The 144,179-nt window shown below is 37.1% G+C and overlaps 2 protein-coding genes and 1 long non-coding RNA gene across 5 annotated transcripts; 2 read left to right on the top strand and 1 right to left on the bottom strand.

The window, feature by feature from the left end:
* The first annotated feature begins 9,572 nt into the window (after positions 1 to 9,572).
* LOC116719389 (uncharacterized) lies at positions 9,573 to 19,064 on the top strand. Its single transcript, XR_004339174.1, has 3 exons — positions 9,573 to 9,584; positions 11,783 to 11,787; positions 18,826 to 19,064. It is a non-coding gene; the product is annotated as an uncharacterized LOC116719389 (long non-coding RNA).
* A 54,143-nt stretch (positions 19,065 to 73,207) lies between these two features.
* vegfc (vascular endothelial growth factor c) lies at positions 73,208 to 117,731 on the bottom strand. The gene is made up of 7 exons (XM_032561796.1): positions 117,356 to 117,731; positions 99,687 to 99,927; positions 96,662 to 96,852; positions 89,151 to 89,290; positions 79,894 to 80,030; positions 77,163 to 77,487; positions 73,208 to 73,810 (listed from the first exon to the last, which is right to left on the bottom strand). The coding sequence occupies exons 1-7, from the start codon at positions 117,473 to 117,475 to the stop codon at positions 73,702 to 73,704; spliced, it is 1,263 nt and encodes a 420-aa protein (XP_032417687.1). The 5' UTR covers positions 117,476 to 117,731; the 3' UTR covers positions 73,208 to 73,701.
* Positions 117,732 to 134,501: 16,770 nt separating this feature from the next.
* naf1 (nuclear assembly factor 1 homolog (S. cerevisiae)) lies at positions 134,502 to 140,963 on the top strand. Of its 3 annotated transcripts, none has more exons than XM_032563996.1 (9): positions 134,502 to 134,590; positions 135,129 to 135,631; positions 136,090 to 136,228; positions 136,738 to 136,831; positions 136,905 to 136,987; positions 137,064 to 137,224; positions 137,312 to 137,363; positions 137,574 to 137,658; positions 138,523 to 140,963. In XM_032563996.1, the coding sequence occupies exons 2-9, from the start codon at positions 135,171 to 135,173 to the stop codon at positions 138,882 to 138,884; spliced, it is 1,437 nt and encodes a 478-aa protein (XP_032419887.1). In that variant the 5' UTR covers positions 134,502 to 134,590; positions 135,129 to 135,170; the 3' UTR covers positions 138,885 to 140,963. The 3 variants fall into 3 exon arrangements, with proteins under 3 accessions (XP_032419887.1, XP_032419888.1, XP_032419889.1); XM_032563997.1 differs by having other exon boundaries at positions 134,521 to 134,574; XM_032563998.1 differs by having other exon boundaries at positions 134,527 to 134,590; positions 135,171 to 135,631.
* Positions 140,964 to 144,179: the final 3,216 nt, after the last annotated feature.

Genomic DNA, 144,179 nt, shown 5'->3' with positions numbered 1-144,179 from the left:
AACTGGCTCGTCATTCACCAGAAAAGTGCTTTTACTCAGCTGAAATAGTAAATTTATTTATTAGGCATTTTCAGTCACTGTTTCATCGTCTGGTTAGTGTATGAAAACTTTTAACTTTGAACAAAGCTATCAAAAATGTGAAATTCTCATAGAAATAATATTGCTCAGTTTGTTCTCTAGTGTTTGTTAGATTCACTACATAAAGTTCACAAATAATGAGAACATATATATATAAAGGATCGTGGGAAATTATTGGTCGTTGAATATTTTTCCCTATACAACATTATAGCCGTGACACTGGAGATAAGATAGTCAAAGGTTATTGCCCTTCTGACACTTCCATTATGACTTTGATACCAATAAATTTCCTCCTGCTGTAGCTGAAAAGAAATGATAACCATTTAATTGGAGATGCTATAATGGTTTGTTTCAGGCTGCTGAATGGGAGCATCAGTATTATTATTATTATTGGGTCAATATATCGAAAATGGAGATCTCTAGAAAATCTATTAGAATTAAGTCTTCTTTTTACTCACATTCATAAAGTCTTATTATTATAGTTATGTAAGGCCAACTAATGCACTGTTTTGACAACTTGTTGACAACATTCAGCTGGTTTCAGAAGCAGCACATATTAAAAAAGCTAAACTCACATATTCATCGGTTTGACAAGTTAAAAAAATATGGCTTTAGTCTGGATTTTACTAAATGTGTCATTTTTTAATGTTCATTTTATTAACTGTATCTGCTCATAAAATTTTTTGTACGTTTAGCTATGTTTTAATTTGATTTTAATTCATTGCATTTTTTTGTTCATCAGGACAGATGAGCCCCAACAGATTTACTTTCACAAGTGGAGCATTACTGCTTTACCTATGATGCTTCACTTGGTAGATGTGTGTAAAACTTTACTAGAAATTGCTCCTTACGTTTTATTTAAAATATAATGGATACGGAGATGGAAACAAAAAGACGAAAGATGGAAAATGTTTCAAAGGGAGAAAAGGAGAAACAGAAGCATTGAGAGAACTTTCATTTACACCTGAAGAAAGAGAAAAATGAAATTGTAAATATTGTTTTACCTTATTAAAACAGATTTTAGACTCCATCATGCATTAGTTGAAAATTATTTATATCTCGTCTTATTGTCTTTTGGTTAAAAATATTTTTGTCACTTTTTTACAAATCTAGAAAGCTACTGAGGTTTTTCCATGGGATGGCTCCAATTTTTGGCTCCATTTGTCTCTACCGTATTTAGGTTAAAATCTGGTTGTTTTCTGGGGTGTTTTAGAAATTTTTGCTCACTGTTATTTCATTTGTTTTGATGTTATTCATAATTCTTCTTTTGTGCATTCATTTTTATGTCTGTAAAGCATTTTGTCCAACAATAATTGTTTTTAAACAGTATTAATAACATAAATTAATTTGATTGATCAATGTTGTTCTGTTTCTGGATTTTAATTCAAGACAATTTCAGTTGTGTCTCCTTAGTTTTACATTTTATAAAAATTTATTCTCAAGATCCTGTTTTAGAGTAATACAGAAAATATGTTTTATATATATATATTTTTTCTCATTGTGTAAGGAAGAACAATTGTTTTTTTCCATCGTATTCTTCTGACTGTTTCTGTTAAAGCTGTAAAAGCAATAAAGTAGGAACTTTCCAAAAAGAAGAGAAACAATTAAAAATAAAATGCTAAATTGCATTTAATAGTTAAATAGACCAAGTAAAAGTAAATATTTCAAGCCGGAACAATAAAGTTAATTTGTGCAAATAATTTGAAAAAACTTATGAAAGTCATCATTTTGTGTTGATTGTTGGACTTTAATTAAAATTGTACAACGTTTATTATAAAATCATAAAAATCAGATAGTTCATTTGGGAAATGAAACCCAAGAAAATAATAAAAACCCTACATGGAGTCGTTGTATTTTATTGCACCGTCCAAGAAAAATCCAACAAATGAAATTGCTTAAATATAACAAATGTAATATATGCTTTTATCATTTTGAACCAATCAATTCTATAACATTTATTTAAAGTACATTAAATATCATGCATCATTTTTGAACACATGGTCGTGTAGAAAACATTTTCACATTATTAATTCCAATTTTGACAGAATTAAAGCTCAACACAGCTTCAGCAATTTGATCAAATTACAGACAGGGAATAATTTATTTTGCTAAAACTGATGAGAAAAGAGTGTAGAAAAGCATAACAAATAATTGGCAGACAAAAGACAGAGAGGCAACTCTGAGATGCAAGAGGTGATTAGAAACTGAAACAAAGAGGAAGAGTGAGTGAGTGAAGTGCGTGGTAGCAGATAAGGTTGATGGCCTCTCCCTGGTTGTAAATGTGGTTTGATTTGGTGATTTATTCATAGTGTTGATTTATTCAGCTGCAGTGCAAAACATTGCCCTCTGACTGCTTCTCTATCAATAATACAACACAAAAAAAACAGTGCTTCTGGAGACAGCCAAGTGTATGAGTGTGAAAGTGTGTATTGTATTTCAGTGAAAATGAGTCCCATCATGCATGCACCAGTAAGACCAAACTTTACTGAAACCTCCCAGACAGCAGAAGGTATTCTTTGACAACAAACAACACAAACTTTTCTGCAGCCTCCTCTGTGTTTCAATTATAACTTCTAATAAAGTTTTCTAGGGAATGGCTAGGAGACAAAGAAGGAATTATTGTGGCCAATTCGTGTGGGGTGATATTTAGTGATTTAAAGAGAATATTTAATCATACTCTGTAGTAATAATAATATGAATTATATTAAGTAAAACACTTTGAAATGCCTTATTGCTGAAATGTGCAACGCAAATAAAATTTTATTGAATTATTGATTGGTTGATAATATAAAGCATTAACTAAACAGCAACCTTTAGTCTACAAAGAAAAGTCTCAATATTTAGTATAACTTTCAGAGACTATTTCAAATGCTTATATATTCTAAAACCATAAACAAAGCATTAAACACATTTTATTCATTTATTCTTTACTAATTTTTTTTTCAACAGGAAAATCCTTTTAGGATTAAAAATCTGATTAGGATTAAAATCAAATTTGAACAGACAGCTCTGTTCAAAATTGGTAGCATTTTGTAATAGAAAAAAAAATGCTTTATTCAGGACAATATTAAATAGGAAGCATACAAAACCTGTGGAACTGCTGGAACTTTCCAAAAATAAGATATGTTTTTATGTGCTTCTTGTGTTTTTATTGAGTTTTTATTGGGTACTTTCTTTAGTAGTTGTCTGAACCTTTGAGTGAAGTTGTCTACAGTCTCAACATCCCAAGATATTTTTAACCTCGGCCGGCCTGCAGAAGTCAGAGCGATGCAACTGCGCCTGCAGGATCTATAGGTGTGTTCAGTGCTGCGCTCTGGCCACCTACCCTCCAGGTAGGCAGGTGCATGTCAGTCAGTAGAAGAATGCATCAAAAGTTCATTTATATTTTAAAACAAAATCTAACTTCATTCCATTCTTTACTACAGTTCAGTGGCTGCTAACTTATCTTTTCTGTGAACTACCTTTTTGCCTTGTATGTAAATATGTGGTTAATATATCAAACAGCATTGTCATATTTGGACCATTTTGTTCATTAAAAAAAGTTTATTTGAAATGCAGTTCTACTTCAAGGTTTAGAAATGAAATCACAGTTTATAATTTACTGTTTAAAATAATTTACTTAGAGGGTCAATATTAGCTTTACATCACATTTTAATTTTATTCCCTCATCAAAAACATACCTGGAGTGTTGCCTTGATTCTTTCATGCAGGTTTGAGAAATCCTTTAATCTTCATGGCAACCATTCAGCTGCACAAGACATCTGGGTGAACCAAGCCCCGCCTCTTAGCTGCAGTTTCCAAACTTCAGCCTCACTGAGCAGCCCTCAATCATTCAGCTCCTTCAGACTAGCCAGCAGCAATTAGCAACCACCTGGTGGAGCTGCTGAGCTCGTTATACCAACTACTTCTCAGTGCAACGCTGGAAGAAACTTTGTTAAAGGGTTAAAAAAAAGGAGCCATGTCTTCCTGAAGATGGAGTTTCAGAAAGAGCAGGAGTTTTTAAAGAGACAGAGGCCCAGTTTTAAGGCGTTAAATTAGGAATTAATATTTCTCTTGAGTTAGATTTGATATATGCAGGATCTTTATAACAACTGAACATAAGATAGTTACTTGACTATGCTACAAAATGGCACTATAGGTTTGGAAAACACATGATATTTCCCTTTTAAGACTGAATGAATGGCTCATATATAGAAAAGACTTAATTACAGGTAAGCAGAAACAATTAGGACTGTCTTTCGCATTAAATGAAATAAATCTCACCTGAGGGAAACGCTAGTACATTTTACACACTTTTGGAAGAAACAAGCACAGTGAGACGTTTCTTGTTGTCCCTGAAATCCTTCAGCTATCAGATGTTAGCGGAGTTTCGTTCATGTGTCCTTCTTCAGTTCAGCCCTCAGCATCTAAAATGATAAATATCTTGAAGTAGAGTGCATTCACACCTGTGTGTGTTTTCAGCCAATTATGTAGGAGAAAAATGCAGGTTTGTCCTTATTTAATTCTCCCAAGAACTTTTTACACAACAAAATATTTTATGTACACTTTGCTAAAAATATTACTGAATCCTTTGGTGTTCTTAAAACTGAATAATAATATCCATATGTCAAAACATTAGTAGAAAAACACACAGCTTTTGATAACTGTATGAAAGCAGTATGTTAAATAGTTAGGCATAAAGCATTGGTGAAAGAAACACTACAAATACAGTAAATTGGGTGTATTTTTCCTAACCTGTGTGTAGTAAAAATTGAGCTCAATCACTTTGATTTCTGGTACCACTTTTTTTTTTAACTTCCATCCATCCATTTTCTAACACGCTTGTCGCTAGCGGGGCTGGGAGGGGTGCTGGTGCCTATCTGGACACACCCTGGACAGGGCAACACAGAGACAGACAGGACAAACAACCCTGCACACACACACTCACACCTAGGGAGAATTTAGAGAGACCAATTAACCTGATAATCATGTTTTTGGACTGTGAGAGGAAGCCGGAGAACCCAAAGAGAACCCACGCATACACAGGGAGAACATGCAAAAACTGAAAAAAGGGCCAAAAAGCATCTTCTGGTGCAGATTATAAACAAACTTCCTGTCGGTGTGTAAACCGTGTTTCCACTTTTTATGTAAAAAAAATAAAATAAAAAGAGAGAGAGAAATCTCTGATACATAAAAAAAACTTCTGTTATGTTCACCTTCCAAGACCTTCGCAGAGTCAAAAACCACTTCTAGCAAATCCCAGTCATGCTTCTGTGTGTATTTTCATGTGTCTTGTCTCAAAAGAAAAAAAGTGTGATGGGATTACTCTTGTTATACGGAATCAGATGTGCTCTGTTTGTCTGTTTTGTGTCAGATAGAGAGGATGGTTCCAGGCAAAATTTGGGATCAACGTCAGGATCAGTTAGACTCTTAGGAGGAAGTGACACTCAAAGAATTTGCGTACTGTACATGGCCAGTTCCGCATTTAATCATTCAGATGTGTGGTTTGTGTGTGTTTTGTTTTTACTAGTAGGATCAAGGCTTTCGTCTGGTACTTCGATGAAAGCCTTGATCCTTTGAAGGCTTTAGGTGAAGCATTTAGGTGAACGCTTCTCTTCACCTTTAGTTTTTTGCTGGATATCCTCTCTTCAAACATCAGCGATGAGCAAAACCTGTTAGTAGAAACACTAGAACTGCATTTCGATTCTTTGGCATTTGATAATTTTTTTCATGTTCCGATGATAATGTGAAGAAAACTGAGGAAGAATTGAAATAGTCCTTGCATTAAAAGGCTTTTATAAGGTCAAGTTTGCAGTGGGAAGATTTTGGGAGTTTTCTGGCTAAAGATTTATTATCTTTGCCTCACCAGCGCTTCGCTGATAAAAAGTCTACCATGAATTTATAAACTAAAGTTGTCATTTACCACGACTTGGTGTAGATATTGGCGTAAAAATGACCCTTTTTGTTTAAATGAAACAACAGGATACACACAATTTTGTTTCACAACATCTTTAATTGTGACAAAGTGGCAAAGAAAACAATGCATGCAAACTTGTTGTGAGCTATGCACCATGGGAACTTTCTACTAAACAGCTCAGCAGGTAAAAGTGATGACCTCTCCAATTTAATATGTTTTTCAAATATTCCCAAGTTATAGCAGAAGCTAAAACACCCAGAGGCTGTGTAGCCCAGTCTCCTGCTAAATCTAGCTAAATAATTAATTTCACTGGAGGGTGTCTTTGGTTCTGTGATGAACAGGTGACCTCAAGGTGCCCCTAACTACCCACTCCCCATATAAACTTTCCCCTGACCTGTCCCCCTAAGGGACAAACATGAATACATGGCTCTGTCATCTTCCATTATAAGTGATATTTACAGAAATAATTCTCAGTGGATTTCCATTTTTAGCATTTGTTTTCTCCTAAAGAAAAACAAATCAAAACAAAAAACTACTACTAACACTGCGCTGAGCCCCATTGAAAACCTCATGGTTATTCCACCAAGTATTGATTTCTGAACTCTTGCTGTTGTTTCTACATGAATATAAACTTGTTTTATTATTATTTGAGGTCTGAAAGCTCTAATTTATTTTCCATTATTTTGACCATTTCTCATTTTCTGCAAATAAATACAAAATTTGTGTTTGGAATTTCAGTGACATGTTGTCAGTAGTTCATAGAATTACAAAAAAAAAAAAAAAAAACAATGTCTATTTTACTCAAACATATACCTTTAAAAAGTAAAATAAGAGAAACTGATATTTTTTTAATTACATTTTTTTCCAGAGCTCTATATATAGATTAGAGATTAGATTAGAGATTTTAGCCTAATTTCTTAGGTTGAGAATTAAAGATGTCATTTTCTGTGAGCTGGGGTGTATAAAAAATTCGATTAATGTAACCTTTAAAATCTTATTTTCTTCTAATATGGGGATCTTTAACTTATTAAATAATGATTCCTCTTTTGCTCATCCGAACTTATGTAAATACCTTCAGTATGTTCAGTTTTTCTTTTCACCGGTTGCCCGTCCCTCTCTTTGTCTCTAAATAACTTCCTCAGACTTCCTTGCTCGTTCTCCGGTGCTTCCTGCTACCAGTAATTGCCTCTCTTTTTAAATTCTTGCTGAGCACCAGAGAAGAGCTTCTCAGAGCACAAATGACAAGTACACAGAAGGAGGCTCATTCCATTTGCAAACAATGATCTGTAAAAGCACGGTGGATGACATGTAAAATGAGCACATAGCGGAGACCACCTGGGCTGACTCAGAATAAACAATTCAACGCACCACTTCCTGACACATTCAACCAATTTGTAGTTGAAGTAAATATGCAGAGGGTGAAGAGCATTCTTGAGAAAAAAAAAAAATCATGCATACTTTAGGTTAAGGCCAGTAACACTGATGTTTGAGCTGCAAAGAAAATACCAGGTTTGTTTCTGAAGTTCAGATGTCAGCGCTGAAAAAAAGCAAACTGACTGATAAGAAGCCAATTTTTTCTCTCTCTCTCTTTTAGCTTATTGCTCACAGCATTATTCTAGGATTAGCTGTGTCTAATACTTCCAATAAGATAATGAGGAAAAAATTAGTTTCGGTGCATAATCTTACATGCTTGCAGCGACGCAAACGAAGAATCTGCTCACAGGGACAGTTGTGCTTTTGTTCCCCACTTATTTGGACTCCAAAAAAAATCTTATTGCTAAGTTTATAAAGTCCCGGTAAATTCTTATTAAAACTGTTTTTAAATCTTGCAAAATACATAAATATATATATCCTGCCTTTCTTTACCTGTGAGGTGATTTCATTTTGAGTTTCGATTTAATTTCTTGTGGAAGTAAAAGTTGTTTCATCTCAATATGAACTATCCAGCCATTTATGGAAAAATATTAAACTAATCGGAATCTGTTTTAAGTGTAACAAAGCTGCTTCTTTCTCACCATTAATCATGTAAAATTTAGCAGAGAACTTTGCATGGTGGAGTGTAGGCTGCTTAGACTTAATGTGACTCATCAATATGTGAAAACACATACAATCATTTATCTTTGAAAAGCAAAAGTGGAGCCTCCTGCATAACCAACAAGAATGCAGCAAGTGGTTTCAACAAAACCCTTGTCTTTTCCAGTAGCCATTGTACAGCGCGTACAGCAGTAAAACCAGCTGACCAAATGTGCTGGAGCTCTGCTTGGTTTGCTATGTGAGGGTCGGTTCCTGCTAATTTATGACTGTAAATGCTGGAATTTTTTTTGTCTCATTTTCCAGACACCAAAAATGTTAACTTGTTGTCAAAAACTGCATTTGGACTGTTTCTAGAAGCAGTAGTGACCCAAAGTATGGAAGTATAAAATGTACAAAAATGTGAATCTGGCATAGTACATACCCTTCAAGAAAGAGGGGTATTGTAGTTATGTTATATAATTTGCATAAATGTATCAGTGTATGACATCCTAATATTTCCATTCCTTACTGCATTGGCAAAAAAATGGCACTTATGCATAGACAAGAACATAATTAATGAGTCGGCATAAAGGCCAGGCCAGTCTCAAATTAAGTTAGATTTGTACCTCTGTTGTTTGTCCAAAGGAGCTGAGCCAGCATTTGTACTGAAGAAAAACAATTTCTTCCCATTATCTTTAATCTTTATTATCAAATATATGTCTCCTCTTAATTACAACATTTTTGTCATTGTTAAGCTGAGGACTGAGCGCCCTGCGATCTACTCTGAGTCTACTTCTCAATGCCTTGATCCACTTTTATCACTTCCTCTGAAATATTCTGATTAGTTTGCGTTTAAGACAGTGTTTCTGTTATGAAATGTATTGCATTTTTTACAATCCATTAATTTAAATTTAAAACACAACAAGATCAAGATCATTATTATTTATCTTCCGATCTTAAAGAAAATCCAGTGTTTTTATATTATTTCCCCAGCTGTAGCTTTTAAAATAATGTCTTCCCTCCACATTTTGTTTCTGTTTTCTTACTAAACTAACTGATATACTGAGTCAGCAGATTTTTACTGAACTTTTTGACAACAGTTTACTTTAGTAGCATCAGCAATGATGTTACATCAACTAGCAGAGTTAGCCACTGCAGCAGCCTGCCACCTACCTGTATCCTTTCACTGGCGTTGTGACCAAAGAGGAAAAGTTTGAGCAACAGAACAACATCAACTCAAAATAAGACGCCGTGAATCCGAATAAAGTGATATTAACATCTAGAAATGGAGACTTTGGTTTTGGGGGTCCAGGACACCCCAAAATCTTCTGGAAAATCCTCCTTTTCACCATTATTATGGATTGTGAAAAACTATTTGCTCTATTCCAGATAATCTTTTCCACTTTAAAATGTTTCAGACAAAGACAACTGTATATGAGAAAGAGATAACCTGAGTAAATACAAAAAAAATCTGTTTTTGATGGTGTTTGAATATATTAAAAGAAAAAAGGCTTTCCAAGCCAGACTGAACTTGTGTGAAAAAATATTTATCCGTTTTGCAATTTTGACATTTCAGGTATAGACAAGTTGATCAGATGTATGAAAGGATATCTCAAAACTGTCTTTCTTCCATAATTTACTTTATTAAATCGAGACGGCATTTAGCATCAAGATAAAATTTTGTGACAAAGACTCCTTGTTGCTGTGATTAACCTTTACTGGTTCTCCAGTATAAATATTTTTCCATAGGGACAAGTGGGCTTGGATATTTTTTTCTTCTTTGAAAATTGATTTCTACATTTATCACATTATTTCTGATTTTAAAATGTGTTCAATTATCTGAAACATTAGATTGTGACAAAAATTGAGAAACACAATCTGTGTAAAAATTTCACTTCTGAAAATAAAACCATACAGCTCCTCACTGCTTCTTGTTTTGATCAATAGAAATGTGCAATATGTATTTTCTGGTATCAATCTGATATCAAGTAAACAAAAGGTTGATACATTGATACAGATACTTTTTCTAAGTTTGATGTTTTGTCAAATTTCTGACTCTCATGAGTTTATGTAGTTTTTTCTATTAATTATTTTGTGAAATCTAAGACAGAATTTGGAGAGAATTAATAGATATCTACAAAAACACTTTAATACCATATCAACATGATTTTAATGCATTACACTTAACATTAAAACACTGAAATAAAACCATAAAGCTCCTCACCACCTCTTGTTTAGATCAATAGAAAGGAAATGTGCAATACTGTATTTTTTGGGACTAAAACTTTATTTTTAAGCGCACACACACACACCTACACACACGCACACACACGCACCCCCCCCCCCCCCCCCCCCCCCCACACACACACACACCCACACACACACACATCTATATTTATGATGACTTTTCATTGAAATCCATTTACTTAGCCTGACCTTTAACCTTTAACAGCTCTTTTGAGAACCAGGTTTTGGGCCTCATAAGGAGTAGTGGAAAGTCATAGTGGAGTATTTGCAAAAGTGCTTTTTGCTTGGATGTCAGCTGTTAGCATGGCCTCTTCTTTTAGATTGTGGACTTTTCAACGGTAAAATAAATCATAGAATTATAGAAAGTTTATGACTTTCTGTCAGATTGTTCTGCTCTCTCTGCCTCTCACATTTTTCTCTTACATGTTCCTTTTGCCATTCTGTCATTTGCTTCATCTCTTTTCCTGTAATGCTCTTTTTATTTCATTAAATGTTTTCTACAGAGCCTGTCGGTTAAAAGAAATGTGCTGACTCGCTCCCCTTGTGCAACCTTTCTGGCATTTAACTCTGAAACTTTTGACAAACTGAAAAACTTTTGCTTGTAGATTTTCTTTGCCATGGTATATGGGGCTGAAGACAACCCACAGTTAATGTGCATGAGTTTAGTTTGTGTATTTTCTTTTATTTTCTGACATGGAAGTCAGAAAATAACTTAAGGACATTGTATCATCGTAGAAAATATATCAACCCAAATTTAAAACTGTAGGGGAAAAAAATGAAGAAAACAAAACTAAAGCTCCAAACTTATACAAGGTTCACATCAAAGTACTGTATATATATGTAAAATGTTATTATTCCATGCAATTTATTCATTACAAACATATACTGTGAAGTGTATGGCCCTTCAACCTCAACCTTTTTCTCTTATTATTGAGAAGAGTGTAAATAATTCTTGCCTTTTTTATAAAAAATGGCTTTGTTTTGTGATTGTTTTTATTATTAAACCCACAATCCTCTAGTACGGCTCTGTGCAGTGATACGACCACAGCCACCAAAATCACTGCCATGCTCCTTTAAAAGATAATTTTCTACATCTTGATGAAAAGCTTCAGATTATTTTATTGGCAGTTACAAAAACGAAGTATTTCATTTTACTCTGCTTTATCTAGAATCAATCTACAGCATACATCTACGTTGACTTAATGGACGGTTTTGTGGCAGGAAATTTTCTTATTTATATTATAATTCTTCTCGTTAAGCAGGTTGGAAAAAAAATGGCCTCTTGCTATACGTCATTTCAGGCCTAACAGTTCTTGGAATAGTGAGATGCTGTCATTATGCGGTGTTATGGCCAAGGGTAATGATGCACAATAACTGCTTTGGCTCTGCTGGAGAATAATGGCATATTTCACACAAAAGCCCCTTCTCCACATGAACAAATAGTGTTTAGAGAATCTAATATTTCTGATAATCAGTTTTATGATGGCATGTTTGCTGAAGGACTTTCCTTTTTACTTTTTAATATTATTTAATATCATTATGTAAAAGTGGAGGTATTGAATCCATTATTAGTTAAATGCAACATGCAGAGAAATATATTTTAGCATTTTTTTTCAGAATAATACTGAAATATAACACATTCTACAATGAAAAGCATAAAGACAATGAAATTGTATTTGAGTAAATCTATAATTTTTAAGGATACATTAAGTAATCTGTCTTCTGTAAAGACCAGCATCTGAAAGACGAGCATAAACCTTTTCTTAATCAATAGATGTGGGCAGATTGATCCAAAAATATTGATAATATTGTCTATCAAGTAAGCATTTCTATTGATCAAAACAAGAGGCAGGGAGGAGCTTTATACTTTAGTTCAGTGTTATGAAAAGTGAAATTTAAAACATTAAAACAACAAAAATGCTAAACTAATAAAATATCAGATTAGTTTTAGAATAACACAAGTAGACAGTTTTTTTTCTTTCCACATTTTATTTTGAAATCATCCATCAGAAAGTTGAAGTGGGTCAATTTGCTGCTCACAGTTGAACTCCCAGCTTTTCTATCAAACTCCAGACTTAATTCTTTAACACTGTCAGTGTCAAAGATGACAGTGTGAGGAAATAAAACCTCACACTGTGAGGAGGTGTTACTAAATCTTTATCATAACGCGGTTTGACCTTTTTTTCCAGCTGCTCGTTAAGCAGGCTGGGAAAAAAAGGCCTCTTGCTTGCAGATGAGAGATTCTCTGATTAGAACTGTGAAGTGTTCACAAGCACCACTTGTTTAAACAGCGTTACCAAATTAAGAAGTTGATATCTGTTGATATCTGTTTGTAGTAATACTGGGGTAAAAATATTTTTTGTGTGGTTAAAGAACTCTAGAAATAAAGACTCCAGCAGCTACCAATAAAAAAAGCAGCAATAGTAAGTGTTAGGTGAAATGTATATATTATCATATATTTGTTGTTTCCTTTATAACAATAGTGTTTCATATTTGATGTTCCATGATTGTTTTCTTTTCTCTAAACATAAAGACTGTTTCTGTATGTTTTGATCTACTTTATCTCCGTCTTCACAAGAGGGCCTCTCTGAAGAGAAGCAGTGATAACCGTGCTCACGGGGTTCATTGCTCACCAGGACTTCTTCTTCCTTTGAACGGTTAGATAGCTGACGAATCGTCGCCTTGAAGATATACGACCTGTTCTGTTTTTACTCTGTGTTCTAATGCAAGATAACATGTGTTTAGTTAGTGATTGTCATTTAGCACTGCAACTAAAATGCTTTGACCCCACCCTTTAGAGTTGCAGTGCTCTCTGTGATAGGGACTCTGAAAGTAATAAAAAGAGAGGAGCGGACAAATGTGTTTCAGAGCGGTTGGAGATTTGTAACTGTAAACACATCTCTGTCCGTTCTCCTCGCGAGTACAAAAGAATCTAACTCTCTTGTCTTTTCTGTGTTGTTCAACTTGTCTTTAATAGGTGTCAAACCTGACATTTACTTGGTCCTTCGATTGCCGGTCGCCAATACACCAGAAGGATTCCGGCAGGTCTGGTCGACCCCAGTACAGACCGTGCGCACGGCAAGTTTCCTAGTGGAAACTTATCAGATCCTGTTCAAGGGCTGGAGCTCGACCTGCCTGCTGGGATCTCACGGTTGACGGTGCTCCAGGGAAAGACAACGGGGGTGAGTGATTCTTGTTTAAAAGTGGCGAGTGACTGAGGGTCATTGCGCGCACAGAAAACCCTGTCAATTCTAGACTCTAACAGGTAACAAATAGAGCACGAAAATCCGTGGAGGACGGCGGAGTCCTCGCGCAAAATTCCGTGATTAGGTGGACGGAGCCTGGTGCCTTCCTGTTCAGGGAGACGGGGCCCGACGAATACCCGTTGCAAAAAAGGACGGCGGAGTCCTGCGAGAACAGGCGCTTAAATTCCGCGACAAAATAAAAAATAGGAAAAAGAGTGTGTGTGTCTGTGCGAGTGATTGGAGGTAGAAATACCACTTGGTATTTTACCTCATATAAAACAGTAGGACTGTAACCAGCAAACCTCTTGAGGATGCAGAGGTAAGAACCCCCACTCGAAAGAGTTGAAGCGTGGGTTACCTCAACAGGTTATTTCAATTGCTGGCCTACTGAACAGAACCCCAGTTTTTAGGACTCCCTAGGCGTCGACAAACTGGGCCAAATTTTCATAAAAATGGGGAAAGGGATGAGTAAAAATAAGCCGACAGACAGTTTAACATCAAATGACTGGAAATATGTCGAAACCCAGGATCCTGGTAAAATAAAACATTTGGATAATTGGATAACAAACTATAACTTTGACGGCCGTCTTAACTCACAAAAACTAACTTTACTGCAGGATAACATCAAACGAAACACAAAGTCAAATCCAAAGAAAATGCGCAAACAGGGGTATGACGACGTGGATTTTTGGTTAGAATTAGCGCTAAAAAGAGAAAAAGGACAGAATAAATCTAAAAAAAAGGAAGTGCAGAACAGAATAAAGAAAGGAATGTGATGTACTACTGCAACAAAGATAATGAAACCGGGTCAAGGAGGCAGATAACGCAGCAACAAGCAGCGGGTGGGGGTGGAGAACTAGATGGTGCTTCTACAAAAAACGCTGAGGGGGTAAAACAGGGAGGGCAGAGTAGAAGGTTATACCCAGCTTTGCCATCGCCCCCTGAATATGAGGAGAGCGATAGTGACAGACCTATCACTAGATCAAAAGGGGAAAAGTTTGAATGGTCTAAAACATTAGGGGAGAGCTTGGTGCAGGGGGCCACTGCTTCCATCGCGCCTTCTCTCCCTCCCCCATTTTGTCCTTCAGTAGGGAAAGATAGTCCGCCAAATACATCTGAACTGTATCCAATGATACAAGTGGCCAATCCTAATGCAGGAGCAGAGGGGGCAGCGGACACGATTCTGGTCTACAGAACGTGGACCCTGGAGGACATAAAAAAAGCACTAGCAGGGATTACATCTTATAAGGAGGATGTAAACCGTTTTGTTGAAGAGATGGATAGCCTGCGCCAGTCCTACCATCTGAACGGACACGAAGTCCAGCAAGCATGGATGACTGCCCTAGGTAGTGACTGGCACCATGTTCGAGGAGGGTGGAACCCGTTAAGTGGGTCTCCTCCTGCAGTTCTTGCACATAACGATAGGGAACTATCAACCAGAGTTGATGCTTTAGCAGCAAGAACAATTCAAAAATATAAACGCAGAGCAAACTACACTGAGATAAGCAGAATTACACAGAGGGAGGAAGAAACTTTTGATGATTATAGAGCAAGAATGATAACCGCATTTAAGATGCACAGTGGACTGGTGGAAAATGATGATGAAAATGGTCCATATAAGCAACAGTTAAAAAATGCATTACATGCAGGGTCAAAAGACGCAATAAGATCATGGGTGACTAAACATTACATAGGATTGGGGACTGGAACCTTAGATGAATACATTAATCATGCTATTCATGCCGAGATGGTAGTAAAAGAGAAAAAAAAGGTTCCAGGAGTTTTCCTCCAGAATGAGGAACAAGTTTTTTATCAATGGGGAGCCATATTATCACTATTCATTGGATGTGCCTAACAGGCCTCCACATAACATTGCACAGACTCTTCTGGCTGAGGGGCGTAAAGCCATCTCTGCCCCGCAGGATCAAAGATCTCCTGAGAGTCTTCACATCAGTCTTTGGGTTAAAACAACTCCGGGGCCTGATAAGAACTATGAAGCCAGGCTCAACAAGGTCACCCCGGCCAAGATAACAGTGACCTATCTGTACACTGACACAAAACACACCTCGGTGGCAGCAGTGAGCCTCCCAGAGGATCTAAAATTTATGAACAGAACATGGACACCTCCACATGTGTCCCTGTTTAAACATAAAAGTGAGCAGTGGGATAAATTGGGCAGGGTCGTTGAGGAAGGAGAAGCTGCTACTGATTGGGTGGCAACCTCCGCTAATGTGGCAACTAGTGCGTCTACTGGGTTAACTAGAAAAGCACTTTTTTGGACAGCATGGGTTCAAAAGGGGCAGCGTTTGCACTCTAGACAACACTGACATCTGTTGCTTACAGAAGAAGAGGAAGTTCTCTTAAAGGACATTCCTGATAAATTATGGTCCAAGGGACCCACGGATGTTGGCCTCGTGAAGGGAGCCTTGCCAGTGCAAGTCCGACCTAAAACTGAATATAGGCCAAAGGTGAAACAGTACCCTTTAAAAAAAAAGATGCACAGGAGGGTATAGAACCAGTAATTAAAGACCTTATTGAGGCAGGAGTCGTAGTACGGTGTGACAATTCTCCGTGCAACACTCCTATTTTTCCTGTCAAAAAACAGCCCCCTTCTGTCGGATGGCGGATGGTTCAGGATTTACAAGCAGTAAACAATGCTGTAATCCAGAGGGCACCGTGTGTACCTGACCCACACACATTGTTGAATTCCCTTAGATCAGATGCAAAGGTATTCACTGTTGTAGACATCAGTAATGCCTTTTTCTCAGTACCTGTTGATAAGGAGAGTCAATTCTGGTTTGCCTTTACTTTCGAAGGGAACAGGTACACATATACCAGACTGCCCCAGGGCTACTGTGAGAGCCCTACAATCTACTCTCAAGTGATGAGTGCCAGCATGTCAACATTTCAACCCCCAGGAGGGAGCCAAATTTTGTTATATGTAGTTGATGTTTTATTAGCCTTTCCAAACATGGAAACCTGTAAGCAAGACACCTTAGCGCTTTTAAAACATTTAGCTGAAGAAGGTCATAAGGTCAATAAAAATAAACTCCAGCTATGTAAAGAAAAAGTAAAATATTTGGGTCATGATTTGAGTGCAGGGGGACGAACCATATTGGAGGATAGAAAAAAAGAAAAAAAAAAAGAAAAAAAAAAAAAAAAAAAAAAACAATTCTCCAAGCCCCCAAACCACAAACAAAAAACAGATGATGTCCTTTTTAGGACTAACTAACTATTGTCGAACCTGGGTGCCCAATTATGCAGAACTTGTGGCTCCTTTAAGCAAATTGAGGTATGAAAAAGATTTTAAAATGTCCTCTCTGCTGAGTTGGACAGATGAAGCAGAAGAGGCCCTTTGCAGAATAAAACAGGCCCTTGTGTCAAGCACAGCACTTTCTCTACCAAACTATAAAAAAACCTTTTGTTCAAATGGTAGATTGTCGAGGTCATTTTATGACCTCTGTACTGGTTCAACAACATGGTGATAAAATGAGACCAGTAGCGTATTTCTCTTCTAAACTAGATAGTGTGGCGTGTGTTTGTAGATCTTGAATAAGTCCTGTTTTCCACCCTCGGGCTTCAACTTGAAGTGTTTCTGTTATATAATTGTTTAGTTTTTGTTTTGTTTTGTTTTTTTTCCCCCATTCTGTCTCATCCTGATGTAATGATTATTGTTTAAGGTATTTTAGGCTGCACCTACCAGCTATCGCAGATGTTCCCACATATGTACATAAACACCTGGTTCAGCTCAGCTAAAGCTTTTTGTAGGATGGGAGAAGGAGTTTTTATGAATGTTTACAAATGACTACTAGAAGTGGCTTTTTTGAGGTTTTCTTTGTGTTTTTAGAAAGTTTCCTAACTTATCTCAGAAACAATCAAGTATACGAACAGTCAAAACTTTTGTATGCTCTTTTCTAAGCTGAAACTAAAGTTTAAAGTGCTTTCCTCTGCCTTTTGAGTTGTGATCATGTACTTAGTCCATCTGTGCATTTATCTGTAGCTTTGTTGCACATTGTTTTTGTTTTTCTCATTTCTTGATGTTTCGCAGATATGAAGGGCTACAAACTCATTACAAGAATTTTTAAGGGTTATTTATGAGGCATATGTAGTGATAAGTGAAGTACTGCCGTGGAATGAAGGCACACCTACCTCACAATATGTAACGTAGTGTGAGAAACACTGACCATCACTATTTACTTGATACATTTTATTGTATTGTAAAGGACCTAATAATGTGTGTATTCGTGAAATGGCCATATTCAGACTTGTTATGTTGTCAGAGGGGTTTGGGTTGTTTAACATTTAATCACAGAAATACTCGACGAGGGGTTTTTTTTGTTGATACTGATTTGTTTTCCTCCTTAAGTTCTGATCTTTTGGTCCAAGAAAACATGCTAAAGGTTAATTGACAGAATTAAGACCTTCCACTCACCTTTCTGTAATATGCTTGCATACAGCTCTCAATGAAGAGCCAGATTATTTTGCTGTGGTACATTTCTATTCAAAATCCTTTTTCTTTGGTCTTTAATGTTTTAATTTTCTGAGAAGCTAAAATTTGGGTCTTTAGTAGCTGTAAAGAATCATTAAAACTGCCAGAAATAAGCACTTTTACTGTTTTAAATCTTAGAAGTTTCACTTTTCCGTTAAATTTCTTAAATAACATTTTGATAGTTTAGGTTTGATGCACTTTTGAGGAAATTGCGAGTAAATATGTTGTTTTTGTTTTTATTTTTTTTTGTGTGCGTTTTCATCAGGGAACGACTGTTGTATTGTGTAGTATGTATGGAACCAAGGCCTCTACTTCGTGTGACTCCACCAACCATTACAAAACAATGTCTATTAGAAGTAATGACTAAGACTAATCCTAATAGCACCTGTGTGATTTATGATTCAATATTTCCCCTTACAGCCGCAGATGAAAAGAAACCTTTTCTTCTAAAGATAGCTCCGAGTAACTTCTCATGTGTAAATATAACAGGGTCTGGGAAAAGATTGGGAGATCTTTCAGACACCATGTGTACTGCTGTAATCAATGTAAACAATGACTTTAACCCTGTTTCTCGTGCAGATGTTGGTGGTGGTGCGGTGACGACAGACTTTTTGATAGATCACCTCGAAAGGTGACAGGGTTTTGTGCATTAGTTTCCATATTGTTACCTGTGTCTGTCTATCCTATGTCCGCAAATGATCTAATTCACACCTTATCTAGCATTTTGCCACAGCAGTGGCATCATTTAGAGAAACGCGAACTAACATGGAAAAATTATGATGATCCCACGTACATCGCCGCCATCGGCGTCCCTCGCGGTGTACCTGATGAATATAAATTAGTCGACCAAATTTCAGCTGGTTTTGAATCTTCAATTTGTTGGTGGTGTACGATAAACAAAAACGTAGACAGAATCAATTACATCCATTACAAACGTGCAAAAACTGGGCAACTGGACACAGGCTGGTTTCAAGGCGGTGCACGAGCAGCTGGCCGCTACCTCACTGATGGCTTTCCAAAGCCGCATTGCTCTTGACATGCTGCTAGCTGAAAAAGGGGGGGTGTGTGCTATTTTTGGAGAAAGGTGCTGCACATTTCTGCCAACCACAGCAGCTAACGGGAGCCTGACGAAGGCCATTTCGGGTCTCCGCACCCTTAATGGCAAGATGAAAGAACTCTCTGGTGTGAATACTTCCATGTGGGATGCATGGATGGATGTTTTTGGGAAGTACCGAAACCTTGTGTCCTCTGTCTTAGTATCAATTGCAGTCTTTGCTGCAATTTTAACCTTGTGTGGATGTTGTTGTATTCCTTGCCTGCGTTCCTTGTTTAACCGTCTCATTACCACAGCAATCTCTCCCATGGAAGACCAGAAGGCACAGATGTATCCTTTGTTAGCAAAACATCCTGAGCCTGACGAGGAATACTCTGATGACGACTCCCTTAACCTGTATCCAGACCCTAACTTGTGGGCTGAATGCGATCCCTGAGTGTAAGCATGTTTGCGTTCCTAAAAATGAACTCCCGGCTGAAAATCGTTTGAAGTGGCTGCCTTTGGAGGGATATGAGAATTGGAACAAATATCTGATAAATAGGGGGGAAATGTTAGGTGAAATGTATATATTATCATATATTTGTTGTTTCCTTTATAACAATAGTGTTTCATATTTGATGTTCCATGATTGTTTTCTTTTCTCTAAACATAAAGACTGTTTCTGTATGTTTTGATCTACTTTATCTCCGTCTTCACAAGAGGGCCTCTCTGAAGAGAAGCAGTGATAACCGTGCTCACGGGGTTCATTGCTCACCAGGACTTCTTCTTCCTTTGAACGGTTAGATAGCTGACGAATCGTCGCCTTGAAGATATACGACCTGTTCTGTTTTTACTCTGTGTTCTAATGCAAGATAACATGTGTTTAGTTAGTGATTGTCATTTAGCACTGCAACTAAAATGCTTTGACCCCACCCTTTAGAGTTGCAGTGCTCTCTGTGATAGGGACTCTGAAAGTAATAAAAAGAGAGGAGCGGACAAATGTGTTTCAGAGCGGTTGGAGATTTGTAACTGTAAACACATCTCTGTCCGTTCTCCTCGCGAGTACAAAAGAATCTAACTCTCTTGTCTTTTCTGTGTTGTTCAACTTGTCTTTAATAGGTGTCAAACCTGACAGTAAGTCAACAACAAAACACTTGTCATTTCCAGCAGCCATTGTACAACGCATACAGCGGTAAGACCAGCTGACCAATGATGGAGCTTCGCCTGGTTTGGGGTTGCTAGGTAACGGCACAGTCTCCGTCAATTGTGACTTAACAACTGGGAGGTTTTTGAAACAACTAATTTTCCAGACACCCAAAAAAATACTCAATACTAAAAAATGGCTAGGAAGTTTTTTTATTATTATTTTTATTTTTTTTATGCTTAGGCCACTTTTAGAAGCAGTTGAAACCTAAACGTACAAAAGTACAAAAATATGCAAAAAGTGAATTTTGCATTACAGGTCATATGTGCAACATTTTAGTGTCTGTACAAAAGAGCTGCTACTTTATTTTCACTAAAACTTTTTTACAAATGACTTCACCGTGGCTCCCACATTAGAAATTGATACAGAAGAGAAAAAAAGGAGATTTTTCCAGGAAGACAACAGTCACTGCATTTTTAGTGTGCTTTTTACTTCAGCACAAACATTTTCCCACTTGTTTTGTGGTCCAAAACCTCCTGATTCTGAGCAAACTGACCTCTGTCCAAAAATGGTCCATAAACCACCTTGACAGCAGGCACCATCTCAGACGCACTCCAACATTTTTCTACACTTATTGTGTTAAAAGAACATTTTTCCTTTTTCTGCCAGAGCACAAACATGTGATGGAAGTTTATAGGCTGCCCTGGATAAACATTCAAAAACAAACCTCTTCCATCAACCACTGCCTGTAGTCTTATAGAATACCATCTCTTATGATTGAAATATTCTCTGTGACATGCCCTTAGAGCCACAGTCAGGATGTGTGAACCATTAATATCCCACACACGTTGTGGAAGCCCCATTGCTGAACAAATCAAAGAAATGTTCCTTTCACATTATCTGTGTTTGGCATATAAATGATTTTGGACATGAATAGTTCAATATAGGAGCAACACCCTCGTAGGCAGGCTGCTCCACAGAAATGTTCAACTCGACATTTGTTCTGAGCGCCGCACTGAAACTCTTCTCGCCAGTGGTAAACAAAAATAATAATTTGTCTTGTCTTTCTCAAGAAAACTCCAGACAATTGCAGATGTACTGAAATGTTTCTTCAGACATTTCAATATTTTGGTTTCTCTGAACATTGTTGGAATTAGATCAATGGTTTCCCACCTTGTAGTTGCTTTATGGTCTTATTGCTGCAGCCATGCTGTTAACACAAAAATTGCACAACTACAGCACCAGCGCCATATTGCCTGCAGATATTGATGAATGTCACAGGCTTAAATGACATCCTCACCACAGGTGTTGGCTTGCTTCAGTCGGTTACAATATTACTGTTGTCTGTGTGCAAATAAAAAAGATTAATGAATTTGTTTGCTGAAGTCTCGCCAACAGGAACACTGTATTAAATAACTATGTATTTTGAATAAACTAAATTCCAAACCCTTTTTACTAACTTGTTACTAGGCAAGAAAAAATATTTTTGTCTTAATTAAATGAAAGCATTCTTGTTCTGTTAGAAAACCCCCCAACAACTATACATTTTCATTCATTTACTACAATGTACCTCAGTAATGATGGTGTAGATTAGTATACCTTATGAATGCACTCAACAAGAATATATTATATATATATATATCTAGAACATAATTTCCTAATGATCTTTACAATCCTCTGTGTGGTAAATAGTGAAGGACTGGACAATATTTACACAGAGATTAACAGGTATAAAGAAAGTAATCTGAAACTAAATTTAAAACCCGGAAATTTATTTATTTTTCGATAAAAATAAAATTACCTCAATGGTTGTTAATAGTTTTGAATTATTTATTTCTTTAATCACAATGCATATTTATATTTCTAATGAGTTAAATTATAAAGATTTACTGTTTATTGAAATGAGTCGGGTTTGGACAATGCATTAGATATTCACCTAATCCGTTCCACAACTTTCAGACTTTGTGTCTTTTTTTTGAGCACTTTAAAATGTCATCAGCTAATTACAGTACATTAGCTGTTATTTGATACATAAATACTAAATCTGATCTTTGAAATTCAATATGGTTGACTTCAAGAAAGACTGAATTGATATAGTCAAAGAAACCAGCATTGCAAAATAATCTTTTTTGTTATACATTATTTTCATAGTCACTTGTGATCCCACATGTGTTTTATTCAGAAAAGAACAGAAATGTGTCTTGGGTTTTGTCATAATATACCTAAGTTTTTTTTATATTTTATTTCAAATATTAAGTTATGTTCATCATATTTACAAATAAAAATCTCTCTAAGGGTCGATGCCTGGTAGTGAATCGTTTTTCCTTTTGTAACGGCAGAATTTTGTTTTGATTGGCATCACAGCACCTTGTAGCCAATCACATGAGACTGTATGGGACGATCCCACTGGGATCACACCATTATGCAGAAACATAATGGAGGCCCCTAAGGGACACCACAAATAATATCCCAGCATGTGGAGGAATATTCAACTGACTTCATAATAAACTGTTTCTGATGTAAATTATTTCATTTCCACTCAGTTTCAGGTTGATATGCGGTGAACAGTGGCCTAAAATACTTCACAAAATCCAAGGATGTTAAAGTTAAAATCCAAGGTCACAAATAATCTTAATTTGTCTAAAGACTACAGGCACTGTCAACACGATATTAATATTAGTAAAATACTGTATCTCACATGATTAAACTGGGAGTTAATAACGGTTGCAGACAAATGTTGCCATCCTGACCAACAGCTGCATGAAGTCAGAGGTTTTATATTTAGAAAAATCTGTTGAACGTTGTGTTGAAAATGGGCCTCAGTGAAACACAGAAGCAGCTGATTAAATAACTATTTGGCATAGAACAGCCTTGGGATTTCCTCTAGAGTGAGCTGATGATTCTGTTTGACTTTCTGCATCCACAAACTGTAAGTATTTGAAAATGGATGCAACCTTTTTTTATTCGTTCCCCAAAACATCAGTGAACTCGGCAAAGGTTGCTCAAAAATAGATTCACACTAATATTTAGGAAAGGATTATGAAGAGGAGAAAATAACTATTATGTTCAGGTAAAGCTTTTTTTTTTTTTTAAACACAACAAAACTGGAGATTTTTTTTGGTTCTGCTGTATAATGAAATGCTAATTAAAGAGATCATTACTTATATCTGACTGGCCACGACAAGACCAGGAAGTGTCGCCGGAGGCGTTTTGAGTTATTTACAGATTCTGAACGTGTGAATTCAAAGCTTTTTAATGATGTCAAACACATAAAAATCAAAATGATAATAATAAAACAAACCTCAAATGCCTGCAGCTTGTTCACTGAGTAAACAAACTGCATTCAAAAAACAAATTTACCATTTTAAAAACCTCCAAAATGAATATTTAAAGCATGTGGTTGTTTCTACATAACATTACATTACTGATAACATTGTTGTTGTAAATCTGTAGTTTCAGAAAAAGTTTCTTCCAAGAAAACAAACCAATTTTAAATAACAAAAAGAAAGCATTTAAAAAATCCTGTTAACATGTTTCTGTTATAAATGTATCTCAGGTGTTGATTGGTGTTAGAAGAAAGCTTCAGTAGGTGAATGTGTGCTTTATTTATTAGCAATATCCACTGTCGAAATAATAAAATCTCAAAATGTTTCATGATTCAGACAGGAATTGATGACAGTCCCAGCTAACAGTCTCCGTCTGTAAACCCCAGGAGTCCTTGTCTGATATATGAAATTCACTAATTAGATCAATGTGTTCCTGATGCAGAAGGAACGACTATTGTTTCATTAGTTTAGCAGCTGCTAATTAAATGTGGCTTCATATGAAGCCTCATTTTTATGTAAATTTAAACCACTGAGATATTAATTTCCAAATTAATTTCCAGAATGCAGGTAGAAATAGAAGTAAAATATAAAAAAAAACATATTTAAGTAAGAGTACACACTTGAAAAATTTAACAACATAGAAATTACAGCTAGAATTGGTGATTTGTCATTTTTCCCCTCTGAATTTTTGTATCTAAAACGAACCCTAAGAACACACTACAGTTTTTTTTTTGTTGTTGTTTTTTTTGCAGGACACTGACAGTTACTGTTTTCCATCTTCACCTTTGAGTTTTTGTTGTTTCCTTTTGGGCAGCTGCCTACCTGATGGCAGAACAACAGATTGTTTGACTGAGCCGCAGTAACAGAGGTAGAGCACATTTAAGGGACTTGTTCCTACCCAACATATCACATCCCTCCATTACTTGACCTTTCTATCTCTCTATGTCTCACATTCTTTCCTTGAGCTATCTCTCTCTCCCACACACACCCACACACACACACACACCCACACACGCCCACGCGCCCACACACGCTTGCGCACACACTCTCCTGTCACTTTCTGGTTCCTACAGTTCATTGCCTGCCTGATGACAGGACTGACACCTTGCTCTATATCCTCTTCCCACTATTCCTGCATTAGCTGAGGCAGGTGTGTGTGAAGTGTGAGGATGTGTGAGAGTGGCTGAGAAAGCGATAGGAGGACATATAAAAGGGCGTGCTATTTACCAACCCAGCTGATTTGTGCGGTTGTGTGGAATTGTGTCTTCCTCGTTTTCTATTCTTCTCTTTTGCACACACACACACTTCCTCACACCCTGTAGGAAATGCTGTGCATTTGTTGTGTGTATTCAAATTGTGTGTCAACTTTGGTATGGGCCAACCCTGCTGCCATTCTGTCCCTCCTGCAGTTCCATTAGCCCTTTCCCCTCTTTTCCCACTAAGTCAAATTGTCACTATACCGACTCCCCACTGCTCACTATCACCCCCTTCCTCTTACTCCATGTGCTTCTATGCTAAATAGTTCTCACTTTGTGAAAAGTGGTTTCTCTCAGTTGCTCATCTCTGGAGTTCAGCCAGGGCACCAGTGTTCACGGTAAGTCTTTTACTTTCCTAGCAGGCACCATGGTCTGCCTCTTCTTGAGCAAAATTTGACAGAACATTAACCTTATTTGTTGCATAAATGACAAACGTTTTCCCACTAACTCAAAATGTTAGTCTCTAAAGTTTTAGATCAAACTCAAGTCACATAGTTTTCACTATGAAACTGAACATCAGTCTCTGTTTCATTTTAATTTACTATTTAAGATTTAACTGGATAATAATGTTGCTCTTAGAGCAAAAGTCAATGTGAGAATGCTTAGAAGAAATCAATGCTTTCCCCAACTAAACAGAAACAAAACTGAAGTTATTATATTTAGACCTAATGAGAAACGATCTAGAAACAGCTCGTAGATTTGGTTATTACAGATACAAATTAGTGATCAGGTCGGAAATCTGTGATTGACTCATGTCTGAACTTTCAAATACACACAGAGACAGTTATAAAGTTGGTCTTCTACCACCTGAAGAACATTTCCAGGATTAAAGGACTAGTTAGAGAAACTCATCCATGCATTTATCTTTAGTTGCACTGATTACTTTAGTAGTTTCTTCTCAGGTCTGCCTAAAAGTCAGTCAGATCCCTAACGCTGCCGCTTGTGTTCTGACTAAAACCAGGAAGAAAGAACACATCACCCTGGTTATAAAGTCCTTCACTGGCTTCCTGTAGCTCGGAGAGTAGACGCTAAAATACTGCTGTTAGTTTATAAATCACTGAACGGCTCAGCACCACAATACATTAAAGATCTGCTGCTGTTGTACCAACCTTTCAGAACCTCTCAGGTCTTCTGGTTCTGATTCTGCTCTGCATCCCCAGAACCAGAACCAAACATGGAGAAGGAGTATTCAGCTTCTATGCACCACAAATCTGGAACAAACCTCCAGGAAACTGCATGATACTGAAGTTTCTTGTTTAGAGTCGCCTTTAATTATTAGTAAATGGATCACTAATCAACATATCTGATGTGTATTGATGATTCTGATGACAAAATTTAATGTTTATTGCTTGTTTTACAATTGGTGACTTTATGATGTTTAGTAATGTAAAACTTTATTATGAAACTATTATGAAACCAACTTCCCAATTCAAAGCACATGACTTGGATCAGGTGTTAGACTACTGAACAGTTTATTACGTGGCTAATGCCATCAAAGTTTTTCTTCGTGTTTTAGGTTCAAATATGTTCTTCAGAACATATTTGTATTCTGTACATCAGCAAAAAACGAAAGAGAAAACTCTAAGCAATATGTTGGTAACACAAGGTTTCCAGATCATTTCAAATTTCTGGTTTTCCATTAGAGGCCTGGAGGCAATTTATAAAATGGACCGGAATGGGCAAATTTGATTTTAAAGAACCAGTCGTATTCTGCCAGGACTTGCAAAATAGTCACATCATTTTCTGAAAAAAAGAAAAATCTGTCTCTATCAACATTCACATTAGAATCAGAATAATGTTTACTAAGTCAACATTATTCTGTTTGTTTTTATAACCCAGTCTTTCACAAGTAACATGGATTGTTCACTATCCAGTTGTTTTGGAGACTTTTTAGCACACCTTATAAAAACTTTGAATTTTGCTAAAATCCTGATACGGGTTTTATTTTTTCCCTGTGTTTTCGATCCTGCTTGTTTTTGTAATCCTAGAGTTTATTTCGCTGGAAATGTGCCTATCTCCATATTTACTAAATAGTTTTTATTAACATTTGTTATTTCCTTGCTAAAAACTTACTAAAGCTGCACAAATATTTTCTTACAACTTTCAGTGCTGTCGAAAATGACCACATCTCTAATGGAAAATAAATAAATGCTGATTCAAGTTAGGATGAAGGACAGTAAAATATCAAAATTACAGAATTCATTTATTTATGGTCTCTTCCAAAACTCAGTCATGAGTGAAAGAAGTGAACGGGGGTCTCGTTCGATTCATTGTGTGACATTTTCCCGTCCCTGTTGGCATTTCCTTAAGTTTGACACTGTTGCCTATTCTTGTTGAAGAGGAGACATGAGCAGGAGGTTATTCTGCTGTCAGTGTAACACACCTGACTGCAGGAGGACTAGACTGAGGATAACCTCGCCAGGGATGAGGCAAGCGGAGGCCTGATTTTCCGCTCCCGCACAAGCATTTGGCGACTCAGAGTGGGGGGAGTCGGCTGTCTCACAGAATGTAAAACATGGCAGGCTTGCAGGAGGAAAGAACTGATTTGAGAACAGAAGTGTGACTATAAACTATGCAACAGTGTGATTCACTTAGGGCCACCCAAAAACTGTTTAAAAACAGTAAGCACCATCCATTACTACTACATGTATATTTTTTTCCTTTATTACAAAAGCGTAATTCACCTTGGACCTCATCAATCTGGTTAATGTGTTTTAGAAATGTACCTCATGCGCCCGGTAATACAGGATAAACAGAACAGAGGGTCTTCATTTAGTTTGTTCTGTTTTTGTTTGTATTTTTAGGCTGGCAAAAGTAATAAAAGCATGGATGTGTGTGTTTTACATCCATCCGGTGCTGAAATGAGCACAAGTAAAATGCTTTACAGGCAACAGCAAATAGTTTCTGCTAAATTTTTGTCCATTTTCTCCCAGCTAGAATATACAGTATATTTGTGCTGATATCTTTTGTTGAATAGGTAACAGTGTATACTTTTGTTGTATTTTTATTAGAAATAAATTTGTCCAGTAATCATCTGAACATGTATTTTAATACGAAACAGTACATGCATGTTAAAAGTTTTACCCATCTGCAGTTGCAATAAGACAGAACTAAAATCAATTAATTAGCTACTTGAAAGAACAGATGCATCTGTGTCCAGTGAAAATAAGGATTTATTGTTGTTGTATGGCCAGCAAAACAAAAGAAGGAAAATAATTTGTCAAATGTTATTTATCTCATACAAGAAAGATCATATTCAGTGATGTCAAGTTGTAAATTTGGAAGAAAAGTATTAAAAATTTCCTTGATTAAAGGCATAAGTTTGCAACATTAAAATGAAGATATTTTCTTACAATATAACTGAGAGAAAAAGAAGAAAAATATATGTGATGTCTGTGACCAAAAGTGGCAGAACAGCCTTTCAGTTTTAAGTGGTATTTCAGGAGCTGCACGTCTGGACATTTTCTAAAGTGTAAGTAGTAGATCTGACAAATTCCCAACCTTTCATTATTTTTCTTGTAAAGATAAGAAATTTATCAAAAAATTTCTAGGTTTTTTGGCAGAAATCTACTCCTCCTTGACCATTTTTTTTCTTTTATCTAAAATACTTCATTGTACAGTGGTACAAATATTAAATAGGCCAAAATATATTTCAGGTTTTGTTGCTCGTTTTTGCATTCGTGACTTGTTGAACAATTTGAACTCTTTTGGCAACGTTGAAAAGATAATCACATTGAACATCCTGAGCATTTGGTGGCGGCTGTTAATTAGCTCAGCCTGCTAAGGCACATAACCTGCTCTGCACAGTCCGTCTGATTTAAACCTACATGAGGAGGGAAAGATGAATCTATTATACAAGTTTTTGTTTTAAAAAAATCATCAAGACCTGGAGCAAGCACTGAACTTTTAGAATTATTCATAAAAATATTCTGATCAAAAATGATACCAGTAATTATACCAGTAAACTATACCATATTTCACATTTTAAACTTATTCTTCCTAATGAAAAGAAGTAAGATTGACCTCTTTTCACCTTTTTTCTTGCAAAACTGAAACAAGATGTAAAATCTGAGGAAGGAAAAGATGAGAAATGAATACAGATAATTATTTGAAAAACACAATTACTCCAGTTATTATAAAAAAATTTTATTATCTCGCTCACCTGTATCAAATGTGATCCTGAACTCTGTAAGTAAGCAGACCTGTGCACCCCAGCACACACACACACACACACGCACACCCCTGCACATGCACCCCCCCCCACACACACACCCACACACCCACACACACAACTAATTATCACTCCTTCTGCACCACTCTGGCATATATTGCTGTGTTTGGATGCTGAGCAGAGAACAGCATTAGCATACGTTACTCAGCTGACATTTTTGAATTGTCGACAGCCAGTCCATCACTAACTGGTCATTACCCATTCTCTTTCTCACACGCACACACACACGCCCACACACACGCACACGCACACTCACATGCATGCACACTATGACATATTTGCCAACATTCGTATGGGGAAAGTTTGTTTGGAGAAAGTAATCAGCAGTTTTATCTGTTATATCTTTTTCCAGTTTTGTCATCCATAATGGATACAGAACTGCTATTTTCATATTATATCTTATTTTTGGAAAGTACGTGTGCATTTTTTTTAATGTTCAGCTCAGCCCAACACATACGGAAAATTCACAGTTTTTCACATTGTAATAAGACTTATTTAAAATAATAATATGGTGTTGAAATTTCTTTCCAAAACTTTTGAAATGTGAAATCTGCAGAACCTAAAAACACTACAGACTATTTTAAAAATTATATCATATTTCTGACTCTTTTCAAAAAATAAAAGCAAATCTCCTACTTGGTAAACTACAACTTAGCCTGTTTTTGCTACAGAGCAACAACTATTCAGAGATTTTCAGACAGATATATTTGCACCAACTCTCATCTGCATATTCATAGTAAAAAAAAATATATAAATAAAATGTGGATTTTAAAAGGAAATTTTTTTAAACTGCTTCTTTAGAATCGCAAAGTGGAGACTAGTAGAAGAAGAAAGTATGAAATGTGGTTGATCTGTCCTTCAGCATGTCTAAATAAAATTTAGACATGATCTACTTCAATGGCTGAAGGGATCATTTTTGAGTAAAAGATAAAAATATGGTACAGGTCAAAGGCCAAATTTATTGAATAGTTATTGATAAAAAAGACATTTTCTTTGCTTTTTTTGTATGTTAACATATTTTTCAATCTTTCACAGATCAGGCTAAATAAAAAACTAAATCAAACCCAAAATAAAATGCAAAGAACCAGTTTCATCCTTCAGAAACAACAGAAATTCAAACCAACTCTCTGTAATTTTGCCATTTGACTGGCTGTAATATGAGCACACTTTCTCTCTCTGCGTGAAATCATGGCATTCACCTGGCTTCTCCGTGTTTCTGCTTTGGAGTCGGATCATCTCTTTCCACATCAGCATCAAACAGAATACAAACAAGTCTGAGCTGCATTTCCATTGCCTTCACTCCTGCAGCCTTTGGCGCTCAGTTTTTCAGCAGCAATCGATTTATTGATGACCTCACAGCCACACTTGAAGCAGGAAGCTGAGCAGGACTGGGGAAATGTAATAGCAACTTTTCATCCCAGACCTTTCTGGCCTTCCTTCAATCTTCATTAACTGACAGAATTGAAAAATCAAATCAACATCACTTTTTTTCTCTGCGCAGACGGCATTGCTCACTAATTATACAAACATGCAACTAATATCAGCCTTATCCAAATCAAAGCACCTATTTATTCAAAATGTAACTGTGGCTGCACATTTATATAGATAAGATAAGATGAACTTTATTGTCCTAAAGGAAATTTGTCTTGGGTAAAAACTCTGGCTGTTGCTATATAACCATAATCCAAAACTCTGGCCATGACTTTACATTCACACATAAAACCACTTCTATAAAAAAACTATTTTAAGAGAAATAAATGCATAATAGGAGCAGGTCAGCACAGTTTATCTATCTTAGACCTGGTGTATGCACTACTCACATGTAGGCTGATTAAAAAGCCTGTTTATAATGAAATATAATAAAATAAAATGCTGAATTTGTTTGGATGTGGGCTATTTGCCTTAACTTTAACATAACGGGGATCTCAGCTATAAAAGACTGTAAGATTCATTCTAAAAGTGAACTGTTCGACTCTCTACATGCCTGCAATCAGCCCTAAATTGTCAACATAAGTATCTTATGAAGTCAGTGTTTATTAAAATGAGTCAGCTGATCATGTTATTTTATGATTAATAATGGCAACCACAAGTAAAAGATGGAAAAAAACTAAACTTCACTGAGGCAGGGAGTGAGGTGTAAAGTGGAAAACATTTTATTTTGTTAGCCACAGTGACGTGAAACAATAAAAATAACAAAATTAAAATGAAAATAGCTGTTTTTACATCATCAGGAAGTTTCAGCAAATTACAATGTTCTGTAAAAGATCTCAGGAAATATTCCAGCAATGTATTGATATTAGAAAATTTAATTTGTACTTTTAAATACTTGAGTATTTTCAAAAATACTTATTTAACTGCTTTAACTTGTGTAAACTTTTGATCTAGCAGCTTTTACTTGTAATTGAGTTAGATTTGACCATGAGTTGCATGTTGAAATCATATATAACACAATGCACACGGTTTCTATTTACTTACACCATGTCATATGGAGCCCTGATAGCAACATGGATGCAATAAATTGTGCTGGAAAACTGGACATTGATGCAAACTGCTGTTTAATGTTGGCCTGTTCTTCCACAGCGTAGGAAAATCTGACGTATCGACTGGTTATGATATCAATACCATCCAGCAGGCGGACCTAAGAAAATCTTCACAGAATTATGTTGTTCCTTAAAGTGGCGTCAGGCAGAGAGTTAATTAATTGTTGATTAATTCAAACACATACTGCTAATTTAAGCTGCCAGGCACCCCAGGGTGCTTAACACCTGTAATTGAAAGGGATGGCGTAGTTCCAGCGGATCTGTCTCTCCAGTCCTTGACCCAGTTCAGCACATATAGCCAAGAGCAATGCTCCAGGGAGTCCAAATCTGCTCATAAGCCAGTCATCATCATGGTGGTCTCTGGAAATGCGTTGCCTCCTGATTCTCCCATTAACAATGTATTTTAGCAGCTCCAGTCCAGCCATCGCTGAGTTTTACACACAATGGTGTTTAGAAGTTTACAGTTATTATGGTAAATGCCTCACACCTTGTCACAACTGATACGTTAATATGGCTCACTTTAGTGATCATTTGGGAGAGACAAGCTTTGGTGAGAAAACGTTTAATATGTCGTGCAGGTTATGGTTTAGGATTCAGGCCACCTTATGCTTCTTCTTTGTTTATTTGAAAGGTTCTTATGTAATGCAAGCAGCAAATATCACTGCGTTTTTGAAAACTTATTATAAAGTTGATCTATCTGAATGTGATAACCTAAGTAAAAAATAAACATATATCTTTTAGCCATTAAAATTTACTGCTATATTTCTCTGAATTTGTTTTTTTTTTTTTTTTTTTTTTTTACTTAGCTGCTTTCGTACCTTGGCAGTACAAAGCTGAACTGAATCTCAGATCTATCAGGAGTCACAATACTGATTGTTAGTGTGACATTTGTCTTGTTTGTGGTATTGCACAAATGGAAAATACAAATGAAGAAATGCAGTCACTTAAGCGAAGTCGTTCCAGTGAGTACAGGGAAGAAATTCTTACTGTCCAGATGAGAAATGCTTTGCTAATATGACAGAAATATTACCAGGAATGATCCACCAGACAAATGATGCAGCAGCTGATTCAATTTCACATTTACATTTTCTGTGGATGTGAGTTAGACGATACATACACACTCATTTCCCACACACACACACGCACACACACCCCTGCATGCAGACACCCACAGGTGTGCACACAAACACACAGACACCACCAAAGCACATTTATGCTCCTTCTTTTCACCAAATAAAGTCTGTGTTGTTTTTGTTTTCCCCTCATCTGGATGAAATGAAACCATATAAATAGGTGGTACATAAATTTTTCACCTATTTATGTAAACAGACGCTAAACATTTTATGTGTTACACAAACTAATTATAGGTTGATTTCCTTAAAAAAAAGGTCTCTAATTTACAGTAAAATATCAGCAGCTGTGGTTGCCAGAATTTTATCGTATTTATGCAGTAAATTAGTATATATGCTATTTTACACTAATTTTATTGTATTTATACAGTAAGATTATAGTAAAATACTCAAGTAAAGATACTCAGAAATAACAATATTTATACAATATATTAGTATAAATGTTCATTTATAAAAATTTGACCTTATGTTGTATGGTAAAATTCTGGCAACCACAGCTGCCTGTATTTTTTACAGTGCAGAATAAAGACTATTTGATTGCTTCAGGCCTTAACACCATTATTTAGAATATGGTAGTTTATTCCTGCAGAGTTTTCAAGGCACACAATAAAGAGTCATGGCTGTATACTTTCATATGGTTTGTGTTCTCAACAGCGCAGGTGTCAATTGAATCCTAGTCAACCCGTCCTGTCAGCCTAACTGTGCTATTCTTAGTTGGTCCGTCTGCCACCACAGTCCCCCTGGACCTTATGCCTTCAGAAAGACAGTTCCCATCTGACAAAGAATCCCACCCTTCCTTATAGACAAAGTGGATTAAATTGGTCATGGAGGAATTCAGCTGGAGTGTGTTTAATTAACACCTGATGTCATTCTATAAGATAAACTCTGAGACATAAATATGCCGGGGTCCCATTAGATTAGGGAAGTGATGTTAGATGACAATGTGCAATATGGAAACTGCCTGCTGTGACAGAAACTCAGGAAGACACAGAGGAAAAACTCACATTATGGATCAGCCTTTAAACCAATATGTGTTTTAAAACTAGAATGGAAATGTGCTCGAGCATAAAATAGATACAATTTACATTAAAACAAAAGTGTGCAAGAGATTTGTATTGAGTTTTCCTTTTCCTTCCTGACTTAAGAAATGCTTTATTGAGATGCTTTATTATTTTACATGAGTTGCTATGATGAGCTTTACATTGAACAAAAAAGGTCAGACATTTAAAAAAAAAACGTTTTTGAAAATAAATCTCCTTGATGAAGCCAATAATTCAAATGAGTGCAGATCAGCTGTACAGTATGAACTGAAATGCTGAAGTGATTGTACATCCGTGGCTTCTTTATTCTTTGCTACAGATGACACAGCTGTTTCTCAGGTACTCATCTGTTTTGCCAGACTTTATGGGCTGGTTCTGATTTGAGACAGGAGAGCAGGTGGAAGAGAGAGGAGGACAAAAACTCCACATCACCAACTGACCCTGACCTGTGCCTTTTTGCAAAATGCAGGGGCAAAAAAACGGGACCAAACAAAAACAGAAAAGAGTCAGCCAAGAGCGGAAACAGGTGCGCACCAAAAAATTGCGAATGACTGAGGAAGAAAGGAGAAAGTTCAAACATGCAAGCAAAACATGGGAGAAAGGACTCCACAAAACCTGAAGTTATCTTTTTTCTGTGTGTAGCACAACTTCTAAAATAGTGAAAGACAGAAGAAACACAACCGACTCACATGAAGCAGAGCAGTGGATGTAGCAACTTCGGTGTATAGATGAAGTCATATGCAAACACACAACTGTAACAAAACTGAAGTAATTTGGACCTAAAGAGGAACGATCTAGAGTCAATGCACAGCTTCAGTTATTAGAACTAAAAACCAGCGATCAGGCCTGAAATCTGGGCGCAGTGATGGATTCTGACCTGAACCTTTAGAGCCACATAAAGACAGTCACAAAGTCGGCCTTCTATCACCTGAAGAACAACAACCAATAGAATCAATCTGTCACAAATGGAGAAATCACTGGTAGTGGGTATGATGTGTTTCTATGCAAACCGTTTGTAGCATTTGAAACAATCACTCATATCACAAGAAAACATAATGGTTGTCCAGAGAAGGATTCATTACTTTCACTCTTTTGTAATTAGTTTAAGTTTTCTTTTGGCCCTCTATTTGCTGCAGTGTAAGGACAATTTATCTAACAACTGGAATATTGATTTATTACTGACAATCTGGCAAACGTTTTTTGCAGATCTATTTTTTTAAGTAGACTCAGGACCATTTGAATATGAAGCTGACAGGAGATGAGAGGCAGGGAGGCACACAAGAAATACCAAACAAATCCTAAAAAGGTGATAACCTTTGAACAGAAACCAGAGAGAAATGGAAAATAAGGATTCCCACAGGCTTTGATGAAACAGAGCAAGTTTGACCCTTTTCCTCCTAGACCATTGCTGTGTCTGGCGCTTGCAGATAATAAATACAAAAACAAGTACCAACCCTGCAACAAAGCTGAGGCTGAGATTTTGGAAGGTTTCTTGTCTTTGTTCAGCCAAACATCAATGAATTGTAAGATTTCTTTTTTCTGCTGTTCGGCTGACAGCTTGTCAGGCAAGGTTCAGTGATCATGGAAATAACAGAAATGTGAGTCCTGGGGTATGTGAGCACGCCAATAACAGGATAATTCCCCTCTATTACACACGCAGGATGTTTGTTGTTGACTCTTGGATATTGCAGGTGTGCAGGTGTGCAATATCCAAGAGTCACTGGAAAGGGCATCCATTGGAGGTGAGCTGCTGTGCCCAAGTTCATGAATGGCAGTAATATGCTTTGTGAACTTCAACCACAGTGTTTTAAACTGATGAGCGTGATCTGAACATGGCAACAGGAAACAAAGAGTTTTGGAGAGTAAACAGCTACAACAGCAGAGACTTAAAGGGATCCACGATTAGCTGTAACAATCGACTTTATTGAGAAATATTTATTTTAGATGTAAAAATAATACAGTAATAATACTATAGCTTATTTAGGTTTTATCAATGTTAATAAGATATTGCCACAGGAAAGTTGCCATGTTGCTCGTGCTGCAATGTATACTGGATAAATGACATCTAAAACTCCAACTGCGCTAAACTGCGTTGAAATCGATGGGAATTTAGAAATCACAAGAGGTGATGAAGAAGAGGAGGAGGAAGACAGACTTGGCCGTAGCAGCTGGTGTTTTGCTGCTGCTGCCTTCAGCTTCATAAATGAAACAATGAATGATGTCATAGCTCTGTTAGTCTTTCCAGTAGTAAAATCTCTGTTAGTGCCGCTTGTCTCTGATGTTAGGGTCCGGTGTCGGTGGTAACAGTTGTTTATGGTGAACTTGGTACAGTCGGACCGGTCGTTTCATATTCAGTACCGGAAGCAACATAGCTCCGTTAGCATTTCAAATAGCTTCCAGTTCTGCCTGTCTCAGCATGGCTGCTCTGAATTTAGTTTTAACTTGTTAAGGTAACTTGTTAGAGCCTTTGTCAGTTCTGCTGGTACAAATGACTCAAAGTCTTATGGAGAGAAATGTTGAGGGCACAAATGTGGGTCCTTCAGAAGTTGTTTTCTCGCACTGAGCTCTTCTTTGTTTCATGTGGGAAATTATCCAGATTCACCGCACTGCTTTTGTTTTGTTTGTTTGCTTTTTTATTATAGCCAACAGTGACACAGTGTGGCATTATGTAACATGACACCAGTCAAACGCAATATGACAAACAACGCAGGTAAAGTTAGCCTTCCTGTGTTTACTCTGTAGATTCCAGTACACATTGGACCAAAACCCGTCGTCAACCCAGCAGGTTTAAAAATGGTGACTTCCATGAGTGGAAAATATAACAAGACACATTTTTGAAGTAATTATGAGTTATCACAAACAGCAGCTTTCTAGTTAGTAGGAAAATTATAACATATTTAGCAGCTAAATATGTTGAGCTAATCCTGGATCCCTTTAAAATCTGGGTTGAAAATGGTTACAGGAACCATGGCAACACAAGCAGATGAGAGTTGGCAATATTTTTCTGAGACAGAATCAAGAAATGTGTGCTGTTGGCAGGCTGCTGGTGTTCGCTCAGTCCAAGGTGGGACCCAATGTTGGAAAAAATAAATGCCTTGTAATCTTGACAGCCAACAGAAAAACTTTAGACAATTTTCTAACTTTGTGTTACATAATAGTTCACATAAGTAAGAAATTAAATTGTAGTGCAAACATTGTCTTAATAATTTGAGAAAATATTGTTACATTACCTTGTGTTTAAACAGTGGTTCTCAATTATTTTCTGTCATGCACCCTAGGAAATATAGAACTAAAATAACACTGAGAACCTGACACTATTTAATTATCAATCTGTACAAACTATGGCTTCTCATTTCATTGTTTTAACTCCTAAAACACATCCAAGTTAAACTTATTGACTCAATTTGTACAATTTAATCAAAGCTGCTCAGACTGTGTGACTCTCAAAAACAAAAAGTGCATTTTCAAAATTCAACACAATGTCAAAACTTTTTTTAAACTTTAAACATTGGCTACTTCTGAGCTTCATCAACTTATTTCTTTTCAAATATTGATCTTTTTCATTAGCATGTGTCCCTTAGCGCCCTTCCTTGACAGATTATTTGATCCCGCCTCGGAGAGTTTGATCAGAAGCATTATCTCCAAAATACAACAGGTAAGAAGACGATCACCTGGTTCCATGATGGCCGCCTACCAGACACAACCAGTGTGTGCTGCTAATAGAAAATAATACAGACATATTTTCTGATGAGTGTTGCCCTTTAGAGCCATTTGCAATTCTTCTTTTTCTTTCTACTCCACTGATCTACTGATCTTTTTAAACCATTCCTGGTGAAGATACAACATTGTGGGCAGCAATAAATCCAGCAGACCAAAACAATCACATGGCTTGTTTTTATAGAAGATATTTTTAATAATGTCTAGCAGAGAGACCATAAAGAACATGTAAAAGTGTAACAAACTCCCTGAGAAACCTGTTCAAGTGAAATGGTTTTAGGACAAAATAATTTAGAACTAAATAAATTTACACAAAAATGTCCAAATTTGGAAAGAAACATAAAGATTGAAACTACTGTATTTTAATGAGTTATCTGCAACAACAAAACAACTTGGTTTGGGAGTTAGAAGCACTTTAAGGCCAGATAGTTATCAGTCAGTTCAATTGTGATCAGCCATGTTCATCATTTCCAAGGTAAAAAAGCACAGAAATACATGGCTGCTAAAGTTTACACAAAGGGTGATTACTCAGAGGAGTTTAAAGTCAGAGAAACCAAACCAATTAAATCTCACAGTTTCCATAGAGACTAGAAAAGTTTACAAAAGAAAATATTTTGTGCTGCTAAATTGGTGAAAAAACATTGTCTGTACCAAACATTTGAATAAATTTGATGAAATTAATATGAAAAGACTATTAACCATGTTTTGATTTTATTAATACTCTATCTTTCTGAATCACTTGCTGTAACATTTACAATATTTACTAAAACAGAAACATTATCTTATCTACTGCGTGAAGCTCACAGCTTTCCACTCCTGCAGTTTCAGTAACCATTGATAAAGATGTTAAAGGACTAATCTGAAAAAGCTGAGTTTGTGTTTCGTTAGAATGTATCCTGAATTATGTGTCTTGCTCCCCCGTAATTCCTCTCTTTGAAATATCACAGATGTCTTCCCTCAACACAGTTTCTCATATGGCAGAAATGCTCCTAAAAAGTCCCTCATACACAATTTTCTCTCTCATTTGCACTCTATCCTGCTGATTCTGTCTAAAATAAAGCGATGAACTGAATCCATCATTGAGCTGATAATGAAAGACGACAGAGACACTGCTTCCGGGACTTTAGTTTGTACATTTAGCCGGAAAATGACTCTCAACTGTCATAAAGTGAAATTCTCCGATGGAAGCACTTGTGTGTGTGTATCACTATATATTACTCTTCTTTTCCTCCCTCTCTCTCTCTCTCTCTCTCAGTGTGTGTGTGTGTGCACACGAGTGTGAATGGCTTCTAGCCCCAGTCATCATGAATCATTGGTTTAAATGATCCTAGCATGCTAATTCCTGCTGATTCCTTTCCATGCTGTTATTATAAAAGTCAGCACAACAGTCATTAACAGCAGAAAACAGCTTAAAACTTTACCCATCTGACTCCTGAATGAACCCAGCGCAGCACGCCATGAAACATGACCCTGTGTGAGTGTGTTGGGGGGTGTGTGTGTGCATGTGTGAGAAAAAGAGGGAGTGTGTGTGAGCTTCCTAATCCAGGATTTATTGGCCATTAGTACAGCCTGAAAGTCATTACAGTTCATTTTGCTGCCGGCTTGACGTTTTATTAGGACAAATACAAGCTTTTTGGATACGTGCATGTGTGCACTTGTGTGGATAAATGTACGTGTGTCTACTGTACTGTTTATGAGTGTGTTTGGATGTGAGTGCATGTGAGTGACATTTTATCAGGACAAATTTCCCCACAGGGATTGTGGCATGATTTCTGAGAGCAGGAAAAAGACTAAAAAGCCTCAAGAAAGAAGAGACAGACAGATAACAGAGGGATTGACAGCTGGATACAGAGAGAAGAGAAGGACTGACATTAGGTGCAGTAGATGAATGATATAAAAGACAGATGGATGGCGAGACATAAAGATCAAATAAGTGATGGACAGATGGACAGTGGGTCTAACAGACACATGATACTTGGAAGAGGAAGATGTTTGAACCTCCAGGGGATTAGCTAGATGAAAACAGGTCCGTCTGTTCCTGAAGAAACTTTCATTCTTCTATGCACTTCCTGTAAATGTTCCTCCATTTATAATTAATAATTTTATTGATTTTCTTTCCTCCTTTTCTTTAGAAAAGGGGTTTCATGCAAAATGTATTTTTAAGCTTTGTATTATGCTGTAATATTATTTCTTCATCACCCTGTGGCGACCAGTCGGGGGTGCCTAAACTCTTGCTCTCACAAACTCCACCTATTTCCACAAAGCTCCACCTTGGAGACTAAACCGCCTCTTAGGTCCACGGCTCCTTCAGACTAGCAGCATCAATTAGCAAACACTTGTTGGAACTGAGCATCTGCAGAGCTCATTAAATGAACTATTTCAATTTTGAAACTGTTGTAAACCGCATTCTCAGCACACGGCATATTTTGATTGGTTAAATATAATCCGTTTACATCCAAAATCCAAACTGAATCGTAGTGAGACATGACAGAAAAATACTGCAACTAGTGTTTACAAAGTCTGTAAGTTTTAAATAATGTCTAATAGACTCCTGTTGATGACATCACAAGTGGGAAACGTCATCCTGGGTCTCTGGCATTTAAGCATTTTATATTATTTGTTCTCTCATCCTTGGAAACCTTTTTATTGCATAACAAATTGGCACGATTTATTCCTGACACCTGAAATAAGACAAAATGAATGTATAGGTAACATTTCAGTTTGTTTTAAACCAATAATTAATGAATATTAATAAAAATGCATATTTTCATTGGCAGGGAAAAATGTACTTTAAAAAGAAAAAACTAATATATTTTTTTTCTTTTTTTTTTAAAGATAAAACCATGTCAATTAGGCTCTGAATATCACATCCCGCTGTGAAAACACAGGATGCAACATCATGCAAAAGGACAGATTGATCCATAAAGAAATGTTTTTGGTTGCATGTTTTTTGGCAGGATTATCTGAAAAGAGTATAAAAGGGAAATGCTGGTGAAGGGCAAAAGGGTAGAACTGTGCAGTTACTCGATGTGAAGTGACTTTGGTTGATTGAGTCGCCACAATGGAGTCGCCATCATGAGCAGCAAGAAGTAAAAAGAACAACAAGGTTTCCTCCCACAGTTCATCTTTCTCTAAATGGTGAAAAAGTGGAGCGTTGTTGTGTGGCCCTTGGCAGCATAAGAATTTCAATGATCAGTTTAATTTCTTAACAGAAAGTGTTAGGCTCAAAGTAATTTTAATTTAATTGTAAGCAGATGTATAAATATCCAGCAACCTTTTATTTAGAAATAAAAAGACTAGAGCACATCCATTCTTTAAACTGGGTTTGTGGAAGAAGGATTTTTTGAAAGAAGTTCTCATTTTTGTTATTGAGGGCATACTAAAAGATTTTGTAGATAAAAAAAAAAGAAAATAAACGTAAAACCAAAAAGTCGCCACTTTGTAAAATTTTAATTTGTTTAAAAATTTGTTAAATTTATTGCTGAGCAAATAAAACAAAATTACAATATTTTGTGTTTTAAGTTGGAAAACAGGATGGGCCCTGACTACTTTCAACTTTAGGATTCTGGCCCATTTTGCAAAACGTTTGGACATTTCTCTATGTATGTAGGGATGTAAAACATATTTATCTCTGCATATTAACTTCATTTATTTATACAAAATATGTTAAGCCCAGTGATCAATTTCTATTTAATTGTGAGGAACGTTATCAACTAAAATACGGTTATAGTTGTTTAACTGAATAAAGAAAATTTCTGTGCATTTCTAATTATCTACAGCAGAAAATTTTAAGTTGTCACAAATATATGTAATATAAGCCAAATATTTTTTTTTTTGTTTTTACAAGGTGCTGTGCAACATTTAATAAGAAGTAAAAATAAACCTATAATTTTGTGAGTATTGCACAAACACATATTATGTACTTAATATCTAATTTTGCTAACTTCAGCAATGAGAAGGCGCACTATTATTCTGCTCCTGTCACTCTTTCCTCTCCTATAGCATATTGTCAATTAAAATATCATGTGGCTTCACTGTCACTGCTGAGATATTGTATCAAAAACGTTTTTGCCTATAAGTTCTATTAGCAAACTCTTCTAAATTTCCACTATAATTGCTCTATTTTCAGCAATTAGCCATGTCTTTAAAACAGATGATCTGTTTCAACCTTCATAAATTACCTATTTATTCTTAACTATTGTTGGGATTTATGTCATTTTTCTGCATTATTTATATTTGCCCAATGTAACGCTTTCCCAAAGGGCTGAGAAATACTATCAGAAATTGTCAATGTATTGGAATTGTAGCAATGGCTGCAAAGAAAATTTTAGCAGATGTTCTAAATGTTTAAAATTGCTAAATAAATAATTATTGAAAGTCAAGATGAAACTCTCATTACATCAACCCTTTAAACGAGCATCAATGTTTCCTTAAGGTTCTGCTTTTCATGTTTCTGCGCCCCATAAATGTAACTTTCACCGCTGTTCCATCTCTGCATGAATGAATATGACTCTGCAGAGAGCTGTCACAGAACACAGTACATTGTTGAGCTTAGCTTGAAGCACCTGTCAATTTTTGACAGAAAAAGGAGGCCAAAATACCAGGTAGCTGAAGGCAAAAACACACCGACACAATCAAAGTTCTGACTGTCCCTGTGCAGAATATAGCACTCAGAAACACAACCAAGACAAAAGGAGCACCAATAGCAAGAAAGCGCTTCTTTTCTGTCGGAAATCTTTAGGAAAATTGCAACTTTGAAAAAAAAGATGAAGTGGAAGCGTGAGGATTAAATTCAACCTTCCTGAAAAGTGTTACTGAAGAAAATACTGACAAGCTGTTTGAAATATGAAATGTGGGCAAGTTTAGATTAGTAACCAGTGTTTTTATTTATAAAGATATATCCATTCATTAAGGTGATACCCACTTTTAATACACACATTTTATTATGTTATTAAATGTGTGAAATAAAATGCTGAAAAGCCAATCAGTGAGGAAAGTGTCATTACTTCAAAAGCTACATGAAGAGTCAGATTACAGTTTCCTCTCAGAGATTAAAACCATAACTTTTGGAGACATGTCTTTCGCTCCAGTGAACTTACACTCAACGTGTTTAGTCATAATGGCCATCGTTACATTTGAATGAAAAAAGGAGAAGCTTATTACGATGGGAACACATCCCAAATCTGAAATATCAGTATAGGATGCAACTCAGAAAAAATCATAAATAAAGAATACTGTGTGGAAATATTGAAGGAACATCACAGAAAGTAAAAAAATTATCTTCTAAATGGACAATGACCAAGTTGGTTAAAATAACTCAATAAGTCTTTGAAGAATCTGAATTAATGGGATACAACAATGTTTAATTTCCCTTTGGGGTTAATAAAATATTTTTGAATTTGAAGCAGTTCAAGAAAAGCAACTCAATGTTTTGCAGTTACTGTCAAAAAACTTTGATCTCAGTGCGCCGAGTTAAAACGGTGTATGTGAACAACCTGACTAAGAAATGATGGAGCGTTGTTTGTAAAGATACAAAATAGAAAAATATATAACAGCAATAATGTGAGTTATTTAGCCTGTAAATAGTTTTCCTCGGATTATTTAACCTGAGGAAAACGTCAACAGCTTGACTATTTTAATCATATTTGATTCATACATTTCTAAATGTCACAATCCTAACCAAGCTACTTATTGAATTAGCAGGGAAATATTTAGTTGAGCATCAAGCTAAATAATTAGGAAATATGTAAATTAATTAGCCCATACGCGAAAGTAGATTGTTAAAGTAAATGTTGGTTTTGCACATTTCTATATAAATTCCTGCTGGTGAGACTGAATCGCTTCAGTAATGATGCAGTCATTCTATGTTTTAGGCTAAAATATTAACAATTTAAGTGATTCAATCTCGCCAGCTGGAGTTTACTTAGAGACACCCAGATTTTATTTTGGTAATCCACTCCTGCTTATCTGCAGCTAATCTCTTAATGTAAACCAAATATTTAGTTTGCAGCTAAATATTTAATTCAAATCTAAATATTTTTGCTTCCTCGTTAAATATTTAGATTGGAACAGTGAGATTTATAAATGAATAATACGGTTGAAGTATGAATCACAAAATGAACTCTGTTTTTCTTGATAACCCAAATTATTGCTGTTGATTTTTGACTCTAAATAAAATATGCCACATTAGCTAAAATAAATTTTAAACAATAAAAAAGGTATTTATTTTTGCCAACTTCACTAATTTGGCTTGGCTTTACTTTTACAAGTATGTTTCTAGAGGTATTGTACTCTTACAGCCAATAATGCCTTGCGGTCCTGTGTGTCCATCACAACATATATTCACAACAAACCAGAAGAACCCTTTTTTTTTTTTTTTTCTCCCCCAGAGACTTTCTGCCAGTCCCTCCACCAGCAGGTCAAAACAACATGGAAAATCTGTTGCTTTATTTTTATTTATTTTCTTCCTTAAAGAAAAAGACATCTTATAGTCCTAACAATTATCTGAGGGATGAAGTAATGTCAAAACTGGCCCTGTCTCACTGTGGGACAACATTTAGACACACACGCACAAATGTTAACACTCACTCACAGAAACTGTTTTTTAGCCTCAAGATTTCCTGACAGCTCCACATGAACTGACTTCGGGGAGTATGCATGTGGGCGTGTGTGCGCGCGTGCGTGTGTGTGTGTGTCTTTCTGTCTGTGTGGACCATTAGGGACCCATGGGAGAGATGTCAGTCCGTGACGAGACACTGGTCTGTTCCCCAGAGGGGACAGCATCGAAGGGGTAATAATGGTGGTGATAGGTAAGTTCCACTCTTTTCACTTAGTGAGCTAGTGTGTGTGTGTGTGTGTGTGTGGGTGTGTGTGTGTGTGTCCTCCTTGGGGCCCTGGCCCACCCATCTGTGGGTATTGAAAACAGATAACTATGGCGATAATGATGTTGGTGATACTAATTATGTTGTCAATGGTTCTGATCATGTGGATATAAAAAGGCGTGTCCAAAACTTAAACCAAATAATACCAAGAAGTAATTAGGATGCTGTGGCTTTAAGAGGAAATCTTAAAGCCACAGAAATGGATCTTAACGAGCCATTTCTGGTGATTAACACCCTTTCTACTGTGTTATTTTGTACATTTATGATACCAAACTTAATATAAAGATGTTTAGGTGGAAGGATTTTCCATCCATGTGCAGCAACGGCCTTCTACAGGAAGTAATTTAGTCGAAGCAGAATCGTTGAAAAGAGAGCAGCTCTTTCTGTCTGTGTGGAGTGGGTCTGAGTAACATGAGCAGCGATGGGCTCCAGCTGTCACATGCATGCCAGCAGAGATGACTACTCATAATGAGACATTAATTTCTGAGAGATTGTGCAAGTACATCTCAAAAAATGTGAATTTTGAGGAAAAAGTTCAATATCTTTCCCCACCTCTTTCAGAGTGAAACTCAGATTTTACATTGGTTAATTACATAAGAAAGGAAATATATTAAACATTTATTTCTTGTAATTTTGATGAGGTAAATAAGACCGCAAATGAAGTGTCTCACAAAATTATTAAAATCAATTTAAAAAAGAATATTTTAATCTGAAATATAATGCTTTGTAAAAGCGTGTTTGTTTCTAATCTCTCATTTCTTAGTTGGGATTATTTTTACAATTAATTATGGCATCCATGTGGCATTGCTGAGGTATAAATATTCCTTCAATAAAACATAAAATGCTGTTAACATTTCTGGTAGTTGTTGGCTGAGCTGACACAGAGGACCAACAATACCTTTTGTCTTTAAAGGGGATTTATTATGCAAAATTCACATTTTGCTCACTTTTATAATTCAGTTTGGGTCTCAACTGCTTCCAAAAACAGTTAAAACCCTTTTTAAAAAAATCACCCCGCTGTTTTTTGGCAATAAGTTAATATTTTTCGGTGTTTCAAAAACCTCCAGTCACCGAGCAACACAAGTGAAGCTGCAGCACATTTGGTCAGTTGGTTTTCCCGCTGTATGCGCTTTGCAATGACTCCTGGAAAAGACATGTTTACTATCCAGAAACCACTTGCTGCATTCTTGTTGGTTGTGCACTTCTGCTTTTCAAAGATGCATTCTTGCATAACTGTGCATCTGTTTGTAGACATTTTTCATGTGACTTTGGGATGCAGGGCTAGAAGAAGCTTATTTGGATTTAAAGTGACAAGAGGCCCTAAAACAGCTCAAAATAGGCAGAACTGACCAGACTAAAATGTCATCATCTAAAAATTATTTTGTGCAAAAAATGAAAAGAACATGGTTTGTATAGGCCATAGATCTAACCTGTTTAAGAAAGTACAACAGGTCATGTTTAAGGTGACACCCTAACTCTCATTTTAGGTTCCTCCTCCCAGCTGATCAGATTTTTCTGACTGTTCACTGTTCAACTGTAAATTCCTTCACACAAACATCTAGTCACAAACCTTTATCTTCTCTTAGTATGAGGGGCAGACATCTCAGAAACCTGAGTTCAAATAAATTATTTTAATCTTAGAAGCTAACAAAACTCAATAAGACACAACTGAAAGAACAGCCTCAGAATCGTCCTCAACAGTCACCAGGGAGTTGGCCGAATTTGGCACCAGGAGCCACCTCTTGATCCACGCTGCCAGTTCTGCCCCAGGAAGCACTGCTTTGTCCACGAAGTCAAGTCTTTCGCTGACTTGGACGCAGATGGTCCTCCCCTGACGCTCCGCTTGTGTCTCAGCCCACACCTTGCTCGGCCTGAGACACAAGCGTGGGTAGAGGCCCCCCTCTGCCCTCATCATCTGCGCTGGGTTGTCTGTCCATCGCCAGTGACCGCGCTCCAGGTACATGTGGGTCCCAGTGGACTCAGTGTTCTCCAGGGGACTGCGTGCGTCCGCATCGGCTGCCTGTGTCCATCTCCTGCTTCTCTGTCTCAGCTCCTTTTGTCTCAGGACTAACAAGTCTCTGCACTACACCTGCGCATCGGCAGCTGAGGCTGCTTCACCTCCTGACTCTACAGCCAAGTCAACTAAAATGGGGGTTTTATGCTAAATCAGCTTCACATTATGTTATGATTTTCCGCCCTCATCAGAAACATACCTGATGTGCTGCTTTGATTCTTTTAAGCCTGTTTGAGAAATCTTTAAATCTCCCATGGCAACTATTCTGGGGTTTCTAAACGTTCACTCTCACAAAGCTCCGCCTATTTACCCAAAGCTCCTCCTACTGCAAAAACACAATACCAAGTATTTTTATCAAGTTTCTAGTGCAAATATGTTAGTGAACTTGAAATAAGACAAAGCTAATTTACAGGTAACTTTTCAAACTTTTTTGTAAATAATCTGCCTATGGAACAAATACTTTTTCATCAACATTAAAACATCATTGATTTAAAACAAGCTCTTAATTCTTGCTGAAAAGTTAATTTTAAGTCTTATTTACGCTAGAAACTAGACCAAAATTGTTTTGTAAGATTTTGTGGTTGTGCAGTGTCTCCAGCTGAGCTTCTGCCTCAGAACACCTCCTGCCCCACAGCTTCCCCACTCGTCTCCTCTAGACTAGCGACAGCAGTTAGAAAACACCTGGTGGAATCGGAATGTCCGATGAGTTTATCGTGTGGATTATCTCTCAGTTCAGTTGTTGTAAATGGAATAATGAGACGTGTTGTTGTGATGATGTGCTGAAGGCGGAGTGTCGGACATGGCAGGAGCTTCTTAAAGAGACAGGCATCAATTTCAAGGTGTCAAATTGCAAAGTCAAGTTTCATTTAATTCTTGTTTGATATGTACAACATTTTCATAACAACTCAGCATAACACAATTACTTAATTGTGCTATAAAAGAGGACTATGTGCCTGGGAAATACATAATACCATAAGTATAGTTGAAGATTGAAATGGTTGACTGAAAGTTTAAAAAAAATGTATTCCATGAAAATCGTTTGATTGTCATGGAATAAAATTATTTAAAACTTTAAGTTTTAAATAAAGTGTTCATGTTTTGCTGAAACTTTCCTCTGTCCGTTCTCCTATAACGTCCAAACTAGCAGCAATTGCTTATGGTTGGTTAGAGATGGGATATTTACATCCACCTTCCCACAAATTTGGCATAACATATTTGTGAGGTCCCTCCCTGAGTGAGTGTGTGGGTGTGAATGTGTGTGAGAGAGAGAGAGAAACAGGTGAATGTGTGTGAACAACAACAACTCCCCAGGGGCTCCACCAAGCCTCCGGAAATAAAATATTAATGATCAATCACTTGTTTGGGACCATAGAAACACTGACACACATTTTCTCTTACACACACACACCCCAGCACACACACACACCCATGCACACACACATACACGGTCGACTTCACTACATTTAGGTTTTTTAAATACTCACAACAAAATGTAACTCCTCAATGACTGAGTTGCTCAAGACAAGAAATCTCATGGGGAGCCGATGTTCATCCACCCACATGCTCCATGATCTTACTGAGGATGATTTAAGAGGATTAGGTTGGTAAAATAAAAAACCTCACTTTACTCAGAAGTGATAGACACTTTTTAAATCACCTTTAATTCATTTTATTTAAATAATTTTAAGAATTATTTACATCAAGAGATTTACATACCAAAAGTATAAAACTTAGAATTTTAAGACATACACTGAGTAAAAAGACACAAAACCTGCTAATAGATCCTGATCTCACATCAGCTGTGTGTTAGAATGTGTCTGCAGCTGTCATGGTTGTTTTGTGAGTGTGTTGGGTTTCCTGTGCACTCTTCCTCTAGAGCTGCAGGTTTCCAATGAGTGGGCATGATTGATGAGCTCTGCAGCATCCACACCTGCTTGAGATCTCCTCATCAACACCTGTGAGATTTAAAGAGCTGGTGTTCAACACATGATGGTCGGAGAGTTTATCAAAGAACTTCTATAAAACCAAAATCCAGACCTTTGCCGGCTCTTGCTGCTCAGGAGCGAGTAAAAGTCCCGAGAGCTTCCTCCATGAAACGTAGAATTGAGTCCGCTCCACGGTCGCTTCAGCAGCTCCTGCTGGACAAACACTCACTGTTTTATCTACTACAGTCTGTGGAGCAGGGGTCTCAAACTCCAGTCCTCGAGGGCCGCTGTCCTGCAACTTTTAGATGTGCCTCTGCTGCACCACACCTGAACAGAATAATTAGGTCATTAGCAAGGCTCTGGAAAACTGATCTACACAAGGAGGAGGTAATTAAGCCATTTCATTCCAGCGTTTTTTGTACCTGTGGCACATCTAAAAACTGCAGGACAGCAACTGGAGGACTGGAGTTTGAGACCCCTGCTGTAGAGCAAAGAAGGCTGAAAATGATGTTAATGAAATTAAATCCCAAGCTTGACCAAATAAGGCTACACAGCAGATCTTTATGATTAAATAACATTTTTTACTGAAATGCAATTGTTTGTTGTTTTTTTTGCGTGGTTGTTCATAATACTATTTAAATGTGACTGCAATCATATTTCTGATAATTTATTACCCCGCATTCGCAGAAGACGTACATTGTTGTTATAATAATGCTTTGTTTACAGAAGTAATAATGGATGGAGACGTTTAAGGATCTGTTTTGAAGTTTATTCAGCAATGCAAGCTGACAGCATTGTCACAAAATTATAACAAGACAAAAGAAGCTAATGAAAAACAGCACAACTAATAGAAATGAGGTTTTGATCAGCATTGACGGTAACTTTTGTCTCTTTGAATGTGTAAAATATGACTTGGGTAATTATGTCATGAGTCTAACATTGAATGGGGTGAAAATATCAGAATTGCACTGTTTACATACACAATACAGACTGACGTGAAAAAGTCTGATATATGACATATATTGGCAAAAAAAAAAGTGGATTTAGGTCGTTATCGCCCACTGTGTGACTTGACAGTCCTGAAGTTGTGCAAATATTTAGCTAATATTATGCCTTTTACTTTCTTTTCAGTTTTAAAAATGTTTTATCTGCTGTAATGTTGGAGGTTAGAAAAATATATGAAACCAGCAAAAGATAAATTGCATCTTTGATTTAATTTATTTGGAATAAATGTAGCAGAAACAGTAAGTCGCAGGGTTTTGCCAAATTCCAGTGGCCATGTTGTGAAGAAAGTTGTTTGGGAAACTGTGAATCCAATAAATATATAGGAATGCAGCAGCAAATCTTCCTAAAAACTCGCAGACAAAGGCCACCCAAGTAATTTTTGCTTTAGTTTCCTAAAGTTTCGAATTATTTGGAGTTAAATATGCATGCCAATCTGCGCACAGCTGTACGTTCCCACTTTGAATGAGTCAGCCTTCTAGTCATTTATTATGGCAGCATTTATGCTGTATTGCCCTGAATTACATTGTGTAAACGCCATCTGTAACCATGTAAAACCTTATTTAGCTTTCTCTCACGTTGTTAAGGCATCTGGGTTTTAATTGATTCACATTTTGCAACTACAACTTCCTACTTGCACTGTGTGACTGCTCTCAAAGGTGATGTGATGCAGATCTCTCTGTGTGTGAACAGCATTGTCAGCCTAATTGCAGAGTATAAATTTGTGCCACAAGATGCTTGTTGCTCAGCAAGGCTGCAGCTTATGTATGTCCTTATTTAAAGGGGCGCAGCCTATTGTTTAAACATCTGGCTTACTGTTCCCTCTGAGCATTCAGCAACATGGGTGTGTGCATGAAATTTATCAATGTCATTTGTATTTGTAAATTTGTGGTTCAGTAGTGGAGCATGTGAGGACAGAATAAATGTAAATGTGATTGTTTTCACTGAGAAAATAAAGTAGCAGTTGAAGATTTTATTTAGAAGCATGTTTAAGTTAAATTTAGGTTAACCTATTTTTAAACAAGCTAAAATGAATAAAGTGAATAAACTCACTTTGCAGAGGTTTAAGTAGATGCCACATTTGTTATATTAACTCATGTTTGCAGTATATTTTCCATCATTCTTTTTAAAATGCAGAGGTTTAATACTATTGTGCATTTTCTATAGTTAAAGGTTAAAATTATGAAGGCAGGATCAAATAGTCGCATTCAATAAATTTGAATATTATTTTAAAAATTGCTTTAGTAACTTAATTCATTATTGATAAGTTAAACACAGGCTAATGTTATAAAGCCATTATTTCTGTTTATTATGATCATTTTTATTTGTGATATTTATTTATTTTCACACACTGCACATATTAAACAAGATTACATTTCCCACTGCACATTTTGTTATTGTTTTACTGTTTTGCTGCATCACTACTACAGCAAATTGCATTTTAACCTTCAAATTCAAATTCAAACATACTTCAAAAGAGAAATTAAATAGCTCATATATGTCACCTGGAAAATCTTTAATCTAAAAATATCAATTCATGTTAAAGTTTTGAATTCTGTACAAATAGTCGCTCCCACGTTCTATACATGAATGAATGGGTTAAATAACGTTTGACCAATTAAAAAAGGCAATCCCTACAGATAATCCTCATCCACAGGAAAGATGTGCAACAAAAAAGACACCAAATCTCAGCAGGTTAGAGTGTTGGAGTCTATGGATCTGTATGTGAATCCCTGTAAGCGCTGTGCTGGAGCCCCGTGTGTGGCCTGCTTCTTATTCAAAGTGACATTTAAGCCGTTTAGCTGTCACTCAGCAGTGCAGCAGCACGGTGTTGATGACTACCACCCCCCCACGGGGGTTTTGGTACGACCCACTGGAGCTTTGCCTGTTAATAAGGGTCCTGCCATGTCCGGTGGGTGGGGGTGGTTGACAGGATAAGTGGCTATCCTAGCAGGAGTGACACAGCTGAATAAGTCTGGAGTCTCTGATGTGATGTCTAATCAGATTTTAAAGTGGTGGGGGAAAAAAAGAAGTGCACTTGAACCAGAAGGCCATTTAACTGCAAGACATTTGAAGCTTTGCTTTAAGTTTTCCACAGTGACAGACAATCAATCACACTTTGTAACTCCACAGCCTGGGACTAAATGAATAACTTTGGTCTGTTATCTGGGGAGCTGATGACAACATTTCAAAACATAACACCACTGTTGTCTGCAGCATAGAGGATAAGCTTAGGACTTTCAGGATCTTTTGAGGCATATCTATGGATTTTTTTTGTTTTGTGACAAATCACAAGAAATGTCATTGTCAAATCTGCCGCTTGGCTTTGCAGAAATTTTAAATTCTTTATTACATCAAGATAAGTTATTATCTTGATTTTTTTTTTATATATAAAGTGGTGGTGTTTGCAATTAAAGTTTGGCAAGCCTATAATTGCTGTGCAAACACCAGAAACTTGTAAATAAAATTATTAATGTAGTTCCCCAGTTCGTGCTGGCGTCAAAACAAATAAATCAACTTTTGGCCTTTTTCAAGCAGAAAACACAAATTAATCAACCTGTGAAAATTCAATCAAGATTCAAAAATACTTTATTGATCCTAAAATTGAATAAAATAAAAACAGTATTGACTGTGGCTTTGTCTTCTTTTTGAAAACTCAGTCTAATGGCTAACCAGCTACTGTTGCTGCCTTTGCTTATTATTTTACCACACGTCATGAAATCCTGTATTACTGCAGAGGTTCCGGGTTTATTACTACCGCCCAGAGTACATCAAGGGTTTAATATTCCCTGGTCAATTTCAACCCCTATTTTGTGTAGAAACCTTTCGCTTAATTGCGAGGCACAATAAACGTGTGGCTCGCGGGATGAAAGGATGAAATAAGCTGGGCGGTAAGCAAGGGCGGCAGGCTGGATGTGCTAATTTGCACCAGAATAGTCTTTGCATTTGGAGACATAGATTGTCACCTCACTGGCAGGTAAGGAGTGGAAGCTGATGTGTGAGGTTAAACAATAATTTCTAAATATAGTTGGGCTCGCCCCCACGCACAGCCTGAGCTATGGAAGTCAACTCTTAGAGAGGTGCAGGATTTTCTCCGGTTTCAGAATCACCCACAGTGAAAGGCGCAGGGCGTGTGAGAAGACACTCACAAACTTGATGAAGAAAGCTGAGTTCCATATGCAGGAATATGCATTCAGTTAATTTCTTCAGGTCATCCTCTGAATCCCTTAAAGGAGACTTATTATGTCTTCTTGAAGACGTTAGTTGTACAAAACATGCTTATTACATTTTATGCACAAAATTATTCTTAGATAATAAGATTTTCGTCAGGTCAGTTCTCTCAGAATGAGCTTTTTTTTTAGGGCATCTTTTCACTTAAAACCCAAATAAGCTGCTGCTGACCACGTACCTGAACTCAGCGTTTACAGTCGCACATAAAAATGGCTTCATGATGCACAATTATAAAATCATACATATTTGAAAAGCAGAAGTAGAGCCTCCTGCACAACCAACAAGAATGCAGCAAGTGGTTTCTGGATGTTGAGTCAACAACAAAACACTCGTCTTTTCCAGCAGCCATTTTACAGCACTCATAGTGATAAAACCATCTGACCAAACGTGCTTGGGTTGCTAGGTGATGGGGGGCGCCTGCTGATGTGTGACATTACATTTGGAAGGTTTTTAAAACTACTAATTTTCCAGACACCAAAAAACATTAATTTATTGCCAAAACAAGGCTGGGTGTTTTTTTTGTTTGGTTGTTTGTTTGGTCGTTTGGTTGTTTTTTTTGTACTGCTTGGTGTTTTAAAGAAGCAAAGACCCAAATGGAATTTTTAAAAATGTGCAAAATGTGAATAATGCTCAAGAGGTCCCCTTCAAAGAAGGAAAGGAGGAAGAAGGAAAATCAGAAGGTAATAAATCGACAGAGAGGCTTTTTATTTAAAAAATAATCCTGCATGTGCGTTTTATTTGACTTTAGTTTTTCATGTTTGCTTTTAGTATTAAGCTTCCCCTGCCTGCTATCATATAAAAAAGGTTTATTTTTACATCTGAAGAGAAGAAAAACTCCCTCAATTGCAGACTTTTTTTCAATAAATACCAACACCGGCCCTCAGTTTTGTTTTAATTTTAAAGGTTTACTGTGTATTTGAGTTTGTCACCACTGTTATAGACTGTTGTGCTTTCCTGCTTCACTTTCTCTTGCCTTAAACAATTAATCTCCTTAAATCCCATAAATTAACTATCAAATGAATTTTGAGCAAGTCAAAATAAGAGAGACTTTAAAACTCTCTTATTTAGAACTGTCTTCTAAATTAATTGTTGTAGGAGAATTACATGATGAAACATGTGGGAACATTAATAAGAGAAGCAACTTCTTTTCTTTGTGCATCCAATATTCACAAACAGATATAAACAGCATAGCTTAATAAACCAATTTAAAAAATCTAAGCTTTCTTTGTAACAACCAGCATTAATATGAAATTAGCAGTAGGTTAATTGGGGTTTGTTAAAAAAAAAAAGAAGAAAAAAGAAATCTGTTAATGTCTTAAAACCAGTAGAAGTTTGTTGGTTAGTAATAAACTTAGCAAGAAATCAGCATATATGAATTTTGTGTGCAGCATTTTTTTTTCTCCATATGCCAAAACACTTTTCCATACGAGACTTTGAACTTGTTTTTCTCTGCTTTATATTTGGGCTTTTAAATAATGCTGGACTCAAAAGGTTCCACCTGGTCTTTATATTCTGAAGACTTGAAAAGTTTAAAGTGCATTTCAGTCTGTCCAGTAAAATAGAATTCATAGTGACTTTACTCCTTAGAGTGGATATTTTAGAATACCATTCATTTTAAAATTTTGGTGCTCAGTCTCAGGCTTGTCAGACCGCTTCTTCTTTTGGGGGGTTTAATTTAATTTCAAACGTGATTGTTGCCTTTCCAAGGATATTTTGTGAACTGGAAGACATCTTACATCAGTGTGCCGTCATGTTTTTCAAAGGCCGATCAGAGGGATAGTGATGAAACCAGAAAAAGGAGAAACGATGTGTGCTCCTGTCAAGAACCTCAAAGATTTACTAAATGAAAGAGAGAGACAGAGAAGGTTTGGGGGGAAAAGAGGCAAGACGACTGAACTCCTCTCTGTGTGTTTGTCTGTGCACAGAAGTGCATCTGTGGGTGGCTGGTAATGTGGGGGAACTAAATATTCTGGTGGTTATTCTCCCGTAGGGAAAAGTTAAGTCTATGAAGTGTGTAAGGTGCTCAGTGAGTGTGTCTGTGCGAGCGCGGTGGTCGTGATTGACGGGCCATGACGAGGTGCTTCTCATTCACATCTGCACACTGAGCCTCCAATCCGACAGCCCTCCAGATCAATCAAAATCATCCGGGATGGTAACGTTGAAGGAGCAAGAAAACATGACTTGCTTTCCTGGTTTTACACAAACCTAGACAGACGGTTAGATCGATCCATGGCCTCATCTTCACAGCTTAAAAAGTGACAATCAAACAAGTCTTCCCAGCTGAATCTCAAACTCTCTCTATCTTTTTGCAGAAACTATAGTTTAGTGCACTAGTAACAGAATCTGACTAGGAATAATTGCTTTACTATTGTTCTTTATGGTACAAATAAAGAAATCATGGTCATTCAATGCTAATTTACCTAATTTTGGTACTTTATACTCTGATTTATTTAATATAGGCTTCTACAGGGCAGTATTTGTTTAAGAGCAGCTGCTGGATTAATATCAATGGTGTAAATCACATATTTCTGCTTTGTTCATCTTTGTAGTAACTGTCTTTTTACCCTACAGAAAAACCTTAAAAATGAGAGAGGAAGTTTTGACATTGATTAAATGTTAAATAATAAACTCTTTCTGAGCAAAGAATCCTAAATTGTTTTGGTCATACTGGTAGAAACTTTGTCGAAATCAAGGAGGTTCAATTGGTCTAATAATTGCAGCGTCATGTTTTGTCTGTGTTTGGTAGAAGATAAGTATAAACTGATTAATCTTTTAGGGTGAAACTAATTAAGAGCGGCTCAGCAAAGATATAATTCAGGGTTGCATCAATTTTGATATTATCTGTGATTATCAATTCAGTCTTTTCTTCCTCTGTAATGTAGGATGTCACATCAGCAGACTTTCTCTTCCAAAACAACTAATCATTCACTGAGTTTTATTGCCTCGCTTGAAGGCTTGTGTGCTTAAACATGTTGGTGTCAGGGACCTGGTTGGTTGGTTTCTCAAAATGGTGGACAGCAGAAAATACAAGCGAAAGACCAAGTCTGCCAAGCCATTCCTTGGACATCGGGATTCCAGCAAACCACAGTGAGAGCCACGAACTGCAAACAGAGAAAACATGCAACAGTGGTGGAATTTCCCAGCTACCAACAGGGAATGAAGAGCGTTTTGAAAACTGAAGAAGGAGTTTCAAAAGAACCCAGAGCAACATTGAAGGCTCTGCACATCACATGCCTAAGTTAAGGCTTTTTTGTTTATGACATCTACAGGATAGTTCCAAGGCCAAAACTCCTGCTGGTCAGTCAGAAAAAACCCACAATCTCACATTTCCAAGAACATCTTTATGACCCCCGACACATTTGGGATTGCTTATTGGCTTGAGGACATGGACGACTTTCAGCAATAGATAGAATCAACACTTATGCCGTCTCACAGAAGATTCTAAGGGAGAATGTGAGCCAGGGCCGTCCAGAGCCGTTTGGAGGGGCAGGGGCTCAAAATTAAAAAAGGGCACATTGAACAAGACCTTAAAACACAGTACAAGAACATAGCAACAACCCATTTCAATCAAGAATTTAATTGGATCCTACTATATCATTGCCATCATGTGGGGACAATGCAAAGCAAATGTAGTCTATATTTTCCCCAACAGGTATAAAGTTGCTGTTTCTGCTGCTGACAGTCCTGGAGGGCCAAGTTGATCTGAGTCTGCAGCTGTTAAACAGACCAGAGGAGAGAAGGTCGCTGATCTGAGCATATTTGTTGCCATTTTACTCATTAAGCCCTAATAATATGTATTTAACCTCTAGAACAACTTGGCTGCAGACTGATTTATAGATCAAAAAAACTCAAAGGGATTAACTCTATATAATTTTTTGATGTTAATATCTCTGAGACCTAGAATTATAAGTCTGGGATATCAAGGCAAAGAAAACTCAGTAGCTGCTGGTAGGGGCCATTCAGGGGCCCCTAGAAATGGTTTAATTGTAACACAGACCGTAGATCTAAACCTGTAACAATCATTTATAGAGAATGACAATGTTATTAAATTTTATTTAATGCATTCAGCTGAGAAAAAAAATTACATTTAGGATTTATTTAAGAAGTTTACTTTGTAAAAGTTTAAAGAATAATCTTTATAGTTTGATTGTTGTGTTACCATGGCTACAATATGGTGTAATCTTTGTGTTTGAATTGGGTTTGTGCACAAATACATCACAGCAAATAACTAATAATCAGTGATTGATTTTAAACTGGGCCAATAAACCTGGTCTCCCTCTCACAGATTCACCTTATCTATATTTAAACATGTTAGTGATGCTGAGGTTCTTAGTAGGACAGGTTCTGGAGGGAGAGGGGTTCTGTCTAAGGTCCCATATTACCTTGGGCCGGCCCTGCATGAACAGCCGTTGTGATGCGCATGTCTGGAATCTACCTGAAATCTACCTGGAATCCCCCAGTGGCCCCTATCAGTCCCCCGATGCTTTGGAGACATTTTGATTCATTTCATTGTGGCATGTTTGGTTTTATGCTGCAGTTCTAATTACTGATACAATATTTTCTCTGATGTTTATTTTGTGACTCTAAATGGGCCGAATCTTCCTTTAACACTTGAGGTTCTGCAATAACTTCTATTTACAGCCCAGAACCTCCAGACCAGATACCGTCAGCAGGGGCTTTAACCCGCCTGGTAGAAACGTTAAGGAGAAGCAGAGCGTGAAGGAAAAATTTAGTAGCAAAGTTTAAATAAATTTGAATGTACACTTTATGATGTTTTTATTAAATGTTTGCACTCAGTTGCAGCTCAACAGGATATATGCTCTTCTGACCCTCCTCAAATAAGTGAAGAACAGGGTGTTCAGCAGGTAGAAATGTGAGACATGGCTAAGGTGATAAGCCTAGGTTGTAGAAATTCAGTTTCTAGTATCTGTTTAGCCATCAGCAGAGAGGCCTTTTTGGAGAAACGCCTAAAGTTGAGCTGTGAATGTGTATGCAACCCTGCTCCACTGGAACTGACAGATAAGTAACGTATAGATTTTTACCTGACACTTGAGCCAGGGGGTGTGGCTAAATAATGTGTGATGTATCCTATGTAAATGAGGGGACGTTCAGCCCCAAGTCAGAACTCATCCGATTCTCACTGAGATGTGAGCTTTGTATGTTTTCTCCATTTGCAAATGTTAATTAAAGCTGTGTTTGTTCTCTTTTATAGCTGAAGTTTGGTCTCGAATTTTGTGCAACTTAACAAGAGCAAACAGAGAGCAGGTAGTACCAGGTGGTACCAGGTGGTACCAGGTGGTACCGGGGCTTCTAGCTGCGTCGCAACTCGCGGTGACATTTGCAGTACCGTGTCTTATATCAAGATGTCTGATATAAAGACAGATATTCTTTATATCTGTCAGTGGGACCGACCCAGACTGCCTGTAGTGGACCGGGCTTTTAGCAGAATGATGAAGTTAAAGTCAGAAGTTTTCTCTGCAGCTGAAGCATTTCTGTGTTTATGGGTGAGGCGGGTTTTGTCCCGCTACTGCGAGGACAATTACAAAAATATAAATAGAAACAGTTTTTCTAACGTCAACATCAGACCTACGTTTTTATTCACAAACCAGTGTATGAAAAATATTCTTGACCATAATTTAATAGTAAGAGGGCACAGATCCCCCCCCCTCCTCCTCACCATGGATCCGGTGTCTGAACAACATGGAGGCTCTGAGAGTCATTATTAGACTGAGGGCAGCCAGACTAGTTTATTTTTGCTCAATTATTATAGTTAGATAAATATTATTGCTGAGGAGCACAAGCAGGCCCTACAGATTAAAATAAATAAATAAATAAAAAATTTTGGGAAAAAAAAACTCAAAAAGGGCACTAGGACATCAAGAATAAAAGGAGCAGGGGCTCAAGCCCCCTACTCCCTCCCCCAAACCCTCTGCATGTGCCTGATGCGAGCCATCAGTTTGTGACCTTAAGTTCAAACAGCTCAAGTTATGCAGCATGACAATAACCCAAGACAGTCTGCTGCTGACTTAAATCTCATTTGGATGCTGTGCCATGACCTTAAGCAGGCCCCTAGTGCTCCAGTGTAGTTGAATCAAAACGATTCTGCACAGGGGAATGCACCAAATTCCTTTGCAGCAGTATAAAAGACTTAGTGCCAGTAATTGCCAATCCTCAAAGCTGCAGTATGTGACTTTTACAAAAAACATAAATAAATATATGTTTTTTGGGGGTTTTTTTACTTACTTGTTAAAACTGACAATTTGAGACAGATAATCTGTAAAAACATCAATCTCCTCCCAGTGCTCCTGTTGCAATTTGCAGAAATGAACCGCTCCCAATCAAAAACAACCAATCGGAGCCAGGAGGAAGGTCTTATTACCGGCAATCACTCTCATGTATGTGCTGCTCAATGTGCTAATGGTGGAGGAACAACTTACAGTTCCAGTCATCGGTGACAATGCTAACTAGTCTGAACATTCTTGGTAGGCTCTGTAGGGAACTACTGTAGCTGCAGTGAAGTGGGAGGGTGTGATCAGTGCGTACACTGGCATGATTGGCAGTACTAAGACCCTCCTCCCAGCTCTGACTGGTCGTTTCTGACGGAGCAGTGTATTTCTGCAGATGGCAGTAGGAGCATGCCCAAATCAGGCAGAAGAGATGGATGTTTTTACTGATTATCTGTCTCATAATTAAACTGTCACAACATAGTGACAGTTTTTAACAAATATGTAAAAAACATATTTTTTGGATAAGTTACACACTGCATCATTTAAACTGCAGAGGAAGTGGATGTTTGCTCCATGTGCATCAGAAGATGTGATTGATACTAAAGTATCAGTCACATCAAAGGATAGTATAAATGTACATAAACCAATTGGTTTACGGCTGGTATAAGTGGGCTAGTAGAGCTAAGCCCTTTCTGACATTTACAATAAAGTTGTTAAAATAAATAACTTAAAACTACCTAAAAATAAATACATCTTAAAAATAATGTATCACATTTTGTTCAATTTTCAACAAACCTGGTGTCAAACCGCCTGGGGAAGAATAAATAAAAAATATATATATATTTATGTATAATAGCCCAAATATCACCACCAGCCGCCACTGATTTACACTATCCTTTGATGTTCACTCAAAGCTCTGCAGCAAATAATTTTGGCATTTTCTTAACAAAGGGAAACAAGCAAGCAAACAAAAACATGTTTTCCTTTGGATGATTTTATGAAAAGAAATCATATTCTCGTTTCCTGGGACCATAATTAAAGTATGTAGTATAAATTGTGTAAAATCCACATAATGGTATAAAAAAGACTCCAAATGCTGTTAAAAATGTGTGGATGTAAAATTCATTTTTCAAATGCTCATCTAAATATTTCAGTACACGTTTATATTTATTTCTCCAGTTCGTTGACGTTTGTTTTGTGGTGAAAACAAGGTCAAGAGAAACCTTTCAAGAGAGCTCATCAGAAATGCATTCAATAAAAGTGTAGCAGGAGTTCGAGCCACTAGAATTTCATGTTTTCAGTTTGGACAGCTGGTATCAACACGTACTCTGACCTGACCATCCATTTCAGTAATGCTCACCATTATTGGGAGTCATTTCTCTTCAGAGCACTCAATTGCCTCCTCAGGAGTGAAGCATTTGGGGTGACCCTGTTCTCAGGTCATCGGGCTCTCTGCTTGATGCTGCGTGGATCAGATGCTGCTCAAACTCCTAACAGCAAAGTATTCAGGAGCTGCTTCCGAGCTCCTGTGTGGCCAACACTGGCTGTATTCTGTCTATTTAGCCGCTTCAGTAAACCCTTCTTGTGGCACTTACGCCCCGCAGCTAACAGCTAGCGCCAACAAATTTACAGCTGCTAATTACCCTGGCAGGTCAAGAGAAAAACACGTTAGCACGTAAATAAATGTTGTGACACCACCTGCTGCTTAACAGCAAACACTCCCACACTGTATTAACTTTCATCGGTCTGACATTTAGGAGGTTAATGATAAGGGTTAGATGCCCCACTCAGTGGTTTGTATTAGCTCACGCGTACAGCACAGCTGGAGCAAATTTTCCCCTTTTCCCTTTTATAGTAAAGACACAGGCTTTATGTAGCTTTATATAGAGCACAAATTGTGGTTACATGGTTGTAAAAATTCTATTCACTCAAAATATTTACATACCCTGAGAAATAAATATATTATTTTTGTTATCGCTAACCTTTTTTTTTAGTTTTCTGTCAGTTATGGGTTTTTTTCTGTTTGCTGAACACCAGAATAGTGAACATTGTAACTCAGTATTTCATAGCATTGCAAGCTTCTTATACGGTAATTCCAGTCTGATTTAAATGGAAGCACATCTGGAGATGTATTTCAGGGCAACACATTTAACACATTCTTTATTATGTGACATCATGGGAAAACCAAAATAAATTAACCAAGATGTAAGAAAGTCTGGTTTACCTTTGGGTACAATTTAGAAATGACTTTCATTTATTCAATCACTGATATGGAGGTATAAACATGACCAGACTGTAAGGAAAGAGACACTCAAAGGTGCAGTTTCCTATAAATTTATTCCGATGCAAACTGTGCAAATTAATACAATACAACAATACAAAAGCAAAACAAAAGTTCCAACACAGATTTTGGCTGATTCATGTCAGTGAAAGTAATTTTACTTTGACATTGGCTTAAATGTTTCTCAGCAGAGAAGAATCCATAAGAGTGAAAAGTTTCCAAATGCCTTCAGAGACAAAGGAAACATGATATGTCTTGCAGTCTGATAAAACAAAAATTAAAACTGTTTTTATAAAATTATTAAAACTAACATTTAAGATTAGAGCATTACATCAAACCAATAAATTATTATAAATTTCATCATAAAGTTTAAAGGTTTACTTAAAAACAAACCCATTTCCTATTTTCCCAGGAAAAAATTATTTGAGTTTTAGTTAAGGAGAGTTGAATAATTGATAATAATACATTTGAAATCCCTATAATAAACCTTCTAAGTAACTTATTCAGCAGATTATTTGCTATAAAATGAATTTTATTTTCCTAGTTATGATTTCCTAAAAAAACAGCGAGCAGCCACCACTGCTCTGAAAAGAAAAAGCAACATTTATTTCAGCTGAAAGAGCAGATTTCTAGATATCTGTAGACTTAAAAGCGGACGTTTCTTCTGCAGTGAAGTCTTACTGGTGTCTCCTCCTGAGCAAAACCCTGTTGTCACCACTCCAGTTGGTTCAACATAATCGACAGGTTGAAAGGACTGTGTCTGTACGCACAAGGACCGAGGACAGTGGCCTTTGACAACAGAGGCAGCAAAAAAAACAAAAAACACCTGTGTCTAAGAAGAAAAAAAGGCCGGAGTGACAGTCTGCCAGAGCTGCAATAATGGAAGTCGGAAAACTGGTGGGAAATTATTCTCTTAAATGTTTGCTCTTTCTGATTGTGTGGGACATCTGGCAAACGCTTTGAGTAGCCTGTGTAGCTTAATTCACAATTATTCTTGGAATAAAGAGTGAAATCAAATATCCAGCTAAATGCACAGAACAACAATATCCCTGTTGTTTTCCTGTTCATTTTCACCTTTATCTGAGGATAACAGGACAGATTGTTTACAGTAGAAGCTGCGCTTGCAGCATGTTTATCCATGTAAAATGGATTTGTGGTACATCTCTGAACCGTACCCAGAATCCGCCCAGGAAGCAGAGTGGTGCTGCTCTGGCATCAGATGTGAAAACGGTTGGTTTGTATGAACTCACCCAATCCTTTATTGTTCTCCCAAAACTTGGCAGCATATCAGTTTGTCATTTTTCCACATAACCAAGCAAACAAAAACATTCCCATTTGGTGGACGCTAATGAAAAACTCACATATAGCACTGTGCTAGCAAAGAAAGGTTTTAACATTTTGCAATGTAATTTTCCATATTCAAAGAGCATTTTCTGGCATGCATAGTTTTGTGCAAATTCATTGATTTTTTAGAAATGTTTAGTTTTTTTGACGCAATTTTTTTTTATTGGTGTTGCAGTGAAAAACAGAAAGTTGTAAAAACCTTTAAGCTCATCCTGAGGGAGTAAAATAATCTGTTGTTACTTACGAAGCACTAAGGCAACAATGGGTTTGCATTAAATATTGGTACCAAAGAGGTGGTACCCTTCTTTTTGGCAAAGGGTCAGCACTCTGCATATTGACTCTATAAACAGCAAAACCAATTTAGATTAACTGTTTGTTTTTTTCTAAATACCATGATAATAAAAAAGGAGAGAAAAAAACAATCTCAGATGTTTTGGCCACGATTGTATTTTAAATGTTCATATCTGAATAATATATCACCTGCATTTTAATCAGAAGTGAGATTGTGTTTCTGACTTACTAATATTGTAAGTCAGAAATTTGCAGACACAGATTTATGTTGACCTGTGTAATATTTCAGATCCCGTTGAGCTTCTAAGTATTAGGAGAATGTGTCCAGCCCTTATGAGATTTGTTTTTTTTGTTGTTGTTTAAACTCCTAAAAAGCTATTGAATAAAAACAGCTTCCATGCCTACGGAAGAGTGAGATGTTCCTGGCATCTTCTGAAAATCTGTGTTTGTATCATTTAGTTAATGGAATATGAGTTAAATTACTTTGTAGAAAAAGAACAGAATTAAAAATGCACAAAATAGTTGGTCAATTACAGGAGGATTGTGTTGTAGTTTTTGAGTTTGACCACAAGATGGAAGCACTTAGTTGTGGCAAATACAAGGGACACAACACAACAATGAAGGCACACATTATGCATATGCTTTAGTGTGCTACTCTTAAATGATTCTTAGAATATGTTGTGGTTTATCTTTGTATAATTCCGATTATAAATAATCTATTAATATATTGACAAAACATGTCAAGCGAATCCCAGAGGTAAAGAAGCAACATATTTGACTTTAGACGGTCTGGAAACATTTAAGATCAACGTTTGTTCATCACTTGTTTTATAAAGCTGCTGTCCTTGAGCAGAGATTGAAACCTTTTGCAACTTTTTGAAAACTTTTCTGTTGGGTCTACAGTAATCTGGCACCGCTACATGATCAAGCGTTCCTTCAGGAAATGTTGTGGACCTCCAAAGATGAACCTGCTGACCTCTCAGTGATCCCCGATGATGCCATCCACAGGGTTGTAAAGGTTTTGGTAACTTTGCTGTTTTCCCAAAACATCACATTGAAAGCAATGCTGAGATGAGACCTTTTGTAAATCTGCAAATGTACTGCACTTCATAACCCCTCAAAACAGTCAGTATGAGTCGCAGTCACCCGTCTGCTCTCACATCACAAACAAGTTCACACACAGATTGGTACGCAGTTTGGGGTAAATGCTTTGAAGCTCGAATCACACACTGTATGTAGTTTGATAAATAAAGCCACGTGTAAACTATCCTGTAAAAAGTGTGAGGCTTATTTCGTGATTTTAATAAGCTGGTATTTTACTTGTTTAATATAAAGTTCTGTTCGTTGTGGAGAAAGTTTTATTTTACTGTACACGCAAGCATAAGACACACAAACAACACAAATGTCACCATTACACCACTGGCAGATGAAAGCATATAAGTCTAACTTGAAATTGTAGCATTAGCATGTAGAATTATGAATATATTTGTGTTTATGTATTGTGTAGTTTGCTATAAATTTCTTCTGACATTAAATGTATCAAACAGTTTAAAACTTCGCACACTGCAAAAACACAAAATCCTACCAAGTTTTTTTGGTTTAATTTTTCGTGCAAATATCTAAGGTTCACTTTTCATTAAGTTAAAGGAGCTTGCATTAGGTCAATAATTTCTTAATAGTGATGAAAAGGTAGATTATTTCACTTATAACAAGGGAAAATGTCTTGTTATAAACGAGGTAACATTTGATAAAGAATATCTGCAGCTATGATGCTTTTTGTCACTTAGCCTTTGTTTACAGTCAAGTCAAGTCAGGATTAATAGCGTGTCTAATACAAGAGGTTGCCTTTGACCAAATTAAGTTGGTTCTATTTCTCTAACCCACATGTTTGCCTACAGAGTGGAGTCCATCATAAAAAGTCTTGGATTCTCTGATCCTCACTTCACTTGTGATTTTATTCACACCTGCCAACATCCTTTTTGTACATTCTGTCCTCTTTTATATTGATTACAACTAACACCAAGTCCAAAACTGCTAACACTGAGACATTCCTCCAATTTTTATATTTTCTTTCTATCTCGCAAATCCACTCATTGTTTTCCCATGTTGGCCACAAAATAAAACTTGACTCAGCGTTCATCGTTTTTCTGTCATTGGTTGTTCATTAGTTGTTTAACAAAAATTTAAATTACTTCAAAAAAAGAAAACTGTTGTGAACAACTTCGGGTGTACGTCCATCTTGTTTGAATTGCATGTAAGCAATAATATTTAGCAACAACAAGGTGTCAAATCACATGGCATGCACAGGCACAGTGATAAGTTCAGATCTCTGCAAGTGCCTTTCTCCTGGTACAATAGATCAATTATGAGTCCAAGAAGATGCAAGTTAGGGTGATGGTGGCTGTATGCTATCATTAGCTTTCTATTTGTGCATGCATGGCTGATAGCTGTTGAAGTTTTCAGATAATTGAAAGCAAACCAAGTCCTGTATTTGCACTTTTATGCATGTAGTTTTAGATATTTTTTTTCTCATGTCTGCATTTTTTTTTATTTGCTTGAGTTTGTTCCCTTGGTTTTTGGGCAAATGCTATCTTTACGTTGTTGTTTTGCATGTGTGTTTGTTTTTAACTTCAAGACATAACTTTACTGGACGCTATAATGCTCCACTAAATCCACAGCAATGAAAGTGAATCAAGATGTCAAACATGTGATACGACAACCTCCCTGGGTCTGGACATCCCGTGAACTCCAGCAGACCTCTCTGAAAACATTCTTCCAATGATGCGAGAGCTGAACTCCTATAAATAAAGTTTCATGTTCATAAAGCAGTTTATGTCCCATGTGATTGACTACTTCATTTCCATGTTTAGGAGTCAGAAGTAAGAACCTTATATAGAATAATGTGTGTTTTCAAGAACTTAATATTAGCTAGACCAAGTGTCTGCCAGGGCTGGCAGCTGCCATGTTTTCTTAACCAGAGGGGAGCTGTAAGTCTGCCTCTCGGTACTGTCTCTTTCTTGCACACACACACACACACACATATGCAGACACACAAACGTGCTTCATCGATGTTACATGAAAAGAAAGAAATGAAAGAAAGAAAGAAAAAAATAATTTGGCTGATAGAAATCTCCTGTGACAGTCGTTAGTGGAAGGCTTGGTCCATGGTTACACTGAAACAGCGTTGAATACTTACCAGTAACACCCATAACCCAACACACTCCCATTCACTGTCACATGTTGGTGCAGCTGCCATATTAAAATGCCTCCACAGAGATTTTTAATCAAACTTTTGATCCTGTACGTTTGGGGATTTAGCTGCAAGTAGCTAAGTTTCAGATTTAAGCTAAACTAAATCTAATCTGTATGCAATAGTGTGCAAAAAGTCTTCAATTAAACATAATACATCATTTAAATAATTTTAATGTGCTTTTTTCAGTTTCAATTGCATTGTGAATAATCAAAACATGGTTTTTGAATGCCCCCAATTTTTTTCCACCGTTTTGTAAAAACTACTTTCCAGGGATGGGGAATCTGATCTCTACCTGATACCACACACAGTTGGATTAACAAGCTATGATCTAATATTCAGCTCAATTTAAGATTTCTCCTCATCAACCAGCGATTCAATTAAAAAAGATTTACGTCCTCCACATGATACATCTCGATTTAAATGAACTTAGCAGAAAAATATATTGTTTGTATATTTTTTTGTTAATAAGAATAAATTAAGGAATTCAAATTTCAATCATTTGCTAATGAATGGTTCTTTACAAAAATATGTAATATAATCTGTGTGAAGAAAATATTTGAGTGCCTTTTAGTGTTGAATCTTGAGGCTGTTGTCAGTTGCTATGGCAACGAGTCCGCGCGCAGAGTAACCGACACAGAGAGCGAGAAAAAAAAAAAAGAATACTAGGGTTTTGAGTTGTTTCTTCAACGGTTTTTCTGCGGTATTTTCCCCTTTGCGGTGGCGCACTGCACTGAATGTAAAGTGCAGGTTTCATTTAGTTAACGAAATTGTTCTACCGCGCCGGCGCGGCTATGGATGCCAAAGAATAGTTTTCTGGCCTTCCAGCGTTGTGCGCATGGGCGAAGGTTCCGGAAGTAAACAATAACATGCGAGGAGTCATGGCGTCTGCTGTAGCTTGTGCAGGACTGGAATTAAAAGCTAGTTGTCCACTGGAAAAGGATGAAATACGAGCCTCACCTCGACTGGAGCTGAAGGGAGAAGAACGACGTGAATCTGCCTCTGAAGACGGTGAACTGATAGGCGTCTCCACGCTGGATTCCACGCTGTTTCAAGTGTTATGAGGTTAGTCTTGCTTCCAGTGTATTTGACAGCAGCGTGGCACATTTTGCAAATCGCTTTTGCTTTTTCAAGCTGTCCGATTCTCTTGTAAAATCCATAGTGTTGCCAAACTGTAGATTTACAGTGAGGCGGTGAATGTATCGGTTCCACTCACTCTGCCATGTTTGCCAGTTGTTGTGGTCACGTACGCGCGCCTATAGACCGGAATAAGAATAAGTGGAGACCTGATTGGACGCTGAGTTCTACGTTACGTGGCCGCCATCTTGAATGCGGAAGTAAAGTGACCGGAGGTCCCTAATTCATATGCTGCGTGGACTTGTTTCAATCGTTTTACAGTAAACTAAATCAGTAAACTAAACTAAATTTACAGTAAACTAAATCCATTCGCATCACCTTTTACAGGTAAGAATGAAAGAAAGTGATAACCGGTGATGTCATTAGAGTTTCTGACGTCAGACCACTTTTTTCAGTAACTTAACACGTTGCTACTTCAAATCCAGTAGTCAGACTACAGTTACTTATCGAAATCACTTTGCGTTACTATGTTCTTAATTTTATTTCCTCCGTGCGTCTTGGGGAGTGATCGCTGTTTCTGCGACAGTATCAGCAGCGACAGCAGTGGGTTGCCCTTTTTGGGCTTGGACATAAGCAGACATAAACCCCAGAATTTGTCTGACATCCAGTTAGTTTTAGTCAGACTCTCCCTGTCCATCATTTCCCGGATTATCCGTCCCGCTGTGTCTTTGTTAATATCAATTTAATATATTACCTGTGAATTACGTCGAGCTTCGCGATGCGCTCCAGAAAACTGCAAACATTGAAACTAATATGAACAAGTTGTACAACTAAACGCCATTATAATCATTAACATTTAGATAAGTGTCACAAGTCTGTGCTCTGACACCAAACTCAGGGCCGTAATGCTGGACGCTGGGGGGTAAAATCCTACTTATACTTTTCCAGACAATACTAGAACGCAAAAACACGCACAAATTACTGAATTACTAACGGTTTTTTTGTACTGTTGTAACCATTAAACAATCTCCCCTTCAGTTCAACCATATAAGTGGAGAAACATTGTAGATGTTACTATTATAAAATAACTTGCAATTAAGAATTAGCAAAGCTCAATGTAATTTTCACAAGTGATGGAGCGTTGTTGTTAGCAGCTGCTGAAAGTAACTAAAAAAGTTACTTTTAATGTAACTTAGTTACTTTCCAAATCAAGTAATCAGTAATCTAAGATACTTTTTCAAGGAGTAATCAGTAATCCGATTAAAGTTACTTTTTCAAAGTAACTGTTCCATTACTGGTGATAACGTAATATTATGAGCAGAATTTAGTGACTTTGCGGCGGAAAATTAACTTATTTCCTTTGAACCAAAATTCACCTGAAGTAACAACTCTGATTATAATTTTCTTAGCTTAACTGTTATAGTGCTGGTCTACAGAAAACGCTGTTTGGTCAATAAGTTGTTTATTAATTTATTCATTTTTGCATTAATACATAAATGTTTTTGAATTTAGCTGATAAAATCCGGTGTAATTAGAATTGTCCTTATAAATTGCCGAAATTTAAAGCTGCCTTACCGATACACTTGTATCACACATCTCTGTGGATCGGTGCAAGCCCATTAATATTTTCATCAGTAATATTTTTTTTTTATTTGCACTTTTTTCAGTTACTACATCTGGTTGGTCCAATCTGTTGTGACATTTTCAAACTTAACTGCTAGTCTGTTGTGGCCCTGCCAGACAACTTACACCCAAAATCAAAATTACGGGTCATTTTTGTCTTACTTACAAATGTTTACACACTAGAAACGCCAGCATCTTAAACCTTTCTTCTTGTCATTAAATTGTAACTTGTAATGTTTGAGGGCAAACCCACAATCTTTGGCAGATATCTGTTTTCTATTTTGTTTTAGTTTTGATTCAAATTGTTTCCATAACATATCAACACATTTTGAATTTAAATCTCTATAGAAGAAAATATGCTACCAGGAATGACTCTTTGTGCAGTACACTCAAATATTACTGTCATTAAAATTATTTTTTTAAATTACTTTGTATCTCAGGTGGTATTCCTCCTCAAACTCTTTAGTTTCTCTCCTCTGAATTGTCACTGGCCAGACCGAGGGAATTAAGAGTGATTGAATAACACTGAAAGGTCAAGCTTATTTCCTTCTCATGTTAGACACAATATATTTCTTTAGCAAATAGGGTTTCAAATTAAGTTGAAAGTGCCTGATTAAAAATACCTAATTTTAGAGTCTTACTGTTCCCAGTGAATATCAGCGGCCCTACAGTCTAAATTAAATCGAACCTCTGGTGCTGCTGTCCATGGTACTGGACAAACAGTTTGACCTTATTAATAAAAAAGTTATATTTCAATATGCTACTGTACAATAGTCTCATTATTAAACCATACCTTCTGTTTTCTAAAACTTTAATATCTTAGGATTAAATGCCAGCCCCATAAAAATCTAAAACTCTCAACTTCCTAGCAAAACATCGGAAAGACATGAAAATCGGGATGTATTGTGAAGGTAGGAGTTAACTGTTCAGTGAGCAGCTTTTTCCAATGTTTCAAAGTGCAAAGATCAACAAAAATGCACAAGTGATGTCACTAAATACATTTCCTTCTTATCCAAATATAGAAGAATAAAGAAGGTTGTCTATAGACACCCTTGGAGTCTGATTTATTCTAAATGGAAATTGTTAAAAGCCCATTTCCTTTCTAAATGCACACACTCACTGTGTTTCATTGTGCTGTTATCTAAGCAACTGGTTCACCCAGTACCCCCCACTTCCCTCCCACCCGTGCACACACACACGCCCACCCACACACACAGAGGTCATAAGTCAAAAGGGTTTGAATGGCAGGAAGGGAGTTGGATTGCTAATAGAGAACTTTGTTGTAATGTACTGTGTGAATTGGTTTCTGTGGCACCAAACTTTATTTTCACATTTTTCTCTTTAATTCTCATCCCAAAGATTCCACAGTCTTTATTTATTTTAATATAAACATCTCTAGTATTGCTAAAGCTTCAGTAGAAATTCAATAAATCATGAATAAAAATGTACAAAAATTAAGACAGAGATTTAAAACTATGAAACACTTCTTTCTATGTCACATTTATTACTGATTTTACAAGCAAAGGCACACACACATATAGACACACAGACCATCTGTGCCAACATCTTATCTTCTCATCAGCAGACCTGGGTTAGCTCCACTAACTTCCTTCCCTGTTTCGCTGGGATCTGAGGTGTGTTTACTCCGATGTGTTAGTGAATGTGTTGAGGGTGGGGGCTGGAGGTGCTACAATGTCCCACCTAAACTTCCTGGAGACTAAAACAAAAGCATAGAAATAAATGAACAAGGAACTCTTTTTCATGTGAGAGAACTATTTTAACTCTGAAGAACATGGCAGCCTTTTGATACTAATGAGAGAAAAAGCAAATAAACTATTATTCTGTTTATTTCTAATTAAATACGTCCCTACAAATTCAAGAATGACCTAATTTGTTAGGTTCTTTTTTTTTTGTTCAGCTTCCTTACAGTTATTCTGTTTTAGCCAGGTAATGAAGTTTATCTCGGGTCATTTGTAAAATTATGTTTAGGTTCCTTCACCCCCTTATGCAACTGTGACACTTAAACATTTTAATATATGATATCAACATTTGAATTTCACATTTCTCTTAGGTAAAGTTATGGGGAAGTCTAATTACAAACAATTATTTATTAGTTTATTGAGCCAAAGTTGGCAGCAATAGCTCAAAGGAGACCTATTACTCAAAATTTACATTTTGTATGCTTTTGTACTTCTGTTTGGGTCTACACTGCTTCTAAAAACAACCTAAGAGCTTAAAAAAAACATAAAGTTGTTTTTTAGTAGTTGTTTTTTTGGTGTCTGGAAAATGAGCTTTTCCAAAAACCTCAAATCAGCAGGCACTGTCCCAGCGAAGCCCAGCCTCTTTCCTAGCAACACCAGTGGAAGCCCAGCCCGTTACCTAGCAACCCTACCGAAAGCTCAGCCCCTTACCTAGCAACCCCAGCCTGTTACCTAGCAACCCCAGTGAAAGCCTGCAGCAGCTTATTTGGATTTAAAGCGACAAGAGGCCCTAAAGCAGCTCATTCTGAAAGAAGCTCAAAATAGGCAGAAAATCTCATTACCTAAGAATGATTTTGTGCTAAAATATATAATGAACATGTTTTGTAAAGCTCATAGACCTACATAAACTGTAGGAAGCATAATATGTGGCCTTTAAAGTAGACATTTTCTGTCTGAATTTATCTGTGAATTTTGGATTAATTTTTATTCCAGGTATCTTGCTACAGATTTGCTGGTATGTTTGGGAGTCACTGTCCTGTTGAGAACATAATTTTACATGATTTGTCAAACAGATTGTTACGTGAAAACTTTAGGATAAGAAGCTCTTCATTGACTCAGTAGGTGCATGGGTCTGCCTAGATTATCTTACCAACATGCACAGGTGTTTGCGTCCATGTGCGGTGTCTGATTTTCTTTAAACATGAAACCAGACATCTCTACTTTGGTTTCATCTGCCATGATAGACATCACTGGGTCTACTTTTTTCTAGGCTTCAGATGTTCTTTACCCCCCCAGCAGTTATACTATTTTTAATACAAGATACTGTTACAGATATGTACTTTATATAAAGCAGCACTATGGTGAGTTAAAATAAATAATAATAAAAGATTTTATGTTAATTTTAAACCAATTGAATTGTCTGATTTAAGTTCTGGTTCTGGCCATTCCTCCTGTGGTTTTCTATAGGTATGTTGGCTTTGGGACCCAGGAGGAAGATGTGTCTTCTTACAATAATGTTTCTGAATAATATTAGCAGAGTAATTGAGTCGGAGGATAACTTGCAAGCCGACTACCCAATTATTGAGTCACAGCCACCTGCCTGTGCACAAAGTGAAACTGTGAAAAGTCAAAGTCCAAACGTCAATCTGATGAAAATACTGTGCATACAAACCTCAATGAACAAAATCAGTGTTTTAAAGAGGAGAGAGCCAAAATTCAGCAATGTTTACAGATAACTTTTAAAGGGTAGTTTTATAAGCTGCTAAAATGGTCTTTGGCCAGATTAGATGAAACTTGAGCTCTTTGACCATAGCGATATTGCTTGGGAAATATAGAAAAAAAAGGGTAGAGGATAACCCACAGAACATTTCCACAATAAAACACGGTGGTGGCTTCAGTGCATCTGGAACTTGTAATCTTGTCAAGGTGGAAAGAATTATGACCACTCATGAACATATGTTGCTGTTGGTGAAGAAATGCCTTAAAGCCAAACATGTTACTGACTGACATGCAGAAAGCCCTGATCTATGAGGTGGACTGAAGATGAACATCCAGAAGAAGGAGTTTAAGATTTGATGTAGAAGAATGGGATTGATTCCATGAGTCTTTTAGAAAACTAAAGACGTACAGGCGGTACGATGCACATGGAATAAACAGCATCAGACGTGCTTATAATTTTTACACTGGTAGTTTTTGATGGTTTTGTAATCATTGTGTTTGCATCTAAAATCTAAAAAAGCTGTCAAAAAGTTAAATACTTTTAAAATTGCATTTTCATATTAGGTGCTAACAATTTGGTCCTCAACTGTCTCATGAAAAAACTAATATCACCTATTTAGCCTTAGTCTGGTCCAGTCCTGCAGAATAAACCCTATTTACCAAATACATCTCATCCACTTGCTCTTAAAGGGACAGAATGATGTAAAATCAACTTTTTTGAGCTGTTATTCCCTCATCTAAAACATACCTAGAGTGTTGCTCTGATTCTTTCATGCATATTTGAAAAATTCTTTAATCCTTTAAGGCACAATGCAATGCAGCTAAATACTTTAATAAAGAGTTAATAGAGGAGTAATGTTGTGATGACTTCCTGAAGGCAGAGCGCTTTCCAACACTTAAGGCTTTTTTAAAGAGACAGAAGCCCAATTTCAAGATTACAAAGTCAAGTTTCTTTTAAGTCATATTTTATATATACACATTATTTTTTTCAACTGAAAGTAACAGTTACTTGATTGTACTGTAAAATGATACTGTGTGGCTAGAAAATACATAATGCTGCCCCTTTAACAAATACTGCAGAGATGTGTTACCATAACATCTCAAATGTCCTAGAGAGACTCTGAAAAGGAGAACAAACACCTTATATGACCTTTAAGACAAAACACGTCCTTCAAATATCCTCCTGTTACCTGGATAAATCAGGCAGACCTGATCCTCCCTGCCAACAGTTAACTGCTGCATCCAAGAAAAGACTTATTACAACATCCGGGATACTTTTATTTTACACACATATACTTAACATACATGATATAAAAATATTGATCACAGTGTATTTTTATAAAAAATACAGAAATTGCAATAAACAAAGGATGAAAATAGCATTTAATAAATAATATAATCAATTTTTCACATCAGAATACTGAGACATAATTAATTTCCAAATATTTTAAAACGCATTATTTAACAAAGGTTGAGTGTTGACTCTTAATCCTGCAGTTCTTCCTCCCGTCTTGTCATTCATTCTCCATTTAAATGTCCTCAAAAGAAAATCAGTGCATTTATCACCTTTCTATGTCCATTTTCCAATCATTTGCATTCCAATCCCAACGGTTTCCCCAAGTCCATCAGGATCCACTCACTTAGCTGCCACCATGGCTGATAAGAATCCTGTTGACCAGCAGGTCGACAAGTAATAGGTGATGTATTGAACTGTCTAAAGTTTGCATCTTGATGGCGAGTTATGAGCCAGATTAGTCCAAGCGCCTCCAATGCGAGGGGACACAGCGACACACCTCCTCACTGAAGAAGAAACCTGCTTCACACTTCCGTCTCCTCACCTCACATGGAGGCCTAAGACAACTGCAATTAAAAAAGAAGAAAACAAACAAATGTAACGACAATTAATCAGAGAATAAAGATGAGAAAAACAGGCGTGGCGATTTGAGGGCTTTGTCCACTTGCGTTTTATGCATCTTTTGTGAAAAGTGGCTTTAATGGAGAGAAATTATCAAATTATGTTTGCCCTAAAATGTTTTCTTACTTGTCCTCAGTTTTCAGAATATCCAAAAAAAGAAACTTAAATTACAACATTGTAAAAGCTTCCCTGTTCCAGATCTGTACGTTCAGTAGTCTACATTTTCAGTAATCTATGATTAGTTATATTAATTGACAAACATGATGAAACTATACAATCTCTTTTGTTGTTGGTTAAAACGACTTTTGTCTTTGGCAAAATACTTAAGATACAACCAAAATAAACACGTGACTGGGAGAAATGGTTCAATCTTCCCAGAATGCCGTGCTCTATAGTCCGCTTCCTGCTTTTTGAGCGCTCTCCAGTCAGTTTGTGATTCACATATGCAGTAAAACCACATCAGAGTTCACTTCAATCGAACCAAGACCTAGGTTTTTAGGTGGATCAGAGACTGGTATTTTGGTCCACATCCAAGTTTGATTGCACATTCACACCTCCCCAAATGAACTGGACTTTCTAGGTTTTCTAGTTAAAATAAAGCAGACTAACAGAACTGGTGTGAAAACCAGTTTAATGAACCTGATTCATTGCTGTGAGCTATGCTGCCTCTTAGTATGCCAACATCTCTTCAATGAATTTTTCTAAATAAACTGACATTGAAGAAGAATAACAAACCAGCAGAAACCACTGCACCACCATGACTGACATGACTTCAATAATTATAATTTCTAATGATTCCTAACAAGACAATTTCATTAAGGCTGCATTAATGTTCATCTGCAACCCTGAAATGGAGAGACATCCAGCCTTTGTAACCGTACCTCTAATTAGCAGACTTCTGTGACTCTAAACAGCGCTAGATGGAAACGTAAAATGGACTGATGTAATTAGAGACATAATAATCTGCACCAATGCCATAAAACCGTGCTCTCTGATAGCGACAGTAACTACCAACTTACTTATTTCAAGAGGTTAAATGTTACAGATGGAATGTAGACGTCATAAAGGAAAAAACAACAACTACCAGCAGGGGCAGCCTGGCAGCCACTTCATCCTGAAGGAGCGCAGAGCGAGGGTCGTTACCAAAATATTACGCTGAGTGCTCTAACAGCCGAACACAGCAGGTGGTGCGGTTCCTTCAAGAGCCGCCGAGACGGCGCGGATGTGTCAGAGCAAACCGGAGAGTGCGAGTCTGCTGTGTGTGCAGGTGGAAGTAAAGCGGCACTAACGAGACTGAAGAAAAGTAAAACCGGACCGAGTTTGTGCTGATTTAAGTTATATAAGCAAATACTGTGAGTCTTTAAGCTAGAGCTGATACATGTGTTTCCTTGACTAGTTTACAGTAATGCAAATAAATCCTGAAGCAAAAAGCAGCTTTGGCCCATAAAGAACGCATCTCTGCTTCTGTTGACTATAATGAAGCAGAAGTAGGGATGCTAACACTGATGTAAAGCAATCTAGAACTAAAGTAAAAGAATCTAAAACGAAGGTAAAACCTTCAAAGAACAGCAAACCAGTTTAATTGGGCTTCGCATGGCGCAGTGATTACAGTCTACATACCTGGACGCGGCCATTCCCAGTTCAAATCCCATCCTTCGCACAGTCCTGTCAAGATACTGTCAAATGAAGCCCCCCAAATAAATTCCTTACTTTATATTTTATTAAGTTTATTAAGCTGGCAGCCACTTCATCCTGAAGGAGCGCATACCTGTTTCATACTCAGTTTGATCAGTTTGAATGTATGTATGATTGAACTGAAATTATTTTTTTTGTGAAGTGCCTTGAGATGACATTTGTTGTGAATTGGAGCTATATAAATAAACTATAGCAGAGAGGAAAAAACAAAAGAAGCGCCCTCTGTTAGCTCCTAAGTCAATTCGTTTGATGATGTGAAAAATATGTTGTCACTCAGTGATGTCAGAATTTAAGTATGAAATCTGGCCTGTCAAGCCAACTTAAAGTAAGTCAAGATGCGAAAAGATAATTCAGAAGATCCCCACACTTCATCTTGTTGCTGCAGCCAAGTTACTTATATGTATGCTTTCCCAGAAGACAATACTACTGAGACAGTTGGGAAAACATATTTCTAATGCATGAATGTGTAAATATCTGTAATAAAAAACTACTTTGTTATGGTTACTTAAAGAGAACATTAAGCTAGTGATGAAAAGGAGTCCAAATAAATAAGCAAAGTTTTTTGTGCCAGGTCCCAAATTTTGCTATGTTCATAAATCACTCCCAAACAAGGTCACGAAGGGTCAGAACTGGACAGGATGGATGGATGTGTGTATATGTGTGCGTACTTCCTCCTTTGTGTGGAAGGGAAATTGCTAAGTGACAGCTATGGGAAGTCATTAGCGCACTGGTATCTTATATTTCTCACAGAAGTCGATGGTCTAAGCGCTTTGTGCAGCCTGAACAGTGATTTTCTGTGGCTATATGTAAATGCACTGTACATGTACACACACGTACTAATTAAAAATCTGAGTGCAAGCTTTCATGTGCACGTTGGGACCTCAGTGAGGTTTCACCTCCTTCTTCTTCCTCAAATTAAACAAAATCGGTGTCAAACGTTTGTGCAACAAATATTTTCGTTTGTGGCGTTATCATGTTAAAAGATATTAATAAATGTTTCAACCAGCCTTCCAAGCCCCACATTTAAAGAAAATCAAGTAAATTTAGTGCCAACTACTAAAACTTTAGCTACACAAATATAGCTGACCAATTTTGCTTGATTTTGGTCATGTAATTTTTTAAAAATTTTACATGTACACCTATATTAAAACATACATGTATATTAAGTATATGACAAATGTGAGTATAAATGTATAATAAAATTGTATAAAAATTATAATATATAAATATATTAAGTCTATAAATATATTCAATATATTGTATATAAGCCATTTATTATATTTTACAAACAAAATTTTCTGACCTTTGGGGATCAATAAAGTATTATATTATTTTACAACACAAAAACATTTGGGACAGAAACATAGCACAGTTGATTGACACCATATTGTATTTGTTTTTGCAAATGTTTGGGGTGCTGATTGACCTTTGATGACCTCTGAAAACAGTTAATATCTTTAAAATGAAAGCGGCACAAACAAAAAATGTTGCTGCACAAATCAGCACAAATGTTTCACACCAATTTTATTTAATTTGACGAAGGTTTGGGTCGGGTGTTAATATCTGGATGAATTTATGCAACGCCATTACTTTCCTCCTCACCTGCATGTTGCTTGGTGAAACCTTCTTCCTCTCAGAAAACACTTATTTGGTGACTCGTTACATTCACAGGAGCATTTCGTCTTGTTTAGGGGCTGGTGCCTCGGACAGGTCTTATTGCACGTGCACTGACAAGTCTCTTTGTTGAAGATGTGGTTCTGGGGGCAGGAAGGAGCAGGCAGCATGTTGCAGACGCACTGGCAAGTGTTTCGGTCCAAGTGTCGCTTAGGCCCACAGTCACGAGTTGGATTTTCAAGACGGCATACACATTGACAGCTTTCCACATCTAGCTCTTTATCTGGGCCACACAAATCTGATGAGAGTATGTCTGCAGGAATGAAAGGAAAAATGAAAACGAGAGCAGTTTTACTGATATATACAAAACAATCATCTCTGATTACTGTGAATAAAGGCTAAAGCAAAAACATGACTTCAATTTTTCCTGATTGATTTTATGCAAAAGTAAACAAAATGTTAATAAAACACTATGAATAATGGTGTTTTAAATTTTTACAGCTTCATGTAAAAACTGCGACCACAACAGTGCATGACACATCAACAAACTATGAAATTCCTTCACTCTACTTGGATCATCCATTTCCTCTGGGAGAACCCAAATGACTCTATTTCACGAACAGCAGATTATCTTTCAAAAAAAAAAAAAAAAAAAAAACATAGAAAAAGGCAAGACGTTTCAGAACAAACAGCAAACAGATCTTCAGTCTGTTCCAGACAGAATCATTATGTGTGTGCGTAGTTGTGTGTCCAAGGATGAAACGAACAGATAAAACAGAAAAACACTTTCTGCTGACAAAGTGCAAGATGCTCCCACTCTCTTTATGCTCTCACTGACTCTAACAATCTAAATCATCGTTCTGACTTCTAGGTGGAGTTCTTATTTTCCCACAGAAAAGTCTGCGCTCAGGCTGAGAACAAAGTTCAGAACTTTTGTTTTTGAACACCATTATGATACACAGCATGCTGCAGGCATGCAGATCTGGGTCTGCGGCTGTGCTGAATGCAATATGCCGGTGACGAGGCGGTGAGCAGAACCGCGCCCCACACTGACTAACTGCATCTTAAGACCTGAAATAAAATTATTTATATTGGGCTATCTACTGACTGAAAGGAAATGTTTGTTTTTGCCAAAGCAACTCAAGTCTATTTTTCTTTTATGTTTCTAAATTACAAATAGCCCTAAAATGTTATTAGCGTTGTAGATAACTTTTTTTATTTCAATGTGTTTTCTGTCATTGGAAAGTTTAGAATACACACAGAATCTGAAAACAACTCAAAATGCTCCTGGTAGACGTGTTCATGGTTTTATCGTGGCCAGTCACAAGAGACTTAATATTTTCATTTCAGGCTGTATATATTAAGAAGTTGTGTTATTGTGGGGGATATTTTAAAGTTAGGTGGTCCATGAGTGTTTGTTAAATGGGGTAAATGGTCCTCAGCCAGAAAAAGTTTCAGAAACTCTGATCTAGAGGAACGCAAACCGTTTGTATAATAAGCAATACCCACATTTCCCTTTTATGACAGGTCTTAATAGTCCACAGAATGTCCTTAATTTCCTAATGCTTAGATAAATGTAAGACCATTTAAAATACTTGGCAAACTAAAAAACAAAGTGACAGCAGCTCCAGTTTTGATTATCACAAGCTTCTAATCTGTCCAATCAGTCTGACAATCAGTTTTTTTCCAGTCAATCAGAATCTGCTTGGAAACTTGAGGAAACAAAACCCATATGTTCAATTCCAAACACTGTTCGCTTGTATTTGTACATGACAGCTATTTGTGGAATCTGGTGCACTGAGGTCTCTGCATTCCTCTGTTTTTATTTGTTGACTCGGGATCCACAAAGAGTGTTATCAGAGCCAAACACAAAGTAAGGATTCTACAAACACGCATTCAGCAAACACTCTGCAGCCATAAATCCTCCTCAGTGAACGCAGGAACTTTCCCCTGCAACTAGTGACAGAGGAACTTGACCTGCTGTGCCTGGTATCACAGTTTTGTGTGTTGTGCAATTTATAGCACACATGCTAAAATGTAGCACCCTAGTCACACTGATAACCCATCCATTTTCAACTTTTTATTTAAACTATGTTGTAGTGATGTATTGTATTGTTAGCACTGGCAACATGTCTTTGGTTCTGGATCTTCTACTGGATCTTCTATTCTATTGGTCACTTGAGAATGGCACCAGCACCCACACAACCCAACATGTTTTACATTTTCTCTGTTATCTCCTCCACTTTTCTGATATCATATGTTAAACTTCATACCATATCAGCCATTTTTACATCAGAAGTTGATGCTGAATGAGCGCTATTAAAGTGGAACTTACGAAATTTGTCAAGTGTTTATATTTCAAAACGGAACCGCATAAAGCGATTTTGGCATCCCACACTGGACTTTGTTTCGACTGTTACTTTTTCTCATTCTGGTATGGTCCCACCACCTTTATTTCTATATCAGCTGGTTTCACTTAAGAATGACCAGCGCTGCCCTCTTCTGAGTGGCGGTCAAACTGCAACACTGAAAGATCCTAGAGAGTGAATACTTTTCATAGGCACTGTATCGTCTATGAAGATATAGGTAAGATACATCAACATACAGTTTTTAGGTCATATCACCGCTTAGATATGATTTAGATTTGTCTGTTGTGCAGAAAAAAAGCCCAAGCAGTGCCAGATGAACTTTTCTTTGTGAAACCGTGTCATACACCTACCATGGGGCTGCTGAGGTGATCGTAGATGAAGCAGTGGTGGAGGAGGGGGCTTAACAACCGAAGCCATGCTGATACACTGACACTGCTTAGTGTTCCACACCTGGCCAGGCGGACACGTCCTGTTGGCTATTGCACACCTTTAGAGGACAAAAAAAAAAAGCAGAAATCTTATAGCAAAATACAGCTACCAGCCTGTCTTTGTATTTCCAGTAATCTTTTCCGTGTGTAGATTACTGGAAATAAAAGACGTAAAGCTCTTGTACTTACCAACAGAGATTTTTAACCAACAGTGACAATCAGGTCTATAACCTTGTGGTAAAGGTAAACATTTAGCATCTGTAAAAATTAGGCCAAAAAAAATGAGTTGAAACAATGTTCTGTTTCAACTCATTTTTTCAGCCCATTTCACTTTTAATTCCATCAACCATGAATATGAGTAGCTTTTAAGAGCTTTTAATTTAATTCAATGTTTCAGATGCCTGCTGATAATGAAATAGTTTCTCTAATTCTATTCAAATTAAAATCCCTTTTTAGAGCTTAAATAACTTTCCAGCCTTGTGTACATGTGAGTAAAAGCATAGTTTTCATATAATCTTTTAAAAAATCTTAAGGTTTTAACATTTGATGAGCAGATATTGACATGGAAAGACATGAAGAGCTTTAGTTTGATAAATATTACTTGTGTTTATGTGACAGAATATTGACAGAAGAGTTGCTTAGTGTTAGACAATAATCTGCAGAATCGCACACAAACATCTTAGTCAGGGGAGAAGTTTCTGGGTTGGCATTTTAGTAGGAACAGGGAGGTTTTAGTGGACTATCTTTGGTGAGATGTCTCTAAGTTGCGCAATAAAAGAAAAAAAAACAGAATTTTATTGCCTCATGATGTGTTTGAATCTTTATCATTTCCAAAACTTAAGAGCGTTGCAGAAACTGTTGTTTTCTGACAGCATAAAGATATCTAGTTTCATGGTTTTAGCTTTAAGAAACTATTACCACAGTTAATTGTTTCTTCCATTAAAAAACTATTTTATCCTAGTTTATTTAAAAATACACACGCAAGGTTATCCCAGTTAGATTGAAAGTCTTAACTCTGTTTTTATTCCAATCTTAATGCAGTTGCATAAATAATATTTCTTTGTCTTCAGCTTGGAAACTTTAAACGGACAGACATAAAACAGATGGTTTGACTGATCACATCAACAAATGATGCAAGGAAATTAATATGAAGAAAGAATTGCTGTTTGCTTTGTTGCGACCACATGACCTTCAGAGTAAAAATCCCCCAGTTTCTTCTTGCTCATTGCTTCTTAATCAGCCCATTTCCCTAATGTCTTGTTTACATCATGTCTGGTTTACCTTTACCGCATCTGCCAAAAAGAAACATGAGCCTCAAAATGTCTCTAGCAAGTAATTCATGTCTGACAGCTGACAAAACTGTTATTCAGCTTTGGAACGAAGGTTGCAATGATTTTCCCCTTTGAAGAATTTATGCAACTAATGAACAAAACAGTAAGACAAAACTTTGAATCATTAAATTAAAAAAGGAGGGCTGCACAGTGGCGCAGTGGGTAGAGCTGTTGCCTTGCAGCAACTTGGGTTCAATTCCCGGCCCGGGGTCTTTCTGCACAGAGTTTGCATGTTCTCCCTGTGCATGCGTGGGTTCTCTCCGGCTTCCTCCCGGGGTGTGTGTGTGTGTGTGCATGGTTGTTTGTGTGTGCGTGTTGCCCTGCGACAGACTGGAGACCTGTCCAGGGTGACCCCGCCTCTCGCCCGGAACGCTAGCTGGAGATAGGCACCAGCACCCCCCGATCCCACTAGGGACAAGGGTGTAAGAAAATGGATGGATGGATAAAAAAGGATGGATCAAATTCACATAATATTTCATGTTGAAGATGCAGAGCAGATGGTGTGACATTAGTAGTGCTAATTCCTACTGTGCCATAAAATCTCATACTGAAGTTATCATATGTTCATACATTTAAATGTTTACAGTAACGCTGTTACTCATTTAAGAAAAATAATCACACTCTTCGGCTGTGATTAAACACAAACACTATGTTCAGCTTTGTAAGCTTGAAGTGAAGCATGCATCAAAAAAATGTCTCAAACTAAACATTACAATTTTCCAAGTTAAAAAAAGTCATTTTATTTCAAACATCATTTAGAAATGGTAATTATAACTGGTTGCACTTCAGTGGAAGAATAATTCACTGTTGCAATAAGTAGGCTACATACTACGTTGGTTTTATCCAAACGTCCATCGCTGAGATTTTTAAAGCAAAATCTGACGCTCGTTGTTCCTCTTTTCACTCGTGTTTGCGACTTTGCATCGTTGACCGCAGTACCGGCCCGTGTAACGCCCTTTTGTGTACTAGGTAACCCTCTGCGGATAAGAGCATTAACATTGACAGTCCTAGTTTACAGACAGCACCTTCCCAAAGGTAATCTGCAACCTTGCCAGGTTTGAGTTTCACTTAATTTAGTCATAGATACAACTTCTTGTACATGGACATAAAAGGGAGTTTAACAAAATCAAACTTCTCTCCTTTCTTTAATTATGTTGTTTCAAGTCTAAATGAATATCTTACTAGTCATAACTGAAATTAAAAACATCACATTTTTATCAATAATTAAAACATAACTTGATATTCTTTGCATCAAAATTTATGTTTTATTAATTAAAGTTCTACATTTTGTTTTATGTTGTTGACTAATTTTTTCAACAAATAATATTCCTAACACAGCATAAAATAATTGATGCTAAGGCTTTTGTTGCGTCATTCCACCATGGCTTATTTCTGACAGTGTAACTCAAAGTCTGCCAAGAGTCAAGCAAACTTTCAGAAACAGCTAATGAGTTTCAGATGTTTTTTCTCCTAATTTATCTTTGTAAACTAATTAAACCAAATTAGCACAAAAATTAGGGAGTGATCTTCATGCTGAGGTATTCTTAAAGGTTGTGACATGCAGATGAACACAGAATGAAGCCGCATCTGTAACATGATGGCAGCAACAGCTGTCATCACGTCTGCACGCAACTGTTCCTCTGTATGCTTTGGCTCACCGTGCTATTACCCCAGAAAAACAGCAACTCATCTGTTGTGCCATAATAGCTCATTCTTATGGCCTCACAGGTCATTTTCTAATAATACTCAAAGAATGCAACTCTCAGCTGTTCAGGCAGAGTGACACAACCATGTAATGTTGCAAAGTAACAAAATTAACTATGCTTGGTTGAATAAACTACATTAACCTAAACAGTTTTATGCAAAAGCGTAGAGCAGGGTCGTCCACAGCGCAGCACGATTCACATGCTGTGGCCTGAACACGCAATCTCACAACTTCCTCCTGTTCTGCATAGACGTGAACTGCGTGCCCTCTTGTGCGTATTGTGTTGTCCTGAGGTTTTGGACAGTTTTTAAGTTTTTCTGGATCTGTGCTATGTTCCCACACGAGCGTCACTTTGGTCGGAGTTTTGAAATCAGGGAAGATTTCTGCACAAGTAGTTCAGATATACCGGTGTGTGATCTGTAGTCGTCACAGACGCACTCCAAAGACTCTTGTCTGTAACTCCGGAGAGGAGATGCATTGAGTCCAGGAGATAATTTGATTGATTTAGACATATCTGCGATGCCCTCTGTGGCTAAAGTTAAAAATCTCTGCATCAAGTGGTCATGTGTGTGAATTGTAATCTGTCAAAATGGCAGCTGGCCTTCAGATCAACTGCCATGATGATCTGAAGCAGATGGTCAAAGATGTAAAATATTCAGTTAAAGCGATTGCTGCTTTCAAATTCCCATCGATAAACCTTCTGTCCCCTGCAAGTAAGGCATTAGCTATCAATAACTACTCCACATAACCTAAAACATATTCAGTTAAACTACAATGAAGTCTGTATTGACTTTCTTTAGATTCTTGGGGAAACGATATCCTGCTTCCCCCAATTTTTCAAGTTTCCAGAGACTGGATCACAAGGTGAAAGGTCGCTCCTCCTACATGCCACCTGAATTGCTTTATAATTATCTATTATCTCATAACCTACAATGGACTGTGAATATAAGCATTAGAAATATATAAAACGCAATGGAACCAAAAATAAACGTAAACCCGATGCTGAATTTGTCCAGAAATCAGATAGCTTGTTTGGACTTCAACCAGCTGCCAAGAAAAATACTCCTGAAAACACAACACACACACACACACACCCACACGGCCAATTATAAGAACCACCACAAAGTGAAAATAGTCTATCTGTAAAGCAACATGTAGGGGACTGTTGACTTGGCCACAGAGACAGACAGCAGGCAGCGTGTTTGCAGACAGACAAATAGTTGAAACTTTTGAAAGGGTCTGGCGATAAAAAGAAACAGAAGGTGGTTTCAATTAGAGCTGCAGAGCTTCAGACATACACAGGGAGGAAAAAAGAAAAGGAGAAAAGGGAAAGTTAAACGCTGGCTGGTGGGGGAGGTTTTTCACTCCACCTAATGTAAAACATACGGCTGCTTAAGTGTCCATCCTTACATGCTGACTGATTTGTAGGTGTGAAAATGTCTACAATATGTTTTCCTGCAGCCACAGTCAAACCAACTATCCCCTGCTCTGGGTGTATACATGTGTGTTTATGTCTAAAGGGATTTTTGCAACACACCCACACACGCACACCCCACCAAAAACCAACACGATTCATTTGTTAGAATTTCAATAGAAGTTTTGCTTTGCTCTGTGTCTGGTTAGATTAGAGATTTTCGTTATATTCTCCAATCCTGTTCCTTGAAGCCTGTACTAGAAAGCATTTGTGATTTTGCTTGAAACAGTATTTTTATTATTGCAGCTCGCATGCTTTCTGAACCGAATCGGTTATTTACTGTGCGCTGCAAACCGAAATGACAAAAATGGAAATATAATCCCTTAAATAATAAATAATAAGTCATTTCTTTAACAGATTTCTACTGTAAATATTGCTGTTTTCTTCTTTGGACAAAGAAATCCTTTTTTTTTTACATTACACCTATTTATAGTCTACATAGTATAAATAAATATGTACTACCGGATTTGCAGCTTTTTATTTTACACAATTTCAGACAAACTCATGAAAACACAACAAAAAACAGAAATTTAGATATATGGTATAAAAACGTGCAACATTTTTTCCAGGCTCTGACATTAAATCAGACTAAACACCTCATTTTTTAAGGTAAAGTGGGATTCAAAACAGACTTGTATTTGCAAAAAGAGTTATTAACAGGGAGATTTTTAAAAATGTTATTCAAGGTCAGACGTTTGCATACGGTCATGATCCACGTCAGCAGCAGTAGTAATTGAGCAATTGTTTTAGACTCAAAAAAGGCAAACTGCTGAAAGAACAACACGCTTAGAGCCAAAAATATTAACATTTTCCATTTAACTTGAAAAAACCCCTTCATAAATATATATAATTGTTTGAACATAATTGCTTGAAGAGTCCTTTAAGATAACTTTAAGGCATTTGGATGGTCCACAATTCACTTCCTGATTTCTCATTTGATTTATTTAGATTTTTTCTTAATGTCACTCAAGATTGAAGTGTTAAGGTTTTGCTATAAAATACATTCAGAGGTAAGCCTCCATTTAACTCACATGTTGTGAATTAATGTATCGAGGCATTGAAATTGTGCTATATGCCAAAATTGAAATCTGAAGAACATAATAAGATTATGGAAAGAAATAGATATCTTTTGGTAATCCTAGCTGAACTGCAATGTGAAAAGCTTAGTTTCATTTAATGGACCTTAGCGTACAGCAAACACAACATCACATAATATAGATCAGGGGTGTCCAAAGTGCGGCCCGGGGGCCATTTGTGTCCAAAAAGTTAAATAACTGTTAAATAACAAATGTAAAACATTACAGGTTTTATTTATTGTTGTGCAGGTAAAAGAGAAAGGATTGACAATAATGTTTTTGCATTTTTAATTAGCGGGGGGGAATTAGCCCCTGAATACTTTCAGTTTGGACTTTTTAGCCGTCAGTTCAACCACTGATATAGATGAATGCTTCATGCACAGATGATGCAAACGAAAACGTTGGGGTATTCTTCTTCTATTACATGGGGGAGACTTTTCCAGAAGAAGAAGGGTCCCACAAGGTGTTCTAGTGTCAGTGATTGATTTTCTACCTCACCGAATGCTTAAATTCATCTGGTAATAGTTCTGCTACAAGGTATTGCAACCACCTAAATGTTTTTTTTTTTACTGAACCAAAAGGATCATTGAGCTGTGAGGTTTTGTATAAAAACATCTACACATTCCTGCAGTGCTGATCTGTTTTAATCCAGTCAATTAAACTTAGCTATTGTTTTGTTTTCAGAGGACACGAGCCAAAAAATACACTAGGAGTCGATCCCTGATGGGATCCTGACTGTTAGCTGGTCATTAATCACAGCATGCACACAGGAACATGCACATTTCATGGACCTGTGAAGTCAATCTAGAGATAATATGGAACGTGTTTCCTTAAGTAACACCCTCAGTGTGCGCAGAGTTAACAGGAAGCTATCAAAGTAACAATAGCCTTAACCACTCAGCGTTTTTAGGAACACCTCTGGCATCCTCAAATGGCAGAGAGGCACTCAAACGCAAAGGATCAAAACTGAGTCAAAGACTTATTTTAAACAGCCACTTACAGCTGGAACAGAGGGAAACACAAAGGGAAGGCAAATAAGCTTTAGACTGGATTAAGGTGTTTTTTCCCCCCCATAAGAACTTTTTCCAGTAACCGGGACGATTTTCTGGGAACCATAAAACCCCCTGTGTTTCCACTTTTTCTAATAGTTTAAAAAGTCATTACCAGGGTAGAAATTTACCCCGATATGGAGGGAATACAGGAAAATGCTAAGCACTCTGAAGTGGTTGAAGTTTTAAGTCAGTAATATTAGTTTCAGGACGAGGCGATATGGGTTTCATATCAGTCGATATTGATAATTATTGATTTATTTTTTGAAAATATTTGCCAAACTGGTGACGTGACCTTTCTAGTTTTATCCACAGTTTCCTCTCAAACTGTTGTTCTCATTTTCTCCTTTCACTCCACACAGTTTTTTTATTTATTATTTTATTTTTTAAGCAGAATGATTCACAGAGGTGAACCATAAAACTGATACTGTGTATATTACGTAACAAGTTGTTGCTAGGTAACCAAAGATTGAGTGAGTTGCTAGGTAACCAAAGAGTGAGTTAATTAATACCACTAATGTTGCTTAGCTGTCCTTTTCCTCTGCCTACATCCCCCAGAATGCTGTGCAGTTCTGATCTGAGTTCAGTGAAATGATTGAAAATTCCATCAGATGTATTATCTGTTGATATTGATTCTGGTTTTATTGCAATATATATACTGCTACTGATTTACTTTTAAGCCTAATTAGTATATAACAGTATGAAGTTCATATCTTGTTAACTTTCACTGTGGTAGAGTTTAAATCATTTACATCAGTCTGGTGAAAAAGAAATGTCCTCAGTTTGATGTATAATATGCTAAGGAATAATTAGCTACAATTCACTAGGATAATGAACCGATTTGTAATTAACATTGGATGTTGTGTTTGTGGTTTAGGCTGCTTTGGGATTTAGCTCTTTGCATTTTTAATGAATATGTGTGAATAAATAAATGTGGTGGAGCCACATTTGGAGGCTAACCACAGCTAATTTTTCTTTGTGTCAAGTAAAGACAACAAGCACCACAAAATCTTAAAAGAAATTCCCCTGGTTAAGAAGTAATAATAATTCAGTTTCACAGTATAAACACTGTGAAAAGATCACAAGTTAATGGCTAGAAGCAGAGGTTTTAATCCTGACCACAGCTGTCTTCTCTCAGCTGAAACCCCTTTAAAGTTTGCTACAGTTTCACCTTTCTATGAACTTTTTAGTGACTCTGTAAAAACTGTAAAGTATAGCTTCTGCGACAATAATAATCAATTAGAGTTTTATTGCTAAAGGTCATGACTTTTAAATCTCCCATGGGAGTGTTGTTCCCACTGTCAGCTGTTGAATGAAACCTCGATGCTGCAATAGGAAGAGTTTCACACTTTTTACCAGCGTTACTAAAACTTCCAGGAAAATAAGTTTCACCAAAAGATGAAGAAACCCTTGGCCTCTTTTTTTTTAGAGATCAAATCGCAAAGTGACATGTCTAAAATAAATTTAGTATGCCTGAGGTACTGCAAGGTTTATTTGGATTGATCTGGTATTAAGATAAAAGATCCCAGAGAATACGGCATACATTATAAATAAAACTTGCACACAGCAGAAAGAATGCAGTTACAATCCAAAACATGTAGCAAACATATAGCACAGGTATTTTGGTATTAGTTGTTAAAAGTCTAGGTGAACCTAACTGAAATTAGTCATTTTGTCACAATTTGGAACCGTTACTTGAAATTTATCATGTTTATAGGTTTATTCTTCCCTTATTTTTCACACAGGCAGTCATTCCATCTAATAATAATAACAGAATCGCAGTCATTACCCTGGTCAGACACTGTAAATAACATCAGACAGCCAAAAAGAAAATCCAGTGGTCCGTACAAATTCTCATCAATTAATCACATAATAAATTGAAGGGAGATCAATTATCGTTTTTCTCTTTTCTCTCTTTCTCTACTAAAAAGTGGATGATAAAAGTCTTGGTCTCAATTAGCCATTTTCTGAAGAACAACTTTGTTTACAGGCTTCATAATTCATTTTATTTCTGTTGCTGTTGTTTTGTTTATTTATTTTGGATATTTGAAATGTCTTCCAGTTCCAGCGTTAAATGTTCATTGGAATTTAACGTTTATTGAACTTTGAAAATGTGTTCTTGCACTATTGTGCCGTTAACATTGTATTAGTTGGAACTGGTCTCAAAACAACAATGTTACCACAATAAATTCCAGGACAATTTAGCATCCAGCAAAAGTGGTTATTGTGACAACAAACATTCGCCTTCATGAAATAAGAATATTTTTTCCTTTTCTTCAGCTGCTGGTCCAGTGAGTTTTAAATGAGCTTTACTTTGAAAGCGAATCGTTGCAGTTTTTATGTTTCTTGTTGAGACAAAAGAGTTTCTGTCACTTAGATGAGTCTTTTTCTGTTACGTGGATCTACAATGTGCATCGTTTGGTTCATCTATAGCATGTGTTGCGACTTATATTATTGTTGGAAGTGCTTCTGCTCGGGTTTTGCAGGTTATTCTTTCATAATGGACGGTCTGAGTGTTTGCCATAGTGAAAATGTTATTCTTACTCTGGCAGGGCGCGCCTGATGATGCTGTGAACTTGTCTGTAAATGTCCAGTTTGGACAGACAGCTGCACTGGGTGTGGTTGGCCACGCTGATGGTTACAGGCTTGGTGCCCTGGGTCAGAGGCACTGTGATCTCAAAGAGCTGCAGAGAGAGCAACAAATGAGAGGAAGAACAAGAAAAACATCAAAAAACAACACAAACACTGTGAAATACAAATAGAAAATTAAACAATGGCATTTTCTTTCAACTGCTAAATATTCTGACAAACGTAAAATGAAATGACATTCTTGACATTAAATATGTTTTACACAGGATAAAAATATTAAGGGTATAATATGGAAATCTGAAACAAACACATGCAACAGCCAAGTTGTGCAAATGAGTCTGCAGTCAAGAGCAACTGTCCATAGCAAACATAGTTTTTGATTTTTAGCTTTCACTCCGACATAGAAGAGATCAAAACTCCTTCAAGAAGTTAGATAAATATAAAGTCTGTAAAATATGCTCCCAGTTAGTGTCTGAAATTTGGTGCAACTCCAAAGAGAAACTCCACAATAAAAGTGCAGTTTTTTTGTTGCATCACTTCCTAGAACACATTTTCCTTCCACTCAACTTTCTACGTGCAGTCTATAAGACCTTTTGTGGCTGTCATCACTATATATTTATATCAGGTGTCAAACTCAAGGTCCGTGGGCCAAATACGGCTCGTCGTAGCTTTATGTAGCCCTATAGATTCTAGACACTAAGTGTGCTTAAATATTATGTTAGCAATCAAATCAATGCAGTTTTTATCTCTTTACTGCCAAGTTACATCAATCAGACCTTCCAGTTTCTTCAGAATTATAGTGGAAATTCACGCAAAATCAGCAAATCCCCACATTTTGTGCTAGTAATTGAAAGCTTATTGCAGATAAACTATCAAAAACTTTCTTACTTGTACTAAACAGCTGCCTCAGCTATAATTGATGTCAGATTATAGTCCATGATCTATACAGCGAGTAATAAAAAGTCGCATTTACCATCATTTATAAGCGCAAATATTGCAAATATTTCCAAATTAGTACCACAAACACTTTGATTTTTATTGCAAAACAAAAGAAAATCACAAAAAGAATCACAGAATCCTGGAGGGACTGAAAAGATGTTCAACAATATTATTTAATTTTAAGAATTTATTGATATTTTAACAGTTTATGAACAGGTTTTACCAATACATTCTGGCACATTCATGATCTTGATTTGGCCCAAAATGAAAATGAGTTTGACACCCCAGATTTATATGTGTATAAACATTCTTTTAAAATCTCAGCTTGAGTAATACGTATTTAGTCTCAATAACTGCATTACAAGATTCAGGACAAATTAAACTCTTTCTACTTCATATCCTAATGAGGATAGACTTAAAGCTAATCCTTTCATGCTTGTAAAATACAAAGAAAGTTCTTTGAGCCTCAACACTGAAATGTAGAAAAGTTCACCTCCACACTGATCCCAACAAACAAACACCCAGTTCCTGCAGTGCATTGCCTCTTTCATGCATCATTTCTGGCATGTAGTTGCAGAGAGGAGCCTCTCTTTCTGCAGCTTCTGGTCATTTATAACTCAATTTAGCCAGTTTTTGACTGTATGATCTCAAATAATCTCTATTTTTATGTTGTGATAGCTACATTCCAATTTATTTATTATAATGCCCATTAACGTGCAATTTTACGTTATTTGTTTGAAAACGAGCAGGTAGAAGATACAAGATTTTATGATTTCCTGCCGTTCTGATACCCATAACCTAAATTCTTAAATTATTCCCACATTGAATGACACTTAAATCTCACATTCTCATCCTTAAACATACAATTATTTATACATTTTTAATATTATCAATAGCATTTTTGGTCTTTGAAATACCCATCCTAAAAAAACATATTTCCCAATAAGCTCCTAAACTGGTTCATATTTTTACTTTTTTAAAACTCATAATTTAATCCATTCCATAAATCTACCCCACACACAGATAAACAAGCACTTAAACATAAAACTAGTCAAGTGAATTACACTAAAAACGTAGATGTGAGATCAGATTATTTAATCTGGAGAGTTTTCAACTGAAAGCTTTTAAATGTCGTGTGAACTGCTTTTCGAAAAGAGTCAGAATGTAGTCAAATAAAGTAAGAAATATTTTTTGGTAAAAAAAAAAAAAAAAGAGCAGAAAAGTAAAACTAACAAACCTGTGAAAGCTTTTGTGTTTTATGTAACAACTGACTCTGAGTGACAAACCATTCAATAAATGTGGGAAACTCCTTCAAGTAGAGAATTTCAAACAGTGATTACTTTGAGAAATTAACCGTGTTTTCATCTCACACATTGATGCATTACTTCATAGTTTTGATGTTTTTAGTATTTCCACAATGAAGAAAAAAAAAACAAAAGTTTGGGAAGGCGTGTCCAAACTTTTGACGTTACCACATATACATCATATTCTTCCAAATCTCTTGTGAACTTCCTTTGATTGTGGCATTGTGTGCTGCTGGGTGGGACATTTTACTGAGCGCCACACAGCTAAACACTTTTCTTTACACGATCTTTGGGCAGACACGGCTCTGGAGTTATTCAGCTCTCAATGTTCCCATACATTTCATTTAACTTATAAAATGTTAAATGTCATCTGTAGCCTGTAAATGTTGTTTTCACTGCAAAAATGCAAAATCTTACCAAGTGATCAGAGAAAACAACTTTCCAGAAGATATCACCAAACTTTAGTTCATTTGTCGAGAATGTCCAAAAGCTAATTCTGGTCTGCCTAAAAACCTAGGTATTGGTTAGGTTGATGTGAACTCTGCTGAGGTTTTACTGCAAATATGGAGGAAAGTGAACCGGAGACCGCTCCAAAAGTAGGAAGCGGACGACAGTGCCGGGCATTCTGGGTAAATACACTCAAAACAAACAAGTGAATCTAGTGCTTGCAGCAGTAATTCCTTCTGGTCTTCTGCCAAAGACAGGAAAAATCCTACAACCTCTAAATTGTGATGCCACTCCATTTTTATTTACATTTCATGAAGGAGAAAGTCGCGCTCATTGTCTTCTTCAGATGTGACAAGATAACCTTTTGGTAAATATATCCTAATTAATTTATTCCTAGCAAGAAAAATAAGAACTGCCTTTGAAAACTCTTAACTGGATTTTGCCAATTTTAATTATTGGGTGTGACTAAGTCTGTTTTTGAGTAAAAAGTTGGTGGAGATTTGTGGCCCTACTTACTTTGACACTGAAATGAAAGTGAATAAACAAACAACAAAAAAAACATGGCTAGTAAAAGAAAAACCTAAAATTGTTTTATTTAAGATATCAAATTTGTAGTTGAAAATCTCATACAAAAGAAATAAAAGTCTCCATCGGCATCAACTTCATTTAAACATTTCCTAAACTGCTTCCAGGGGCCGCACAAAACTACTCCAAGGGCCACAAATGGCCCACGGGCCGCACTTTGGACACTTCTGGTCTATTGAATACAACATTATGTATTACATTATACAGTTCAGAGCATGTAGAGAAATTACTACTGTATTATTCAAGACCTTAACGATTTCCTGTGCAGGAAAATATCTAAAAGCAACAGACGAGGCGTTTAGACCTTTGAAGGCAACATGACCAACAACGACAAAACCAGAACACTTCGGATGTGGCATAAAAGTCCAACAGATGAAATTACCCATTTAAAAAAAACAGCAGAACAGATGTTAAGCGAAAACCTTTTTGCACAGGAGACGCAAAAACGGTTAAAGATACTTACAGTCGAACTGGAAATTACAGTTTGTATAATTCTATTGCTTTCTAAGTTCTTTCAAATTCAGCCAGCTGCTTCAAGCCAACGCCAAAGCAATCATCCAACTGAGTATTTCATAGTGACGAAACTAACCACAGAATGCTCTTAGCAGAAACTGTTATTTCACCCTTCACCTTGCCATATGTACATTTTAAGGGCAATTATTTTTAAGTAACATTAAAAAACTCATTAGGATTCAGTTGAACTCTATCTAGTCACGTGTGATTTAGATGATGTACTACATCACTCATATAAGTATCCAAACTTTAGCGACTTGTCTGAGCCCCATGCCAAAAAAAACAGTTTGGAAAGCACAAGAGAGGAGGAATGTCTTGTGAAACCTCAAAGATTGTGGCTCTCCGCTCAGCCTTGTATCTGCTGCCAGAAGGAAAGCGGCTCAGTTTCGGCCTTGGACTTTTTTACTTGCAACTTAACGGAAAGGTGTCTGTTTCTCAAAAAAAAAAAAAAAAAAACTTGAGATCTTCGTTTCAACAACTGGAATATTATTCTAAAATGCAGCAACCTTAATAACTTTATTTTGTGCATCCTGTCAAAATAATGTGGTGTGCATTGGGGGGGCAAAGTACCCAATAATTGTACTCAAGTAAAAGTAGCACTACTTAAACATATTTTTACTCAAGTAAAACTAAAAAGTAGCCATCCAAGAAATTACTCAAGTAAAATGTAAGTATAGCAATTGATCAAATTATCATTTAATATCTAAAAATTACGTCATCAGGTGGACCAAAATATAAAGTTAAGTGGAAATTTTGGTCTTTTAAAGATAGAAAAGGCAATAATTCATATAAGTAACAAAAAAAATAACAAAATCAGGTTAAAAGTAAATATAAAACTTATGAAACCTTAACAAAAACTGCAGGTATGTGTCTGTGTCTGATGAATTTTTGGTTAAGACATGTTTGTTTTTTATTCAATTGCTTGAAAATTCAGAAAGATTTCTCAAGTAAGAGTAAAAATAGTTCAGAATAAAACTACACAAATAAAGCAAAAAGTACATCATAATAAAAAATACTTCTAAAAGTAATTTTTTTTTAAAAAATGTTACTCAAGTAAATGTAACTGAGTAGCTAGTTCCTACCTAACTCTGGTGATGTGTAACATCCCCAGAATCAGGATATACTAATTATTATTTGAAATTATGAACAAGTACAACAAAATGTTGCAAATGTTGTAATAAAACAGTAAAAATCCACAGAAGAACATATGAACCCATGAATTCAAACAAACTATAGAAAATGGGCAGAACATTTTATGTGTTGCGCAGCAATGAAATGTTTCAGGAAAAAAATCTGCACACTTTCAAACATACTGCAGGAAATCTGATCGCTGTGTTTTGTCCCCTGCGTTGCACACAGTGTCCAGGGTTCAGTTGCAGCATCTCTGCACAATGGCGCGTTTGACAGCATCTCTGTCAAGTGCAAAAAAGTCGATGACAACTTTACACACAGTCCAGCACGTACTGCAGGATTCAGACAATAGCAAATTCAACATGACAAAAGAAAGAGCCGCTTATTCAAGACATTCCAACCAGATGGAATTCGACTTTCAACATGATAAAAAGCATCTGCAGAAACAAACCACACATTAAGTTTGTCATTCCCATTACAGCTGAAACGGACAAACTACAGACTGGGAATGAAACCAGATGTTTGCAGGTAAACCTTACAGAGCATATTTTGTCATTTCGTCCTATTTTTCCTAAAGATGTAAAAGAGAGTCTGTCAGTATGTGTGCAAAATATGGTGCTTTTGTCCATCTAGTAGTTCATTATCCTTATTGAACTTGGCACATATAGCTGTGATTAAACATAAAAGTCTCCAACCAAAGAAGAAATGCATCATATTACTCTGTTGAGCATAGTGCATAGGGAAGAACAGGGCCGGATCACGGTGGAATTGGGTCCTTAAGTAGAATTTCCTATTAACACCATCACTCCCAGTAACTATTTTGATCCAGAGTTGGTGTAATCTGCACTGTAAAAATAATAAAAAAAAAGGTAAAATACCAGCAGCTGTGGTTGCCAGAATTTTACCGTATTTTATAATATGGTAAAAAAAAATGTACCTAATTTTAAACGGTAATGTTTTTACAGACTTTTTTTTTTTACAGTGTGGGAGAGGGGCCGCGTTTAGTTGGCTGGTCTTAAAATCAATTAGGGATAATTGGTTATTGTTTGCGGAGATGTATTTGCAAACAAACCAAAAATTAAACAAAAATTAAATATTAACCTCATAGCATCAGATTGTAACTATGGTAACACAACAATAATAAAGATTATTATTTGCTCTTTTACAAAGTAAGTATGCCAATCCCATTAAACCTAAATAAAAATTTGAAACAACTTGGAATGTTTTAATGAAACTTTACTGAAACATTCAAGTCAAACTTTTCTCATTCTCAATAAACAAATATAAAACTTAATACTCTTAATTTGACCATTTATGGGAGATCCCTGATGGTTAAGGCAGTGGATTAGTTTGCTTATGTCTTAGGCTGGCTCTGGTGAAGTACAAGCAAAACACAGACGATTAAATTAAGAGATAGCAACATTCTTAAACTACTCTGGCTATTTCAACTTCCTCTGCTGATTGAATCTGCTCTAACAGTTCATATAACAAAGGAGCCATTCGCTTAAACTGCTACCACCAGTTCATTCAATTACCACTTAGGAAATGACTAGCACAGCTGAGCTAAAACAATAAGCCATTACGCACTGCGAGGGTCCTTCCATTACCAGCATCTATGTGGAAATGAACAATCCAGCTGAGAGGATTTACCTCATTTTAAGGCAACGCTGTCAGTGCTGAGAGGTGAGATGTTTACACACAGCAGCAAGAACACGAGGAGGTGGAGCATGATGGGAAACTGGGCAGAAATATGTGTTTTCCAGGCATATAGTGCTATTTTATAGCACAATCAATCAACTATGTTACCTTCACTTGTTAAAAAAATGCTTTGTCTATCAAATATGACTCAAAAGAAATGTTACTTTTTAATTTAGCTCCTTGAAATTGGGCCTCTGTCTCTTTAAAAACTCCTGCTCTTTCTGGTATGGGAGGTTTAATACCCACCCAAACTCAATAGATGCTAATGCATTGTTAATGCACTCAATTGCTAATGCTGTCTGTTGCATGAGCAATATTAACAGACGGCTCGCCAATTCCCTTTCCCGTAGCAATCTCCAGACTGATTGCAACACGTTGCAGTGTGACGTCACGCAAGATGCTGGCTGCCGTTGGCTACCATTGGTTTTAGCTGTCAAGTTGTCAACATAAGTTAAATCTGTATGCATGATGTATAGAAGAAAAAGACGTCCAGTGCTTTGGTACCATTTGTCAGCGCTATGACAACTAGCTAACAAGTTCAGAAACAACTTTAAATTTAAAAAAAAATAGCGAGGAAGAGGGAAGCAGTTATGTCAAGCAGTTATGCTAGCTTGACTTTGACAAACTTAACATGTAGATGTTACCATGACAAAAAGCGCTGTCATGGTAACAGGAAAACAGCTGCGACAACAGCAAACCTGTAAACAGTGAAAAGTAGAATACGTAAACCCCTTCTTACAGTTTGACTGGTGCTCACGTTAATTGATAAAATGTTATTCATGTTTTGTAGCAACTTTGTCATTTAATGTAAAATCAACAGCACAAAAGGGAAGAATGTTGTTAACTTACAGTTTTGCTGAGGTAACCGGTGGAGATATTTCTGCATTGTTTGTCCTCGGAGGGGCAGCATCCTCCACACCTATATACAGACACACACGGTGGCTTATAGAAGACGTTGGTGGGAGCCCCGAACTCCCTGCCCACATCAACACACACTTCTCTGGGCATGCATTGAGTTTTCCTCCACTCCAACTCTATACCTGCACACAAAAAAGTCAGCTGTTTGCAACATTTCTTTTCTTATCTTTTATTTTTTTGCTGCACAAAGTATTGTATCCCAATCGTCATGTGTTCAGTATGACAAAGACTTGGATGCACGCTTGGTAAGATATTACATTTAAAGTGTTACAGTCATACTCTACATTAATATTGCCCTTAATGCTCAACATAATGTATGTTTTTAGAGGCTGGGATACTTAATGGTGACTTATTATGCTTCCTTGAACAGGTTAGGATAGATCTATGGGCTTTACAAAACATGTTCATTACAGTTTTTGCACAAAATTGTTTTAAGATTTTAGTCTGCCCAGGTCTGTTGTTCTGGTTTAGGGCGTCTTGTCACTTCAAATTAAAATAAGCTGCTGCTGGCCACGCCCCTCAACTCAACATTTATGTACACTCGCATGTGAAAATGGCTGCAGACAGATGCGCAATTATACAACCATACATCTTTGAAAAGCAGAAGTAAAGCCTCCCGCACAACCAACAGGAATACAGTAAGTTGTTTCTGGATGGTAAGTCAACAACAGAACACTTATCTTTTCCAGCAGCCATTGTACAGTGGTAAAACTAGCTGATCAAACATGCTGGAGCTACACTCGGGTTGCTAGGTAACAGACCCGTGCCCATCAATTGTGACTTAACAATCTGAAAGTTTTTGAAACAGCTCATTTTCCAGATACCAAAAAAAAACATTAACTTATTGCCAAAAAATGGCTGGGTGCTTTTAGAAGCAGCAGAGACCTGAATTGAAGTACAAAATTGTGTAAAATGTGAATTTTGCATAATAGGTTCCCTTTAAGCTCCTTGTGTAATACAAATTATTCTTCCATTATGTCATGGAAATAATGGAAAAGAATCCTCAAAATGTTGATAAATAGTAATCAATATCAGATTCATAATTATGATCTGAATATTTAGGAATGCTGTTGTAATTACTTATGTTTCTGATATAATTGCAGCCCTGGTTCTGAAAATAGTCACGCAGCTCTGTTTAAATGTGCAACTTCTGGTTCTAATCTGATCATTTCAAGTTTAAACTAGAAGACAAGCTGGGAGACATCAGGAAATTCTGACAAACATCAGTATTTTGTCTAGACCTGGATACTAACTGTGACCTAATACACTCTTAAACACGTTATATATACATGAATGGATTTTCTAGAAAAGATACAACTGAAGATAACGCCTACATTATACATAATTATCAATTTGTTGTCTGTGCTTATGAGTTTAAATACTCTAACAGACTTGTAGTGTTTGTACCATTTTTATGAGAATATTAACAACAGAAAACCATTTTGGTAAGTCATTTTTAGTTTTTGGCTGAAGCCAACAATTTATTGCACTTTTTAAATCATAATGACAATAGGAACTACTGACCCAACAGACCACTGACAGCTTCAAGTCTTTTGTGGTAGTTGTGGGTGAGAAAAGTTATTTTCAACCCATAAAGCTGCCAATTCTTTCTGGCCAAAAGTCTCCAGTTCCTGTAAAGTCGAGTTCTTTCCTGGATGAATTGCATGTTTGAGATCTCTCCAAAGTGGCTAAATGATCAACGCGGCCCCTTCAGTAACTTTATTTTTCTTTTTGTTTCTTTTCCGTAATCTATGACAGGTCGACTTTCGTTTTGGATAAGAGCCACATACACGACTTCTGAGCTGGTGAGTATTTTCTCATAACCTTCTGGATAAATTTTCCCATCAATTTTAACCAAATGCCTTGCATCTTTGTAGCTCACACAAGAACACTCATGGTGTAAATGTAGCGTTGATAGTCGTGGCCATAAAGTTAACTTTGTTTCAGGGTTGTTTTTTTTTGGCTCTTTGGGCCAAGTAATGACTTTCGTCTGGCTACTCGACCGTGCAGCACATTTTTTTTCTTTATTCTGCATGTCGAAACAGTTCCACTACCAGTATGTTGGCTGAAGCCATTTGTAGGATTTCCTTTGTATGCTGAACAATTTTCCAGACATTTGTTGCTTGGTTCAGTCATTTTACACTCCATAATGAGGATTTAAACACAGTTAGCTTTGGTTTTACATCATTATCCTGTTTATAAAGCTCGCCACCTTCTCCCAGAAATCCTTTGAAAATGACTACACTTTTCCTGTGATTTTAAATCCAGTACTGGTCAAAAATCACAGGATGACTGGGTGAAACACACAGGAGCCAAAAACTCCCTGACATTTTAAACCCACAAGCTAATTTCAGCAAACAGCTCAACATTAAGCAAAGTTACCTTTAGGAACATTTTGCATGCTTGTTTTTTTGTCATCAGGCCAAAATTTCCAGCTTATGTAAACATTTGATGAGGTGCATTTGAGTAGTTTCTGATTTTCATCATGATTTAAAAGGAGCAAACATAATAGTTTAATATTAAATGGGTTCATCCAACTATTAGTCATGAGAAACAGAACCATTTTCATATTATACTCTCTGAAAAAGTGCAAATTTAGGTGCGAGTTTTAAGGAAGGTAATGTGTACTCTTTCCCAAGTCCTTTTTTTTTCTGTTTCTGTTATTTCTAAGTCAAATTGTCAAGAAAAAGTTGCTTGACAAAATGGACCGTTTAAAAGTAAACATCTGAAACAAATCTGAGACGCTCCATATAAACACCTACAGCTGACTACCAGCCAATGGCAAATATCTACTTACAGGCATTGTTCCCAGATGGGAAACTTTAGTCCGATAGCAAATGTTCTTAAAAACAACATAGCACTGTGCGTGACAGAAATCCTCATTATGTACAACTCCCATTGGAAAAGGATTTTTTTTTACATGTAGTTGTAAAAGGGGAAAAAAGAAGGCACTTACTTTTAAGGACATCCAAGTTGAGGTAGGCAGCAGCGTATGTCGGCTCCTCGGCTTCAGAAAGCGGCCGCAGCCGGTGAGTCTGTGGCCTCTGAGTGAATTTGGAGGCTGAGGATGCAGCGGCAGAAAGTTTGGATCTGCACTTCAGAGCAGCCCAATATGAAGGATAGATCAGACTCATCAGTTCATCTACACTGGAGGCTGAACGCAGCTTCTGCTCCATGTCCGGCTTTGGTAATGTGTCCTGTAAATAACAAGAAACACCTTCACTCAGAGAGGGACTCCAACCTCAAAGTATACATGGTTCCGGTGATTGCTTCTGACAAACCTGGGAACAGTTTTTACAACGTCACAGATTGTACGTGGCTCTGCAAAAAATTATCTATACCCTGAATGCTGGAGGTTTCTTTTTTTTTACATATTTGTTTAAACTGTCAGCATGTTGTGACAGTTTGTTCAGACAGATAATCTGTGAAAGCCAATGTCCTCCATCTTGTCGTAGAGTTACTATATCCGTCTGAAGAAATGCACCACTAACTACCAAAAGCAACCAATCAGAGACAGAAGGCGGGGCTTAGCGCTGTCAATCAAAGCGGCTAAATGTGCTAATGGTGGATAAACAAATTACTGTTACTCTTCTTTGAGAATTGTTTTGATTTCATAACGCATGTACAGTTTCAGATCAAGCCACAGCATTTCTATCAGAATTAAGATTAAACTTTGACTAAGCTGCTCCAAAATGTTTATTTAGCTTTTTCTGGGGGGCATTCAAAGGTGGAGTTGACCCTCAAACTTCATTTCACAAGCTGGTGGCTTAGATAGGAAACTTAATTAGTGATTCAATCAAGTGTTAAGTGTCAGACAGAATTACCAAATATGTTTTACTGTCAGTATAATGTTTTTTTTTTTTCTAAACAGCTTAGTTTATCACAGATGTAACAGGACACAGGGCTTCAAAAAATGTCCACACTTTACTCATCAGTCCACAGAATATTTCTGCAAAAGTCTTCAATCGTAGAGATAATCCAGATGTTTATTTTGGTAAATGTTGGATGAACAGCTTTTAATTCAGCAGTTGTTCTAGACTTGAAACTCTGCCATTGATGCCATTTTTCCCAGTTTCTTTCTTGTTGCTGAATCATAAAAATCATGAACATTATTTGTGTCATTATCATGATGTCACCTGAGACAAATGGGTCTTACAGTACATTAAAAGTTGCTCTGGGTTCTTGTGTGTTCTCTAGGATAAGTCACCTATGTGCACTTGGAGTTATTTTGGAAGGAAAACCACTGTTCCAGGTTTCCTCTATTCGTGAAGGATGGCTCTCATTGTGATTTACTGGAGCTTCACATCCCCAGAAGTGTTTTTGTAACACTTTCTGCACTGATAGACAGCAAAGTCTTTGGTTCTAACCTGTTATTTAATGTCTTTACATCAGGACATGTGTTGAATTTTAATGGAGCAGCACCAGTTGGCACCAATCCCATCTTCCCTAAGAAAATCAATGCCACAGAACTTTAAGTTCTGGAGTAATGGCCCCTTCTGTGGGGTATGTGGCTGGGTTCGGTGCAGCACATCTCTGTGCTTCTTCAGCTTGGAGAAGAAGCAGTGAAGCTACTTTTCTGCTTCACTGCGACCTCCCTCTGGGTTGAGCACATGGCCGTCCTGTGGGGGGTCTCTGGTGAAGCCAGATGCAGTCTTGATTTAATAAAATCAGTCACAAAACTAGCATATCATCTCCACATGTGACCAGCTTCTCCATATGGTCTGCCTGAAATGCTACAACATGCCAGTTGGTGCGACAAACAATCAACTGTTTGATTCATGTAATTATGGCTGAAACGATTAATCTGTGCTGATTAATCGTGATTAATCGACTATTAAAATGACCGTCAACTAATTTAGTAATCGATTCATTGTTAAATGGAGCAAACAGACTCAAAAAACAGGAAATTTACAGAAAGAACAACACAATCAGAGCAGTAATTAAACCAAAACGGTACAAAAAATACATAAATATTTTCCATTTAAGATAAAAATAGACCTTTGTAAATATGTTGCATCAAAAACTGTATAAAAATCTCTTTTTAAGTCTTTTGTTATACAATTATTAATTAGTTAATCTAAAAAATAGTCACCAGATCAGCTCTATACTGTATTGATGTTAAGTGAAGTAGAAAGAGATGATTTTTAACATATTGACGTAAGAAGTATTTTTTTTAGCTGCAGATGATAACTGCTACGTTATTGCATTTTAGGCAGATTATGTAGCATTAAAACATTTATTTTATATCTATATCTCTTTCTGCCATGAGTTAGTCATTATGAAAATGTCTAAGTAGTCAAACCTTTAACTGCATAATGTGGCAACAAAATGAAAAATGGAGGTATTTCTTGGTATTCTGTTCTGCAGTCACATTATTTTTGTTCTGGTAAAGTTCTAGTTATTTTTACGTGTTTATGTTTAACACTTTAAACACCTTACAGAGGAAGTGAAAAGGCCTAAACAAACCTTAAGCTTTCTTACAGGCCTTAACAGTTAAAATATAATGAAAAATACAATAATGTCCATCAAAAACTGAGAGAACCCATTGTTTTGTTTTGTTTTTTCTATGTGCTTGCCATGCAGGATCTTTATCTGCCGATTCTGCTGCCAGTCGGACATGATGTTACATTAAAAAGTCTTGATTTATTTCTAATCAATAGGTTTAGTCAGGAATCAAAGCAGAACTTCAGGCAGCTGCAGTTTGACAAATTCATGACTAGTCTGTGTGAATGTTATCTCATTTCCTGACCTTCATTGCAGTTACTCGTATGCTATTGTACTATTAATGATAATGATCAATTTAACATTCACACAATCAGAAACAATACTTTTACTGCAACCAAGGCCATATCAAACACAAGCATACACACTCGCCTTTGTATTAGAGGCTTTTCAAAGAGACACTCAAGCAAACACTCAATTTCCCACTTGTAATGTTTCCTTTTGGAAGAATGTGTTTATTTACGAGTGTCCACATATTTACACACACACCGCCTGTCCTTCAGCATGGGAAAAAGCCGTCCCTCTGGATTTGTGAACCAAACAATTGAGAACCTTTAAACGAGACTGTCACCTGACAGATTCTGCTTCCTGCCCTGAAACGCCAACAAGCAGCAGAGACTCAATGGCACTCACTATTTTCATCTTTCCTCTAGTTTCCTGGGTTTTTAATAGAGCTGAGGGTTATAAAATAGTTTTGAAATGAAGGAACCGCTGAGATAGCTAAACAAGATGAAGCGCATTTTGATTGTTGCTAAAATAAACAAACCTGAGTGTTTTTCACTTGTTTTATTAAGTTTTCCTATTAATTTTAATCTGCGCACTAAGGGTGAGAAGAATTTGAATTTAATTTTACCAAGAAAAAACACATAATAAAAAGCTGAACTTGCATATTTTCTAAGTGTACTACGCTATTACCAAACATACATACTAAAATATACACCAGTTGTTTGGTGACTATGAGTCTGAAAAGGAGTAGGCAGAAGGTTAATTTATTTAATCATACACCTTTTCCATTCTGTAGTTCATTACATGAATAATCTTCCCAGGCACGTGCAGAGGGGGGGCAACGGGGGCTTGAGCCCCTGCCCCTTTTATCCTTGATGTCCCTAGTGACCTTTTTGAGGGGTTTTTTATCTCCAGCTAACGCTCCGGGCGAGAGGCGGGGTCACCCTGTACAGGTCGCCAGTCTGTCGCATGTCTTTATATCAGACATCTTGATATAAGACACGGTACCGACTGTCACTGCGAGTCGCGACGCAGCTCAAAGCCCCGGTACCACCTGGTCTCTGTTCTCTCTGGTTCTCCTTTACGTTTCTACCAGGCGGGTTAAAGCCGCTGCTGATGGGATCTGGGCTGGAGGTTCGCGGCTGTAAATATAAGTTACTGCAGAACCTCAAGTGTTAAAGGAAGATTCGGCCCAGAGCATTTAGAGTTCACAAAATAAACATCAGAGAAAATATTATAGCAATAATTAGAACTGCAGCAAAAAGCCAAACATGCCACAATTAAATTAATCAAAATGTCCCCAAAGCATCGGCGGACTGACATAGGGGCCACCGGGGGATTCCAGGTAGATTCCAGGTAGATTCCAGGTAGATTCCAGACATGCGCATCACAACGGCTGTTCATGCAGGGCCGGCCCAAGGTAATATGGGACCTTAAACAGAACCCCTCTCCCTCCAGAACCCGTCCTATTAAGAACCTCAGCATCACTAACATGTTTAAATATAGATAAGGTGAATCTGTGAGAGGGAGACCAGGTTCACTGGCCGAGTTTAAAATCAATCACTGATTATTGGTTATTTGCTGTGATGTATTTGTGAACAAACCCAACTCAAACACAAAGATTACACCATATTGTAGCCATGGTAACACAACAATCAAACTATCAAGATGATTCTTTAAACTTTTACTAAGTAAACTTCTTAAATAAATCCTAAATGTAATTTTTTTTTTTCTCAGCTGAATGCATTAAATAAAATTTAACAGCATTGTCATTCTCTATAAATGATTGTCTTATATCTGCTAAAAACTCCAGGGTCTAATTGTCTGGGAAAAGAGTAAAGATATAATTTCAAAGGTAAGGAGAGAGGTTTTAAATCATATCTTCTGTTTGTTGTATCTGATTACAATACATTGAAATTTTTTACTGAAAGCATGGAGAAATATGAGGCGCAAGGTCAAACTGATGCAGACGAAAGTCAAACGTTTTTCAGAAACGCCTGAACGTTTCATCATTTGTTTATAGAAAGCCTTCTGAAGTGGTGTCACAAATCCTGAAGGTGTTTATGGATCACGGGAACATAACTCTGTACACACAGAAAAATTAAATGAAAAAAGAAATCACCAAGCAGGCTCCTTCTCTGCAGGATTGACAGCTAACACAAACAGCCAAGTAGCTGGATTTTCCAAAAATGAGGCAGAGCCAACAAAACACTGATGGGGAGCTGAACCCTAAAGAACAGATGGTAAAACACTCAGACACACAGCCGACGTGGAAAAGCTCTGTCAGATACGCAAACACAAAGAACATCAAAGAAATATGCTTTTTAAGTCACTATATAGAAAATGTTTTATGTGCTGCTCACAGCTGACAGTTATTTTATAAGACAGTTTGAGCACGAACATAGTTTGTACCTCAGATGATGTGGTTACTGGCATTTCAGCCCAGCAATAAAGAAATATAATATAATTGTGTTATTTATTCTATAATATACTATTATATTTGATGAAAAAATAGCAGAATTATTTTATAATACTATTATATTATAATCTAACTATACTGTATTATAATATAATATAAAATATATATTATTATTGAACTTAACTTTATTACAATAAGCTAATAAAGTCACATAACAGATTATATTATAATATAATATGTATTGTTATATAATACAAAATATATTTAATAACTTTTTTATAATAAACTAATAAAGTTATATAATATAGATTACATAATATTATATATATTATATTATATAACTTTATTAGTTTTGTTGAAATGACCACAAACTATGTTCATGCTTAACTGTCTTTTCTATATTATATTGTATTATATTATATTACATTTTACATTTGAATATCCAATGTAATGGATAGATTTATATTAGATTATAGTTGGTTGCACTATTGCATTTAACACAAAGACAGAAAAAAAAGAAAACATGCTTTTGTTTTCATATTTTTAAAGGAAAAACACATCGCATGCCATTTGCATAGTTGAAACGTGACCATGCGTTTCAAGTTGAAAATCAAATTGTTCTGAGTAACAAACTGATCAACAACATAAGGCAGCTTTGAAAAAGAATGTTCTCTGCACCAGATCATCTGTTTTTAACTGAACTCGATTCAGAAACGTGGCTGCATAAACTGGAGAAACAAATTAAACAAAGTTATTTCAGGGCAACAGATAAACAAAGCCCAACTGTAAATGCTACATGAATGGTATTATGTAGCAAGACCTTATCTTAAATAATGAAACCATTAATACATTCTCATCAATTCCAAAAATGTAGTTTAAATTAGTTTTTTGTTTTGTTTTGGAGACTTCACAATCCATTTTATTTATATTTTTCGGTTGTGTTTGGTTTTTATTCCTTTTTTATTTTTATTTTTTTGGTTGTTGGGTTTTTATTTTGAATATTTTAAAAATCTTCCACTTCCAGTGGTAAGTGGTCTTTGCAAAATTTAAGCTTATCGGCCATTGAGCAGGCGGATTTGCATAATTATGCCATTGTTGTTATACAACTTAAAAATGGTGTCAAAACAACAATATATCATTTATCACAATAATTTATTGTCCATCAAAATTTGTTTCAATGACATGTCCTGGCACTCCACACCAAAGTATCAGGAAGATAACAAATCCCTTCAACAAACTGTTAAAAATGTGTCTTACCATTGCTGTTTTTTCACTGGAAACATGTTTTTAAATCTATAAAACAAACAACGTTTCAGACTTAATGCACTTAGGGGATATTAAACAGGCATTAGGACACAGAAATAAGCAATTGACAGCAGTCTGCACCTCTAACACGGAAATATGCTGCTAATCTACTATTGATTGTATACATTTTTTAAATGAGTTTTAATGACTCCATTGAGAATTCACTCACTCAAATTGATCGATCTGTTGCGGTGGTAGAGGGATGCGTATGCATAAATACCTAAATATGTTGTTGTTGAAGTAAAAAATCTCAATGAGGCTTAGGAGAAACACTGTGGTTGGATAAAAACACTTCATTTTCAAGCAAAACACACTTTTCAGTTGAGAGTTTTCCGTCTTAGGTTGTATTGTTTTTTGTTGAACTGTTTCAAAAAAAGGCTAAAAACTGTTGTCTTAAACAACCTTAGATATTTACACATAAAATATGAACACTTGTAAAAGATAATAGCTTCAATAGCACAATTGAAGTTTGTGCTTCAAACTTCAATTGAAGTTGAAAAACACATGAAATAAAGCAGTCCACACGTCAGTGATGGACAAATAAATATTACATTACAGGTTCATAACATTCAAGGAGCGTCTTGAGTTCTGTGCATGAAGGATAAGAAAAACAGCATCACACTGAAAGTATAAAATCAATTACAGGTCAATGTCTGACAGACAGACTACAGTTCAGATGAAGACCTCATCTGAACTGTCAAAACCTGTTTTTCCTCTGCTTGACTTTTAGAATTATAAAATATTTACAGAGGTAATGTTAACATATTATACCAATATTTGAAAGACGTTTTGAGCTTCTTTAGTCATTCTCAAAAGAAATTGTTGAGGCTTCACAAACTCAAAAATAACACAAAAAACGTATTATATTCTGGCATTCAGCAAATAGAAATAATTTTGTGTGTGTCGGATTTTAAGTCAGATACACAAAAACTCTGGCATTATGAGTCATTATCACATAAAATCACCTGTTTTCCTTGAAATTTAATGGATATGGAAACCCTTGCATGAATAATCTGGTAGTTATTTGCATGTGAAGTCGCTAACCGCTGCATTTTTCTTCACCAAACAACCGGCTCAAACTCAGTGGTGTGTTTTCTTTCTCCGTCTCTGTCAGTGTTAGAGTTTAAAATCCATCACGGATGTATTTGTTTTACAGTCGCTGCTGGATAACTTCTTTATGAGCATGGCTGGGGTGTTTAAACGTCTCTCAGTAGTAAACAAGTTGTGACTTACAAGGGCAGACCATGAGACTGATGCAAATAAGGAAAGAGGAGATTAATCTTTTTTTGTTTTCAGACCCAGAGGTTGGATTCTGGCTTTTTGTGACATTTCATCACAATCTCTTTGGCATGTCACAACATTTATCTTACAGCTGATCTCTTATTTTTAACTGCAATAACCCCTAATGAGCGGCTTTAATGAAACTGTTGTGTAAGTTTAAGAAGAAGGATGTGTTACGTCACATCTGCCCTTGTTCCCTGGTTTCAACAAAGGATCCCTGGTGGTCAATTTCCTTCTGCTGCTCTAAATCCCCAACATTTTCCCACAGTGTCAGAGCTCTTCTTAACTCTGATGGCTCTTAATTCATGCCAATTCTGGTTTCTTTCAAAACTCACTCGGTACCTCTTTAAATCATCTCTTCCTCCTCTTCATGATGATTGAGAAGTCTCACCGCCCCATGCCACTGTTCAACTTTGGTCCTCCCCACTAAGGAATGCAGAACATCAAATCTGAACACACAACATGGAAATATTGGTGTTTTTATCAATCTGACAGTCTTATTATTAGAGTTGCTATTTACCAAAGAACCTTAGTGACAGTGACAACAGAGTGTAGGGCTCAACAATGAATCAATAACAATATAAATCGCAATAGACACATGATCAATATCAATAGATAATACATCTGATAGAGTGTTTAATATTCACTGAACCACCTAGCAAAGACTTCAGCCGCTCAACCTTTCAAAACGGGCTAAGCTAGGTTGATAGAATCAACTGACTCGCTCCCTCCTTGGTTACCTAGCAATTCACTCACTCTTTGGTTACCTAGCAACAATCTGTTGGGTAACTTACCCAGCAGCAGTTTAAGGTTTCCCCACCATGCCTCACAACTGTAAAAATATTAAACAAAAGCTTGGCGTGAAAATTGTGGATAAAACAGGAAAGGTCACGCCACCAGTTTGGCAGTATTTCAGATATTTAAAGCAAAACATCTAAGCAATAATTATCAATATTGACTGAAATGCTTATATCGCAATATGTTTTTCAGCCATATCGTCCGGCCCTAGTGGAAGCGGACCAGTCGAAGCAAAATATCAACATTGCTATCTGAGTATATTTCTGCAACAAACTGCTGACCAATCACACAACACACAGCTCTGGCGAAATATCTCAACCAGGGTCTGGAGTCGAGTTCGATAGGCAAATGGCTCTTTGCAAGCAAAATGATGTAATTTTCGTCGCATGTCTATACGTAACCAATTTTGGCACTTCGGATGAAGTATGCAGGAGCCTTGAAGCTACAGTTTATACCATCTGTGTTTGACCATGCTATTTGGTCAATGGAATTGCGCAAATAGAAATTACAAAAATAAATTCAATTAATGCAAACACTATAAAATATGCAAAATATGAAGGTATTTAGAAGAAAAATGCATCTTAGCGTCTCAGCTTTGAAAATTTGACTTCACTATGCACACTGAAAGCACAATGATCTGCTTTCTTCCAGTTTCTCTCATTCACAGCTTCTCCACACCTCCCATTCAGACACACACAGCCCAGAAACTAGCGAGGTCTACGGGTCAGTCTTTGGAGGGTCCAGCACCATTGGTTAACCTTCACATGTCAAAACATGAATGAATGAGCTCTCGCATACTTTGAGTTCAAAGAGCATTAAAAGTCAGAAAGGTCTGCGGTAATCCTGAGAGGTCAGAATGAATTCCTGAGGACTGGAGCTTTAGTTTTTAGCTATTTGGTCTATATTTGCTCCAGATGCCATTTTTTTCCAAACAGGATTATTTCACAATGATTACACCAACCGATTTCAGATGCAGACAGACGGAATAAAGTTACAAAATGCAGAGGAAAGAATTTAGGGAATAAGTAAAAGTAAAGGGACCAAGAGGGGCAATGGCAGTTAGTAAGAAATGCAAACAGAATCAAGATATTACACAGAAGCTTTTATATAGAACCTGGTGAAGAAAATGACATCATGGTTAAAATCAGTGGCTGATTGATGCAATCTACCACAAGTTGGAGTCATTATGCTAAACATGGGTAAGTGTATATTCATTACATATACATTAAGTTGTAATGTTCCCACAGCTGTGATATACAACAGAAAAGGGAATTATGAACTACAACGGGCAGGCTTTAATTATCAAAGAAACTAAAGAAATTATGCAAGAATAATGAGTGGCACTATGTTTAAACTGTTTTATGCTTTTGTATCCATATCAATCATAAATAGATCAACTTCAATGTCTGACAAGAGGCAGGAGAAACCCTTCAACCTGTCAGAAGATTGATTTTCAGTTGCACCAAAAATGAGATCGCCTGTTGATTCTGCTTCTTATCTGAACCACCCGCTATGAGCTGATCCTGTAAACCCCGACTGACTTTAAGACCAAGGTGCTGCTGTACTCAGCATCACTCTAACTCAATGTTGTTGTTTTTCTTTTTCATCTAATCTCCAAAAATGCTTCCAGACCTCAACCATTTGATTGTATTTTCTTTCCAGATTTACAGCCAAGAGTGCAGCAATGTGCTCCGGAGTCCATTGCACCTTCTTTTATACAGACAGTGCTGCTTTTGCCTCATTTCTATGGTCTACTTTTCCTTTCATAACATATATTAGGAAGTATTTCATGAATTGTAGAATCTGTGTCTTCACACCACTAATAAAATAAAATAAAATAGCTTCGATGTAGCATCTGGTGCCATTTCTCACTGTCACTGTTTCTATAAGCTCCAAGGTGATTAAGCAAACAGAACCCCTACAACCTGAAAGAGTTGAGTTTGTGTACCAATAGTCACTGGTCCAACATGTCAACGTTTCTACAGAGTCCTGTTAAAGACCAAATTACTTGACTTAGGTATGCAGAAGAAGAGAAACATCCGAAGTTTGCACAAAACCGATTCGACATTGCATATAAAATAAGGAAATAAATGTAACACTAAAGACTAACTAGACCTAAGAAACATAATTAACTAGCATCACTAAGGAAGGAGTGGACCAAAGTAAAACAGAAACAAGACTGATCTAATAAAAAGGAACTAGAATAATCACAAGATTCTAGCAAAATCTGAGTTTGAAATTCATGAAGCAGTGCAGTTTCTTGTTTTGCTGTGTTTCTGCTCTGAATTAACAAAGCAGATGGCAACAGATCCACACAGAAGCACTGAATCAAACCACGCTTTGTTTGCTCAGAAATCAGTGAATCACACCACATCCACATGGAGGGGGTTGTATTTTTCTGTTTTTCATTCATGAATATAAAATGAATCGGATCATTGGCAACATATTGACTTTCTACATTAGACGTGAGCTATACAAAAACAATGCAACATATTTTTTCGTTTTAAATATCTGAAATACTGCCAAATTGGTGATGGTCCCGTTTTATAAAGTTTCCTTTAAAGCATTTGTACTCATTTTCTTCCTTCATTCTGCGTCATTGTTTATTTATTTTTAAGCAGTTATCAGGCACTGTGGTGAAACCTGAAACTGCTGCTGCACAAGTTACTCAACAGGTTGTTACCAGGTAACCAAGAATGAGTGAGTTGTTGCTAGGTAACCAAAGAGTGAGAAAATTCCATCAGACATATTTTTTGTTGATCCTGATCACGTGTCTATCGTGGTGTATATTATTATTGATTTATTGCTCAGCTCTACAAATAACACTTTTAGAATTATAAAGGAATAATAAAAAAGAAACAAATATGTGCGAAAGTAATTTCCATATATACATGAATATAGGAGAAATTTCTCTTAATTGCATCATTAAATGGATCATTGAAACCTGGGTAACCTCCATTAACACATGATTATACATAATCAAACCGACTGGTGTCATATTGTAGATTTATTAGAATGATTAAATTCAGAATTGCAAACATTTTGCATCCACAAATAGCTTTGTGTATCTTCCCTTGTGTACTCCAATGATGGATCAAACTATCAGTGGGGTAAATTGTCACCAGATTTAAAAGATTTTAACAAGCACATTAAAGTTAACAGGGTTAGGGTTATATATTAAATATTTCTTTAAAGGTACAGAGGTCAATCAAAGAAAAAAGTTAACCAACAAACAGAACCGCCACTCTCAGAAGTCAGCATGTTTTATTTTCTAAAATGCTTAACAGGAAATTGACTTTATATCCATTGTTGATTAGAAAAGCACTTATGTAAGTCTACAAGCTCCACCTTCTTGTTGGCATCTGCAGCTTTGAAATTCCACAGATTACTCCATTTGACAAGGAAAGTACAGATTGAAGTAATAGCATAAAAATAGACTGAGTGTTTGACATTATGGGATAATGTCCGGCCTTTCTGGCAACTACAAGCTTGAAATGTGCAACACATCAGCAAATACCAAAGATAAAGTGTTCCGATAAAGTGTTCTGATAAATATGCCAAAGCGAGGAAGTGAACTGCATAATATATGAAATTATTTGTAGCTATCACCTTTCACAATAAGTCTTAATAGTGTATAACTGATTTTTCAAAGCCAATATCTGAGGCAGAAAGAAGTAATTGGTCAGAGAAAAGCAGTACAAAAAGCTGAAAAATACAGTAGTTCAAAGTGGAGAGATAAGAACAGAGCTAAAATATTTGGCAAAGTCACAGCATTTGCACAAGAGGCAAATCTGAGGCCAAATCAAATCTTAAAAGGTTGGCAGCTAAATCGCATTTATTAAGACATTTTCCCAAAAATGAAGTCAGAAATAAGCCGTAAGCATTCTGAACGATTCATCAAAAATAATAAAGTCGGACTTAATTGTACATGTGCATCTTCCAGAACACATCAATTGAAATTTCTGAGTGAACAAGTTCTGCATAGAACAACCGATTTATTACAAATTCTCAAAGTTTACTTGTTCAGTCCAGACCAAACATTATATATCTGTCTGTTAGCATAGGAATAGTTGAAAGTCATTCCAAAACCTACAAACTACCTCACAACCTCAACAATAATACAGCCAACACTGTCAATTCATATTCTATTGTGGGCTAAACTCAATATGTTTTAAATGGTATTTCTTTCATTTAACAGGAGAGTATAGCAAAAATAAAAATGTTCAGTTTGATGCTAAACCTAAGGCAGCTGCTGTATAACCAATAATGACTTTACAGAGCCTAACTTCAAAAAAATCTGACCAAGTTACTAAGCATTTGTTAGGCAACATGAGGTCAATGCCTGGAGGAAATGTCCTTCATTTCCTCAAGTTCAGATTCATGTTAAATGTTCTCAAAATGCAAGCAGACGAGGTAAGACTGAAAACAGTAGGACAGCAGATTAACCCCTTAGTAGAGATCAGAGGAAAGGCATCAAGGTGAAGTTACTACAAACCGTGTTAAGGAGCCACCTACATGTTTTCTGAAAAATATTCTGAATTTGCTGCTCTGATTTTGGATGGTATATATCGCAGCTTCTAGCGCAGTTTTTTTCTTTTTTTGTCTAAATACATAAGTAACAGGGTTTATTTTTAACAATATTATAGATTTGAAGTTTGTCGAAATTTGCTTCTGTATTCTTTGAATTTATTTTGTTTGGTCAAGAAGTTGTTTGTTTCTCCAGACATTTACTGATGATTTAAGTTCTGCTACGCTGCTCTTGACAGGTTGACTGGTTACCATAGCAACCAGTAACCGACAGCTCCTCCCCCTTTTTCTATTGCCGTCTAACTACTGTTTGTGTTTTCTTTACATCATAGTTTAACATATGTTTTAGACAAATTTAACCATTTACAGTAATTTAGCTACGTTTTGTATATGTTTTTAACTGTTGTCATTATTAATGCTGTATATTTTAGCTGTGTTTCATTTTACAACTGTTAACTGCTGCTGCCAACTGCTCAGTTAGAGCTGCTGCTCTGTTGTTTATTTAGGGTTATTTATTGTATTTCATCAACTTTATTTAATCTTCTGTTAGAATAAATAGTGAACCCGAGTTGTGAAGTCAACCTACTGGATCTGAGACGAACATAGAAGAACATTATGCTCATCCTGAACATGAAGTACCAGCCGTATAACACACACACACACACACACACACACACCCACACCCACACACCACCTGGCAGCTGCTTACAGGAGTTTTCCTTCGGACATTAGGGATGATCCGGTGAAATTCCTCAGTAAGGAGAACTTTAAAGGCAGGAGAGAAACTCATCATCCCAATTAGGACTCTACTGTGATCAAATAGAAACACTCATCTTCTCCTTTTGTCTTGCTCTGCCTCACACACTCATACCCCACACACACATCCACTTGACCCTTGTGACACCTGTCTCTGTTGGCTCTTTTCACTGACTAATTTGAAAAGACCCCCTCCTAATCCTGCACCACCAACAGCCCACCCAGTCACACACACACACATCCCACTCCCAGGATGATCCGTCCTCATTGAGCTTTGTCCTCCATCATGCAAAGTTTAATTTAATTCACTTTAATCTGTATCTTTTTTCAACATAAGATTAAACCTTTTGTTTGAGTGGTTGAACTCAGAGGGTGCTTTCATGCCAGACGTGTTTGGTCCGCTTTAATCCAAGTCCACTTTGTGGAAAGCCCGGTTCACTTGGGGAGACGTGAATCAAACTCTGATGCGGACCAAAGAAAGGGAACTCTGGTCCGCTTACAAACCTCGGTCTCGGTTCAGCTGAAGTGAACTGTGATGGGGTTTGAATGCATATGTGAACGCCAAGCAGGCTGGAGACCGCGGATGACAGCGCAGGGCATTCTGGGTAAATACAACCAAAACAAACAAGCAAGTCGAGAGCTAGCAAAAGAAAAGGCTCCTGGTCGGACAAGTTGCTTTTAAGCCACAAAAATAAAAAAAATTTGACTCAACTTATACTTGAGACTTGACTTGGACTCTTGGTCGAGGACTTGAGTCATTTATTTGCATGCAGAGTGAAAGGGAGCTCCAGCTGCTGCACATGTTTTACTATGAAAGAATGACCTTATGAGTGGATTATTATGAGATGTTCGTGGCTCATAATCTGTCCACATTAGTTGTAGCTTCATTCAGATTGCTCTCCTACTGAACGCTTTATTAAACAACTTTGGATGGTTTCAAAAACAAAAATCAATGTAACCAACTTCTGAGCGAGATACAACATTGCATGGACACTTCCGTCTGAACATATCAAAAATAAAAGCACTTCCTGTTCTTTTCATTCAGAATTTGGAAGCACTTAAAATTACTTACTAAGCTTTGTTTCATTTAGTGTGTTGTAAAATTAAACATAAGAACTCGAAGCCATATTTAGTGCCATATATAGTGAAGAACTGGAATGTAAACATGTTAACAGTCATTACGAAGAAAAAAGAAGCATTTTTTAATTTGGCCAAAGGACAACTAGTACAGGTTTAGAATGCAGGATTAGAGCTGACCTAGACGCTGTGGATTCAACGAGTGTTTATTGACAACACTCAGAAATAAAAAGACTGACATGTTTATTTCTAATGTCAGCCATTAGAGACTGGAGACCTAAGTTGGATTTGGAAAATTTGACTTGTGAAAATCTCTGGTTGAAACTCACTTACAAGACTTCAGATGAACCAGAACAGACTGAACAGATCAGAAGAGCTGTGATAAGAAAACCACAAATTGTCCAAGACGTGCAGCTTATCTAACCCTAACCCTTTAAGACAGCTTTAACGTCAGACCAAAACAAAACTCCGTTTTTTCTCCAAAAGAAATTCACACGTGTCTCTGAATGTAAACAAAAGAAATCTTCTGACCCTTTTAGCTGCTTTTTACTGCATTTTTTGACCTTGCATAGGGATTTTACAGCGGACATAGTGAAAGCTGATGGGGACTCCAGCTCCCCCTTGTGGTGCCTAAAGGATACAACCAGCTACATCCTGCATGCGTTTTAGGCAATAATATAAACAAAGCAACATATTTTTAATAGAAACTATCTGTCCTAGCTTTTGTTACAATTGGAAAATTGATTGTGATGAGATTTCTCCTGGTTTAAGTTTCCATTTAGATGAAAAAAACTAAACTCTTCTATAGCAGCAGCTTGTCTACTGTGAAAAAGTTCTTGATCTCTGTATTTTTTTCTAACATAATGGTTCTCCCTGTGCTGATTTCTAGATTACGACCAAACCTGATGACACCTGAAGTAACCACCACCTTGTGCACCAAGCTGCATGTTATTTCTTACCAGAGTTATGCGGCTGTCCAGGTTTCAAAAATAAATTGAGCGGTACTGAAATCGATCCTAAGTAGACTGAACCGGGTAAAATTAGGCAAAGCATGAAACTGATGACATCATCTGCAATTAAGCCACATTTTCCACACTGTTCTCTTTCTTTTCCATCATCATGATATTCACACCACTTTCTTTGGGCTTTAAAGTCCACCCAACTGGTCAAATACGATTTCTGGAATGTTATAGCCTAACAAAAGATGCATCCAAACTTTGATTTACAATCGCAATATTTCACACATTTAAACTGATGATTGCAATTCCATATGTTGTGCAGCTCTATTTATAATCAGTCTGGGTTTGACTGTAATTGAAATGAACTGTTGTTAAAAAAAAACTGGTAAAGAAACTAAAAGTGGTCAAAGTTTATTTAAGTTAACAGAGGATTAATTCCTATACTTCATCATAGCTAAATCATATGGCTTTATATTATTTATTTAAGCTGAAATCATCTCAGTTGCATCATGTATAAGTAGACCTGACTTTGCTTTGCTTGTCTCCGACCTTTTGCAGCCGCTTTAAAAACAAGATTAAAACATGGACTTTAACTTAAAGGGTATCTATTGTTGCTATGTTAGAAAAAGAAGGCAGAGAATGTGTGTTACTAAGAATATTGACAAAAAGTTTCTTGACAGACTTGCTGTCTTCACTTTTAACACAACAGCTTCTGAAATGTAAACACAGAATTGCTATAAATAACAGATTAGAAAAAGAGTCAGTCAGGTTTTCTTCTTTTTTTTTTTTAAAGAAAATTAAATGACTAGCCAGGAAAAAGGTGAATTTTCTACATTTTTGACACATCAACTTGGTCTGGCAAATTAATGCTTCATCCCATGACATTATCATCCAAACATGGAAGTGGAAAGATTTCAAAATACATATTGATAAAAGAACATTTTATGCTCATTTACATGCTTGTTGGTCTATATTTATGCTTGAAACAACAGCTTGGAGGTGTGCAGGTGCAAATGTCACCTCCAGGCAGGATAGGCAGATATAATTTTATTATTGGACTCATAAATAGAAAATCAAATAAATTTACATTTCTAATCATATTTTTTAACAGATTTTCTGCATTTTTGTTTCTATTGCTTTTATGTTTTTTATTGCTTTTGATAGTTGTGTGATCTATAACCTGTTTTTATGATTTTGAAACTAAACAAATCTATTTCTCTGACTGGAAAATGTACATTTTGATACTTGTACACAGTGCAGATTGCAGCTCTCAACAAGGATTTGTGTCTGGTTAAATGAAGGTTATCACAATTATTATTAACATTATTATCATTTTAATCACTGGTGTCTGGTGAGAAATACCAAAACATGCATAAACCCAAGAGCCACAGTTTCTTCTTCTACTGATTTCTCACTTGGACGGTAGAGGGATAATCCCACTCAGCATCACTTCCAGTCCAGTTATTGCCTCGTTTCCCTGAAAAGATCTGCTGAGTGTTGAGGGGAAAAAAATTCAATAAATCTGCGACAAAAACCAGGCCGTTTTGAGTGATAAAAGAAGTGAATCAGAACAAGAAACTGATGTTTTGTTATTCAAACAATAAAGAAATATGCAGCATTCATAAACTGAAATCTTGCCAACACTTTCTGCTCTCCCACAGTGAGACTCCACAAAGAAATGCTCTGGGATTATAAATGAGCACATGATGGAGCGTGGGGATTCACTGCGTAACAAATTTCACGCACAGACAAAGTTTCTCTTCCAACTAAACTCACCGGTTCGTCCATCGGCTCCTGCTCCGCGTACTCATCATCATAGTCTCTGTGGCTGAAGTCGCTGGCCAGGTTAGTGTAGAGCAAATATGCCAGAAACAGAGATATTCCCAAAAGGTGCATGTTTATAAGACGTCTGCGCAAGTTTGTGATCCAAGGCGCATAAAGAGGGGGGTTTTAAGTCTGAATGTGCGCCGCTGCGGCTGATCAGCCTCTTACATTTGGCCCGGCTCCCTCTCTTTCCCCTTTCTCTCGCTGTCAAGGTCCAATTGTTGCTCCGCGGAGGCCCGGCAGCATGTGTATGGGAGCCGCTGTGGATGGAAGCCCGGTCATATGGAAACAGATAAATCCGGAGGGTCAGCGGAGGCTGTCGCGTCAATTTATCGCAGAAAAACCAACCGCATGTGCCTTCAAAATAAGAGCCCAAAGGTGGCCCCTTACTTAATTAACCAGCAAGAGGACAGATGGAAAAATCCTCCCCAACATGTTCGGTTTGATTCACTCAGAGGTGGGCAGAGTAACCAAAAGTAGTACTCAAGTAAGAGTAGCACAACGTCAACATGTTTACGCAAGTAAAGTAAAAAGTAGCCTTCCAAGAAAAAGTATTTGTTATATCTACTCAAGTACTAACAACTGATCAAATTAGCAGTTATTTAATATTTTTAAATGACATAATCAGTCGAACCAAATATAAAATTAAGTGAAAATGTTGGTAATTTAAGGACAAAGATTACAGTAATTTATATAAGTAACAAAAATAACGCACATAAAATAAAAGAAAAATGTTCCAAATTAGTTCTTCTCAATGAAAATGTATGAAATTTTAACAAAAGCTGCAGGTGTGTGTCAGTTTCTAGTGAATTTTTAGTTGAAACTTGTTTGTTTTTCATTCAGTAGGTAGAAAATACAGAAATTTTACTCAAGACTACAAATACTTCATAATACTGTTGCAGAAGATCTTTCCTGCACAGCCATCACCATCACCTTCAATAACCCTTTGAAGAATCTAAATTAATAAGCTACAACAACATTTAATTTCCCTTTTGGGTTAATAATATAGTATTTTTGAATCTAAATTTAATAAAATTACTCAAGTAAAAGTAAAAAGTACAGTTTTGTAAAAATGCTCCTTAAAGTAACAAAATAAATCAGTCAGATTTAAATTTATTTCTTACAGTTCCTGTAAGATACAGGAACTGGTTTTAAGTCAATAATTTCTTAATATTGATGAGAAACTACTTGTTCAATTGGAAAATTATTTCACTTACACAAGATATTCTTCCCATGCTATAGGTGAAATAATCTGCGTATCTATTTATCTAATAACCCAGCAAATTACTAGTTTGGTATCAAGAAACATCTTTTCCAGAAAATATTTGACCTTTGCACTGTTAAAATCGGGATTTCTGTAATTGATTACAGGATAGAGAGGCAGTTTATCTTCACAAATCAGAAAACTTCATCACTGTTTGTCTCTTCCTAATGAGTAAAAGTATAAACAAAGTGAATCCACAACAGAGTGTAAGTAGGTTCAACTAAAGAAAATTTGCCTAGCATGCTACAAAGTGAGAGAGTTACTGTACAGACCTTGAGGAGAAATGTAATACTGACACACATGTGTGCATGTAGTGGAGAAATGGAAACTTCCCTCTGTGTAGGGGGTCATGCTCCATCTACAAGTCTAGCAGACTTTGTTATTGAAGAATAATGTGTTGTGAGGGGCCACATTGCATGCATGTTAGGGGATGTGAAGTCCTTCAGCATGACCAGCATTCCACAGGACTACAACATACATAAACAAATGCTCACATTTGCAAAACACACACACACATTAAAATCAAAGAAGACTTGCAAAAAATGTCTCTTCACAACCATTCAGAAGACAAAACTTCCATGCTCAAACTTGTCAGAGATTCTGTTGTCAAGAAATTAACTGAAGTTTAAATTCTTCTAATGTTGCAATAATTAGACTCATCTTGCATTTACAGCTATTACTAATAGTAGCTGCCTTATGTCCTCAGATGTATCGATGCTGACCTGGTGCACAGCCTCACCCCTAGCATAAGGGCTATTGCTAGCACGTTAACCTACAACAAATATAATCTATTCAGTATGAAAACACCTGTTCAAAAGCTAAAGTTAGCTAAACTACTAATGTTATCTTAAATGGAAACATTACCATAAGCATGGTTGATTGGTGTGAATGGCAAATACATTTTTTTTTTATCATTTGAACTATTCTTTTTCCACCGGGGAACAATTAAACACAGATTAATGAACAATTTATTTATTTAACTTTATTTAATCAGGTTGTCCCATTTAGAGCCAATACCTCATTTACATTTCTTGACAGAATTGGTAGTTTATAAACAATCGTCAAGGTTTAACAATCACATCGACTCCTGGTTGAGCCATTGCTCTGACATCGACACCCTGAAGCAGGACTCAGGTTTTCAACTCTCCACACGGATAATATTCTAAAGATCAAAATTTGTCTAATATGGTCAGTTAATGAACAAAACTGGGAGATTCAACAAGAAATTTTTGTGAAATTCACATGAAAACTGCTTTTAGATAAACACATAAAGCTTCTGATATTGAAAAAGCCTCGACTTTCCTCAAAGTCGAAAGCATTGAAAGTATACATTTTGCATTTATTTGGATAAGAAATATTTTTGACAATATTTTTGGATGGAATGAGAATTTGGATTGCCCTGAAATTAAAACAAAGTGTGGCGGTTGAGGTGTTTTTTATTTAAACTGTTGGTTTAGTAGCTTGAATATATGTGGGACCACATTGGGGATAAAACTGTTATTCTTGACATAAAGAGCTGATGGTTCAACTGAGTAAAAAACCTCTTTAAAAGGAAATGTGAGAATTGCATCTGAAGAGGAAACTGAAGGTTTAACAATTACTTTGTTTAAAGTTGTTAGAGTTTGCTTATTTTTTTAAACAAGTACTATAAAAGCAGATTGATTTCTATTGTTTCTCTTCAAGATAATTTGTGAATGTTGCTGTTTTTACAAATACACATAAATACCTTCAATATAGGAATGATGATGATAAAACTGGAAAAAAAACAGATAAATGTAGTAGCTCTTTACACCATATTTAAGTTCAAAGCTGGAATAGTTTGGCAAGGAAACTGAGGCCGTTTTCAAATGTTTTGCATGTGGCAAATGGAACGAGGTATTAGGTGTGAAATTTAATTTAAAAACTACATCTCCAGTTTGTATTCCCACACTAATGCAATAATTAATTATGAGGAAAGCCTGTTATGGGTGAGATAAGCCTCCTTTTGTTAGCTGGTTGACAGTTAGACAACATTAATTAGCCCGGGTCAAAGGAAGCAGGTCAATGACCTGAATAATGGCTGCTTGTTTGGAGCTTTGGATCTGTGTCATGTCTTTGGTTTCATTTTTTTAACTATGTATGTAAGAAGAAATAGGATCAACGATCATATACCATGCAAAGTCATGAAAAAAATTTGGGGGGGGGGGGGTTTATTTAGCTTTGAATACTGCCATCAATGTTATTTGGCACAGCTACATGTATAGAAATGTATGTGAAAATTAAATTGTGTTATATATTTCAATTCACTTATGTTTTTGTGGTCCCATTTATTTTGTCTGAACCTAAAGGAAAAAGTTTAGGTAAAGACTGTCAGGATCTGTGTTTTTCCGTGTTTAGTTAGAGTTTTTTGTGTCCTTGAGTCTCTTCGTTGTCCTGTCCTCCCCTTGATTGTTCCCAGGTGTGTCTCGTTCTGTGATTACCCTCCCGTGTATTTAACTCCACCTGTGTTCCTTGTTCCTCGTCGGGTCCTCGTCTATGTTTTGTCAACGTCAATTATTCGTCAATGTTAGCTTCAGTGTCGTCAGTGTTTCCTGGTGCCTGCTGCTCGTTGTTGGATTTATTTATAATTAAACTCATCATATTCATCATCCTGGGTCCGCTGCCTCTGCCTCACCACCTCACCACCCGCACCTCATGACAGAAGGACCCGACCAGACTGAACGGTGAGGCTGCTAAAAGAAATGGACCCAGCTGGAGCGAGGTTCCCTCCAAAAAGGCAGAGCGGAGGGCGGCGGAGATCTGGCAGGGAGGAGAGGGAGCTAGCTGAAGCCCTCGCCGACCTGCAGCGGGAGCTATTCCGGGGGACAAGACTGGTGTTGGCACCCCCCGGATATGGCCCCCGTCGATACCTCCGTCCGGGAAGCCAGCGACCTGAGCCGCCGGTGGAGCCGGCCCCTCGTCGCTTTCCGGAGCCGCCACCTCCGCTGCCCGCTCGGAGACAGCGACGTGAGCCGCCGGCAGACCCGGTCCCTCGTCGCTTTCCGGAGCCGCCACCTCCACGGTCAGCCCGGAGACAGCGACGTGAGCCGCCGGTGGACCCGGCCCCTCGTCGCCTTCCGGATCCGTCACCTCCGCTGCCATATCGGAGACAGCGACGTGAGCCGCCGGTGCACCCGGCCCCTCGTCGCTTTCCGGAGCCGCCACCTCCGCTGCCCGCTCGGAGACAACGACGTGAGCCGCCGGTGCACCCGGCCCCTCGTCGCTTTCCGGACCCGCAGCCGTTTCCCAGGCTTCGCTCCGGCTCACCTCCGCAGCCGTTTCCAAGGCTTCGCTGCGGCTCGCCCCCGCGGCCGGTTCCAAGGCTTCGCTGCGGCTCGCCCCCGCGGCCGGTTCCAAGGCTTCGCTGCGGCTCGCCCCCGCGGCCGGTTCCAAGGCTTCGCTGCGGCTCGCCTCCGCGGCCGGTTCCAAGGCTTCGCTGCGGCTCGCCTCCGCGGCCGGTTCCAAGGCTTCGCTGCGGCTCGCCTCCGCGGCCGGTTCCAAGGCTTCGCTGCGGCTCGCCTCCGCGGCCGGTTCCAAGGCTTCGCTGCGGCTCGCCTCCGCGGCCGGTTCCAAGGCTTCGCTGCGGCTCGCCTCCGCGGCCGGTTCCAAGGCTTCGCTGCGGCTCGCCTCCGCGGCCGGTTCCAAGGCTTCGCTGCGGCTCGCCTCCGCGGCCGGTTCCAAGGCTTCGCTGCGGCGCACCCGAGGCCGAGTCAGCCGGCGTTCCAGCCGGCGCACCCGAGGCCGAGTCAGCCGGCGTTCCAGCCGGCGCACCCGAGGCCGAGTCAGCCGGCGTTCCAGCCGGCGTTCCTTCCGAGACTCCCAGTGTTCCTTCCGAGACTCTCAGTGTTCCTTCCGAGACCCAGACCCCCAGCGCTCCGACTCAGACTCCCTGTGTTCCTCCAGAGACTCCCAGTGTTCCTTCCGAGACCCAGACCCCCAGCGTTCCTTCCGAGACTCCCTGCGTTCCTCCAGAGACTCCCTGCGTTCCGACTTTGACTCCCTGCGTTCCGACTTTGACTCCCTGCGTTCCGACTCTGACTCCCTGCGTTCCTCCAGAGACCCTGACCTCCAGCGTTCCTCCAGAGACCCTGACCTCCAGCGTTCCTCCTGAGACCCTGACCTCCAGCGTTCCTCCTGAGACCCTGACTCCCAGTGTTCCTTCCGAGACTCCCTGCGTTCCGACCCTGACCTTCTGCGTTCCTCCTGAGACCGAGACCCCCAGTGTTCCTCCTGAGACCGAGACCCCCAGCGTTCCTCCTGAGACCCTGACCCTCTGCGTTCCTTCCGAGACCCCGACTCCTGAGACCCTCTACGTTCCTTCCGAGACCCCGATGACCAAGACCCCCTGCGTTCCTCATAAGACTCCCAGTGTTCCGACTCAGACTCCCGGCGTTCCCACTGAGACCCCCTGTGCTCCACCAGAGACCCTGCCTCGGGGGGCTCGTCGTCGCCGTCTGTGGGCGGCCCCCGGGACTCATCATCGCCGCCTCCAGCGCCGCGGACGGCCGCTGGACCGCCTCCGTGGTTCCCGCCGCCACAGACGGCCGCCGGACCGCCTCCGTGGTTCCCGCCTCCAGCGCCGCGGACGGCCGCCGGACCGCCTCCGTGGTTCCCGCCTCCAGCGCCGCGGACGGCCGCCGGACCGCCTCCGTGGTTCCCGCCTCCAGCGCCGCGGACGGCCGCCGGACCGCCTCCGTGGTTCCCGCCTCCAGCGCCGCGGACGGCCGCCGGACCGCCTCCGTGGTTCCCGCCGCCGCGGACGACCGCCGGACCACCTCCGTGGTTCCTGCCTCCTTTGCCTCCGCCCACCCTGTGGGTAGTTTTTTGTTTGTTTTTGGACTCTTGGCCCTTCTTGTGTTTCCGCCCACGATGGTGGGTTGTTTTTTGTTTTTCTGGACTCTGGCCCCCCGTCCAGCGCCCCTCCGCCCACCCTTGTTGTGTTTTTGTTTTTTCTGGACTCTGGCCCCCCATCCGGCGCCCCTCCGCCCACCCTTGTTGTGGTGGTTTTTTTTTTTGGGCGTCTGGTAGCCGCCCTTGAGGGGGGGGGTACTGTCAGGATCTGTGTTTTTCCGTGTTTAGTTAGAGTTTTTTGTGTCCTTGAGTCTCTTCGTTGTCCTGTCCTCCCCTTGATTGTTCCCAGGTGTGTCTCGTTCTGTGATTACCCTCCCGTGTATTTAACTCCACCTGTGTTCCTTGTTCCTCGTCGGGTCCTCGTCTATGTTTTGTCAACGTCAATTATTCGTCAATGTTAGCTTCAGTGTCGTCAGTGTTTCCTTGTGCCTGCTGTTCGTCGTTACTGGACTTGTTTCACCATTAAATCATCATCATATTCATCATTCCTGGGTCCGCTGCCTCTGCCTCACCACCTCACCACCCGCACCTCATGACAAAGACATTTTGCTGAAGGTGTGATAATGTATGATTAGGGTAATCATTTGTTTTGCTAAAGTTAAAAAATATATATAATTTATGATTTTAAAAACATCTAAGTCTGGATTGTCAAACTCGATTACATTTTGGGCCAAATCAAGATCATGAATGTTGCTAAACGGACGGTTGTGCCAGAATCTATTGCTAAAACCCGTTAAAATATAAATAAGTTCTTAAAATTAAATGATATTGAACATCTTTTCAGGTCCTCCAGGATTTTGCGATTGTTTCTGGGATATTTTGTAATAAAAATCAAAGTGTTTGTGGTACTAATTTAGAAATATTTTCACTTATGTATGATGGGAAATGCGACTTTTTATTACTCATAACTTGACATCATGTTAGGCAGAGATAGGCCTACCTGTTTCGTAGAAGAAACATATCCGCCTGCAAGTGGGAGTAAAATGTCACTTGTATCCAATATTTTTTACCATTTTTGCCAAAAATCTGTAATAAAGTCACAATTACGCATTAGCACAAAAAAGTGCAGGGATTTGTTGATTTTGCATGAATTTTCATGATAATTTGCAGGAAAGTGGAGGGACTGATGGATGTAATTTGGCAGTAAACAGATAAAAACTGCTTTGATTTGATTGATAAAATAATATTTAAGCACGGTGCCTTGACGGTTCTATTTATGTGTCCCTTTAGAGTCTAGAGGGCCACAGTGGCAGCCATGGAGGGCCGGATTTGGGCCTCTGACCTTGTGTTTGACACGTGATATAAATCATTTCCTTTAGTTGCATCTTACTGCATGTTGGATGGTCAAATAAAAGTCTCATCCCCTTCAAAACAAAAGATATCGAAGGGGATGAGAATTGATATCCACAGAATGGATCAGGTTTGACCTTTCACCTAGAAAAACAGTGTTTCTCTTTGAAATGCAACAGTTTCACGGGAAAACAATGCTTTCCTTGATTCTCAAAGAATATGTTTTTATGACCTCACCAGGTTTTATTTTGTCTGAAATCCTGTCAAAGTTTCTTTTTTGCACGATCCACAGTGAATTCGTGTTGTGAAACTGTGAAGATTAAACTCTGAAACGTGGAATATTTATTCAGTCGAATGTCTTGAACTGTTCCATGTGTAAATATGTCTAGTTGTGACACCATGTCATCTACAGTGACAGTCTGTTAAGATTTTGGTCTCTAGTGGATAATGAAGAATGTGGGTTGACTGACTGTGATATTCCTCTCCCAAAAATTTTATTGTTATTGTTCAGGACTCCAGTTCTGCCTTGGAAACTTGCTCAAAGTCACTTTATAAACTTCTTTTTAAGGTGACTTTTAAAATGAGAAACAACCCAGATAAATGACTGAACAAACGAGGAAAGAACTTCCAGTCTGAGGAATATTTCAGCCAATAGTCCAGATTCAGACCACAGTGGTCTCTTTTTATTCCTGTTATAAAGTAGCAAAAGTTGATGAAAGAAAACTTAGTTATGAACTTTGGCTTCTTTCTCTGTTTTCTTCCAAACTTTATCGTCTTAACCTAAAAAGCTTTGTGTTTGTTTATTGTTTGTCTCCTGCTAAATTAGGTAGTAAGTAAATAGATATTAGTTGTACTAATATTAGGTTTGGTGTTTTATTAGTTTAATTACAGTTCCCATGGATTCTTCATTGAAGTCTAATTTTCTTTCATCTGTGCTGAAGAAATGTTCATCTTGACAAATCTTCCAATTTGAAAAAAGGGGAGCATTAACACTTCACTGATTCAAGCTTTTTGGGGAGAGGAATTGCTGAAAGTGTTTTTATTCATATTATTAGGTATTTTCTACCAATTTCAAAATTGTTTTATTATTTTTGCCAGATTTTTTTTTTAATTCCCTGTGATGATGTGATTGTCGTGAAGCACTTTGGTCAGCTGTGTTTGTTGTAAATGTGGTATATAAATAAACTTTGACTTTGACTTGTAAAAATGTAATCATTATTCGACTGGTAAATAATTATTTTTGAGTTTGATAATGAGACTAAGATTCATTTATTTAGATGAATTTAGAATGTCAAGACTACAGTCTGATGCTTTGTTTTCCATTTTGAGCTGGATAGTTCTATATTTACCTAAATGTCCTATTATATTTTCATTGGGTAAAAAGTGATGTTAAAAATAAAACAGCTTCCTTATCAACTTTTATAGCTATGTGATGTCTCAGGTCAAGCTAACTTTAAGCACAGCATTTCAAACAGTGTTTTTCTCTAATTTGTTTTTTCTTTGTATTGCTTTAGAAAGTAGTAAATTACATGGATAACTTTGCAGATTTTATGGCTTGTTATTTGCTTAATTATTTCACAGTGTTCCACCGTTATAGAAAAAAATAAGGTTTGTGTTTTTACTTCCACTCTGCATCTCTCCAGATCCCAGTTACATAAACAACAAATCCTTGGCTCAACAATGACCTCTTGGTTAGGCAATTAATTGAGCACCCATGCACCCAAACACACAGAACATCTAAACAGTAATAGCTCAGACCCCCCAGAAATAGGCAGGTCAAAGTCCTGTGCACGGACAGCTAATCTCTCTCTCCTTCTGAGTGTGTGTGTGGGGGTGTGCGTGCATGTGTGTGTGATTATTCCTCGGTGCATTCCCCAACTGGAATGCTGCGCTTTTTGTCGCGCAATCACAGACGCTTGTGGAATTTGAACTGATATGAAAATAATTGCTTCACTTTGGCTTAGAGAGATGTTGTAATGAGTGGTGTATTTTCACAGAGTCAGAGGCTGGAAAAAAAATAATTTAAAAAAATAGTTTTCATCAACATTAATACTGAAACATTTCTACGACCTTCTCACAGGTCACAGGTTCTATGTTGCTAATAAAGAAAGCTATTTTCCTATTTTCTTTTTAAAGTGGTTTGTGTGCATGTCTGTGGTTTACATGGATCAAGCCATTTTGATAAGTTCGTATGTGTGAGACAGACTGGGTGTCCAAACCTGAGGCTATTAATGGTCCCTCCTGATTTTAAAGTACATAAAAATCCACAGAAATGCGTTCTTGCCTGGCAGGCGATGGATGAAATGTTTTTAAGGTGAAACTGAGGGCTGATTTAAACTGAACGTTGCAGACGTTAGTGTTAACGTCTGCAAATTTCGCGCATGCGCACAACGCTGGAGGACAAAAAACCCAATTCGTTCACATAACATCCATAGGTAGAACAATTCCGTTGTTACGTCGGTTCGGGTTTCCCCATCAGATACGGTTCCCCCTCCGTCTCCTCGCCGCGTCCTTGTTCAGCGCCCCTACCTAGACAACTACGGACACCTTGAAGGCTCAAACAACATGCATCAGTGTATGTAACAACTTTAATAAATGAAACCTGGAGATGTAGGTATGGTTCAGTTAATGTGGGCAACAGCAAAGGGATAAATACCAATACGTTGCCGCGATCTTGCGTGTGTGACGTGACGCTGCAAGGGATCCATCGACGTCTATTCAGTTCCAATAAATTAAAAAATACTTTATTAATCCCAAAAGGAAATGACCGTTCAACATTAGATCTGCCTATCTGGAACACTTTAAATCACTCCTTAAAACTCATTTACATTCTTTGTCGTTTACAGAAGGCCTGACATTGTAATCTATGGAGTCCCACTTGTGTCAAAAATAACCCCACAGCAACCCTGAACATGTACAGCACTTTGGTGCAGTTTAATACTTCTTTGAATGTTCTTTTCAAAAGATACTTTTAATCTAATAATCAAGCCTAATCTCAACATGTAATCTAGTTTATTACTGTACAAGTATATGTTAAGCACACCCTAAGGAAATATCCAATTATTTCTTTATTATCAGAGAAAACCTGATGCACGTGCGAAATACTTTCGTTGAGCTTGCAAACCCTGCATCTGAAGGTCAATTCAGTTTTGTAATTGTAAATGTTTCAGCAATGTCCTGCAATCATCTGAATTGATGGTTTCAACTGGGATTGCTCCATAAGTAGGTGAATGTCGCAGAAATCTGGAAGAATTTCACAAGACATGGAGCCTGAAAAGAAGCATGAACTTTAGTCAAAGATAAAATGTCCATGGCTCATTAGTCTTTCAGTCGTTAAGTATGCATGGTTCATTAAGAGTTTTACAAAAATAGAAATTCATGATAATGTCCCACATCATGGATTAGATTGAAATGGACTGCACAAAGAACTGTGACAGTTCTTCTGCCAAGTTTATTATTTTGTTTGTTGAAATAGTTAGCCAATAACTTTACCCTTTATGAGCCATAAAGAAATAAAACAGCAGTATAATTTCAGTAAAAACCTGATCCCAGAGTCATAAAAGGACTTCAATTGTACTAAATCTTTACTAAATGAAATAATATGTTTAACAATACTTTTGGTTTACAAACGTCATCTTCAGTCAAATTAAGTCTCTGTTCCTCATATGCGCCATAAAAACAGATTATCCTAAAAATCCTTTTAGTAAAGACAGGTAAACACCGGAGAGTTAAATAAAAACAGCAGGTTAGATGTGACCACACCTGGAAGCTCTGACCTGCGAGTTTCTGTATTGGCATGGTGTTTTCGTGATGATGTACCGAATCATTTTTCATCCAAACTTGTAGGTCCACTGATATCCAAATAGTTCAACTTCGGTCTTTGCTGACCAGGCTGTTCTTTCCCGTATTTAACTAGCTTGTCCATATTTTCTGCATCAACTTTAAAGAAGCATTTACATAGTTTTTCTTCAGCAGTGGAGTGTTGTGCAGAGAGTGTACAATACGGTGCTTTACTTATTGTTTTTAAAAGCTGTTCTCTGCTGTTTCCATGTCTTTCTGAAGCACTTTGTGAGTTCTCCTGGATAACTCTTATTTTTATTATTATTATTATTATTATTATTATTATTATTATTATTATTATTATTATTATTATTATTATTATTATTATTCTACTGGCTCCTTTGTTAGAAATATTATGAGGAAAACTTAGTCTTGGCTGTTTTTTGGTGAAATTGTGTTCTTTCCACTTCCAAATTAGGGAACAACAGCACTAACTAACTGGAACATTCAGAAACTTAGAAATGTGGTTGTGATTGTTATTAGTATTATTTGCAACTCCTAGTACTTTTTGTGAAGATCTTTTTGGTTTTCCATACAAATGCAGATTTTAGTTTGTTTCTTGACTCTCTGCCTTTTATTGCAGATTATTTTCTTCTTGTGATCAACGCTTATTCCCTGTGTCATTTCATTTTTTTTCACTTTACTTATTTGTTTTGATTTTTATTGTATTTATGGATTGCTTGGGTTGTTGCCAACATCTGTTGTGAATTTTACGTCAATGGACCCATAAGAGAAAATTCAAGAAAAACATGTCAAATACTTATTTTAAATGATGGATAATAGAATAACTAATGCCAATGTTTAAATTATTTTCAGCTGCCACAAATATAATGTCAAATCTGGGAAATGCACATCTTTAGCTTATAAAAATTATTGACAAGGAACTTAAAAGTTAAAGTAAACATTATTAAATGTCAGAAGTAATAGCTTTTAGAGTTGAGTCGAGTTGAAGTTAAGCTGGCATGTTGCTCAAAAAACGATCTAGTTCATAAGAAAACAAATAAGAAAAAAGCACAGACACTTAACACACAGTTAATATCTGTCATGCATTGGTTGGGGTTTGGGTTGAGGGTATTTCCCATCAAAAAGGGAAAATCTGTGTTTAGTGGTGGTGGTATGTTGACTTTACATTGTCATTGGTGACACAATGAGTAATATTGGGACCGTAAAACTGGAAAACAGCACCTGTTTTCTGTTTTTGTGTGACTGCGAAGGACAATAAGACAAAAAAAAAACATTTGCCAACCAAGAAAAACAACATCTGCCAACTTTATGACCAACAAACACGTCCAGAAATAAAGTTCAATTCCCTGACTACAAGTCACAATGCACATCAACAGAAAAGGAATAGATTCCTTAAAACAATGGTGCTGGAGCACATCCTATTCTAAATCATCCTTTCAAAAACTTGTTTTCAGGGAAAAATGCTTCAGGGGATATAGTTTCCAACTTCTGCACTATATGACATCATAGAGTCGCAGGTGCATATCAACCTGACCCATGAGGGGCACAATAGGCAACAGCTGCAACTTTTATTGCTTCATCTGTTTTCAAAGACAAAAGATGAGACATCTGATGATGAGGCAGAAACCTTCCTTTTCAGCAGGATTTCCTAGAAACAGTGCTGTACATACCATTTCGATCACTGAAATATTGAAATACCCTAACCACAGGTCACAGTTGTTATTAGATCAGCTTTGACTTAAATCTTTTCTTAGCAGCGTTATATTTCAGCTTCATTTGGCAGCTCATTCCTTTCAGCCTGGAAAGCAGAGCTGAATTCAGATTTGGAGGGGAAACGGTTTTCTCCTTCCAGTTCAGGCTCAGAGTAATTTATTAGTCACATCATCTGTTGATTTTTATACTTGAATCAGTTTGCGTGTGTGTATACAAAAACAAGACATGATTATTTTGTTTTGAGAAGCCAAAGAAATGGGTGGAACTGGGTCACGGTGATCCCTACACTGTAAAACATTTGAGCCGTATTTAGTTGTGTCTATTGTCTTCTTCTATTTAAGTCAAATAAATTTAGCGAGTTTTAGATTTTGAACCTAAATCTGTGAGTTTATGAAAGATAAACTTATAGTAGTAAGTTGTGTTAACTTTTTATTAATTTTGTCAAACCTCCAAGAGTTGGGGCGTGCCGTGGTGGCGTAGTGGATAGCGTGACCCGTATTTTGGGGCCTTGAGTCCTCGACGCGGCCATCACGGGTTCGACTCCCGGACCCGGCAACATTTGCCGCATGTCTTCCCTCCTCTCCTTCCCCGTTTCCTGTCAGCCTACTATCATATAAGGGACACTAGAGCCCATGAAAGACCCCCTGGAGGGGTAAAAAACAAACAAACAAAAAAAAAACTCCAAGAGTTGAATAAACTAGAATTTATAGGTTGGTGCTAAAGAAAACTGAAAGGAAAAAGACAGGAGTGGGAACTATTTCCCAGAATGCTTAGCGGCATGTTTTAGTATCCTGAGATGGATGTGTTACATTGATCTGACGCTTGTGATTTACTAAGGCAAATGTTTATTTTTATGTCCTTTTCACACTAAATGTTTTTTATCAGAATGCATTGTGATGTTTAATAACATTCATTATCAGATCATACGTTTTGTTCATGCAATTTGAAACAAGAATTTAAATTATTCTAAAGTTTTTAAAAAACAGTTATTTTAACTTGATATTGTGAGTAAAAATAACAGAGAAATGTGGCTCTTTAACCAGGTGAGGGCAGTTTTTTTTTTCTTGCATATTGTGAAATAATTATTTGGTTTAAATTGCTGCATTAAGTTAAAACTCACAATTCAAGATTAATGAACTCTAATGTTTAGACAACTTGTCTCTTGTTGTTAAATCGACTTTGTGAACTTTAATTTCTGAGTTAAAACAAAAACAATTTTCTTGCTGACTTAAGTTGCATTTTCATAGCAGCAGGTGGACTTCCGTTTTCAAGTTACACCACCTTCAAATGTTTTACAGTGTAGTTGTTTTTCACTAGATGTGCTCTTCTACATTGTTCAGGGAAAGTTTGTGCTTTGTATTTGCTTTTGCCTTTTGGTTTATTACTTATACAACATCAATACAACATAGGTTATCTGAATATTAATAAATTATGAAGTTATTTTTGAATCATCTCTTTAATCATGTGGAGTACTTTTTCATTTTATCATTGAATTCACACAAAAAGAGTTTCTAATTTCTCGTTGTGTTGTATCCTTGGAGAAAATCAAAATATATTTAGGAGTTTTGTGAGTTTCACTGTAAAGAAGGACACAAATGTAGTATATCAGGGAGATTTGTTGCCATCCAGACTCCCTTGGATGGGGACACCAGCACAATTCTAGCATTCTGGAGAGGTGAGTCACATGGATGGACAATAATAGCAAATTTCCCAACTCCTTGGGGGAACACAAATATGATTCCTGCTACGTTTCTAGAGCAGCTATTCTTACAGACGACGTAAAGCGTTTGACAGGCCCGTATATGTCATTCTGATCTCCACCAAACTGTACTCCTGCAGCGAATGGCTGCTTTGAAGCGTTTGAGTCACGTTCTGTTTATTGTAAGCAAAGTTCCTTCAGTGCCTTACTAAAGCAGCTAGATGGTGTAAGCTGATTATCTCTGCAACAATGGTAAGCAACTGTATTTATTTTACATTTATTAGAAAGGAAAAAATATAGACACTTAAACTAGAAGGTTTGCATTTTTACTCCAGAGTTTAAATGGTTTAAATTTCTCTAATACAAAACATGCAGTTCAGAAACAAATGATTGTAATCAGAGCTGTCACATCCTCAGTACTCTGAACATCTTACAACAGACGGGGTAGTGAAATCCAGCCAAACGAAGGTCAAGAATGAATATTTAGAAAAGTGAGAAACTAAGACTGCGGCTGACAGCTGTTTGGCTGTCCTGAAGCAGAGGGCTCATAAAACAAAAAGGTTTTTAACACATTTCTTGGATCAAAATTCCTTGTCAGCCATTCAAGACCTTATGTGCACATTCCACATCCAAACATCCATCAGTATGTGGAGTAAAATCCCGTGTGTTAGAAAAGAATTATTTTCATTGTCTGTGGTGAAAAAAATTAAGCTTTTTTGGGAATTTACAGATCAAATCAATCAAATTGGGGTGGTTATTTTGGGTGAAGAGTTCGAAAGCTCACATTGATGTTCTATTTGGAAAGCTCAGGAAGAAGGACAAAGCTTTGTGCTGCCATCTACTGTTTCCGTTTTTACCTACCTCTGAATCATTCTGGACAATGCCAAAGAAAACTGTATTGTTGTAAAGTGAATAGAGAAATTCTGTATTTAAAAAACTGCAGAATAAAATAAATGCTGTAAAAATAATGCAGTAATGAAACAGAAAAAAAATCTCCTCATATAGTACGTTCTGAACACTCCCTAAGTTAAGCATGAATTATGATCCTTTGTGTCAAGATTTTTTTCCAATTTTTTTTTATCTTCTTAAGGCATAAAAAAGGTAGGAAAACAACAAAATTATTATTATTTTTTAGGTGATCAATTGTAATTTTCTCCAAATACAAAGTTGCTATTTGAAAAATACATCAGCAATATTGTTCTCTAGGGGTTATCTGGTGTCACAATATATTTTTTTACCTGCAAGAGTCGTCACATTTGTATTGTTGTTTCTAAATGAATATGAACTTGTTTTCTGCATTATTTGAGGTCTGAAAGCTCTGCAGCTTTTTTGTTATTTTGACCACTTCTCATTTACAACAAATGAATTTATGCTTGGAATTTCAGAGACATGCTGTCAGTAGTTCATAGAATAAAATAACAATGTTCATTTTACTCAAATATATTTATAAAAAGTCGAATCAGAGAAACTGATCATTTTAAGTGGTCTCAATTTTTTCCAGAGCTGTAAATGTGAATAGAAAAATTCTGTTTTTAAAAACACTACAGAATCAAATAAATTCGTTAAAAATGATAAAGTAATGAAACAGTTTAACTAAAAATGCACCAGAAACACTTTTATACACAAGTTTTGTTCTTTTAGTTACTTTCCATCTGGAGATCAAGTGTAGTAAATAAAATTGTCTGCCATCTTGTTAACTTATATCCACCTCTGATGACATTTTGCTGACGAGCAAAGAGTTTCAAGACTTAATTAGGAAGTTACCCTGCATAAAATCACTAAGCACAACACAGGGGTCGCTCACTCCCGATTAATTTGCCACACAGACGACCAACAGCTGCCACTAGCGCACACCAGAAAATATGGCAAATTGGCTTGCCATAGCCTTGAATCGCACGTGCTCTGTACTTTTTACGTGCGGAAAGTTCACGTAAACATCTGTTTACTAATTGAAGGAACCCGTATGCTATTTTTCAAATAAAACTTGCAGTAACTACAGACCCCAGTGAAATGTAGTTTTAAAGTATGTTAAAAGTGATTACCGTAATACCTGTACTTAATTTAATAAGTATAATACATTAGTATTACTGAGTATTGCAGTTAAATTCATATGTCTGAGTTTAGCAGTTTGTTTAAGTTAAATGTAGAGATTATCTTTTAAATCTAATCTTATCAACAGAGTTCTGTTATTAAATATAAATATATGTATATGTTCCTCACTACTTTAAATCACGTCTATCTTTTTAAAAATAACTGAAATTATCTAAACGTTTTAGCGTTTCTTTAAGTTTTCATCTATAGTCTTGCTTAAATTCCCCACGCCGTGCAACAGACGCCTGTGACAAAGACAACCTAATAACAAGCAGTTGTATTATTTTTTTCAGAGGGATTTGTTTTACCCAGTTCTTTATGTTTTCATCGTATTTTCTTCCAACAGGTTTTTCTATTAATCATTCAGTTTTATTTTGAAAGTGAGTACAGGAAGTTGTGTGAGTGATTTTCCAAACCTGTGCGCGTGTCCTCAACGTGGATGTAACTTCTCAGACAGGTATTATACAGAAAGGTTTTATTGTAAACGGAGCCGGTGTCACAGTGTTAGCTCTGTGTTTATGACGTTATAAAGGTGGGTTTTTGAGCTCGTGCTGGTTCAATGAACGTGCGCGAGTTTAAAAACAACACGGCTAGCATTAGCCTGTTAGCTCACGGAGCTAAGTTTGGATGCTGGTATAACAGCACGCTGACATTTTATTTACAGCAGTTATTTTATTTTCACTCGAAGTAGTTTTGCTCTAAAATTATCGTATAAACGTGAACCAGCATTTAACGTAGCCTATACGTTCATAGTTTATATTTTTATTTTTAATAACATTTTAGTATTATTATTTTCTTAATCTTATCTTGTAAAATTTCCCCGTCTGTACAGTATTTTACTCTTATTTTTATATTTGGCCAATGAAGGATATTTTTGTTTTCTTATACAGTTTCTAAAAATATATATATGATGCCTCAGACTATAAGAAGTTAATATTTTATTCGTATAAAGAGTTTTATGTGACAGCCACTTTATGTCTTATTCTGTCATGCAGAGTGACATAATCTGCTTGGAAACACTTTAATTGGCTTCTCAGATGGACAGAAGCTCGCCAGATGATGATAAACAGAACCCGCCACTGATGGAGAATGCAGAAGAGATGGAGGTCACCATGACAACTCAGCTAGAAAATCTCCTTGTGACCAGAGAGGATGCCATACAAACACAGGCAGAGGAAACAGATGGGCTCCCTTCGGTGTCTCGGTGTGAGAATGAGGACTCAAACAAGTCTGTCCACACAGACACTTCAACATCACATCTACCAGAGATGAACGATCACATCTTGCCATCAGAAAACGAGGGGAAGGAGGTGCAGGTCACTATGGTAATGCACGCAGAGCATGTTTCTGTGACCCGAGACGATGCCACACCAGCAAACACACGTACGGAGGCAGAAGAAGCGGGAGCTGTCCAAACAGCCCCATCAGCAGTAACGCTCCCTGTGAGCTTTGTATGTGAGGCTGTCTGTGTGGACGAGGAATCAGAGGATTCAGACAGGTGTTTACACTCAAACACACACAATGCACCGCAAAAACACGAAGTATTAAGTATTTCTGGTTTAGTGTCTAGTGATAATACCTTACTACACTTTTTAAGTTAATTTTGTCTTAAATAAGACAAAACTAACTTAAGAGTGACTTTTCAGCAATATAGGAGCTTATTTTAAATAAATAATTCCATATTGATGAAAAAGTTCTAGTACCATTGGCAGATTATTTCAGTTATAACATGGGAAAAATATCTTGTTAAATAATCTGCCAATAGAGCTAGTACTTTTTCATTAATATTCACTTAAAACAAACCCCTATGTCTTGCTTAAAGGTTACTTATAAGTTATTTTTTTTACTTGGTAAAGTTTGTGTTTTTGCAGTGCACCTGCTGATCTTTTGCACCGGATTCGACACTAGAAACTGTAAAGAAAACCGATTCTAATATTTGTCTTTTCCCTTTACTAGTGACAGTTCTTCATCTTCTTCCTCATCCTCCTCTTCTTCCTCATCCTCCTCTTCCTCCCCTGCCCCTGTGTTTGAGGATGTTGATGAAGGTTTCAGCCAACCAGCCCCTGTCAAAGCTAGAGATGAAGTCTTACTTGAGGTCAGTTTGTGTTTTATAAAGTTAAGAAGTTTTTGTGTTTGATTTTAACTGTCATTAACTAAGTAGTTGATAACAATGACATGGTATTCCTTATAATTGTACTTTAAGCAGGTATTAAATACAATAGACACCTTACACAGGTTAAAGCTTCCAAGATGCTAAAAGTCAGGTAATGGTGGAAGCAAAAATGAGAAAAAAGTGGATAATAGTGGTTAATATTGATGAAAAAATTCTTGTTCCATTGGCAGATAAATTGACTTACAACATGGGAAAAATGTCTTGTCATCAATATTAAAACAAGCTTCTATATCTTTCTAAAAAGTTACTTGTAAGTTAGCTTTCTTACTTCAAGTTTGCACGAAAAACTAAACCTAAAATATAATAGTAGGATTTTATGCTTTTGCTGTGTTAATGTTGTGTCACACTAATTTTAAGGGAATATTGTTGGAAAACCTAAACCGGTTTATTATTAGCTGCGTCATTTGCTAGACGTTCCCGTTTGTGTGCAGGAGCTTCCAGCTGTGGAGGAAGTCAGTGTGAGCTTACCTGAGGAAGCCGAGCTGCAGCCGGCGGGAACGGTCTCCAGTATCATCCAGCAGCTTGGTGAGTGGACTCCCTGCTGATCAACGCATCCTCAGAACCGCTCCGTCGTTTAACTCTGTGTTTGTCCTCCCAGTTATTATCCAGTCTCTGAAGAACACGCCTGCTCTGAATGAGGACAGCATCCTGTTCAGGTCCGACAGGGTGGCTGTGGGAAAGGTGAGAACATAAAGTCAGACTGAATTTAAATCTGATGCTTTCAGCGTGCTGATAACGTTCTGCTGGTGTGTTTTAGGTGTTTGAGGTGTTCGGCCCTGTGTGCAGTCCTTTGTACGTTCTGCGCTTCAACTCTTCAGATCAGATCAGCAGCAAAGGCCTGACTGAGGGATCGACTGTTTATTTTGCTCCAGCACTCAAAGAGTACACGGAGTACATCCTGACGCAGCAGCTCAAACTGTAAGGACACGCCTCCACCTTCTGTCCAGCAGATGATTACCTATGTAGAAAACTCTGTGTGTTACAAAATAATGTTGCTTTCCACAGTTTAAAAGGATCTGATGCTTCCTGGAAGAATGATGATGAACCACCAGAAGAGGTAATCACAGCTCATGTTAGGATCAGTTTCTGTGGCTTTCTGGGTTTAGAAACGCTGCTTTACCTTGTGTTGTAAACCATCTGGCAGTAACCAAACCTTTGAATCTCTCTTTATATTTATAAATATCTACATTTTGATGACATAATGTAACTGAATGTAGAAAAATGCACAATGTGGTACACAACTCTTCTTTCTCTTCGTCTCCTCCAGGCTTTGGATTATAGTGATGATGAGAAGGAGCAGGAGGCAAAAAGAAAAATAAGGAACAGCAAAAGGAAGGAAAATGGCTGTGCAGGTACTCCCACAAACATAACTCTGTCACATGATGTCGGAGAAACTTATCTCCTCTTTTTTCACTTTGACAGTTTTGGTGTCGTCATTCATTTAACTTTTATATATTTTCATAAAACCAGGAGCTTTATTTAAAAACATCTTTTTAAATTTCTAAGCCTTGTTTTGCAATTCTAATGTTTCACACACTAATATTGCAGTGATGATTGCATATATTAAAAAACAAAACTATAAAATATGCAGCAAAGACGCATATTTTTATGCCAGTTTGCATCTAAATCAAATTTACTTTGCAAAAGGAAGAACTGTTCTTGTAATCTTATGCAAAAAAAAGAAAACATATATGAGGAGGACTGTCACAATTTTGCTAGAAATTATTGTGATAAATTCTAACATTGTCATTTTGAGACCATTTGCTGTAATATATTTGATAATGGCTTGTTAATACAGGTTTGCCCTCTCTAAAACTAATGAACTTTAATTTTGAACTAGAAGACATTTTAAATATTCAGAATAAATCACAACAACCAAAAGCAATAAATAAAAACCACACACAACCAAAACTATGTATAAAATATATTATGATTTCTGTAAACAGAACAAAGAAAATTAATCATCAGAATGGAAGTTATTGAGCTCATTTTAATTTATTATGCAATTAATTGCTTTTTGTGCCAGGCTTATATGTGACTTACTTTTATTTTGAAAAGTAAAACTATTCCACTTCATTTTATAAATATTTACATTTAGATAAATCAAAAGAATATAAAATAGACTAAAGATGGGAAAAGGTGACAAACCTAACTTAGATCTATTTTTAAAAAGGCCTAAAAGTGATAAACTTTTTAAATTTCTTCCTCTCTTTCAGATAAATCCAGTCAGCAGCAGAACCTCGACCGGCGGGCTTTCCAGCCCCGACACGCCAGAAACCGAGTCCGACATCAGCACCCGAGAAATGCGCCGCCGCCATCCGCCCACTCCTACCCTCCACCTGGACACACGGACATTCCTCCTGCATACTTTCCTTCCCACTCCCCTTATCTTCCTCATCATCATCATCACCCTTTCTCTCCACCCAGCTTCCCCCTCTACCCTCCTCCTCTTCCTCCAGCATTTTTCAACCCATCTTTCTCCCCGTCTTTCTGGCATCCAAACTCTGTCCCCTATGTTGACTTCCCTCCTCCTCCGCCTCCACCACCACCACCTCATCCCCCCTCGTCACCTCATTAACACACACACACACATTCCCCAAGTTGGTAGGGTGATTTTTGTTCATTATAAGGAATATATGATTTACTTTCAGCAGCCTATCAGTTTAGTGGCTGGTAGGCTGTAAATTTTTTATGTGTAAAATAATAATAAAAAAACAGTAAATCACTTGTAATGGCTAATGAAGCTGTGAGCAGCTTTTTATTTTGATATTTTACATTTTTGTTTTTTCAGATATAAACATTTTTAATTATGCAGAACATTTTCTTTTAGGAGTGCATTGATTTATCAGCCAGCCAGTTTATCTTTGCCAATTTCCTTAATTTTGACATATAAGGGATCGGCCGATACTTGTATATGAAGCCAATCTTATCCACTGATCTTGTGTAAGGTTGCAAAGGTCAGTAATCAACGACTTTCCTCTTCTGCTCTGCAGTGAGAGAGGTTTGACAGTCACCCCACTGTTGCCAACTTAGCAACTTTCTTTCTCTTTTTAGCAGCATTTCAGACAAAAAAAAAAATTGGCATTGGCCAAAATCGGAATTGGCAGGTCAGATGTTTCAAAGATAGGTGATCGGCCAGAAAACTGCAACTCAAGGGTCTGTTTTTGTAACTAAAACAAGGGTGCAGTCCTACACCCATGGGTTTTTTTGTTTTTTTTCTGCCACTTTCACCTCATTTGCTCATGTAACATGGGCTTTTGGGAATTGATCACCTGCAGACTGTGTATCCTTATGAACCAAGATGGCACTGCTCACTGTGACTGAAAGCTTAGAGACGCACCAACCAGCTCTAAAACGACTTTATTTGACCTTTTTTTCGTCTCTTCACACCCCCAAAAAAAATCTATCTATTTCAGCTGTTCTGTACCTAAAATTTTGTTTAGCATTTGTTTAGTCCGGAGATTAATTCATTATGAAGATAAAAACTCACAAAAATGTTCAAGTTTAATTTAATTGTACACTTTTTGCTGACGTTTAAACTCTGTTTTTATTATACCCAAGCAAATAAAAGTTATACAATCGCATTTTCTTACTGGAGATTATTGAAAATGATTTGAAATCATTGGTTTTCATAGTGAGCATGAAACAACCAAACTACAACAATATGAAATGACAAAGCAGGGGAGATGGACAGCACCACTTTAAACCACATTCTCCACCTCCAAAGTCCTGCGAAACAAAACAGAAATACTTTCTTTCATAGTTAGTAACTTTATGAAATTGTACTACATGAACCAGAGCTAAAGGGAGCTCTTTAGTCTCATTCAAGTATTGTTTATTACAGTTGGTAGAAGGAGTTGCATCTGAAAACAACTGAAACATTGGCGACCCTCAGAGGTGGACCAGTGGGGGCCATGAACCCCTCTTGAAAAATACTGGTCTCCTCAGAGTCATAGTTATGACTCTGAAGACATAATTGTTAAACCTAATAAATAAATAAATGCACAAATATATATTTTTTTATTTCATTAGGTGTGCCCCTGAAACATTTTCCGTTTGAAAAATTTCTGGAGGTGCCACTAACTGCAGAATTACAATGACAAACAATTAGTAGGTGAATTCTCCGTATTTAGCATTGTTGTTCATTTTAGATGCTTCTTGTTGAACATTTCAGATTAATGAACAGACCAAAGCACAGGCGCTGTAATATTTTTCAAAAGCAAATAAGACTTTGTGAAACGGTGAACTCAGTATTTGTTGATCATCTGGAATCCTGAAAACTTCAGTCACATTATCTATTGTAATCTTTTACACTCAGCTTGTAAACAGGACATTATTTTCAAATCCTCAAGGGGAAAAAAGTGTGTAACACTGTGTTTTTGTAACTAAACTAATCCGTTCATGTCATCCTTAAACCTCAGGAGACTTTTTGAGTTAGACTTTTTGTTCCCCATCAGGGTAGCACCATGTCTTCATTCACATTTTTTCTACTGATTTCAATGTAGTCACTGTCTTTGTTGTTCTGTACTTGTAACTGTGATATAAGAATGTGTTAAAATGCTAAACTTTTCTTTCCCACAAGCCCTGCAGTTTGTCACTGCAGCCATAATTCAGTCATTAATCGAATAAAATGATGGAAAACTGGAATTCAAGTTACTTCCTGTTTAATCTAATTGTAGTTTAATCTGTTTTCAGACTTAACATGTTGCACCAGATGTCTAAAATATAATTCCTTGGTTGAGATTTGTTTTCTTTTTTTGTTTTTTGTTTTGGAGATCTGAAAGTGGATTTGAAGGAGATAGTTCTGCTTGTTTGGTGAAACAAATTACATAAATTATCTGCTTTTATTTCTTTAAATAGTTTTGGTCAACAATATGAGTTCTTAACCTACAAAATTAGATTTGATCTTTAGCAACAATGTTCAACATAACCAGCACTGACAGAAGCTAAAGCTGCACTATGTAACTTGTATATATTTTTTTTAATTTCTACATAATTATTATTGTTAGATTATCAGTATAATATAAGACACATAACCTCTTTAAAAAAAATGCTCCCAATACTAACTGTCGAAATGCACCGCTCCCAGTCAGAAACAACCAATCAGCGCCAGGAGGCGGGTCTTAGTGCTGTCAATCACTTGTTTGTTATTCTACAGCTGGTTCACCACAACACAGCCTGCCACCAGTGCTAAGGCTAGTTAGCAGAGCCACTGATGACGGCGGATAAACAGTTTTCATGGAACGATAAGTTGCTTCTCCATTCTTAGCACATTGAGTAGCGTTGATTGACAGCGCTGAGACCCGCCTCCTGGCTCTGATTGGTTGTTTCTGACCAGGAGTGGTGCATTTCTTCAGATTGTAATAGCAAAGGGAGGAGGTGGCGGAAATAGATTTTTTTCACAAATTATCTGTCTCATCCTGTCACAACATGACAGTTTTTACAAATATGTACAAAACATTTTTTTTAAGTTACATCCTGCAGCTTTAAAGAGTTGATGTTAAAATTGAAGCCGTTGAACCAACCAGAACAGTACACAGGGGCATCTGCATGCACCCTGTTGTCCTAAACTCTGATGTGAAACACACACCTAGCAAGATACGTACTGTCAAACTCAGTAACACCCAAATTAAGACGTCTTTTTAAACCACAAGTCTAGCCTGAACTATCTAATGCATGTAGACAGTGACCTTCACTCACTGTGACTGAAGGTCGGCTCTTTCAACAGCTTCTTCTGATATTATCACGTTAGCTCATGGCGGCACCGCTTGTTCCCTCCAGCTATGCTAAGGATGAGCCAGCTCCTTATAATGCCTCCCTCCAATTCACATTCAAATAAAACTTATTAAGATCAGATTACATACATATTTCAACAAAACATCAGCTTGTACTTCATATCACTTCACATTTATATTGTTTAATCTCACTGTCAAACACATCTTTAATTGAAATGCATCTTTCTATTGTTCTGAATCCAACTATTTTTGAAAATATCACTTCCTTTTAAGTTGTATTGCTTTCTCTTTTTTACAAATGTTATGGATATTTTTTCTTTATTATCCAAATTGTTGTTGATGTGTGTATTTTTGATTTGTCGGTGTGCTGCTGCAATGCCTGATCAGGTTTCCCTTGAAAAACAGCTTTTTAATCTCAGGGAGACAAATCTTGTTAAATAAATGTTAAATGCAAACAGCTGCTGAAAAGACTAAAAAAACGTGACGTAATATTTCAATACGTGCTTTTAAAACTCAGCAGGAGACAGGAAGTGGAGAAATTCGGCACGGCAGCGTTGAAACCAAACACTGGAGTTCTCAAATTAACACTTTACCTCACACAATACCAAACATGCTTGCAGTGAGCTGCTACGATGCTGTGGGACTCAGCGTACACAGCAGCATGTTCACAGGTTCAGATCATAATTAAGACGTCCTGCCGGTTTTCTGCATCAGCATTCGTCAGCATCAGGAGTTAAAATCAGACTGTTGGCCTGATATTTCCTCAGACACCGACTTCAGAAAAGACTGATGTAATAAAATACACTGTTAACACAAGAGGTCTGCAACATGTGGCCATTTGGACATTTCACAGTGGCTCTTAATAACTTTGGTTTTATATGATGAGCAACCAACTAATGTTTTCATATTTATTCTGTAATATTCTTAATGTGTATCTTTCTTAATTGTTTTTTTTTTATGAAAAGGTTAAAAGAAATCAGTCTTGGTTCAGCATAATTGCTGTTTTACAGTTGGTTTCCGTTCTGCAGAACATAAAAACACAGATATGTCGTACGTTAAATGCTTTTTCCATCTAATTTTTCACACAGATCACTGTGTGTTTGCAAACATTTTCTCCTCTCATTTTAAAAAACTTAAAAATAGAAATTATATGTTTGTTCTTTTGAAAATTTTAACAAATTCACGTAGCTGATATTTTTTAAATCTGAATATTTTGGGTTTTTTTAGATATTATTTAACATTTGTGGCTCTTAATTGAGTTTCTTTAGATTATTAAGGTTGTAGGTCCCTGGTTTATACTATTCATGTTTAGAAATTAAAGTTCCTTTTTATACCCTCAAGAAATATTCAGAAATTTTGAAATTAAACTCAAAAATTTTCTCAATCAAAATTTCTGAGTTTCATAAGTAAAAAAAATATGCTGGAAATTTTTTTATATTTATCTCTTAACCTGGAAATTTCTGAGTTTGAAAAGTCAAAAGTTTTACCTTTTGTAGCTTAAAAATATCTGATTTTTCCAGAATATTTCTGCGATTAATCTCAAAATTTCCAAGTTTTTTAAAGCTAACCTTTGAATTTTCAAACTCTGAAATTAAAAATGTTCTTTCTAGAAAATTTTGGGGATTAACCTAAAAAAAAATTTGGATTTTCTTTTCTAGAAAATTTGCAACTTTAAAACTCAGGAATCTCATTGTTTCTTCTAGAAAAATTCTGAAATTAAGTTGAAAATTTCTGAGTTTTTGGCAGACGTGTACTTTTCCTTTTTTTCTATCTCTAACGGCCCTAATTCAACACCATGCATTAGTCTGACATCTTCAAAGAATTTGTATAAATTTTTGGAAGTATGAATCTACCTTCAATTGCATCTAGTTTTATAATTAGTAGCAAAAAACAATTTAGAATATATAATCTTTGACTGTTTTGAACTTAAAATGTTTCTTGTGTGTAATACCATTTTAAAAATAAACCTGAATTCAACTAGGACAATCTAATTACGTTAGCAACACCTCAACCTCGAGTCTACTCTAATAAGAACCGATGCCCTTTGACCGCTCCTCTCATGTGTCGCTCCATCTATCACCTTACATCGTTCCAGGCCATCTTCCCTATCATGTGCCTCCGTTTAGACTCACCATTTT

Source organism: Xiphophorus hellerii, chromosome 5, assembly GCF_003331165.1.
Source record: "Xiphophorus hellerii strain 12219 chromosome 5, Xiphophorus_hellerii-4.1, whole genome shotgun sequence".
In the NCBI taxonomy this organism is placed as follows: Eukaryota; Metazoa; Chordata; class Actinopteri; order Cyprinodontiformes; family Poeciliidae; genus Xiphophorus; species Xiphophorus hellerii.
Note: the sequence above shows the minus strand (reverse complement) of the source record. Positions and strands in the feature narration are given on the sequence as shown.

Excerpts from the sequence above, each read along its gene's own strand:
- vegfc (XM_032561796.1), bottom strand. The coding sequence starts at position 117,475 with ATGCACCTTTTGGGAATATCTCTGTTTCTGGCATATTTGCTCTACACT. Across the intron at positions 80,031-89,150 it reads ATCAGGCGCGCCCTGCCAGA|GTGTGCAATAGCCAACAGGA; the intron begins GTAAGAATAACA and ends TGTCCTCTAAAG. Across the intron at positions 73,811-77,162 it reads TTTCACCAAGCAACATGCAG|TTGTCTTAGGCCTCCATGTG; the intron begins GTGAGGAGGAAA and ends TTTTAATTGCAG.
- naf1 (XM_032563996.1), top strand. The coding sequence starts at position 135,171 with ATGGACAGAAGCTCGCCAGATGATGATAAACAGAACCCGCCACTGATG. Across the intron at positions 135,632-136,089 it reads GAATCAGAGGATTCAGACAG|TGACAGTTCTTCATCTTCTT; the intron begins GTGTTTACACTC and ends TCCCTTTACTAG. Across the intron at positions 137,225-137,311 it reads CTGACGCAGCAGCTCAAACT|TTTAAAAGGATCTGATGCTT; the intron begins GTAAGGACACGC and ends TGCTTTCCACAG.